This window comes from Cebus imitator, unplaced genomic scaffold (assembly GCF_001604975.1).
Source record: "Cebus imitator isolate Cc_AM_T3 unplaced genomic scaffold, Cebus_imitator-1.0 Scaffold30, whole genome shotgun sequence".
NCBI classification, from domain to species: domain Eukaryota; kingdom Metazoa; phylum Chordata; class Mammalia; order Primates; family Cebidae; genus Cebus; species Cebus imitator.
In genome coordinates this window covers 6,759,127-6,903,305 of record NW_016107345.1, presented here as the reverse complement: position 1 = coordinate 6,903,305, position 144,179 = coordinate 6,759,127, and the positions used below count along the sequence as shown (strand labels likewise).

The following is a 144,179-nucleotide window of genomic DNA, read 5'->3' as shown; positions in this document are numbered from 1 at the left end:
GTAGACTAAACTATTGCTAATTGAGTTATGTGTGACAACACTGTTTATTAAGCCATTATGTCTTTATGGTGTTATGTTTTGAATTTTTTAAGACAGTACTTTTCAAAAAGAATTAGGAAAAACATCAACTTCACTCTATAAATGCCTGTGTCCTCTGTATTAGGTAATGGGAAAAATAACTTTTACTATTATGCAAGGAATTTACTTTGTAGGTAAGAGCATTGGGGCAGTTGAACCACTAGTATAAAAGCTCTGCTTTGATCACAGGCATAATATAATTGTTTAGTTCTATTTTTAAATCTATATTCAGTTTGAAAATTCATAAAATTTATTAATAGGTAGTGTCTAATATATGATGAATTCTTTTTATTAGAAATCTTACAAGTACATTTCCAGTTGATTATATTGCTTGATGCATACCAGTAAGAAAAAAATGGATACATTTTGTCATCATATTATTGTTTTCTTTGTAAGTCATGCCCCTTCTCTTTCCCTGAAGGTGTAGTACCCACAGCCCCTGAACAGCCTGCAGGTGAAATGGAAAATCAAACAAAACCACCAGATCCAAGGCCTGATGCCCCTCCTGAATACAGTTCTCACTTTGTACCAGGTAGGTTAAATATTCATAAAGGATATTCTCCCTTCCTAAAAAGCATACTAATGAATAAATTGCTTTTTAAGTTAACAAATTAACTGATTGATTTTAATAAGTAAATAAATTTTGGATGCTAGTAGGCTATGTAGTTTACTATATGTCAGTTGGAATCGCTTGAACCTGGGAGGCGGAGGTTGCAGTGAGCTGAGATCATGCCACTGCACTTCAGCCTGGCAACAGAGTAAGACTCGGTCTCAAAAAATAATTATATATGTGTGTGTGTGTAGATATGTGTGTATATATATAGATATATATACCTGTAGCCATAGGATTTACAGGCTTTTGGAAGGAAGTTGTGCAAATATTGGGTGACATTCTCTCCATTCTATATGGGGATATGAAGAGAATGTTGTAAGGACACAGAAGACAGTATCTGCCTTTGCCAGGGATTTGAGGAAAGCCCTGACTAAGGAGATCAAGTTTTGCTGTCATGATAAAAATTTCGCAAGCAAAGAAAAGGGGGAAAGGATTATCCTTAGCAGGAAGAATCATATGTGCAAAAGTAGTAAGTACGTGGTCATGAAAGTCTGGTATGAGGCATGCATGAGGCACATGGCAGATGTGCAGAGAAATGGCATTGAATGGCCATGGGTGCTGATAAAGGAGCTTATCTTTCTGGCAAATATTTTTAAGTCTGAATGCACTACTGGTGATATCTTGGGAGAATCACTACTTATACAGTGCTAGTGTAAATTTGAGATATTATGATCGTTAGAAAGTAATTTGGCTAAGTCTAAAATTTTAAAAATTAAATGCCCTTACTTTTGGCCAAGGAATAGTTTCAGTTAGTATTGTATTTAAATACATTTTAATGACTTACGTAATGATGTATATACTGTAGTAATATTTTAAAAATATATATATTTAAGTGTATATTTAGAAGTAGAAACCATTGTGCTACGCTCTGAAAGGGGAAAAAAAACCTTGATATGTACAAGATAATGGCAAAGGTTTTTTTGTTTTTTTGTTTGTTTGTTTGTTTTGTATTTTTTTTTTGGCTCTAGGCATATGATCCATGCACCTCAGGTAGCTTCTGCACCTACAGGGTTTTCTGAAAGCATCAGGATTTCCCTTTTTTCCTCTTTTCCTAACATGTATGTGCGTTATGAGGATAAAGTCCATAGCAACATACTTCATTAATAGCTCAACCTTTCCTAAGTCCAAGGTATTAAAAATTAAATTATTAAATTATAATCATGCTTTATCTGACAGTTTCCCTGTATGTCACTTCAGTGACCTTAAACATGATATACAGGATCTATCTTATATTTAACGATTACTCTAAATCCAAAAATCTGGACTCTACTAGAACAGAAACTTCACCATTTCTGAGAAAAACCTTGGTTATACATCATGTTCTCATCTGATAAAACATATGTCTATTCTTCTATATCAATAATTCAGCAAGAGAGTAGGCTACATCCTTCAAATTAAATGACAAGATAAGTTGTAAAAATATTACAGTGCAGACCACACAACTAATGAATTTTGTTATAAAATATAGCAAAATTTAGCTCTGACCACCACCTAGTGGCTGGACTGTAAACTTATGAAGACTGACAAAAATTGTCAGAGTCACATTAAGATTCTTTAAATCTATACTTGAAATATGTAGTGTTAATGAATTCATCCAAATTTCTTTACATAATTTAAATTTTCATTATAGTTTTGCATATATGTTCTCACCAAAAATAATTTTATCCACTATTCTTAAGAGAATAGTTAGTAAAGAAACCTTTGTTATATTTAGTCTTTTTAAGGAGAAAATGGAATGATTTCCTGATGTTCAAAATAACTAAGAAAACTCAAATCCTATTAGGTATTTTTTCTTGCATCAGTATTGGTAGGACAGTTCCATAACAGAGGTCTTTATTTACGTAAGTTTCAGATGATATAGTTACACAAAGTTAAACATGTTTTGTTTTGTTTTGCTTTGTTTTTCTGCAGAAGCAATCAGAATTCTTATGAAAACATCAAAAAGCATAATATACTAATTTCCTACATCTAATTTGATCATATTTTTTCCGTAGCTTCTTTTATCTCTGGATATTACATACTTATAACAAAAATTGTTCAATTACATAAATATGTATTTAATTTTTAAATAAATTAAATATAAATTTAATTTTTGAACATATAATCTCCATATGGATAGCCTCAAAATATATATTTTAATTTTTTTTCTGATTTAATTTTTCTTTCTGATTTATTTATTTCTGATTTATTTTCTTTCTTTTTTCTTCAAGTTTTATAGTATAAGGTATTTTTTAATTAAAAGCGCATGGTAGATTAATCATTTACTCATTGAAGTGATATGATTAATATTCTTAAGATAATTTATATGATTTTTAGTTGTATTGTTATCTATAATGACAGTTGAAAAAAGAGGGTATGGATATCTGATTTCTAGTCTAATCTGAGTACTCGTAAACACAATTCTTAAAAAAATTAAAGTATGTTCTTCATGACAAACTTAAATACATACTTTCCTTCACTTTTTCCCAAATACATTATACTTTTTTCCTCACTTAACTCTAATTTGGCATTGCTTCCTATTACCATTATTTTTCCTTAAGTCTGCTTCTCTCAGTTTCTGTTAAAAACTCTGTGTCTCTACCCTTAAAAACTGCTGTTTCCAGAATTCTGTGGTCTACTCCCTTGTTTCTTCCTGCCCTTCCCCATCTCCTTCTCCCTTCTCTCCCAGTCACCCTTCCTTTTACATACTCTCCTAAGTTGTTATTATTATTTGTTTTATTTTGAGATGGAGTCTTGCTTTGTCGCCAGGCTGGAGTACAGTGGCACAATCTCAGCTCACTGCAATCTCTGCCTCTCAGGTTCAAGCAATTGCCCACCTCAGCCTCCCAAGTAGCCGGGACTACAGGCATGCACCACCATGCCTGGCTAATTTTTTTGTATTTTAGTAGAGATGGGTTTCACCAGTTGGCCAGGATGGTCTCGATTTCCTGACCTCGTGATCCGCCCACGTCGGCCTCCCAAAGTACTGGGAATACAGGCGTGAGCCACTATGCCCAGTCTCTAAGTGATCTTGTTAATACTGAAGATTTCCTTTTCTTTCATCACTTATAAACTACATAAGTGATGAAATTAACAGATCATGTCAGTCTACTAGTCTCTAAACTTGCACTTCCAACCTCCTATAGACTGCTTCTTGTGAAAAACCATTGAATCTCAAACTAAATGATCACCAGCCCCTTTGTTATCTTGCTTCTAAACTCTATTTTTTCCCCTCTATTCTTCTCCTGCATTAGAGGCCTACAGGATCCCAAGCCAGAAACTTGAGGATCTTTTCTCATATCCCATCCACTTCCAAGTCAATGCTGTATCTTAAAATGTCAATGACCATTTCTCTACTCTCTGCTCCTTTTACCAAAATCACCCTTCTATTCAGACCCTTGCAAGGACTTCCTGCCTAATGTGACCTCATATATAAAGAATTCTAAATGTAAAATGAATCCTTTTACTTTCCACTTGATTGGCATCAAGTTAAAGGTCTTTCATAATCTTCACTCCATCCTCTCTTTCTAGCCTTCTCTGCTAAATCTCCACTCACAGACGTTAGTCCTGTAGTAGTGAGCCTCCTCTGTGCACCTGCTTGTTCTTATCTGTTTGCCTGTAAAACCTTTCCCCATCATGGAGATGCTGGCTAGGTCTAGTGTGTTAGCACTTATATCATAGTATACCTTCTCTGCATAGGTTAGGTATTCATCCTATCTAATCCCTTTACATACTCTGTGTCTACCTATGATTATGCCAATTACTTGCTTCAAGACAACCATTCACCTTTTCTTATACATCTTTGTAGCTTCCACAGAACTTGCTGCCCTTGGATATAGGCATATGTTTGTGTGTCTTTCTGTCTTACGTTTCTAGCAGCAAGCACAGAAGCTGATCCTTGAAATGGACTTGAGGAATATTTCACAGATAAAAGAATCTTTGATTTATCTCATGGTTTTGTTTTCAGATAAAATTAGGAGAATTTCACAGTTCATGACTATTAAGAGTGGCATTTTTATGAGTAACTAAAATGTCTTAGACTTTATCAGCTTCAAAGGCCACTCCTTCCTCTAATGTTCATATCACGGGAATCTGAGCCTCTGTTCAGTTTCCCTTACAGAAAATGCCTTCTTTGCACTATTTTTCATCACAAAGAACTTCTGGAACTCTCAGGGAGTGTTCCTTCCTGATGGTGACTGGCTTTCACAGTATTGGTTGACCCCAGACTAATGTCCCATGGAGGTGAAGGGGTAGAACTTAAGGACTTAAAAATAGCTGCTAGCTAGAGATGCCCTTCCAGCCTTCCAGAATCTAAGCCCAAAGCCCTCCATAGAATCACTTCTGGGGTACCCTTTGTCCTTGCCTCTGATCAAGGGAGGATATTAGCATAATGTACTTAAGGCTATTTCTGCAGTCAGAATGCTGGAATTCTAATTCTGGTCCTGGCACATCAGCTAATGACCTTCACCAAGTTGCGTAACCTCCCTATGACTCAGTTTTCTCCTCGGTAAATTAGGATAATAATAGTATCTACTATATAGGGTTGATGTAAACATTACAAGATTTACTTCTTGTAAAGTTGTTAGAGCAAGTCCTGGAATATGAAAAGAGCTCAGTAAGTTTTATTATCTTTTATTTTATTTTTTGCATAGTCAACATAGCTTTCTCTAAAAGGATTTTCTTCCAGATCTAAGTGGTATCCAAGACCCAGCTCTTTGGTGACTCTGATAGAGACCATAATCTCCATCTCATCACATTTAAGTGAATTTTTCATTCTGCAAGAGTGACCTTTTCAAAGACCCCTGCCTATGGTACTATCTACATTTTTTTTTGTTGAGACAGAATGTTGCTCTGTTGTCCAGGCTAGAGTTCAGTGGCGCGATCTCGGCTCACTGTAACCTCCACTCCCAGGTTCTAAACAATTCGCCTACATCAGCCTTTAGAGTAGCTGGGATTACAGGTGTGTGCCACCACACCTGGCTAATTTTGTATTTTTAATAGAGATGGGGTTTCACCATGTTGGCCAGGCTGATCTAGAACTCCTGATCTCAGGTAATCCACCCACCTTGGCCTCTCAAAATGCTGGAATTATAGGCGTGAGCCACAGCGCTCGGCCCGACTGTCTACATTTTCCAGAAGATGTCAATCTCTTCCCTACAAAGCTGTGTGGCATTGCTCTTTGATTACGAAAGACAGAAGATTCGCTAGTCCTATAGACTTATAGTTCCCAAAACTGAGTTTACTTAGGGAAATATAACACCATTTGTGGAGCTTCAACAGCACAGCTGAAATTGGGCTTCTACTATTCTAGTCTTGTTTCTTTTGGTATACTTATGTGAACCTGAGGTGACTCTCAGCTCCTAACATCTTTCAACTGTCATCTGGACTGAAAATCCAATAATTTTTTAGCAGATACGTTAAAAAACCGATTTACATGCCTATACACACAGTATGAGGAAAAGCAGTAATTTTCAGAAAGAAACTACAGTTTAACCTATATTTAGGTAAGAATATGTTTTTCTTCAAGGAGGAAATCTACAGAGAAAATGTTCCAACCATAGTAAAAACAAGCACTTTTATGATTAAACATTGCAGTGTTGCAATACTGTTTCCATCTTTTTTATTTCAGAATAGAATAACAATTGTTATTTTTAAATGGATGTCATGTGATCTATTTCATGTAAAAAGTTATGCTAATTTGCAGTGTTAATAATGTAAAACACTTTGATTTCTTTTGAACACAGGACCCCCTGGAACAGCTGTCCCTCCAGATGCAGGCTACCCAGGAGGCTTGCCTATGGCATACTACAGTCCACAGCAACCTGGGACCTTCCCTTCATACCAGCCAATTGGTGGTACCCATCCTGTCTGTTATCAGCCTGGAAAATATCCTGTGCCAAGTCAGCCTGTTCCAGTAACATGGATGCCAGGGCCAACTCCTATGGCCAACTGCCCTCCTGGTCTGGAATACTTAGTTCAGGTACTCCATGAAAATACAAATTATTTTCTTATAAAATATGACTGTAGGGATCCAACAAAAAGAGAAGAAAAGCAGACCAGTGTGAATAAGGAGATGGGTCACTGATGACAGATGCCATTTGTAAGACTATAAGAATACTGATACCAATTTCAGAAATGTGAAGGGGAAGCAGCAAGTACAAGGATGTTTATAGTGGGTTGAGTATGCTTTTCATAAGGATTTATGTTGAACTTCAAGGCATTCAAGATATTTTCTTGAAAGAAATTTACAAATAGGAATAGAAAAAGCTATAATAGAGGATAGTTGTGTTATTGCTTAGAAGTAAAGAGTTAACATCAAAAAAAGCAGCACAAAAGAGAAAAAAACACAACACAGTGGGTAAGTTACTGAGTGCCTTAGCCTGTTGCTTTTTACCACCACCCATCATTTTCATTAGTTACTCTAGCCACCCCCAAAAACATACAATGTAAATAAAAATAAGGGACCCCACCGAGAATATTGCTTCAGTTTAAGTTCCAGAAACCCCCTTATTACAACACAATTATTCCCTAAATAACATCTGTATAGATATTATGCAACCACCAGGACGTCATGATCAAAAACTAGGTTAATATGTGAAATTTTTATACAAATAGTTTTGTTTGAAAACTCATGTCTGAAACTCAAAAACCTATGTAATGAGAATAAGATAAAGCTAGCAGAGTAGTCACGTTTTATTGTGGCCTTGATTCCTATGGTTTCAGTTACCTATGGTCAACCAGGGTCCAAAAACATTCAATGGAAAATTCCAGAAATAAAACATTCATAAACTTTAAATTTATTCTGAGTAGCATGATGAAGATTTTCATAGTCCTGCTCTGTTCTGTCTGGGACATGTATCATTCCTTTGTCCAGTGTATCCACACTGTACATGTTACGGATAGTACACAGACCCAGAGTCACATAGTAGCCATCTTGGTTATCAGAGTGACTCTTACAGTATCACAGTGCTTGCACTGAAGAAACTCTTATTTTACTTAATTATGTCTTCAAAGCACAAGAGTAGTCATGCTGGCAATTTGGATATGTCAAGGAAAGACCAAAGAGTGGCCATAAGGCCTTCCTTTTCATGAAAAGGTGAAGGTTTTTGACTTAATAGTAATAATTTAATTCCTATGGTAAGATTACTAAGATCTACAGTAAAATTAATCTTCTCTCCATAAAATTGTGAAGAAAGAAAGAAAGAAAAATATGCACATAGTATATGCAGGGTTTGGTACAATCTGTGGTTTCAGGTATCCACTGGGGGTTTGAAAAGTATTCCCTGACGATAAGAAGGAGACTACTTTATTGGAGATACCATAGAACCTTCTGAATCTTTTGTTTTGTTTTGTTTTTAGAAAAAGGAAGTGTTGAAATGCAGTATAAAGAAGAAACTACCCCATTCAATACTTATCTCCCCAGGTCGATAGCCAAGTATTTCCTGGATTTATATTGTTTCTCTTTTCAATTCTGTATATTGACAGGGACCCTGATAATCTTGTGTGCTGAAAAGTATTTGTATAATATTGTTTGGTGCATAAAAGTCAATACAGTTGATCAGGAAAATGTGGATCTTATCAAAGCCAAAATTCATCCTAAATTATTATTTGGACAAAATATTGACAAAATGCAAAGCAGGTGAAGTGCTAAAGTAAACATCTACATTACTTCAGAAGATGATAAAATGTTTGTAGCTTATCAAGTTTAGAAAAATCTTATTTCTATACTTGGTGGTAAATATAGAAGTTGTTTTTGGGAATCTAACACCCCCTACAGTCAATTCTCTTTTCAAATTGTATAGCTTTCTTTATTTAAATATTAAAAACCTGTTCTCAATTTCTTTTATGACGCTGACAGAAGTTAATTTGACATATTTTATGAATTTTCCCTTTTAGGAATGTTTAGAGTTAAAGAAATAAGTGAAAAACTAAACAAAACACAGCTTTGGACCCAGACAAACCTGCTGTTTAATTCTATCTTACTCTCTAGTAACTCTAAATCCTTGATAAACTCTTCTAAACTCTTGGTGCTTGAATTTTATCATCTGTAAAATAGTACTATCACTGCTTACCTTATCGAGTTGTTAGGAGAATTTTTAATGAGATAAGGCTCACAATGTGCCTAATGTTTTTGACATGTAGGGCAGTCCCAGTGGATAAAAGCTATGTGGTGTTATTAGCTTAAATACCTTCTTATGTGTGAATGCAAGTCATAGAGCTAATCGTTTTCCTCTATCTACCCTAGTCTTTTTGAGATCTCACATAAAGATTACATGAATCTTTATCAAGATTACCAAGAGTAGGCCAGGTGAAGACATGGTGGCTGACACCTGTAATCTCAGGACTTTGAGAGGCCAAGGCAGGCGGATCACGAGGTCAGGAGATCGAGACCATCCTAGCTGACACAGTGAAACCCAGTCTCTACTAAAAATACAAAAATTAGCCGGGTGCAGTGGTACATGCCTGTAGTCCCAACTACTTGGGAGGCTGAGGCAGGAGAATCGCTTGAACCCGGGAGGTGGAGGTTGCAGTGAGCTGAGATTGCACCACTGCACTCCAGTCTGGGTGACAAAAAAAGACTGTCTCAGAAACAAACAAACAAACAAACAAACAAACAAAAAAGATTACCAAGAGTCCTAAAACATCCAAATTAGCAAATTATATTATTTCCAGAGTCTTGGCTTCACCAGTGACTTTACCAATTTGTCAAATAACTGCCCCTTAACAGACATATATTATTGAGTTCCAGGGAGGACACAATAATATTGAAATTAGGCCAGTTAATAACCCTGTGATGGCCTCTGAGTGTTCAAGTGAAAGAAACAATTGCACATCTCTCACTGTAAATTAAAAAAGCTGGAAATGATTTAGCTTAATGAGGAAGGCATGTTGAAAGTTGAAATAGGCCAAAAACTAGTCTTCTTGCACCAGTCAGCCAAGCTGTGAATGCAATGGAAAAGTTTGTGAAGGAAATTGAAAGTGATATTACTCTAATGAACATATGAATGGGGAAAAGTAAAATAGCCTAATTGCTGATATGGAGAAAGTTTTAGTGGTCTAGGTAGAAGATTATTTAAATCAGTCACAACATTTCCTTAAGCCAAAGCATAATTCAGAGCAAAGCCCTCTCTTAAATTCCGTGAAGGCTGAGGTGCAGAAGCTGCAGAAAAAAAAGTTTGAAGCTAGCAGAGGTTGGCTCACAAGATTTAAGGGAAAAAAGGCCCTTTTGTAACATAAAAGTGCAAGGTAAAGCAGCAAGTCCTGATGTAGAAGCTGCAGTAAGTTTTTCAGAAGATCTAGCTATAATAAGATCATTGATGAAGGTTACTATACTAAACAACAGATATTTAATATAGATGAAAGAGCCTTCTGTAGAAGATGCCATCTAGGACTTTCTTAGATAAAAAGGAGAAGTCAATGCCTGCTGTCAAAACTTCAAAGGACAGACTAACTCCCTTGTTAGGGTGTCTTGAAAAACATTACTACTCACTGACAATGCATCTGGTCACTCAAGAGCTCTGATGAAGATGCACAAGGAGATTAATGTTGTTTTAATGCCTACTAACACAACATCTGTTCTGCAGCCCATGGGTCAAAATGTAATTTCGATTTACAAGTCTTATTGTTTAAAAAATGAATTTTGTTAGGCTATAGTTTCTATAGATAGAGTGATTTCTCAGATGGATCTGGGCAAAATAAATTGAAAACCATGTGGAAAGGATTCACCATTCTAGATGCCATTCAATAAGATGCCATGTGGAAAGGATTCACCATTCTAGATGCCATCCATCATGAATGAATCACCATTCGTGATTCACAGGAAGAGGACAAAATATGAGCATTAACAGGTATTTGGGAGAAGTTGGTTGCAGCTTTTGTGGGTGAGTTTGAAGGGTTCAAGATTTCAGTGGAGGAAGTAGATTTCAGATGTGATGGAAACAGCAAGAGAACAAGAATTTGAAGTGGAACCTGCAGATGTGACTGAATTGCTGCAACTGATGATAAAACTTTAACACATGAGCAGTTGCTTCTTATGGATAAGCAAAGCAAGTGCTTCCTTGAGATGGAATTTACTCCTGGTAAGAATACTGTGAACATTGTTGAAATGACAAAGGGTTTCGAATACTACATAAATATAGTTGATAAAGCAGTGGCAGGTTTTAGGAGGACTGACTCCAATTTTGAAAGAAGTTCTACTGTGGTAAAATATTATTAAAGAACATCGCGTGCTACAGGGAAATCTCTCATGCAGAGAAGAGTCAGTCAGTTCAGATGTCAGATTTCATCATCTTTTGTTAAGAAATTGCTACAGCCACCCCAAGCTTCAGCGATCACAACCCTGATGAGTTAGCAGTCATTAACATGGAGACAAGACCCTCCACCAGCAAGAGGATTATGACTAGCTGAAATATCAGATGATTGTTAGAAGTTTTTAGCAATAGAGTTTTTTTAAATTAAGATATGTACTTGTTTTGGACTTAATACTCTTACCCACTATATAGTATAGTTATACTCTTATACTCTGTATAGTGTAGTTAGTGTAAACATAATTTTATGTTCAGTAAGAAAATAAAACATTCATGTGATTCACTTTCTTGCAATATTTGCTTTATTGCATTGGTCTGGAACCTGACTTGTATTATTTCTGGAGTATGCCTGTAGTTAATATTTTTACTCTTCACTTCTAGAGTTTCATACCCTAGATTTCTAAAATGGACTACAAACCATTTTAGTAGATACTTTGGGTATTTTATGAGGCATGGTTAGGTCTCCTTATGTAATTGTGTTTTTATACAAGAAAAAGTTCTTTACTGAGCATTGATTATGCCCTTTGTACCCTCCTGTAATTAATCACACCATAAAACATTCATGTTTAGTTATGTTATTTTAATTTCATGTTATTACTGCATTTGTATATTTTTCATTAATTAATGTATTTAACTAATGTTTGGTAAAATATGGCACTTCAGGCAGTGTTCTGGACCTAGGAATTAGGAATTGTCTAATGGTCGAAATGATGTAAAACGATACATATATGATCAGTGTGTCCTCAAGAAGATTTCTTATCTTCTGCTAGAATGTTCTCACATGTAACAGATAATGTGCCCATCAAACTGCTGATCTTTAGAATGATTTCTAAGATACAAATTTCTCAGATGGTATACCAGCCATCCTTTTCATGGATTGCCATATAAGAATGATTCCTTTCTCTTCCCCTAATCCTATTCACATAGGATTAGACCCTTCCCTTATGAAAGTGTGCACTTGGGGAAGGGCCTGGCATTTGTAGATCAAGTGAATGTGAGTGTATAAACCTCTGCTAGAGGTACCTGTAAAATAACATAAAATGGGATACTCCATGTGAGGCTCACCCTGGCTTGTTTGTTCTTTGTAAGCCACTAAGAGAGACTTCCCTTCTCTATGGCTGGTCCATGTTAATCGTTCTGAACTTCTAAACAACTCCAGAATATGAATGACATGTAAAGAGACCAGTGAGTAGGAACTGATCTATAAACACAATCTATAAACACAGCTTCTTCTGATGTGATTACTATAGCAAGTAGATGATATTGTTTTCTGATATAGCAGACAACTTTTTTAAAGTGGTATTGAAAAGGTGTTTTTCTAATATGGACAGCTCCACTAATATCCATCTGATCAGAGGCAGATAAGCTAATTTCAGTTGGTAATTTTTTTTATTCTATTGACTTAAAAATATATCCTGGTATTAAATGATATATTTTAATATCTATTTCATCAGTTTCTTTTCCAATGGTATTTTAACTCTGTTATTTCTGTCTTCTAATTGCTTTGTTTTATCCCAACAGTTGGACAACATACATGTTCTTCAGCATTTTGAGCCTCTGGAAAGTATGTACAATTTTTGTAGTCCTCAGCAGTATTTTAATCAGATGGAAATTTGCATTATCCAGTATCTAGTTCTTTCTTTATATTAATCATTTTTTAATAGTTCAAAGAAAAAAAAACTGCTCTATTAGCCTATTTTCAAGAAAGTAATAAAGTGAATTATTTTGTATAATTTGTCCTTCTATACATCATATAATCCTAAACTCTTATATTTGAAAAGGGCTCACATTTTATCTGGTTGATAGCATCCACTTTACCCATTGTTCCTACTCCACATTTACCTTTCAAAGATGAGTGAAGAGACTAAATGAGTTAGCCAGGGACACCACAGTCAGCTAATCACTGCCAGAGCTGGAAATAGAATGTAAACCACAGTCAGCTAATCAGTGGCAGAGCTGGAAATAGAATCCAAATCTGCTGAATCGTAGTCCAGCACCCTTGCTTTGGAAGTAAGTAGAAAAGATCACAATCAAAATGATGCCTCTTCTCAGCTCATCCTTCAAGATTACTGAACCTCATTAAACCAACTGTGCACATTCATTTGGCCACCACATAGGCCTTTGACTTTTCTTGGTTTGTTTCTTGTTTTTAATAAGTAATGATCCTACTCCTCCCAGTATGTTTCATGAACTGATCAATTAATGGTCAAATGTATAATTTCTTTTTAATGGTTTTATAATTTAAGTTTTCTGAATTCAGATACTCCAGGAATTGAAACAACAGGATTGTTTCATCTTTGCTTTTATGTAGAAAATTTTTTTAACGTTTACACTGAACTTCTTAAAAGAAATGTTTAAAATTTTCACAGTTGCTTAAATACTTTTAGATAATATGATTTTTGGGGTACTCTAATCAATTCTACATATTTCACCTGAAACTTTAAGAAAGCTGTTTTGCTTTAAGCCCTTAGGAAATCCTGAACAAGGACTTTCTGAGGCCCGTTTTAAGTATTTCTAATTTAAGATGACTTTCTCATTTTATTTTTTAGTGATGACACATTTTGAAACTAATAATAGATATGATATTAAAAACAACTCAGACCAGATGGTTTACATTGTAACTGAAGACACAGATGACTTTACCAGGAATGCCTATCGGACACTAAGGCCCTTCGTCCTCCGGGTCACTGATTGTATGGGCCGAGAAATCATGACAATGCAGAGACCCTTCAGATGTACCTGCTGTTGCTTCTGTTGCCCATCTGCCAGACAAGAGGTCAGAGAATGGAAATCTTATCCACAGTTTGCTTCAATCCTACTCTTCACGGCACAGTGTGGTCCTTCTAGAACTACACAGGAGGCATTTTCCCTGGCCATGCCAGCCAGAATGGAAGAAGATAGTGGGAAGGGAGGAAACCATAATACCTCACCTAAAGAAAATCATAGAGGATCTTTTCTTTTTGGTTACTGCTTTTTAGTGCTTACATAAGTGGATCAGGCACAACTGGGGTTGTATAGTCAATAATTATGATTCCATTAGTTGTGTCTGCTTAATTAGAAATTTACCTACCACATTTATCTAACTCTACCAACATATCATCAGATAAATTAATGCTAAATATAAACACATACTTATAGAATTGGAAGAGAGTTAATACCTTTAGGGTACCCATCATAACCCATACATTGTTACAGATAAAGAGTGGCTCAAAATGACTACGGACAGGGCTGGAACTAGAATGCAGATGTGCTGAGTTACAGTGTGGTTACTCATTATCTGTGCAGTTCTAAGAAAGTTATCTGCTGTAGGGAAAAGAAAATTGGTTTTAGAGAGAAACCAACCAGAGTCTGAATTCTATATATGCCACCTACTTAAATCTGTACAATTTAATTAACCTGTTTGAGCCTTAGTGTTCTTCTACATCAACTGGGTAGTACAATACATCATCAGATTACTGGAATACTTAAATGATCTTTTAAATAACATCTTTACTAAATATTAATTTTTACAACACTCTCTGGGCCTTATTTACCTCTAAAATGGAAACATTAATAATACCTATCAGATAGGATGATCATTTTAAGGATTAAGTCAATTCTTCGCACATTTCCTAGCAAATAATATAGTACTCAATGAATATTTTCTGTTGTTCCCAGATATCTTACCTCTTTGTTATTATTGTCTGTGATAACAGCCTTATATCTGAAGTGAATATCTACTTATTATCCTTGATCCTTCTGGATATAGTAGGCATTTATCTTCATATTTGTGAATTAGTTTTTTTAAATCAAAACCTAAAAATACAGCCTTCTGAAATTATAGGAAGCCAGAATAAAGTAAACCAAATCAAAATTACAGCTGGACAGGGTGGTTTACACCTATAATTCCAACACTTTGAGAGGCTAAGGTGGGAGGATCACTTGAGCTAGGAGGTTGGGCAACATAGCGTCTCTACAGAAAAAGAAATTAAGAAAAAAATAGCCAGTCCTGGTGATGTGTGTCTGTGGTCCCAGCTGCTTGGGTGACTAAGGTGGGAGGATCATTTACCTAAGGATGTCGTGGCTGCAGTGACCTATGATTGCACCACTGCACTTCAGCCTGGGTGACAGAGCAAGAACTTTAGTCCTAAAAAAAATTGCAAGCCTAGTCTAATTTATGACACTTTTGTCTCATAACTTTAGTCAGTTTTTTTCTTCAGATTTCTCCAGTTTTACTTGTATTAATTTGTGTGTGTGTGTGTGTGTGTGTACACATTCAGTTTATGCAGTTTTATACTTTGTATAGATTCATATTTCCATCCGCACAATACAAATACCAAACAGTTCTATCATCACAAAAATCCTCCTTTATTATCACATCTGACTTCCTCCCTCCTCTTTATCCTTAACCCCCAGTAATCACTAATCTGTTCTCTATTTTTACAATCTTGTCATTTCAAGAATGTTATTTAAACAGAATCATATATAACTTTTCAGGATTGGTCTTTTTCACCCATGGTAATTACCTGGAGATTCATATAAGTTTTTACATATATCGCTAGTTCATTTCTTTTTATGGCTCACTAGTATACTATGGTATGAAATTTTTAAGGAATTTATTTTTATACATTTTGATTTTTATCTCATGGGTTTAAACTTATATGAGATAGTTCTATAATACTCTCAAATTTGTATATTTTTATATAGGTGTGAATTTATGCATATGAACAATAGTACCTTAATTTAACAATTTATGAAGCTGCGTAGTCCTGTTCCATGTCCTGGGTAATCCTTTCCCCAAATTCTAATGAAAGTACATGTAACATCAGAGAAATAGTCAATAGAACTTTCACTTTGGGCTCTTACCAAATAATTTAATCTTTATGACTCATTATTATTAAATAGGAAGATCTTAATTCTTCACAAAATAATGTTGTTGAAGATAAATAGCTAAAAACAGAATAGTGGACAATATTTTAAAACTTTAAAAAAGTGGCTTTATAAACCCATACACACATTTTGTTTCTTTCACAATATACAATTTTCAAAATGCCCCTTTTCTCTTTTGTTTTCTGTTATACTTGTTATGTCAGAGATTTGATTTTACCCAACTTCAAATCTAAAAAGTCAGCTTGTTACTGTTTCATAGATTGAATCAGAAGAAATGAGACTCCGAGGAAGGAGACAGAGGACCTTTGACAGCACAGCAGGCAGCATACGTGTGTAGGTTCCCCTCATCTCCAAGTTCTGAGGCAAGGCTGTTTATGCAGCTTACGAACACTAAGCTTGGACAACTGGCCATTATATAACAAGCCATCATGAAGTCTGCCGTTTGTCTCAGAGGGAAACATGATCTCATCCCTTAAAGCTTCTCACTGAAATATACGTAACCCGAAGAATGGCCTGGGTAAAATGGAAGGCTATCACTCCCAACATAATTTCCCAGCTCTTTGAATGAGCAAGGACACATCTAGGTTATGTATGTGTGTATGTATGCATGCAGCATCCTAACTTCTGTCACTGTTTTATTTGCAGCTGGAGGTGCAGTGTCCTCCTGGTGTCACCCTTGGCTTTGTTGCAGAACACTGGAACCTGTGCAGGGCAGTGTACAGCATCCAAAATGAGAAGAAAGAAAATATGATGAGAGTGCGTGGGCCATGCTCAACCTATGGCTGTGGTTCCGATTCTGTTTTTGAGGTAAAACTATTTAAAAATAAGGTTTCTGATATTTTTCCTACTCATACCTAACAGGCCATGGAAAGATCTGGTTGTAGATGATTTTTTTTTCATGTGAGTGAATAATGTAGTGTGAGGAAAGAATTAATTAACCAGTTGACATCAAAAGATTTTAAAATTATTGTTAGAGGATTGTTTGAGTTTTCCAAAGTGAGACCTTTTTTATGATTTCAGTGCTTGATAAAAATAAAAAGAAATCTTTAAAACATTAAACGTTCTGAGAGTAAATAGCTTGACCTAATTCATTTATTCCATTGTTGGCTATATGTAATTAACCTTTTTTTTTTTTTTTTTCACAAATTTCTTTTTTTTTTTTTTTTCCATAGACTTCTAGGCTAGGAATATAGGCTGTAAGTAATGCAAGTGCCCAACATATCACAGAACATATCAAGTACTCCTAAGGCTATGAAAATAGTTATTTGCAGAATACAAGTTTGCCAGCATCCTCAAGAAATAGGATAACACTAATACCATGGATAAAACTTATAATAGTTATAACAGTTTTTCAATGAAAAGAAAAATTATTTTGTTTTGACTTTGTCTCACTGGCTACAAAATGTTTGTTCATTTACTCTGCAAGTCTGACAAAGGAAATTCCTAGAAATATTTCCCAGGCTTCCTAAAGAATATTTTTTGAATGCCTTGCAATTAGGCAAGACTCATCTTTAAAACTTCTTGTTCATATGTTTCCTATGATACTCAAGAAACTTTCCTTAGTTCTTATTTTATATCACTATATCATTAGGCATTGCTTATTTATTAAAAGTCCAATGTAGATAAGCCAAATTGCTAGGGCAGTGTGTGTGTGATCATTCCCATTGCCAAGTGACATTAGAAGTTAGTATTTGGCTATTTTCCCTGTGGCAAGTGCCAGCTTTCCCCTTTTAGAAACTGAAGTTCTTTGGTATCTGGCCATATATTAAGAAGACAAGGTAGATTTGCTTCACAAAAACTTAAGTGATGTGAAGTGCACAGTATTTGTTTCCTGGGATTTGCTCATAGGTTTCCCTAGACTGGAGGTGATTCTCTCCCAATTCCCACCCTTTGCTGTATTGAGATGAATTTCATAATCAGTTTAAATCATACTTCCTCTTAAGAGGTCCCTTAATAACTAATTCAAAGATGAAGAAAGAGCAGTAAACTGAGAATTTTAAGATAAACCCTGCTCAGTTATTAACCAGTTGCAAGGCGCCTAACCCTTTTTTGCCATTGTTTTCTCATTTCAAATTGGATAATTACCATAGTCTTTTTCTGCATTGTATTTATGCTATCTCAGTGTAAACTGATAAGCAGAACACTAAAACATGTGCTTCAGTGCATTTCCATCATCATAAAGGCACATTCTTGTCATTCCAGGTCAAATCCCTTGATGGTGTATCCAACATCGGCAGTATTATCCGGAAGTGGAATGGCTTGCTGTCAGCAATGGCAGATGCTGACCATTTTGACATTCACTTCCCATTAGACCTGGATGTGAAGATGAAAGCCATGATTTTTGGTGCTTGCTTCCTCATTGTAAGCCTCTTAGTTTTGAGTTATCCTGAGAGAATTGTTCTTTCTGTGGAGAAGCAGTATAGTGTAGTAAAAGAATAAGCCCTGAAACTAAGCCAACTCATCTCTGTGCCACTTACTAGTTTTACGTTTTATAAAGTGTTTAACACTTGTTAGCCTGTTTCCTCATCTGTAAAATGGAGATAAAAATACTTATATTTTTCCAGGTTATGAATATTAGCTATCATAGGTAAAATGACCAGGAGAGTGCTTAGATGACATTAGGTATCCAATGGGTATAACTGTCATCATTGCATATTGTCACTCTCACTACTTAAAAATGCCTAGCCTATGATTTCTTAATGAACTAATTCTAAAGTAGATGTCCTTTCCCTCCTTCCTTTCTGCCTGTCAGTGTGCTCCTTGGGGTTGTCCAATCTTTCAAATTATGAAGTTTTTCCTCTTTTTTAATGTTGAAATTCAGTTACTTGGTACTTAAAATGGAAAACTAACAATTCCAAATTTGTTACTGCTGCTCTTCACAATAGGTCCTCTTCATAAATATTTCCCTAGATTTATTTATTTTAACTGGAATCAGGGAATTGCTTAATAAATTACAAAGGATAATACTACATGCATTATACCTAATAATCTATAATCTACATATAATTTTTTTTCCAATTTCAGGACTTCATGTATTTTGAAAGATCTCCACCACAACCTTCAAGATAGAGAAACACAGCAAGCCATCAACTATGGTTAATTTTGAAAAATCGAAAAGTTGGGTTGGGCTTATAGTCAACACTCAATTATTTGCAAGTGTATTTCTTTGCTTTGCAGAGTACTTTACTGGGTGTTCACTTTGACAGCTGAGAGTATGCTTGCAAGAACACAATCTGAAAGTGTGTTTCAATTGAATATCTCTCGGGTAGAATAGGAGTTCATCCTGAAAAGCTATGACTCATTAACCCAGTAAACATCTATAAAGTAAACTTAAAACACTATAGACATGAGATAAGGGAAAATGAATCCCAGAGTTCTCATATCAATAGGCAGTGAAATAATAAGGCTTTTTAGAGCAAACGTTGCTGGGATAAAATAACGTTTTAGGATAAAATAACGTTGCTAGGATAGAAATCTCTAACCCTTTCCTACCTTTCTGCTCCACCAACATGTACTCATACTGAAGACAAACTTGTTTCCATGTGAAAAGAATGTTAGTCTTCATCGTTAAAAACAAAAAGGCAGACAGACAAATAATTATGTTTTCTTGTGCTCAGAAGGTACTACTTGTACATGTGTATCAAAACCTCATTCTGCAAAATTTTTGAAGGTTTCAATGGGAAATTCGATTTTATTACAAAATAAAACATGTATTTTTTTTAATGTTAAGGTTTATATATTCCATGCCTGATTTCTCATTCACTGGCATGGATGATCAGGAGCTGCCTATATATGAAGGCAGAATCAGATTATCAGGAAAGGAGCTGACCAGGGTCACAGCCAATCAAGAATGCTGAGCAACTTAGAGACATTGGTGTCATTATATGAAGCTTGTATTTAATACATTTATACATAATATATTTGTACGTTTAATTCATAACCTCTCTTGGCCACAGATGCCTTATATGTAAAATATGTTGCCAAATCTCTAAGATTGCCTAGTACACCTTTGTATCTCATTTGATGTGATACAGAAGAGATCTTTCTTTTTGTTTTCGTTGTTTTTCAAGAAGATCTTTGGTGATCACCGTGCTGTTCTAATGGGAAGAATTGGAGTTACATTTTTAAATTTGGAAGTGTGACATTTTATGTAGCACTTAATGCTTTATAAAATAAAAAGTGAAAGCTACAAATGCCAGCGCAGCTAATACTGCATTGCTTCTTTTTATTTACATGATAGATAAATATGTATCTACACAGAGTAATGATAAAAATACAGCAAACATTCTGTTTCTCTGTGATCTACAGCATGCCAGTAAGTAATATGTAGGACCAATAATAACTTAGCAATTATACATTTTTATGTTAACTAATTAAAATATAGTGTATAAGTGAATACATTCTGATTAATTTCCTTCTGTCACACTTTAGTTTTCTACCTGCACATGGACTGCATTTTTTCAACACAGTCAGTATGTAGAATGGGGTGTATTCTTCTTGTGCTCCTTATTAAATAAAGAAAGCCCAAGTGTTCTTAGACAGGGTTATTCTGAGATGAGGGCCTTAATCTACAGTTCGTTTTTCAATGAAAGAGAGGTGCTTCGTTTTTTAAATTATATTTATCTTTTCAGGGTAAAAGTTGTTTTGCTGAGTTTCATGTAATACTCATTTTTACAAGCTGCTACTCGCATTTTTTTTTAAAGTTGCTGCTTTCTAAAACATTAATTGCCTTATATTTGAAAGTGCCATTGCAATCGTATATATTTCCTATGACATATATATTTCCTATGACAATGTCTGATATTTAAATAGAAAATCAGACAAACAATATTCAAAAAGTTGAACCATATAAACTTTTTATTTTTCACTTACTTAAATTCCTATATTCCAAGACCTGCTGCATCATAATAAATATGTCTATATATATTTAGCATAAGATGTGATATTTTAAACTTCTTTTTAAAAAATTTATGGTATTCATGTGTCTTAGAGTTAAAATTTTCTCTTTATAAAATATTATCGAATGTCATAGTTTTAATACAATTCACATAATTTCTATTTTTCTTAATGATATTTTATTGTATAAAACTATCAGGTTGATTAAAAAACAAATTATCTGAAATTTGTGCTTTTATGCTTTTTCATATTGTTTGTGGCTTTTAAATAAATATACAATGGTTAATAGTAAAATACTGTTTTATTTTTTAACTTTGAATCTTCAAATACTTTTTTCACAGGGATTCTGAAGTAATTTTTATTGATTATTAGGTTTATTCAAGGCCCTTGCATTCTAATATAAATTTAATACTATTAAAGTCATTTCTGTAGTATTCCTTAGTACTAACTAGCTTTTTTATATGACCAAGTTATTTGTGAATGCTTATTTCTAACCCTCTTAAAATACATTTAAATTTCAAGTGTAATTTCAGTGTCAGCATACCATTAAGAAAAGTTGCTAGAATTTGTAACTGTCAGTGAAGGATGCATTTTAAAATATTTTTTCTAAATGCCCAGATTTTCCAGAAATAATACAAAAATCAGGTTACAAGACTTATTTAATAGCCTGGTTTTCTAACCAACTAGATATTAAATTAAATGCAGGCATAGAATAATTAGAGTGATTCTAGAGTATGGTATATTGTTCCTGTTGGAGCAGCTGGCTACTTTTCAGTCTTTTTGTCCCCAATGTTCAAGGTTGGATTTAATATATATTGAAAGAAGCAAGCTTGGGAAACCCATGAAAAGTCTGGATTTAATAAACTAATAACAAATTCAGCTATTTGGCTAGTAATAGCTAATGTTAAAAATGGATCTTTTTCCGTAACTTCACAGAATGCACTCCCCATTTTCCTGTAGGCCTCTTAAATTGTAAATCTCAGAGAAAAGCAGAGTGAAATACTCCAAAGTAGCCAAAGTGAGGCAGCTTGATATACTATGTGATAACACTTAGCATGGCTAATAATAGCACATGGTAGGTATTTACTCAGTGTCTGCTAAATGAGTAAAAATATAGTAATAGAATATATTTTTGAAATATTTACTATACTAGTCATAAAGCTTTTCCATCCTCTCCACTGTTTCATTCCATCAGCACTTTACTGAACATTTACTAAATTTAGACACTGAGCTATTTCTTAAGGCAGAGAGCAATACAAAGATAAAAATACATAATTACTACTCTCAGGGACTCAGAGGCTAGTGGGCAAGATAGACTTTTAAACAAACAAAACACACATTTTTGAGGACAACAATGAACACATGCTCAGTGGAATGTTGGCACACTCAAAGGCCATGTCATTAGCACCATCTCAAGTGCTGCATAATATGTTTTTGTCCCATTTAATGAGACAGTTAAGGCAGGCTGATTGTGTCATATGCCCAGAGAAACCTCTTGTTCCTGCTGGAGGTAAGTGAGATGCACTTTATAGCTACGTCTGCAAGCTGAATAGATGGTGGGTACAACTGAAAATGTTAATTTTGCTATTTCATCAAGCAAAGCTGGGATCGATTGCTTATTATGGTAAACCATGAGCACGGGACAGTGTATGGTATATCAAAGATGCTCAATCAATATTGGTGAGTAAATGAAAAAAATTCAGATATGTGTATGATACTCTGTTAGGTGTTCAAGAAGATGGAAAGGAACATGTAGTCTGTCAGCAAGGGTGAAGCAAGTAGACAAACAATTGTAGCACAAAGCTAAGTATTACATAAAATACATACAGTATTTTTGTTTGGAAATGTGTATTACTGGATTCTCACAACTATATAATGAGGTAAACATCAATCTCATTTTTCAGAGGAAGAGCAAACCTCATCAAGAGGTGATCGTAACAAGAAGATGAAGTGCTATAAGGAGTTTCTTTCCCTGCTATACTTGTAATGAAGGAAAACCAAAGAGTTGAATAAAAGGTGAGATACACGAAAGCTCCTAGAAAAGGGAGAGTAGAGGTGGAACTTAGTTAATGCAAGAAATTTGTACAGCTGCCCAATCTCCAACCAGAACTCTGATGAGGCCATTTGTCCTAATCCTGTGTCCCAGCGGCCCAGAGTAGGTTGGTGGTGAGTGTTCACTAGTGTGTGGAATGAGGGTGGGGAAGGTGCTAGAGCTGGGGCGATGGGAATGCCTTTGCACATAATATCTAAACAAAAAAAGTAAATTGCAAATTGTAAAAAACATGTATTGTCCTTAGCTAGCTTAATAGTTGCCCATTAAATTTCTTGCTGTTCTTACTTGTACTGCTTCTCAGCACAGAAGCCAGTTGTGAAACCATGTAATTTGGGGATATATAATTGCTGGCTTTACCCAAAGATTTAATTCTAGGACAGATGGATATGCATCTGGGGCACATATGGAGAAAAAACAACCTAATCATGAGATAGGTGGTATAATGCAACTGCCTATAATAACAATAATGATAATGATGAAGATGATCAAAACCAGCCAGCTCTATTTAATGCTTCCTATAAGCCAGCTACTCTTCCAATCCTAAAGACTTTCTATATATTAACCCATTTAATTATTATAACCCTATGAGATAGGTTACTATAACAGTTCCCATTTTACAAAGTAGAAAATGAAGATTTAGGTGTCTTGCACAAGGCCACTCAGCTAGCTGTATATCCACAAAGCCATTATTTGACTGCTCCAAGCAATGACAAGCAAAAAGAACAAAGCTGGAGGCATTACATTACCTGACTTCAAATTATACTACAAAGCTGTAATAACCAAAACAGCCTAGTACTGCTACAAACATCCAGAGGCTACACTCTACATTTTTATGCACTGTTTTTCTTTCATCTCTGTGTAATATTTGATTTCTTTGTCAGTTAACCAGAAATACAGGGAAACAGAAATAGAGAAGAAAGGTGGCATGCTACTTCATGTATTTTCAGATTAGGACTATGGCCAGGAAACCTAAGAGACTCCAAGGAAGTCTTGTCTGAGGGTAGCTCTCTTCAGAGAGGCTTGCCTTTGCTCCTACTGGTGCCTCAGTGGTGTTACCAGCTGATGACCCTTTTTTATATTCTTTCTTCAGTTTGGTGTTTCCCAAATCATGTATGCATTTCAAATATGAACCCCTAAATGATGTGGACAAATCCTGGTTTATGAATTCTCAGGGAACAAATTTTCCCTACCTGTAGCAGAGGTCAGAATAATCAAGCTTTCTCTTAATTTCTATTTGCCAATTTTTCTATTTCACTTTTTATACTGGAATGTGTCCCTTTGAAACTTTTCACTTTACTGAGGGTTCTCTCTTCAAATACCAAGCCTTGCCTAAGCCCAGGACCTCACTTCCAGCCTCCTAGTGATGGGTAAAATCAAAGCCTCTTGCTAATAAAGATTGGTGACTCCTTTGATTTGAGAAGCCAAAGAAAATGTCAGACTAAGCTTAATAGTCGAAAATTTCCAATTATTTTTTATTTTTGACTTCTGCTAAAATCTTGTACTCTCCCAAAATCTACACTTTGCATCTCAGTGGGTTTTGGTTATATTTTAGTCAGACTTTAGATGTTCTGTGGAAAAAGGATTTTAAGATTATCTAGTTTGCAACGTTGCTAGCAATGTGAGTGACCTATTTTTTTAAACTGCGTATAATTTTTACAGTGAAATATTCAGAGAAAAATTCCTTAACATAAATATAACCATATAATTTTGAAATTTGCAACTTACTTCTATTTGTTATGCCTAACTTACAACTAAATGTTTGTTTTTCTCTTTGAGATGAATTATTAAGTTCCAGATTCTCTTAAAAGGTTTAATATTTCTAGTAGTGTTGCTAAATAGAATACATTCATTTAAAATTGTGCCAGCTCTTCTATGATCAGGCTTAGGCAAATTTATTTTGGGAAATTATAGGAGCAATCTTTTTAAACAGTTTTGAAAACATGTTGCTCAAATTGTCTTAGCCAACAATCACTAAACATAATTTACGTGAGTTTTAAGTTTTTTCATTGTAACAGATAAAAGCAAACATAGCTAAAGATCAGACCATTTTAAAAGCTCTTGATTTTACAGAAATAGACAAGTGGAGAGGGTCAGAGACCAGAAGGTAGAGTGACAAAATATTTATCTAGCTTTGCTGCCTCTCTCCACTCCACACGTCAGAAAGCTGAATAAAACAAGCTGCAATAGGGGGCAGCACTAGGTCATGGATCTTTTTTTGTTAAACTATGCTCATTTTTTAATCCAAGAATTTGTCAGTACTAATCTATAAATTTTAATGAATAGAATCAGTGTATTTTAAAATCAGAAGAAGTATTAAGGACCATCTGCTCTACATTCTAATATATAAGGGAAAGAAGTGGGAGAGACTTCTTTTGTTTGTCGTTTGTGTATCTCTCTTAATTCTTTCTTAGATTTTTCTGCATTGCTTGAATATATAAGAAAAATATTAATTTCATAATTTAAAAATTAAGATAAACTTTTTGAGATTTATTCAGAAATGACATTTCTATAGCTGGAAATGCCATGGGATGCCATTTTTAGGCTATAATTTAGGGCTCTCTAGTGAAGAAACATTAAAAGTTACTGAAAACTTTTTTTTTTTTTTTTGAGACAGAGTCTCTGTTGCCAGGCGCCAGGCTGGAGTGTAGTGGCATGATCTCGGCTCACTGCAACCTCTGCCTCCCAGGTTCAAGCAATTCCTCTGCCTCAGCCTCCCAAGTAGCTGGGACTACAGGCACACACCACCACGCCCAGCTAATTTTTGTATTTTAGTAGAGACAGGGTTTCACCATGTTGGCCAGGATGGTCTCGATCTCTGGACCTTGTGATCCACCCGCCTTGGCCTCTAAAAGTGCTGGGATTACAGGCGTGAAATCCCAGCTAGATATGCTGGGGTTACCGCGCTCGGCCTGAAAACTTTTTAGTAATAGCAATGTAATAGTAATGTCTTGCCTGTAGACATTGATTTAATTGTTATTGAGGGAATCTAGGCATAATATACTTAAAAATTCCCTGGATGTTTGTTATGTATAGGGCAAGTTAAGAAGTGCTGGACATCAGTCACCAGCTCTTCACTGTTATACGTGAGTCACCTGGAATACTTTGAAAAATCTCACAGTCTGGCAGAATTCCAGAGCCACTGTACTGGCATCTGGAGTTCTCCAGGTGATTCTAATGTCGAGACAAGTATGGGAACAGCTGTTGCTGCCTGAAAGCCTCCAGGAAACTTTCCCTCAATTTGCATGTGAGCCAATAAAATACTGTCTTGCTTTTATCTGTGTTTTTAGCCAAGTTGCTAGATGAAATACAGGTCCTACTAAATGTGAATTTCAGACATCAGTTTTTAGTAAAAGAATGTCACATACAATATTCAAGACACAAAAAATTCATTCATTGCTTATCTGAATGTCCTTGAATGCAATCAGATTTAATTGCAGGGGCACTTCTTGTGTTTCCCAGTATTTTTATTTGTCGAATCTGGCAACTCTACAAACAAAACACAGCGTACTCTAAAAATCACTAAAGAGCAATGTAGATTTTCTCTGTATATACAGGATTGTTAAGGAGACCGAACATTGAGGAGAAAGCAAAGACGAATCACCTTGGTAATGCGCAGTAATACCTCCTAGAAGTCTTCATTCATCTCCCTTCCTCAATGGTCCTAAGCTTTATAACAACTGGCTTAGTTTCTTGCTGTATTCCCTCACTCATAACTCAATAAGTAAGCAACTCCCAAGTCCACTCATAGTACTTCCATCCCCACCCTTACACCTTCCTCCTTTTGAACAATTCAACCTATTACAGTTTTTACTATTTTTTTTTCCCTGAACCACACAAAAAAGGTTGTAAATCAAGAAAATGCACATATAAGCTAGCTGATGTGTGCACAGAACTATCGGGACCCCTTTCCATGTATCATCCCACTTTTATTGATGTGGAAATGTAAGCTTTAGAGGATAGGGAAATTGCAGTAAATTTATGTCCTGAATGCTGTTTCAGTGCCATTTTCAAATATAAACCAAAGAGTATGTTTCCGTAATGGTCTAGAGAGATAAAGGACTATTATGTCTGCCAACTTTTACACTTCATTTTCTGGAATTTTCCATCAACCACACAAATTGTGACAATAGATAACAAATATAAGAGCACAACAAACACTTAAACTGTAAGTGTCTAATACTCATTTGGGGGTAGGAAAGCATGTATTGTAAGTTTTGGATGTATTCTATAGAAACATTGTGATGTATTAGTTAGAGTGTACTAAATTTTGTGGGGCCCAGACATTGGCTTAAGTCCAGCAACCAGCCTTACTAAGTGACCTTAGGCCAGACACAAAGCTCTGTGCTCCTTCACTTCTGCATCTGTAAAATTAAAGCCATAGTGCCTAAATTGTTTTGATAACAGTGTGATTGTGAGAACTAAAATGAGATCATATATGTGGATGAGGCTGGTCCTTGCAAACATTACCATTTTTACTAGGTAAAACAAAGAAGGAAGTGTAAGAACTGGTCTAGTTTTGCTCTATACAAGGTAACTTAGGCTCTTGGATAGTCTTTTATAAGCTATCAAGGCAAATGGACCCAGAAATATCCTCAAGGGATGAAGGAAATGTTGGTTAGCAGGCCACATGTAAGCAATGATTTCTTTTTAAGTAAAAAGAAAAGATGAAAATGCCAAGCCACAAGATTAGCCCTCTTAGAGCTTCCTGGCATCCTAACTGGGGATCATGGATATGTTAAATAATCATGTTACCCTCCCTTGATTAGATGGAAGCATTAAGTCATCTGAAACTAAAACTGAGTCACAGACAAACTTACGGGAAGATACCCAAAGTCTGAGTGGTTAAGTAAATGAAATGGGAAAAAATGTGCATGAATATCATGTTTCCATATCTATGTTAGCAAGAGTTCCCCTAGTGAACCATGACCCATTTCTAATTTTAGAGTTTGGGTGACTACCTTACCTTGGGCCCCTTTAAGTTTGAATGTGATCATTTGGACAAATTGTAGACTCTATTTGCCATTGAAGTTTTTGTGAAGAATTTTTTTAAAAAAAGCAAACATCATATTTAACCCTCCTGGAAAGAAAAGAAAAGCAATGTGAGTAGCCACGTTTTCTGACTACAGATAACTCATTTGTTCAGTTTTTAGATACACTAAATTGTTTGCAAACCCAACTTCCCTAGTGTGTGTGTGTGTGTGTGTGTGTGTGTGTGTGTGTGTGTGTGTGTGTGTGTTTAACAAAATATTTATTCTTTGTCAGGACTTAGTTGTGGTGAGAGCCTGGTGAGCATAATCTCTTAAGGTATCTAATGTTAACACAGTTTTGGAAATCATCTTTTAAAAATGACTCCCTATTCCGCAAACTATGAAACTGAATTTGTCTCATTAACTCTATGCTTCGGTTGAAGCACTCACCATATTCACTCATTTATGTTAAAACCATCTTTACCAGATTAAGTTACTCTTTTCTGAAAACCACCAGTGGCTTTTCATTTACTCACAAAGCTTTGTTTCCCAAAAGGGTCTTAAATCATTCTTATGTCTCAAGGTAGCTTACTCCTTTTCTTCATGTCACCACCTCAGAAAAACATGACCAGACCCATCCAGTCCCTTATGTCATGCTCTTTTAGCACTTAACACCATCAGAAATATAATTTGTTGTACTTTTAGTTCTTTAAGGAATTTCCACACTGTTTTCCATAGTGGCTGTACTAGTTTACATTTCTAGCAGCGGTGAAGTGTTCCCTGTTCACCGCATCCACACCGATATCTACCTAAATTTTTTTTTTTTTATTATTATGGCCATTCTTGTAGGAGTAAGGTGGTATCACATGGTGGTTTTGATTGGCATTTCCCTGATTATTAGTGATTTTTTTCATGTTTATTGGCCATTTGTGTATCTTCTTTTGAGAATTATCTATTCATGTCCTTAGCCCACTTTTTGATGGGACTGTTTTTTTTTTTTTNTTTTTTTTTTTTTTTTTCCTGACTAATTCGTTTGATCCAGCAATCCCACTACTGAGTACCCAGAGGAAAATAAGTCATTATTCAAAAAAGATACTTGCACACACGTGTTTATAGCAGCACAATTCACAACTGCAAAATTGTGGAACCAACCCAAACACCCATAAATCAATGAGTGCATAAAGAAACTGTGGTATATATACATGATGGAATACTATATACCATAAAAAGGAATGAATTAACAGCATCTGCAGTGACCTGGATGAGACTGGAACCTAGTATTCTAAGTGATGTAACTCAGGAATGGAAAGCCAAATATCATATATTCTCACTGATCTGTGGGAGCTAAGCTGTAAGGATGTGAAGGCATAAGAATGATACAATGGACTTTGGGGACTTAGGGGAAAAGTGGGAGGGGGCAGGGGATAACAGGCTACAAATATGGCGCAGCATATACTGTTTGGGTGATGGGTGCACCAGAATCTCACAAATCACCACTAAGAACTTATGTGACCAAATACCACCTCTACCTCAGTAACTTATATATAAAAAAAGAAATATAATTTGTTTTCTTGTTTATAAGTTCTGAAAAGCTGGAAATATTGCAAGTTATGTTTACCTTATATCCTCACTGCCTATAACAATAACTAACAAGAAGTAGGGACTAAATAAATATTGAATAAATGCCATTGAGTGTAAGCAAAATAATATGATGGTTTCTATAAAGATAACTTCAAATGATACGTTTTTAAAAGAGTGTGGATATAGGGCCTGTCGGGGTGTGGAGGGAGTAGGGGAGGGATAGCATTAGGAGAAATGCCTAATGTAGTTGACGGGTTGATGGATGCAGCAAACCACCATGGCACGTGTATACCTATGTAACAAACCTGCACATTCTGCACGTGTATCCCAGAACTTAAGGTATAATAATAATTTAAAAAGTTAAAGAAAAAGAAAAAGAGCATGGATAAGAATAGCATCATTAGAATTAGAATTATTGTGTTCCCAGTCATGATAGCTACTTTAAAGCAGACACTAGTTATTTGAAAATATCCATTGGCCATAAGGAAAAAAGAAAGACATTTTTGTTTAAAAATGCAATATGTTCTATATTCAGCTTGACTCCCTCTTCTTATGCTCTTCTAAGCCTTTCAGCAACAGACATTTAACTCCTGGCTAAAGTTTTGTCCTCTTATAAAAATCTGGGAATAATTTTTCTCCTCACCAAGTTGTTCTGTAGTTCCTGCTTTCAGAACCTCAAGTGAGGGATGAAGTAATTGTCTCCGAAGTCAGCACAGCAAGCTTGGGAGCTGTTAATTGGCCTCTTTTCTAGCTCATAAAAAGTGGTTGCTGGTAAATGAAGGTACCAGTTGAGGGAATGGGAGTCAATTATATTGTTTTTAGGCATTTGTTACAAAGACAAAACCAGGTAAGACCTTAGGTGGCCAAATATGTAACCTGGAGCCTTCTCAATGTTTCTGGAAGGGATGAGCAATGGTTGCAGTAGCAGTTCTGTTTTTGTGTGTTTGTAATCTTTGCTGCTGCTGTTGCTGCTGCACCAGGAATGGTGCATGGTGCATGGCAGAGTCTGCTTTATAGTGCAGAAGAAACTTTGTTATTTAGTATATTAGAGGCTTTGGCCCCTTAGGTTTATGGACAGGAGTAATTAATGACTTTGTTCCTTTCTTGATTGGAAAGTCCTTTTCATATTGGCAAAAACTTAAAAAGCAATAGCAACAAAGACTCAGTGGCAGGTTGTTGGCAATGGACAGAGAAACTTAGGCAAAGAGGAACTCTGTCAGGACTAACTTAGCTGATTTAGCAGAAGTGAACAGAACTGAAATGTAAATCTCTTCAGAGTGGGATGCTAATGAGAAGTAAGCCAATTCTTGAGTTGAAAGATAGGACATAAAATTTATTACGTGGTATGATTGCAATGTTGCTTCACATGCATGATGCTTTTTGTTTATATACACATACATGCAGCATAAATCATAAATATACATATATGCAGACAACACTAAAACACATCAGAATGTAAAAACTGGTTGCTTCTGGGGAGTTGGATTATGAGTGATTTTGTTTTCTTTATTCTCTACTCTCCAATTTCCTTGCCAAGCTTCCACATTCAGTCTCTTCTTATCCATCCCTACTACCCAAGAAACTCATGCTTTTCCAGCCCAAGCCAGCCAAGTCATGAAACATCCAAGTTAACCTCTTACTCCCTGGACTTGGAAACCTTTTGTTGTTTCTGTTTGTTCTCCAGCCCTGGGTCCATGCTCAGAGGATTAAATTGTTCTTTACATTGAACTCCAATTAATAGTTTTCTTGTCTGGAACTCAGGCAGTTTTAAACCATGGCCAAAAATTATTTGACACTACTCCTAGCGAGAGATGGGGGTCTTTGTTCCCTCCCCTTGAATATAGCTAGTCTTGTGATTGTGACTGTTTCAACCAGGTGAGCGTGATGGAAACGACAGTGTGGCTTATGAAGCTAAGATATGAATGGCAGTGCAGTTTCAAGCTTGTTCCTGGAACACTCACTGTTGGAGCTCTAAGCCACCATGTAAAGCCTGAACACCTCGAAGCTGTCTGCTGTGAATTAGCTCAGGCTCCCTGGAGAGACTATGCATAGGCACTGAGCCCCACCATGAGTGAATGAGCCTTCAGATGATTCCAGCTCTTTCAGTTTTTGCTCAGCCTTTGAATCTTCCTGGCTGATGCCACAGACAAGGAGAAGCAGGGTGAAGCTGTTTTTACTGTGCATTTTCTGAATTCCTGAGGCCAGACTCTGTGAGCTTAATAAAATGGTGGTTGTAAGTGGCACTGCCAGATTTTGGGGTGATTTGTTACACAGCAATAGTAACCAAAACAGGATATTTGAATCCAACTTGAGCCAGACTTCTTAAAAATGACTGAAGTCAGCTATTTTTTTCTGTGGTCCTGGAGCTAAATGCAACTATTCTCTCAGGCTAACATGCTCTTCCCAAATGTTCCATTAACTCAAGCAGCCTGAAGGAGGAACTGCTTCCTATCACAGATATGCTCAAGGAGGCCCTATACATAGTTAGAGATTTCTCTTGGTAAGTCATATCCTTCCCTTAATAAGTCATATCCTTATATGTGAAACTTCTGGATCCTGGGATTAAAGAACTCAATTTGCTTTGCTTTCCACTTTCTAGAAATTTTCTTCTTAAAAAGCGTGAATGAGCTTGTCTCCTGGTCCAATTTGGATTTAGCTGAAGACTCTAACCTGAATGTTTTCTTCATCAGGACCTAAGGACACATACACCCTGAATGTGAGACGCCAGAAGGGAGGACAAAGTAAAGGTAGACAACATGAATATAAATTGAAAGCACAGGAGAAAAATCAGAACTAAAAGGAAATGTTAAAATTATATATATATATATATATATATATATATATATATATAATTCTTTTTCATTTACTGTGTGCCATTATGTTACATGTATGATGTAATCTCGACATAACAGTTCTAATGATGTAGGTATTTTATTATACCCATGATAAAAGGAGGCCTGTATCTTTCTTAAGGTGGGCAGAGCTTATAGTTGTACATATTAGTCTCACACCAGATCCTGCTCTCTTAATCTTTAGGCCCTACAGTCTAGAAATAATCAAACTTAATTTTATACTAATATTAAAGTGTTATTTGCCTTTTTTCAACTCTCATTATCCCATGAGTATGTGGGGGAATTTTCCAGCATATATTTGGAAGCTGTACATACCTGAGTCAATATATTAGAAACTTTCAATGCACAAAGTTACAAAATCATGTGAAAGATCCACTCAAAATGCTATATACATGAATGGATTTTAATGCAACAGAGTACCAAATACAGATTTCACATCACAAGTAACCCCTCCGAAACTCACTTTTCAAATTTTGGTATGTCATCAAAGAAGACTATCCACAATGATCTGAAAAGGCTGTTAAAATAATCCTGTCTAGTTTTTGTTGTTGTTGTTGTTACATATTTGTATGAGGCTAGATTTCTTCATATACTTCAAAAACCCCACAAGGAATTAAACACAGAAGATATGAGCATAGCAGTGTCCTGTTAACCCAAATATTAAAGAAATTTGCCATTCTTTTTACTAAATGTTTTGTTATAAAAATATAGTTATTTTGGCTATGTTATTGATGTTACCATGTTAGCATTGTTATTTTAAAATGAATAAATTTTACTTAAATATCTGTTTTAAGTTTGAATACAGTAAATATCAATGACTATAACCCTCACAAACAAAAGATCTTTTGGGACCTTTAGTAATTTTTAGGGATGGAAAGTATTTCTGAAACCAAAATGTTTGAGAATCTCTGGCCTAGAAATTTGGTAGATGAATAGGTAGAGCCAAAGAAATGGGCTTTTTGCTTTCATTATAATAGAGTCTGCATTGTATTTAAGCGCTTTTAAGTGTAAAGAGAGATGAGTGTGTAGGAGAAAGGGCCATGGATAAGGTGCAGTGTCTGAGAAGGTTACAAGTGAGTGGATTCAGAGCAAAATTGGAGAGACTTTCCTGGGAGAGTCAGCATCGACAATAAATGCAAGTCCATCTATGGCTGGAGCAATGGAAGTAGGAAGGTGAGTTAGTTAAAACCTGTTTAATAATGGCTTCTGCTTTTTCTGTTAAGTAAAAGATAAGAATTATTTTAAGATTGAGACTGGGTTAGATTTTGAGGAAAAAGGTAAATAGTTATACAAGGCATTAAATGAACAGAGAAAGCTTCCCAGGATCAGATAGCCCTATGTTGGCAAATGATCAAAAATGAATTCTTTCATTCCTGAAACATCTCATGGAAAAACTTAATGGTTGTTTTGTTGTTATTGAATATTGTTCATTCAGATTGCACTTAGCTCATGGAAAGAGCAAAAAAATGAGGAAAGGGTTGTCTTATTAAAAATGTAATAATAACTTGGAGTTAGGCATCTTAAGTAAATCTCATTAAATTGAACAGCAGATTAAATAGTTTTTCAAATTTTATTTTGGGAAAGGTCGTTATGTTCTTTATGTTCACTATACAGTAAAAACAATGTGACTATTTCTAACATAGTATATGGCTTACAAGTACTGGGCAAGAGTTATTTCATTCGTAAGGTTGGAAACTGACACTTGATCGAAAATGTTGCCTTCAAACTAACTTCCAAAGTTCCCTAAAATAGAATCACATTGATGTAACTTTACAAATAAATCTTGAGCTTTACCCTATTTCTGATTCAACCAAAGAAGACATAACCCTCTCAAGCAATTCTATGAAAATTATCAAACAATGCTATATCAACAATTCATAATTCAGGTTAATCAAACATGCTTTCCTGGGTGCACACAATGAGGCAGGTAGAAAGCCTTGGTGTGGCTCTCGACCTGCTATCTTCAGAGCCCAGGAACTAAGAGAAGGCACTTTCTGATGAGAACTCATTGGAGAAGCAGAAGATCTCCATGCATAGTGACCTTACACAACATCTTCCTTTTCACAATTACTACATCCCTTTAAGAGTGGCTAAATGTTTTATCTCTGAAATGCACACAGAGATTATTGGCACCATGAATGATGCCAAATTGTATCAGCAGATCCTTGTGACAACTCAGGGAAATGTAAAACCTATGCCTCACGTTCCGTATCTACCTCTTCACATTGTCATAAGACCAAAACCAAACTTTCTTCAAATGATGCACCGAAAGTCACATATAATTCCTTTTGTAGGTGGGCATATGAACATCTCAGCAACATATGATATTAAGGGAACAATATTGATATAGATTGTCTTGACGGTGACCTTAGTATCTATGAGTACTTGATTCTTAGAGTTATGTTACTCTAGTACTGCAGATAATACGCAGATTTACAATTTGAATACAATTGGTTTTTTAGTTACATTGAAGACTGAACTTTGTTCAATTTTGAATGTATTTTTTCAAATATGCAAGAAACAAATTAATGCAAAATAAAGCAGCAGATATTTTGTGGACCTTCTCTCTTGCATTAGTGCTTAAAATCATTACAGGAAAAACACGGGATTGAATTTAGACAAATACAAAACTAATTTATTTTGGTTGTAATGATTATATGTTTTAAGAAAGAGTTTTTGTTAAAACACACTGAATTTGAACTACTATGATAGTTATACATTTTGGTTAAATATTTTTGACTTAACACTAAACTAAATTTACATTTAAAATAATTTAAATGTACTCCAAAGGCTTCGGAATATACAAATGCAGTTACGAATCATGTGCTGTCTAGAAAGCTTGTTAGGCATATTGTTTTACATATTTACATATTGTTCATTTTTTTTTGAAAAGTCAAAAATATTTAATTGCATAATGAATGGATTTCCACAAATTCAAACATTAAACTGCCAATATTTTTCTAAAAGTAGTTCTTGCAAAGTGTTATCAACTGAGACAAGGTTTCATTGAATTTCAATTTTTTATATTTGATTTTATTTTTTGCGACAGGTGCTTGCTTTGTCACCCAGGCTGGAGTGCAGTGGCAAAATCATGGCTTACTGTAGCCTTGATCTCCCAAGTTCAAGGAAACCTCCCACCTCAGAGCCTCCCATGTAGCTGGGACCACAGGCACGCACTCCCATGCATAGCTAATTTTTTAATTCTTTTGTACTGACAGGGTCGTTCATGTTTTATATGAACAATTGGAGGTTCCAGTTTGTTTATGGAAGATTTTAAAGGATTTGAATTATTTTATAATCAAGCTTTTAAATTTATTTTGCAAAATCTTATTTAAAAACACTCTTAACAAAGCTATAGTTCAATTTAAAATCTTTCCATTCTAGTTTTTATGTGTATGAGACTTAATTATTTCTTTTTTATTTTGTTTTGTTTTTTGGAGACAGTATAGCTCCATCAACCAGGCTGGAGTGAAGGGGCATGATATAGGCTCACTGCAACCTCCACCTCCTGGGTTCAACTGATTCTTCTGCCTCAGCCTCCTGAGTAGATGGGATTACAGGGGCCTGCTACCACACCTAGCTAATTTTTGTATTTTTAGTAGATATGGGGTTTCAGTATGTTGGCCAGGCTGGTCTCGAACTCCTGACCTTAGGTGATCCACTGACGTCGGCATCCCAAAGTGCTAGGATTACAGGCCTAAGCCACCATGTCTGACCCAAGACTTAATTATTTCTAATGGCAGCCACAAAATCTTCTGCTTTTATGTCTAGAACATAATGTATGTTCTGTGCTGCTTTACTGATTATAAATCTTCTTGATACTATGTGTGTAAATTATTTTAAATATAAAAAAATTTCCATCCTATAAAACACCTCTAGTAAAACAATTTTTGCAAAATTAAGTAAATATGAGATGTATTCCCATTTAAATAAAAATTGAGGAATCAGTGCCTCAATATCGAATGTAAAATTTTCGTTGAAAACAAATGCCACTTGGTAATGTTTTATTTTCCAAGTTAGATGCTTCACTGTATTATTCTTAATAGATTTTTAAATGTTGTCTATATAATTTATTTACATTACTTATATTCATTTTAATTCTGGTCAATTATGATAATAGAATTCTCAGGAAAGTTATATTATTATACTTAAATATTTTGTAGCTGTTTCTGAATATACTTAAACAACATGCATTGGACTAGTGCCAAGCTTATGGTGTCTAAAGTTGGTTCTGCTTCATTTCCTCCCTATGAGTTAAACCTTCCCTATGAAGGAGAGATTAAGCAACTACTGGGAAAAAAAAGATCATTTGTCAAAAATATTATTTACTATATGGAAAACAGACAAAATCTTATATTAATTTTATTCACTTTATGAAAAAAAAAAGATGAAATTGAGCTGTTTTTGGACCATATCCGAAAAGTAGTGTCGCCTCCAATCCATTCTCTACATGGCAGTTGGAAGGGTATTTTTCAACAGCAAACCTGATTGTGTTCCCCTTGTATTTCAAACTATTCAATGACTTCCAATTGACATTTCCATAAAAGCCAGCTCCACCAAGTGTCCTTCCAAATTCACCCTGCCTCTTTAGTTCCACCTCTTCTTACACACCTCCTTGCTCACTACTGGTCAGCAATTTTTGTTTGTCTTCATGCTTTATGATTTTCAAATCCCTGGAATACTTTCTCCCTAAATCTTCCTTCTTCTAGTGAGTCTTACTTACATTTCAGGTCTCCATTTAAACATTTTCTTATCAAATCCTTCCCTGACTATGTTAACCTTCCATACCAGCCCATATCCACGCACCTTGTACTTTTTCCTTTCATCACATTTACCATGCTTTTAATTATTTTTTCATCATCATCCTGTATGATAGATTGCAGGTTCCTGGAGGACTGAAAATGCTTTTGTTCCCAACACACTCTTCCCAGTACTCAGGATGTACATGGTGCCCAAAGTTCTACAAATGAATGAATACATTTTTAATTTAATAAAGCATCAAAATAGTTTCATAAGACATTTTCATCCTGTCCCTGAGAGCTGAATCTATTGATTTAAAGCACCCCTATCACATTTTATTTCTTCAAACAGAAGCATGAATAAAGCAGAGTAGTTTAGTTGGAATCATAAGTATGTCCTTATCAGCAGATAAAACAAACACAGACTTTCTACAAAGAACCCTTAAAAACCTTTTCCTCCAGATTACCTCATTCCCACATGTCAAGTTCAAATTTCATTGATGTGTAACTATATAGAGATAGTAAAATAAATAGCTTATATGTTATGGAACGTTGATACCATCAAGCTCACTCTTTAGTGACTAAGTTCATTTTGATGATACAGTTTTTAAAGAATATATGTTTAATATGTTGATCATTCAAACTTCATATACAAGTTTCAACCATCTTCTTTGGTAGGCAGTCAACTAATAGGTAATGGACTATATTGGTTACTCAACCATTCATACATTCTTCCTCATGGGGCCTAAATTTTGTTTAAGTTTCCAAATCAAAGTCTCCTGTGTGATTCAGAGAAAGCTGACATCATCTACAGCTCCAGGAATAGATATGAAGCTAAACATGAAGGGCAATCATTTTCCACTAGCATGGTTGGCTTAAAAATGACCCTGTGACCTAATTCTGGCCAGTGACACAGGGGATGACTTTTGGGCAGTTTCTGGGCAAAGACAGAAGTAAAAGCACTTCTTTTTCTTTTTCTGGGTAACTTCCTGTCAACATAATGCCCAGGACTTCTGCAAACATCTTGCTAACAGTACAAGAACCACAGGAGGGCAGAGCCAATAACATCAGAGAGTAGAGACAGAGACCTAATAGACTGTGCCTGGGGACTTCCCTGCCTTTGGATAACTTCATATGTGCAATAATAAGTTTTATTTAATTTCAGCCAAATCAAGAGGCAATGAAAACAGCCCAGGGGTTCGTAGATGATAAGTGGCAAAATCAGGATTGGAACCCAGATTGGCCTGAGTCAAAGACATGAGGTCAACATAATATCATACTGTCATTGTTGAGTAGTTCTTAAAGTATCCTCCTAAAAATGGAAATCAAATTTGTAATAGAAAAAGAAATTAGTGCATATGAAAGTGAGAGGATATCCCCTATCGTCAACAGTAAAGACTACAAATAAACTCTTAATAACTTACCTTCTCTTGATTTATTCTCACCATAAAAAGAGGCATTTTTGGTTTTGGGTAGCTGCAGTATCAAAATTAATTATTTCCTTGACTAGGAAATAATTATATAACTTTTATTACTTAATTATACACCAATGTCAAATACACCTTAGTAATATCAACAACAAATAACAACAAAATATTTACCTTTAAAAGATAATTCAAATTATTATTTTATCTGGGACACTGTAATCTATTCAATATAATTCAATATAATTCAAGTTTCCCAAATTCATAAAATTTACTTTTTCTTTAATACATTTTAATTTAGATATAGACTAAATCAATTTATAACATAATTTAATTTATTGTTTAGCACAGTGATTTGCTTTTGCATATAGGTATTTAAAGAGAAAGCAGGATCTAGTTCATTTGGAAAGCTGAAAGACAAACAGCAGTGTGTGCAATGTGGTCGCTGCACTAAAACTATTTGTTGAATGAAAAACTGTGCACCTACTTAAAAAGAACACGAGTGGGGCCAGGCGCGGTGGCTCACGCCTATAATCTCAGCACTTTGGGAGGCTGAGGTGGGTGGATCACAAGCTCAGGAGTTCAAGACCAGTCTGGCCAAGATGGTAAAACCCCATCTCTACTAAAAATACAAAAAATTATCTGGGCGTGGTAGCAGGTGCCTGTAACCCCAGGCTAAGGCACAGAATTGTCTGAACCTAGGAGGTAGAGGTTGCATGAGCTGAGATTGCACCACTGCACTCCAGCCTGGACAACAGAGTGAGACTCTATCTCAAAGAAAAAGAAAAAGAAAACCATGATGAATGGAATAAAGAGATTTTCTACTTTTGTGACTGATTTTGGTCAGTCTTGCTGTGTGGATACTAGTTGTATCATTTATTTATTTTGATTTAGGCAACAAATTATAATTATTGGAAAACTGAAGAATTCAAAGAAGGCATTAAACTAGTTGATTTGATAATATTTTTCATTTTTTTGAAATTTAAAATGTTAAAGGAAAAAATAATTTTTATTTAATATTTTGTTGTTTAAATAAGTATTTGTTTTTTTATTGTAGCTAAAACCTTTTTTGGTAAATACTGATAATCCTTTGCACCTAAATAATGTTTCAGGAAAAAATTGGTGTCAATAGTCTCTGAATTCCAATTTTTAAGAACCATATAATGTGGGGGTAGAGAAAAAGAAACATATTAACAGCTGGGCTAAAAAAAGAGGGCCCATAGACACTAACAAAGTAACACTGCAGCAGTAATTAAGAAAAATACTGAGCTTGAAGTAAAAGATAAATTAGAGGGCAGTAACCAAATGGTTACCTTTCAATACCAGAGTAGAGTTGTGTGATGTTAATGTTAGAGAACTTTGCAAAATAAGATGTCTGCAGGGAGTTCACTGAACATTTCACATGCATTCAGCAAATGGCCTGCATGATCATTATAGTGATCTTCAAAAACGATGAAGTGGCTCTGTGCATTGTGATCTGTGCCTATAATACAGAAAATTATATATACCTGATGTAAACCATCCCTTTCGGAAACCTATAATTTAAAAATATTCTAAAGAAGACAACGCTTACAATTCTGAGGTGCTGCAGTCAGACTGGACATGGTGTGGCCAGTCTTTTCTCTGTTGGTACATGCTTTAAAGTAAATTCTCCTTACTTTCAGTTCTATTGCAAAAATGTTTCCTTTTTTTAAAAAAAAAAAAAAAGCCACAGAATGCATTACCCAGATTTTAAGAATAGCAGATTAAGAATATCATTTGTACTTTTATGCTATATTTCTGAAGAATATCCACTTCCCTAACACCAAAGTTTTATAATTTTCTATGATTTTATCCTCTGTTCTTTCTATAACATCTAATATTAGAGTTATTTGTATCTTTAACAAAACAATATCTAATATTAGAGTTTTATATCTGTTTTATTACATAATAGATCTTTATATTTTCTTAGGTAGACTATACTTCATTTCAAGCTAGCATCCTTGGAGATCTCACCAAGTAGAATATAATTGTTTAATTGAAAGTATTCTGGTTGATTCAAACACTTGTAATCAATGTATGTTAAGCTCAGGTCTGTGATAATAAGCTCTGCCAGAATATGGATGATGAGAACCAGCAGACTAAGAGCCATGGAGCAGGACAGGTAAAGAGAATACCTAATAGCAGATGGTAAGACAGTGCATGCAGGCAGCAGACCTTGAGGAGGTTCAGAGGTTCAACTAAGTGACAGAACTCCATTTTCTGGAAAACTTAGAAGATAGGAAATTTCTCAGCCTGAGATGAATTATGCAATCAGACAGGGATCCAAAATAGTGACTAAAATACTTGAACTAAGGTATATGAAGAAATGCTTACTAATAGAGGAATAAAGTAACAATATCATTATCAGAAATTGAGCATAGCGTACAATCAGAACTGACTCCGATAAATTCAATGCCATGCTGAGCCCAAGAATTATTGATCATAGACTTCTTTTATTCTCAGTAATTATGGAAAGGATTGGTTTTAGATTCAAGGGGTAGGACAAGAAGCCAGTCAAAATTTATGAGAGTCTAAAGCATTAGAGATCTTTTTAAAAAAGATTATATAAGTTACAAATATAAAATAAAATAAAGAAGTGAAGACTTATTTAGGATAAGAAAAGAAAACCTAATAATTTAGTGAATCCTTGGGGCTCAGGCCCCTTTTCTTTCAGATTTCCCCAGGCAGTTTCTGAGAAATGTTTTCTTAGTGATTGTTCCTGATTACAGCCTGGCTTCCCTTCTAGCCTAGCATATTCTACAACTCCTGGACACTCCTAACACTCACAGGAACCTTTGCAAGTGAGGGACACTGACATTTAAGCTTTAATAGTTTCAGGGTAAATCTACCTCTGGGCAGAGCAGATGCCAGAGAAAGGAGCTAAATGGTCGCAAGAAGCAGGAGAATGAGAGATTGTAAAGGGAGAGAGCCATTTTAAAAAAATCATTAGAAACTGCCATTGAACAAGAGAATGTTGACTGTACATGGTGGTTAATCATAATTAATGCTAATCTGGTGTTACCTATGCCAACAAGTATGTGATGACATGTGGAACTTTGGTCAAACATATTTGGAAGACTGAATGTGAATGCCACAATGATTGCTGACCCTGTAGGATGACTCATGGCCTAGACAGTTCTGCCCAATCATTTTGACTGGCACAAACATCTGCTAGAATCATCTTCAAAATACTTGTGTTTGCTGGCATTCTTTCCTATCCTGGCCTGCTCTTCTTACTTTACACTTGGCTGAGTTTAGTTTTACATCTGACATCACTTTGCTAGGTACAAGGGTTTCACAACTCATATCCAACTAAAGAAGATTCCAGATAAGCACACTAAAATGACTAAAACATACAATTAGTGTTATTTTAAAAATATACTTTAAAGTGTCCTGGTCCTCTCTTGAACACAAATAAGAAACAAAAGAAATACAGCACCTCAGAAGATAACCCATGTTCATTTTTCCTGTAATAAATGACTATTTTGGTTGCAGGAAGAAACCTGTTTTAATGTGTTAAGCAGGTCACTTAATTTTGTCACACAGGTTTTGTTTGAAAAGATGTTTAGCTTGAAAAAGTCACCTGGTAAATCATTCTTGTCAAATTACAGTTTAAAGAATTTCGGAAACGGCTGGGGCCTATAGACTATACTGCAAACCTCTCATATATTAGGGAAAGCTTAAGATTTGTGGCAACTCAATCATCCTAAAATTAGAGAGGTCATCCCCTGACCATCTGCAGCAGAGGCCTGATTTAAAATGAAGAGTCACAGCACAAAAGCTCTGCTTCATGGTGTTCTCCAAGCCCTCATCTCCAGTTTATATCTTACGTTCACTGTGGTTTCTGCTCCCATTTAAGTTTTGATCTTAAACTTGTGTTTCCCTATGCTATAATAAATGACTTCCCTGAGGCTTCCTCCTATTTCGCAAGTCTCTCTTCTGTAACACTGTGTTCCTATTTGTCCGACTTTAACAGTCCTTTGCTGATTTCTTTTTTCTCTTTCCTCGAAGGGTCCGCCTTCTCTGAGTTTCAGCTCTTGGATGTCTGGTGGTTTTTCTTTGTCCTCTAATTCATTTAACATCCCCCTTCCTCTGTACCTCCAGGGTTATTACATGAATTCCTAAAGCTTTATTTCTTATTCACTCCACAAATATTCATTGCATAAATATTCTCTGACTCCTTTTTCTCCCTTACACCCACATTCAAACCATCAAATTTTGCTGGCTCTACATTCAAATCTATCTGAAAATTGACCCTCATTTACTGCTACTGACTTGCTTAAAGCCTCCATCAGGACCACTGCATTAGCCTACAAATTGGTCTACAGGCTTTATGTTTTATTCACCACTCGCCCTCCCTTATCTTCCTCTATTGTGGCAGCTGTGGACTCTGTGATCCCTTTCAAATCCTACTTCAGATCATGTCACTGCTCTGCTTACAATCATCCAAATGGCTTTTTGATTCATTTAGGGTAAAGGACAAAGCTGCTATCAGGCTCTACTCTTAACACACTATCTGTTTAATCTGCTTGCCTCTGCCCTGCTTGCTACGTCTCAGGCTTCATCTCACACTATTCTTACCCACAGTCACTGAACACTCAATTGCCCTCTTGCCTCCTCACAACACTCCAGGTATTTTTGCCTCACAGTCTTTGCACTTCCTGTTTCTTCTTCCTGGAACACAGGTCCCCTGTACAACATGGTCCTCTCTTTTTCTCACCACTTTCAGGTCTTTGCTTAAGAATCATCTTTGCAGTGGGGCTTTCCCAGGACTCTTTACTAAGGTTTCAGTATATCTCCCCTCCTTATTGGTCTTTCCCAGTTACATTTCCTGATTTACGTTCTCTGTATCACTTATTACCATAATATGCTTATCTCTTTGTTTCACCTGAAACTGGAAGGACAATAGATTTTTGTTTTTTCTGTCACTGATAAGTTTATTTTTACCAACATCTATCTAGAACAGCGCCTGAGATATAGTGGTCATGGAATGTTTTTTGAATGAATCAATGAATAAATAAATGTGCTACTATGGTACTTACTCTTCAATGATGAAAAATAATTGAATTCTGACCTCAATAAACACAGTGTATAATTCTAAGAAAAGACCCTGTCACAAATGAGAGAGATTTGCTTCAGAAGTTAGAAATCATGGAACAGGGACATCTAACCCAGCCTGTGAGGTAGTGCAAGTTACCCCAGTTGGGCTTCCTGTAGGAAGTGGCACTTGAGCTTGATAGACATTAGTCCAATGAAGGAAGGAGGACAGATTTTGTCTTTTTTAGATATAGAATAACATAAACAAAGGTATGATTGCTGAGCAACTGCTGCTTCTCTCATTTCTCCTCAAATTTCCTTACCATTTCTGAGCATGCCACCCTGACTTATTATGATCAAGAGTTACATCATTGGAATGGCTGCTACCATAGCAGTCGGGAAGGCCTGGGAATTAATGAGTGTCTCTCAGCCTATCAGTGAATGACTGATAGGTTTTGGGAATATAATATCCCAGTTCTCTGACCCATTGACCAGGATATTTCTGAGTGATGTATAGTACATCAATTTTGTGGGATTAAGCTCCCATTACACACTGTGGCTGATTTAATTGGATATTTTCCCTTTCCTCTGTTATTTTACTTCACTTATATTGTTTTCTCGAAACTCCACAAACTGCTTGTCACTGAATTTGGGCTCATGCTTGGCCTTCGGAGGAACCCAAATGATTCCTACCTAAACTTTAGAAAATTAAAGTGACAAAGTATTTGGTCTGTTTTGGGAGATAATAAAGGAAACTACATGGGTTGGGTTTAGTTTGGCATGAAGGAATCTGACTACTAGGTTAGGGAATTTGGATTCTTTCCAGATCTTTTATGAAATCTGTTTGGTGATGAAGCAATCAAAAGGATATCTGAGTATGATTAATCTAGTTGTGGTATATAGCGGTACCACATTGGTGGTGGGGAAAGTCTACAGGAAACAGCACCATTAGGATATACTCAAGAGTGCATTAGTTAGTGAGGTAGTAGTGAGAATGGAAAGGAATAGATGAAGAGACAACACAAAGGGAAAAAATGACAAGATTTGGAGTCCAGCTCTTTGAGTTGGTGGGTGTGGGGGATGGGAAGAGAGAAGTAAAAATGTCTGAGGCCTTATGAGTTAGAGAGCAATAGTATCAACAGAGATGAGGGAGCTGAGTGGGATCTGGATTTGATGAGTTAAAAGACATACCGAGTTTCTGCCAATGGAACATCCAAGTAGAAATCTTCAGCAGACCACTGGAAATATAAGAAGGCAGGAAGGATTTGGTTTCAGAATTGGGGCTCTTTCAGACTGTGTTAGAAGTGTCTAGGTATTTGAAAATCCCAAAGAAACAGTTGATTTCTACGACTCTCACTGTACTGACATTGTGAATCTTCACAGAGAAGGAAGAATGTCATAGTAATCTGCAATTATTAGTGGACTTTTGGAGTTTAAACACCCACATACACCTGTGATGTAGAGAGGCCATTAAGTGTGCATGAGGGGAATGAGAGGTGTGGGAGGTTCCAGAAAGCCAGGTTCTAGCTGTGCAAGTTCTTAAAGATACTGAGAACCAAGGAAGCAAGAAGTCAAGTTCAAGGAGTTTGTCAATGACTGGTTTGGATTTCTGGAGACAGATTTGGCCAAAACACCAGCCATTCCTAACAGAGTTCTTGGACTCAGACGACTGATGCTGTTTGCTTTGTGCCTAGTTTTATGAAGCTGTGTTTTTCACACACAAAAGGCTGTTATTAAGGCATCCATCTTTTAGCTTTTTTTCCCTCTTCAGACTAAATAAACCTTATTTCATTCTCACAAGTCATAGTTTCCATTTCTTTAATTATTTGTTACTCTTCTCAGAACTTTCTCCAGTTTTCCTCTTCTTTTAAAAAAAACTGAGAGGAAACCTTCAAAACCTTCAGACTAATAACTGGCTTAGTTCTGGACACAGGAAATGATTCTTTTCTAAAATGTCACATCCCAGGCAACATTTCTTTGCAGGCTTTTCCACCTGTTTTTAATGCTTTCAAGATAAGATGAAAGCATTAAGCTCATCTTATCTTGTGTTAATTTTAGACAAAATGTGATCATAATGGACATATTTTCCACAATTTTCTGTTTTAATTTCAAAGACCCAGAGTTAAAACGGGTGTTGTCTTGATTCTGTTTTTTTCTCATTTCAAGAAAATTTAGGCAGAAGATTCCAGAATGGTAGCAGCAGTCTGGTTCTCTTTCTCCTATATGATAGCTTATGTCATTGAATGTATGAGGCAAAATTGTCAAGCTTTTTTTCTTAATTGTGCTTTTGCTCCCACTCATTCCAACAGATTCAACCCTTGGCTAGTTAAAATGTGAGAACAGTAACAACAACAACTGGAATTTTCTTAGACATCAGTCAAAAGTGGAAGCAGTGGGGACCAAGGCTCAGAGAACTCCATCGCTCCGACATTATCTTTGTGAGTAATTTTCCATGTGGAGTGGAAGATCTTTTAAGCACGGCCCCGGGATTACACACGTTGGGCTCCGATTCCGCAGGATTTACAAGCCTCATTACTGGAAAGCGTCTAAGGCTCTCTTGGCACAAGCGACGGAGCAAGAAATGTTCACCGGACAATAAAAGTTTCGGTTTACGAAGTCAAATAAAAGCACAGCCTTCCTTTTACAGGGTGATGAACCTGCCCCCGAATTAATGAGGGGCGATCCATTCTCCATGGCTTAGCGCCTGGCGAGGTCCCATTCAGCCAAGATTGCTGCAGATGTGCAGTCACTTCAGATTGGCTGGAGTATCCAAGTCCGCAGAAGAGCAACTTCTGGCCCTTCCGAGGCTGCTGTGGAAGCTCCTGAGGCAGCAGACAGGAACCGAGACGGGAGCACCGCCCTCCCGCCAGATTCCCGGCGGCTCCTCCTCCCTCTCCCAAACCCACTCCCAAACCAAAGTGCAGGCTTCCCGGTTTCAGCCAGAAGCGCCGCGTGAGCCTCCACACGTAGCCGCAGGCAGCTCCTTAAATAGCGTCCGCGCTGAGCAAACAGTCCAGACGTGGGGCCCGGGAGGGCGAGCGGAGGCGACCGCACCGAGCGCGCGGCGGCGGCGGGTCAGCGGGCGGCCAATAGCCAGGGCGCGGCCCGCCCCGTCGCCTCCCCTCAGGGAGCCTATAAGGCGTCGCAGCGCCCGCGGCGCCAGCTGCTGTGCGCCTCCGCCGACGACCCGACTGACTCCGCTGCGTTACGCGCCGCTCCGGCTGTCAGCCGCGCGCCTCACCCGCCTGCTCCCGCCCGCAATTTCAGCCCGGGGCGGACCTGGGTCCCTGCGCTCTCGCGAGAAGTGCGGCACTGCGGGGCCGTGGGCGCCGGAGCCCGCGCGGCCCTCGAGGGCCGAACATGGTGGGGCGCACGGTGACGCCTCAGCTGCTGCTCCTTGCGCTCGTCCTTCACCCCTGGAATCCCTGCCTAAGTGCGGATTCGGAGAAGCCCTCGAGCATCCCCACAGGTGAGCACCCCGCAGTCCGCCGCTGTCCCGCGAGGCCCGGCCGTGGGGGTGGGGGGTGGCAGTTCATTCATCCACCAGCCCTTCCGCGGGGCTGGCCAGGTGAGTTAGTGGGGGCCTGTCCCTCCGCTCCAGGGAGGGACAGGCTCCCACTAGCTTCCCCGGAGTTGCGGTGTGGCGGCGCTGGTCTCAGGGGAAGTGTAGGCGCACCCGCTCTCGTTGGCTCCTTGGAGTTCTCGGAGAACTCAGCGTGCCCGAATTCCCTTGCAGAACAAGTTGAAGTTTCCTTTTGGACCTTCGGGTCATGGGCACCAACACCTTTCCTGCAGCTCTCCTTTCTCCTCCTTTCTGCGAGTTGGCATGGGTTTACCGTGATGGACGAGGCTGTAGTCCTCTGTGAACTGAACACGGGGCTTAGTGTACTTTCTGATTGATGGTGACACATTCTTTCCAGCACCCCAGGAAGCAGCCGGTAACACCTCCCTCTTGCCAAAAACAACGCTCAAAAACCTTGGTTGTTTTCAGTAAGGCTGCCTGTCTACCGAGTATCTCCAGGCGGCAGCTTTCCTCCTTTGGGATTTGAAGGGGAAGCTGTGGACACACAGCTGCTCCCCTTACCTACCCTTTTCTTGAGCCCAGTGCTGTTCTTGTTTTCAGAAGCTGGAACTGCAGCGAGAGTCTAGTCAAGTTCATGTAAAACAAACCTTTTTACATTTAGCCAGATTAAAGAGAGTTTCACTACATTTGTCTAAACATGCTTTGCTGCCTTTTGCAGCACATGAGAAATCCTTGTTTTCCACATTTGTGCTCAACTCTCTGAAATTAGATCTTGCATTTAAATGGCCTTTTTTTTTTTTTAAAGTTATTTTGGCACGATTTTCCCCTTAGTTAATAAGTGCTTTTCCACTTAATTTTTCTTAAGCCTAAGGATAGAAATTTCTATTTAAGAGTTACATTCAAAAAGTGGCATTTGGTCTACAGTCCAGTAATCCATGTAGCAGTAGTTTTGTCTTCATCTTTAAGTGTTTCAGAAAACGGCTGAACTGCCCATCTTTCTACATTTCCTGCCAAACAGTGCTTGCTTTGTTAGCTTAAGAAACTTCACCATTCAGATGGCTTTCTATCAGTTACAGGATGCTTTTCTTTCTGTTAGGTATATGTGGCCATTTAAAAAAGGATTTCTGAACCCCTGTGATTCCTCTAAATTTGAACTAAACTTTTGCATAATTTAAAAATATTTCTTCTAGCATAATATATAGAAAAAATAATGTAAATGCCTTCAGCAAAATTGGAAATAAGAGACATTTAAAAAGGAAAAACAAAACAAAAAAATTCCCCAGGAAAAAAATGTCTTTGTTGAAACACCCAAGGAAACTTTTATTGGGGAATAAGATAACCTTTAAGGACTTTGTTATATTTAGAGAGGCCTCTTTGGCCTTTGTATATTTTATTCCATTTCATTGCCAACACCCTTTACTTTTTAATAGAGGACATCCCTTTGTAGCTGCCTTTATGTTTATAGTCAAAATCAACTACCTTTCTCACTCTGGCTTTTAAATTTCGTGGGACTGGACAGTAAACTTTTAATGGATTGTTATATCAGAGAAAGGGAATTTTAGATATGAAAGTTTCCTCAGAAGATTACATAATGCACACTGTTTAAATATGTGGACTGGTCACTTTTGGTAAGCAGGCATGGGAATTCAGTTAGGGCCTAAATGTGGGAAAATACTGATTTGTGATTAGTGAAGCCAGCAGTAGTCAGTTTGATTACAAATTTCGGTGTAGGTAGGTGTTCTCATAGGTTATGTGATAAACTAGTAAATGTAGTGGTACACTGCTTGATAAGGTGGGCAGAATCATGGACTGTGGTCTATTTTATTCTTTACATATTTCAACTGAAAATTACTAAATGGAAACTTACTTGTTGACAAACAATAACAAGATCTTCTAAAGGACTCTAAATTGTCTAGCTTAATAGTAGTTCTTTAAGAAGAGTGTTTATCTCTAATCCTGTATATTTGTCAACATATCCCAGCTAACCAGAAAGAAATGGATTAGATCACAGTTTCTTGGTTCTATTGACATTTTTGAGCCAGACACTTTTTTCCTTTTGGGCACTATCCTGTGTGTTGATGTTTAGCAGTATTCTTAACCTCCGTGCACTAGATGCCAGTAGTTCCGTTTCTGATCTGAGCATGAAAAAAAAAAAGGAAAAAAAAAAAAAAAAAAAAGGCCAAATGTCCCCAGAGGGACAAAATTGCCCAGGGTAGAAAGTCACTGGATTAGACAAATCTATTTGTATTTGAGGCAATGTGGCATTATAGTGTTACTGGAATAATAACAGCAAATCATTTTTGAAAACAAATATTTATAGTGATTTTCAATTTTACCTCTGTAGTTGGGAATGTGATACACATTCATCAATTTTTGGAGTATAATTTTTCCTACCTCTGCTGTTGATCAGAGTTGAGAACATCACTTTTTGTTAAATTTTTGAGAGTTCTGTGTGCTGTGCGTGGAAAGACTAAAAAAGATTTTGGTTGAAATAATCATTTTCTCTGAAAATAATGTATAGGAATTGTTACCTGAAAATTATATCATTATGGGAACTTTCAGAGGCAGAACCTTGCTAATCAGTGCCAGTAAATCAGTTTCGTACCCTGATTTATCCTTCCTGCACTTTTTGCCTTCTAGATGGGATAAGAAATGGGTGGAAGTATTCCTGCCAAGTATTTGCCTTCAGACCTCCAGACCTGAATCAAATTTATGTGTGTTTTCTGAGGCACCTTACTGTTCTGTGATCTAAATTGGGTAGAAAACAAGTTTTGGGCAAAAATAAAGGAAATGGTTTCATATGTTTCTGTCAAGACCAGTATTTTTCTACCACATTAATTCGTTTATAAACTCTCTAATTTACTGTGGTACATTCAAGGAAAAAAGGAAAAGTTTGTCCCTATCTACTGATGCAAACCAGCAATTTATGGGGTGGAGAGGGAAAGAGCAAGATCCTGGAGAAACCTCTGGAAGAGAGAGGGCCTTGTCCTCTCTGCACTTTCTGTATTCTGTGCTTCAGCCATACAGTATGACATATCATCCATAAACAGACAGTGCCTTTTGCTTCTCATGAAAACAGACATATAAAACAACTCTAGAGAATGTGAAGACAAGAAATGAAAATTAAATTGAGCTACCTTTTTACTATCCATCACATGGAATAAAACATCTTAAACGCTGATTGTACCAAACGACAGGATGGGAATTTACCGTTGATGGAAGTGCAGTGTCTGCTAAGAACAATGTAATGTCTACTGGAATTGAGAATCCACATGTCCTGTAATCCTAGATATATGCATGAATAGCAGTCTCAACTTTCTGTTCCTTCCTTTTTAGTTTTTTGAAATCCTGTTTATTGTTTAAGTCTAGTTCCTAGGGAATTCTTCCCCTTGCTATTTTTGTTTGGTTCTTTTTAACTTCTTAATGTAGTTGGTTTATACAAATCATATTTACTTAGTACAATAGATCCTTGTGTTTCATACATTATAAACTCTTTAAAGTGAAGGGCTGAGTTTTATTCATTTTTATGCTCTTCAGTTTCTACACTGTTCTTTTGCCACAAAGACATTCTCAGGTTTTCTTTATTGAGTTTCTGGCCTATTAGATTTATGAAAAGTAGCACGCAGTCACTGAGGTTGTTAGTTGCTCCTTCCCTCAGAACTTTCTGAATTCACCAAGCTTCCTTTCTCTGCTTGGGGACCCATATGCTACATGATTTAACAGCTTAAAAGTGAAATATCTGCTACCTTCTCAACCATGTTTGGCAACCCTTCTCCATAGATTGTATTTCCCCCTTTACCTGTTTTACTCAATCCAATGTGGTACCTTCACTATTACTTTCAGGTAGTTGGGTATCATAAGTTTTTTAATAGGTGGTGAAATGGAGATTTGGAATGGTTATATAACTTGCACAAACTCACAGAGCTGGAAAGCAATACGAGAGAAGCCTGTGCCTTTTCTTCAGGCTGTGCTTGCCTTTCCAGACCTCATAATTGTTCTCTTGAACTTTTGGGACCTATGCGAAAGAAACAGAAGCTGGGCATCAGTGACTTAGAGAAACAAATGGAATGCTTTGCTAAAGGGGAAAACACATAATTTGCAGGTTACGTAAAAGGAGGAGAAAGGAGTAGGCACAGGCTGAAGGAAAACTAGGCACTAGGCCAGCGTGGTAAATTGTGGCCCATAGGCCAAATGTAGCAGATCCAAAACAGCTACTTGTGTTTGTGTGGCGTATGAACTAACAATGATATTTACATTTTTAAATGGTTGAAAAATACCAAAAGGAGAATAATATATTATAAAACATGAAAATTATAGGAAATTAAAAGTTTATTGGCTCCCAGCCACATTCATTCATTTATGTATTGTCTGGCTCCTTTGGTGCTACAAGGCAGAGCTGAATAGTAGTTACAGAGACTATAGGGCCACAAAGTCTGAAATATTTACTAGCTAGTCCTGTACAGAAGAACTTTGCTGAACCTTGCCTTAGGAGATGACATTCCCACTTAAGCTGTGTGGCTCATGCAGATCTGCTGTTGGAAGGAGCTGGATTCTGGACAGTAGCAGCTGGCTCTGGGCATTTCAGAGACCTGTTTTTCATTTTTGGATTTGCCAGTGATTCCTATGGTGTTTTGCATTCAAACATAGAGTTTCTCTGTTACATCGTTTTAAACACAGTGCTTGAAGCTAACAAGACATGTTCTTTGGTGTAAATAGTGTTCTCATGATCAAAAATGAATAAAACACTCTGACGGCTAGTTGGAAAGGAGATGCATATTTCTTCTTCAGAGTTTGAGTACATTCTAGAAATTTGTTCCAGAAACCTGGTTATGAATTTGTGGCTGAGCTCCTGGGAGGAAATAATTAGCACATTTATCAATGAGTATTTTTGTTCTTCTTTAATCATTGCTATAAACTAGGCTAAACTGAGAATTTAGTGGCTTTTAAAGTGACATATTCTTTTTAATTTACATTTACTCATTTGCATTTGCTGTTGATTGCTTGCCTCGCCAAACTAAACTGAACAGAACTAATTTTCAAAGCTATTGAAATTGCAGTTAAAGGTAGTTATCTAGAATAGTAGAATTATAGAGTATTACTTTATTTATTTACTTATAGACAAGGTCTCACTCTGTGGGTCAGGCTAGAATGCAGTGATGCTGTCATAGCTCACTACAGCCTGGAACTCCTGGGCTCAGGTGATCCTACTTATCGCCTGAGTCTCCCAAATAGCTGGGACTACAACTCTTTTGTTATTTGTTATCTTTATGATTCTTACTACCTTAAAACCTACGTGTTGCAACCATATTTAGTAATTACACTATTAAAGATGGTATAGCAGTACAGAATTGATTACCGCCTAACTGTGTCACAAAGATACCTCTGCAAAAAATACTGCGTGTAATTTAAAAATATAGTAACTTCAAATAAGTTTTTGTTTTCAGAGTAACTTTACAAGCAATTCAAAGAGCAAAGATAGGGAATGTTGTTTTTATACACAGAAGGAAGATTTTCTTTACAGATTTTCTTTTGTTTATTAAAAGAGGGAATGTACTTTTGTTAATAATTTTAATTTGGTTTTCTTTAAAACAATGCAATCAGGTTTGTGCATTTACATACTTACATACTGACTGACTCATGCATTTTTTTCAGGCCTTGATTGTTTTAGTAGCATATTGTGGCAGATTTAGAAAAATAATTTAAAAATTTCTATTTTAAAATATGGATATACCTCCCCTTTCTTGAATTTATTTCTTAAAGAAGATGTGATTGAGAAAATACTTAATTTGTTAGTGTGGAATTATGCTTCATGTTTACAATTTCTTTTCTGCTATGAGAAATTAGGTTTAAAGTTTAGTTTGTATAGGTTTGTAAATAAATTTTAACCAGGAAAAAAAATCTATAAATAGCAACTGGATAGCCTTTGCTTTTCATTTCAAGAGCAATTAACACTATTTTTTACAAGAGAATATCAGCCTGTGCAAGTTCATGAATGACGAGGATACTCCCCACGCATTATCAATACAGAGGTGACAAGTTATACTACATTGGAGTGTCCTGTCCTTTTTGGCTGAAGAACTACTATATTTTTTTATCAAAATCTACACCAGAAGTTAAAAAAAAACATATTTCAAGTTTGAATACAATTTAAAGAACATGATTATTACTGTAAATATACTTAATAGACTTTTAATACAAATAAGAGTCTTGGTGAACATACAGCCAAAACGAGGGGCTAATTGAGGTGGGGGAGTGGTCGGGAAAAGTGTTTCTAATAAACATTGGTGAATTTTTTAAAATGGGCCAGAGTTTAAATTAAATATCATTTGTTATACTGATAGTTTATTAATTTTAATATTGCTTTTCTTATCTGTGTGCATAAGACATCCTGGTGTTTATTGCATTAACTAATCATCTGCTCAGTCAATTTGGGGTTATATTCACAAATTTTTACAAGGAACTTTCTTATTTGCTTTCCAGTTACTGCTAACCTATTTTAGGGTTCCTTCCAAAGGATAGGTGAGAGATAGGACTTTCCTTTGATTGAAATGCCGTTTTTCTGCTTTTTTTTTTCTTTCTTTTTTTGCTTTGCACAAGTAAAAAATCTTTATGGGACAAAGGAATTTTCAAGCACACATAACTTTTATTGTTCTTGACACTACTCTGATCAGCCTCAGACATTCAAGTTCAGTAAGGAGATACTGAATATGCATCATGTTCCATAGTTTGACCCTCCCACAGGCACCATAACAAGTGGAACAGATATGTGGATTTTGGCAACCTTGGCTTCCTGATGCAAGGGCATCTATCTGGCCTGGGAGAAGAAAAGCTCCAGAAGCTATACTTCTTTATTCCAGCGCCCCGGCACGCAGTGTCTCATAGGCAAGGCTGTTCTGTCATTGACTATTCTGTTTTAAATGGCTTGAAGCCATAACTTGTGTGGGCTTTCACGTGCAAAATATAGACGCTGCACACAGGGCTGAAAAGGGAGCCAGTAACATGGAGGTCTTTTTAAATGCATTCTGTAACAGGTTCTTTAAACATTTAAATCTTCCCTTCCAGTTTCTAGCAATGTACTAAACACCAACAGCTATTTCATCTTTAACAAATTTGACAAATACAGAGTTTAAATTATTTCTTTTTTAAAAAAGGAACCAGCTAACAGTTTGCTGGTAGCAGAAAATGATCTCCTTAATTTGATCACCTGGGGAAGTCTTATAGTACTGTTATGAAGAGGGCAGATGGGTTCTTTGATGGGATTTTCCAGTCTTGCCCAGGGCAGCTGTGAGGCTCCTTGTCTTCAGAGCCCTCTTCTCCGGCTCTGGCCATGCTGGTTCTTTCCTGGCCTCCAGCTGGCACCACAGTGGTGACCAGACGCTCTGCTTGTCCAGGGCCTTTGGAATTCCTGCCGGCCACGTCTAGAGAAGGACAATCCTCCTTTTCTTCTTAGTTTAGTTTAGACGAGGTTGGAATTTTTTAAACAGTGACTTTACTAAGTAACCAAGGGCAAAACAAAACAAAACCCTACACTGGAAAATCACCAAAGCAAAGAAATGAGCAGACTTACAAAGTAGAGATTCAAGAGTTTTTACTCTTCTCTGACTTTAGTATACCTGCACACCCGGCACATTTTGGGGGTTCATGAGTTCTGTTTCCTTGCCCAGTGTTTCTTTCTCCCCTCTTCACTCTCATTTCTCACTCTTCCTACCACTTCCTTTTTTTTTTTTTTTTTTTTTTTTNTTTTTTGAGATGGACTCTTGCTCTGTCACCAGGCTGGAGTGCAGTAGCAGAATCTTGGCTCACTGCAACCTCCGCCTCCTGGGTTCAAGCGATTCTTCCACCTCAGCCTCCTGAGTCGCTAGGACCACAGGCGTGTGCCACCACGCCTGGCTATTTTTTTTGTATTTTTAGTAGAGACGGGATTTCACCGTGTTGGCCAGGATGGTCTCAATCTCTTGACCTCGTGATCCGCCCGCGTCAGCCTCCCAAAGTGTTGGGATTATAGGCGTGAGCCACCAGGCCCGGCCCTACCACTTCCTTTTATGCAGACAACTCTTCTCTACGGTTGGAGTCCATGAGGGCCATGGGTAGACAAGTGCAAACAGATGGCCTAGGTATATTTGTCATTTCTTAGGGACATATTAGCATAACTCTAGCCATTGGGCACTTTATTTTCTTCTATAGGTAGAAATTTTTTATGCTGTTGCCCATAACTATTTATGTATTGCCTTAGTTCTTGATTTTAGTGGCAATTGTATATGCTTGTAAAAACCCACATAATTTAGTAAATTTACATTAGTTTATTTAGCTAAGCTTTACAAATTCTCTTATAATGCAGTTTTTTTCTAGAGGTAACTAACAGCATTGTAACTTCTGAGATGCAAATGTATGCTAACAATAATTCCCATTGTGTAATACTGTAAAGTTTTGATAATTAATATTTTAAAGTATAATTGGAATATTTATTGACGGGCTAGTCTGTGTTCTGTTGCTTTGTGTGAGGGAAAAACAGAAAAACAAACCAGAATGAATAAACAAAAACCATACAAGGTTCAGTTGCTGTTCTATATTGAAATTCTAAGATTCTTACAGGGAAAATAATGCATAAAACTTGGCAAATCAAACAAATACTTACGGGTAAGCAACCTGAGCTGCAGGGAGAACTCACACATCTGGCATCAGGAAACCTGTATGTAAGTTCTCATCCTTTCACTCACCCACCTTGAGCTGATTCTTGAGCCTCTTCAAACTTCACTTGTACTTTGTGATCCTTATAGTGCTGTGATTTGATGTGTCTTGACTTTTAAGTGTCAGAATGATGGTAGAGACAGAGGGCTACAGGAATCAGAAAAGAGGTCTCAAGAAAATTTACTACTAATATATTTGGTAGGCCAAAGAAGGCATAGAATCAAGGTTGTTTTGTGTTTTAAATTCTACTTTTTCTACTACTTATTGTATCAAGGCTTGGACTTGGCCAGGACTTGGCGTTGCCTTATTCTCTAATTAGCTTTTGATTTAGATGCAGGACAGTAGGCCAAGAATAACTAGAATTAAATTTACATTTAAAAATACTCCCAAGTATTTTTATATGAGAAGAGAAAACAGTCTGGTGTTTATATGAAGCTATTTTCTGTCTTCAGAGATGAACCATGTCCTCTTCAATACATTTAAATATTGTAAGCTGTTGAAAAAATAAACTTAACATTCATCTGTTTCAGTGCTTTTAAGTCAAATAAATTAATAACAATTATGCTGGTAACTCTTTTTTTAACTTTTACTTTAGGTTCGGGGGTACATGTGAAGATTTGTTACACAGGTGAACTCATGTAATGGGAGTTTGTTGTACAGATTATTTCATCACCCAGGTATTAAGCCCAGTACCCAGGGTTATCGCCTCTGCTCCTCTCTCTCCTTCCACCGCCACCCTCAAGTACAGCCCAGTGTCTGTTGTCCTCTTCTTTGTGTTCATGAGTTCTCATCATTTAGCTTCTGCGTATATAAGTGAGAATATTCAGTATTTGGATTTTAGTTTTCTGAGGATAAAAGCCTCCAGCTCCATCCATATTCTCACAAAAGACATGATCTCATTCTTTTTATTGGCTACATGGAAGTTAAGAAAAAGTATTATAATGTAAACTACTTAAAAATTGGGGACTCTTTTCCAACTTGTTACATAAATATCAGAATACCTAGATCCACCTTTTAGATTCATTAATTATCTTTAAAATATGATTGCATTTAATGAATTAGAAACATGGTAAATATAAATGAAATCAATTTGTAGGAGAAAAGTATGTGCATACACATATGTCTGAATGTGTATGTACACATATGTGTTTACTAGCCATGGAGATTATTGTTGAGCATTAAGAAAGGAATAGAAACTATGAGTTTTAATCTGGATGTTTCTTCTTTGATATACTGCTAGGTCATTGTCACAGTAGCATTTGTTCTACAGGTGTTTGCATCTTTAGACTGGAGCATATCTAGTGAGAGGTATACTCTCAGCCTAATCCTTGGAGAAGATGGTGGTGTCGAGTTATTTTTTTTTCTGGCTATTTTTCCTATTGTTTCTAGAAGGATTTTATGTAAATTTAAGGAAGCAGTTTAAACAAAACAATTGGAAGAGAAAGTGGGTGACTTAGTTTTACAAACGTATATAGTTACTTATACAGTTATTTTTCAAGTATAAGATTAGCAAATATTACAGAAGTGTTTATCCTGGGTATTGGTTTTTGGAAATTAACCATGATTTATTGAACAAGCAAATAAATACCAGTAGCTTTACTTTTGTACAGTATATTAGCTAAAATAAAAATCTGGTTTATTAAAATGGTAAACTAACTTTTATCTTACTATTTAATATCACTTACTTGATATTTTATGTTCCTCAAGTATAAACATGTCTTTTAGAAATGAAGTATTACATTCTAAACAGCTAATATAATATCCTAAACAACCATGCTCCTCTTCTTCATAGAAAGTCATTAAATGGCTCTATAACTCTAGTACCAGCAACTCCATGGATAAGTGACATTTTTTCATGTTGAGATAAAAGATAAACTAAGAAGCCTACTTTTGGACTGTATACACAAACTTAAAAAATAACTATAATTGATAGTTATATCTCATTTTCTATAACTAGATTTAAATTCTTTATTGACGCAAGACATGAATTTTTCTTAATGATTCTCAGAATATCCCACACTTAAATTAGTTTCAAAGCATGTTTGATTTGTAGAAAATTCTTTCAAAAAAGAGTCCTATTCAGTTTGAAGAGGTGATGGGAGGCAGAGGGTAAGTGAAATAGAGGAAAGGAAATTGCTTTTAAGTATGGTAGAAAATTCCAAAATATGTGACTTCAATGGGTCTACACAATTTATTCAGAAAAATCTGAACTAGAAGCCACTGCTGAGTGCTGACAAGGGAAATTTTGCTTATGTAAAATGTGACACTGAATTCTTCCCTGAACAGAAATATGGTTTGGGTAGTTTCATCCTTGGTATTTATTTATCTGGATTATGCTTATTGCTGTTGTAGCATTTCATATTAACCGTATTAAATGGAATATCAAAGCCATTCTTTGCATGCCATAATTTTCAACCTGTGGTCCAGTGTGCATGGACCCTGATGCAACATACACACTGAGAAGGGTGTGTATTTGTTTTTTATTTGGTTTCAGGAAGTCAGCTGGTTACTTCAGTAATCAGCACAGATTCAGAAATATAGATTCTGTAATTTTATGATATGGTAATGAATGTATTTCTTATTGGATGAGGGTGTTTCATATTGCTTGGTATTTCTGATAAATTTTAGTACAAGTCTGTTGTGCTTTGAATTATTGGAGAGTTGTGTTATTTCCTCTTTTATTATGATTAAGTGTGTTACAAAGAATTTGAGGATGATGTTTTTTAAATATTAGGGCAAATGCAGAAATAGTACAGAGGAGTGTTTGCTTTCTTGATATAGCCAGATGGAGCTCTCTATACAAGGAGACTAGAGACCTCTGACTTTGAACTTCAGAACTTTGAAGTCATTTTTTCTCATTCCTCTGATTTATTCTTAGTATTCAGGTATATTGCTTTGCTCATTATTTTGTCTGTCTTTTTTTGTTTGTTTCATTTGTAGTGAAAAGTAAGTGTGTGTGTGTGTGTGTGTGTGTGTGTGTGTGTGTGTGTGTGTGTGTGCCTGCCTGCCTGTATAAATAATTATGTATCTGACATAGGTAAAGATTATTTTTAACATAATATTGTTATTGCATTCAACAGTGATTCCTTAATGTTATTTAACACCTATCCAAGTTCACCTTTGCCCCTTTTTCTCAAATACATGTTTTTATAGTTGATTTGTTTGATCCAGATCCATAAATTTATCTTCCCAAACACCCTCCAAGTTCTCACTACCTTAGTCTACACTGCAGGACTCTGGTAGCCTCAGGATCAAACCTAGCCTGCATATTGTTTTTCAGAAGTCTCAAATTAAGTTCTATGTTTTTTAAATCAGGAAATTTTACTTAAAAATCAGAATTTTTCTTGTCTTGGAGAAAAAAAAAGGAAAGGAAGGCCTGGAAACCTGAGTTTGCCTTCCTATATGGCAACAACAGCTGGCTGACTCTGAGGAGTCCTGTCTTTATAGGGGGTACTTGTGCACTCCTGGTGACTTCTAGTCACCATAGCAGGTGCCTGGCCTCTTCACTAATGTGTTTTCAGCCCCCTCTAAGTATACATCACTGAAGTAGATAATTATTATTGTTCCTAAAATTATTTCTCTTGTCTCATCTTTCTTGAGTCCAGTGACTCTTAATCAAAGGGGTTTTGTCCCCCCCTGGAATATTTGATAACGTCTAGAGTTGTGAGCAGTGGGTGTTACTGGCATCCTGTGGGTTGAGTCCAGGGACTCTGCTAAAATGTCCTGCATTGCACAGTATGACCTATCACTCTCTCCCATCCCTATTCCAAGAAAGAATTATCTGGCCCCAAATGTCAGTAGTGCTGAAGTTGAGAAACTGCTACAGTCTGTTGATGCCCTTCTAATTTCACTGCCCCTGCTACCAATGCCTTCTTTATTTCCAAGTGTATTTATTTTTGTTTCCCAATTTACACTCTCTATTCATACTGGATTCTTCACTATCCAACCAAGTTATCATGCTTTTACCCATCTTTTTGGGGAGGAGGGTATTGTATTTCCAGGTCCCTTGACTGTCAAAATACTGTTTGTCATTTTTAAGGCCTCTATCTAGCTCATTTAGCTAGCTGTTTCTTATGACATTTTATCACAATATTCTCAAAAAATTATTTTGTTGTAACTGGAAAATTCCTTGAAAATCTATTTGAACACTTTTCCTCATTACAGACTCTGCTTCTCCAATCTGAGAAACTGATCCTAGATATATTAAGTCTTATATTCTAGTTTTTTAAAATAGATTTTTATTGTCCGTTCAATGTTGAACTCCTGCAGTATTTGCTGCAAATATATAATCTGTGATTTAAATTAGTATTTAGTATGTTATTCTCAGTCTTTTCATGTGAATTAACTTTACCTTCTTAGCTGGATTTTAACCTGCCAGAGGGTAGAGATTGTATCTCTTGAATTGCAGTGCTTCAGAACTCCCAGCCTCTGGAAGCTTCACTGCCTATAGGCCTTACAGGGGGCCCATCAATTAACCCATGACTTACCCTAGTCACAACTAACAAGATAAGTGGAAACCCTGTATTGGTCAGGGCTCTATTCAAAAGAAAAACCCATTTTAGATATCTTGAGCGAAAGTAGATTTAACAAAAGTAATTATAAGATTATACAATTATTGGAAAGCCTGGAAAAATAGGCTTTAGCAAAGCTTCTAGTAGTGACTTCTAGAACAGCGGAAAGAGCTGACCAAAGTAGGAGGTTACTACCTCTGTCTCAGTTGGGAATCAGGAGCCCACCATTGGAAGTATTGAGTTCAGAAATAGGCTTCCATAGATGTAATCCAGAGATGAGGAAGCTGTCTCCATCAATTCCTTATGCCCATGAATATAATGACTATACCAACAATGCAGAATTCAACCACAGCCTTTGCTGCTGTTAATATGTCTTTCTCTCCCTTTCTCTTCACCTACCCTCCTCCTCAGCTCCCACAAAGTGTGGGACTGATCCTAGAACACTGGTGTAGGGTAAACTATATTCGTCTGACCCTGCTTACCAATGGAAATGGCCAAAAGTGATAGGGAGAGGACCATCTGTTTGTCAAATCTCATAAGAATACAACTGAAAGGAGGGGTATAATTTACATCCATTTATTTAGTTCCAAAGAACTTGCAGAAATGTACCTTTAATATTTGATTTTCTCATTACTTTCTTCAGTGATTGTTCCTCTTGATGCTTTGTAAAGCATTACATTATTTTAAATTTTTATGGATGTTTTTGACAGTAGGGACCCAAGTAAGGACTTAGCATTACATGAAATACATGTTTTTTAATGTGGAACTCTATTATAAAGTTCTAAGCACATTGAATACTTTGTCAGCTTTTAAGAAGAGCAATTGTTTAGAAATTCATGGGAAAAAAGAAAACTACGAAATAGATGCAACTAAGTAAAAGAAATTTATGTCCCCTTACCATCCTTGTTTTAAGGCCAGGGGATCATAACTTTTATGCAAGAGACAGCATTCTGCAACTTAATTCCAATTACATTTTATGAATCTGTTTGACCTTTAGTTATTCATTAATTTCTTATTTACTAGTGCTCTTATTGTATACACCACCCTATAACTTTCAGTAAATTCTTAGCTGACTAACATCATCACTTTTATGAGATAACATGAGTGAGGCTTACTCATGGCTTCTGGATTTTGAGAATGTCAAGAGATAACAGTAAGGAAGGAAGGATTTAATTTGACTCAGCCTTTAAAAATTCATGAAAACAAAAGTACAAAAGAAAACTTTATGGACAACTATAACTACTTTCTAATTGTAAATTTATGTTTCACAACTTTTATTTGAAAGTTTGGTTTTTATGTGATTGTTTTTTTACTTTCGTAGTTTGTTTGCTTGTAGTGGTAACTGTAGGTAAGCTTATGGCTGAAACTCCTGCTGAACAAATCTACAGAGGAGTAGCTTGCATTCAGATTAGAATGCTGATCTTCCTCACCTTATTTGGAGTTGGGACACCCTAACTACACATGGTATTTATTTTAAAATTTCATTTGTTTTTCTCATTGTGACAATTTCAGGTGGCAGTAGATGTACTTTAGTGTTCAAATTAACACACAGACAAAACTAGATTGGGAATGGACAGAGTAGTTTAATACATGCCCATCTAGGTTTATCATGCCACCATAGCAGTTTTAGTTTTTGGTTATGTATGTGTGTGTTTAAAATGATACAGCTGAAAACATTTGCTTTCATTTTGATGAAGATAAAAATAAATATTTGGGGAATCTGGATTTATTTTGATGATATGCCTAGGATGTAGTCAGTTTAGCCCTTTAAATGATGTTTTTCATCTAAATTATTCTGAAAGCTCTAGTAAGAAATGACAGAACTCCTATAAGAAATGTAGAAGCACTGGTAGATATCAGTAAGTAATAGGTTATAGTAGATCTAATGAAGATGGCATGACATCATTTAGAATTGTATTTCTGGTTACAATGACAATAAATGCTTGTAGCTAAAAACAAAGACAGTTAAAAATAAATTTAAATTTGTCCATGAACACACTATCAATTAGTAAACAATGTAAAACACTGTGATAGTATTCATTTTTTTCTGTTTGTATATTTTCCTATATTTTCTTTATAAAATCAAGATATGTGCACATATCGATAAGCATAAAGACAAAATTTTGTATTTGTCTGATTTAAAAAATAGTATATTGTAAGCATTTCCCGTGGCATCGAATACTCTTCAAGCCATGAATTTTAAGTAATGTTTTAATATCTGTCATGGGATTATACCATAATTTTTATAACCATTACCTTATTCGATATATATTTTATTATTTGATATATATATTATTTATATTTTATATTTGATATGTATATTATTTGATATATATTTCCATTTGACACAAATAGAAATAATATTGTAGGGATATTATTAAAATAAGTTTTGGTTTCCAATTTTACCTATTTTTATAGGTAAAAGTTCAAGAAACAAAATATTTAAATCAAAAGATATGTACTCTTTTTATCTCTTGTTACATTTTGTGGTGTTGATTTCCAGAGATTTTATGGATTTTCATTTCCACCAGCAATATCTAAAATGGTATGAAAATCTTGGCAGCATTACTTTTCAAAATACTTCCTTCTAGGTTTTAGGGGAAAATAGTGTCTGATTCTCTTTATCCTCCTTTGTTTCTTAAATTTGTAGTAATTTGTTTACTTGCTAAAGTATTTTTTGCTATTTTGGTTTCTTCTGTGAGTTGCATATTCACATCAGTAGTGTGTACATTCTTGTGGAGTGGAAAGGACAGTAAACAAATGTATTGGGAGGTATAAATCTTAAAGAGAAAAATAAAATGAGATTAGAGGGATTAGGTTGGAGAATATCATTTTAGGTACTGTTTCAGGAAAGTTTTTTTTATCTTTGGTTACATTTGAGCATAGACATGAAGGGTGGAGACTTTCTGAGAGAGGAGGGTTACAGACAGTGTACATACTCTTAACTGAGCAGCCAGGAACACAGTGTGCCTGCAGTAGGGACAAGGAGGGAATAGTGATGGAAGAGATCAGCTTGGCAGTCAAGACCAGATCTTTTAGGTACTTGGAGTTTAGACTAGGGTTAGGAGGTTGGATTTTATTGAGAACAAGATGTAAACCCTTAATAAAAATTTTTGAGGAGAAATGAAAGATATGTGTATGAGGTAAAATAGGTTATATTATCTGGATTTATGGATGGTGAATGTAACATAGGCTGATTTCTGCCTCATTTTCCCTTATAGCCCCTCTAAAGGGTGCCTCTATATAGTACAGTTGCTGAACTATGTATATTGTGGCCCCGAATGATAGAGTTGTAGCTATATAATTCTGGCCAGTAGAAAGAAGAGATTGACAAAGGCCAGGGAGATTCTCTAAGAGATGATTTCAGTAGTCTAGAGAGAAGAGGATGGTGTCCAGATTTGGACTAGTCACAGAAAAGTTGGTTAGGAAAGGCTGGATCCTGTAATGCTGACAGATTTGTGGTCAATCTAGGTGGGAAATGTGAGAAGAAAACAGGAGTTAAAAATGACTCCAAGTTTTATTCATAAAATTTTTCATCTTATAAGTTTTAATTTGTCTAAGTACTACATCAACTGGGTATATACCTGCCGTTTTTTAATATTCTCACTCATGTTTACATAGATTGGAACATCTTTGAGGGACTCTTGTGAGTGTTTTACCCTTATTTTAATAAGTACTATTATTAAAATTTGTGGTCTTCTTTGTGTCTATAATGTTATCCAAATGTTTATTCAGTAGAATGCTAGTGGTGAAAAGCAGGACCCTAAAAAAATTTTTGCAAGGGCAGTCAGACTGTTAAACTCTAGGAAGCAGGCCAAAATAGCTGCTGTGATTCATTGAGCCATGAGTTTGGGAAAAAGCATTCTTCAAAATGTTAGCCTATAGCACTGAAAAATAGCAGAGCTATTCAAAGCAGCTTTTACAGTTGACAGAAATTGTGGTATAACCAAAGCATGGAAGATGAGAACAAACGGCAGGGGAAATCTGGCTACATGACTCTGGCTACATGATCAGTGCTGCTGCAGAGAGTCCCTGAGTCAGCTTTGGTTTGTACCAAGGCATCAAGTATATTTGGTTTGACAAGAGATTGGAATGTGCTGACAATGCCCCTTTCTTATAACCTTAGGCAGTATATTATAAGTTTTATTTTGAATGTAGCTTTTATTGTTTGTTATTTATTATACATAAATTATGTTTAAAGGCAAACACTGGGATTTTTTTGTGCTTAAACTTTGTTTAAGGGCAAGAACTGGAGATTTATATGCCTGAAACAGACCCTACTCTGCCTCCACTTTCCATTTAGATCAGTGGGCAATTAATCTTATAATATGAAAGGTTTCAGATTTATAGTGTCTTTATTGACCTTTTACATAAAAGTACACCTACCATGTTGCTGGAAAAAGATCCCTAGTGAGTTTTATAGGTACTACCCTTAGTTTTTAGAAATAGGTAAAGAAACAAAAACTGACAAAAGAGACTGAGAATAAATAGGCGGAGATGGAAAAAACAGTAGAGAGAAGTACTAGGAGTGCTAGATTCATACAGCTGGATGGTGAATTTGGCACTGATCTGTTTTGCTAACTGAAGACTTGCTGGATTACGTAAATTTCTATTAAAAAAGAAAACACTGCATTCATATTGATTTAGGTAATATTTTTCTTGATGACAGAAACCTGAATAGAAAAAAATTAGTTCCTTCTAATAAAGTACATTAAATATCAATAGATAATAGCTTTATCTGTAGTTTACTTAGAGATACTTGCAAGGGATAAATAACTTCATCTTTTTGAAAATTGTAATTTAGTAATTATTTTCTGACAGGAACATTATGTTAATGATATAGTAAATTACGTTTTTACCAATTTTCTAACTCTCTGGTAATAGAAATGGAAAATATTGAATTCCATTTCCCTGTCACACACACATTTCTTCACCTGGTGAACTCATTTTTCCTCAGTTTTTAGTGTGAATTTCTCACAATTTTGTTAAAACCTTTCATCTCCCTCTTGTTTTTGAATTTTTTCTTAGTATTTACTGCAGTTTCCACTTTAAATTGTTTGTGGCCTTATTTGCTTACTATCTTCTATCACAACTGTATTTTAAGACCCATGAACACAGGGATTGATATTTCCAAAACTGTTTATTGAGTGCCTTCCTTTCTTCCTTCCAAAAATATTTGAGTGCCTACTAAGTATCAACTAGGATTTGGGGATATATTAGGTTTACATTCTCTTCAATTATAGCAATTACTTTATCATTGTATCTTCAACATGTAGCACAGTGCCTGATATACAGTGAATCTAATATCTGTTGAAAGAATAAAGATAAAAGCCCATTGAGGAGTATTTTCAGGGCTCAAATGTGGAGTGAAGTCAGGGGTTAAATCTGTAGTTGAGGAACACAAACTTCTTCCGAGGTTAGGGTTTTTTTTCTCCACCTCAATCTGAAATTTCCAACTGTCCCTGTTCTAACTTTTCTTTCAATAAAAACAAAAACCTCCTTAGTGTTAGATCCATTTTGTAAACTGCATCTGGGGAATGTGTGCAGTTCAAGTAAACTGCAAGATATTTTATTAGTGATCCACATTAATAGAATACAGCAATTTAAATTTTAATGTAGTTAACTTTGTACTTTTTTGGGCTATAATTAATCTAAACATTCAGCTATTTGTGTTACTTATGATTAAAAGTAGGAAAACCATTTACTGACTTAATTTAATACATGGTATGAACAAATGAGTTCTCTAACTCTCAGCCCATAATATGTACATAATAAAACTTAATAAAACCCCATAATAAAACTTATTAGGGGGCAGTCAATGAAGAATTATGCTGTGTTTTTCATAGAGCAGGCACGTTGACACTCAGACATTAACATGGAGACCAAGAAATTAAGGGTCAGAAGCAGCATGTGGAAAACATTCTGTCTGGGCCACTTATGATAGGAATAAACAGCTCCATAGATTTAGATGTTTTGGGGAATTACCATTTCATTGGAAAGTATGGCAAGTGATTATGAATCCTCAAGAAGATGTTTTATTTGTTTGGTATTCTTTGCTTAATTACCATATTTGACAGAATGGTTTGCATTATTAATAGAAAGTGTTTAGAGAAAGGTCAAAGGCACCATAGTTTAATTGACTGGAATGCTTTATGACTAAAATTGCAGAGAGTAGTTTGTGAATTTTCAGAAACTTATCCTATTCTTTATTAAGGCGTATTATGTATTTCTGAAAAAGCAGCCATAATATAGTTTGATTCAGAGTCTTTGAGCTGTATATGCTTTTAATTATATACTAGCTTATGAAATTATTGAGTTCCTTCTACTTTAAGAAATTCTGGAATTAAGAATGAGTGAGGAGTGTTGGGGAGAAGTCGCTGAAGCTGGCAAAACGCTGAATGCTTACTCTTGCTTCTAGGTCACAGTGAAATCAGGCTTCACTGGGGAGCAGTTATGTGATAAGTAATGTCATGAACCCATTAAGCAATGGGAATGTCTCTGTGTTTGTCTCTGTAATGTACAGGCATCTTGAGAGGCTGGACTTCTGATGAATTCTCATAAGAACTGGCCCCATACAGTATTGGCTCAGCTTTTCAACAAGGGGATTCTTATTTCCTGCTACACAAATTCCTCAAATGAACCATTGACTCTTTCAGATACAACCTGAACCATTGCACTGGAGCATCCTGACCCTGTGTGAATTTATACTGCTGAGAAAGAGAGCTATTTCGTGAACATCTACTTTAAGTATGCATCTTGTTTCTGACTAATTCATGCCTTGCTATGTTTTTATGGTGCAGTCTTGAAGAACCAGTTGGTGAACCATTCATTTCTAATGTGTTGTAGCTAGGAATTAGTGGAATATGACTATATACCAGATGGGGAAGAGAAAGGGGAGGAAGGCAGAGAGGGACCAGCTTTTTCACAGTGACATTCTTCAACAATATTTTTTGCCAGCAGCTGATATTTCTTCCCTCCTGGTGTTTCAGTGTACATATTCTAAGTCTTGTAACAAATTTCTTGCTAATGACTTAAAGTGATGGCATTTATACAAGAATGTGTAACTGTTGGCTTTATTTTATTTTACAAAGTGCTTTAAAAAAGAGAATCCTCTGAATATTCATTTCTGCTTAAGTCCAGTGGCAATCTCAGTAAAACACTGGATGTTCAGAAAAACTTTACACTTTAGGATGAGCTGCGTTATTGTCTTTTTCCTGCATCATAATAAAACCCTTAATCCTACTTTTAGGTTGTTTGATAGTTGGCATTTATAACGCTACCAGGGTAAGCAGGTATCAAGATAAATTATAGAGGTTTGTGTTCCTTCAAGATAGGGAATATGGTGTTTAGAATTCTTATTGTTTAGAAAGTCAGAGGTGATACTTTAAATTTAAACATTTTCTTAAAATTTTATTTATGTTGTTACATAAATAAAATAACTCATCTTTTAAGGTAAGTTTTATGAAATAATTTGGAGTCCTTCACTCCTTTAAATTTAAACATTTTCTTAAAATTTTATTTATGCAGGAGACATCTTTTAAGATTAGTTTTATGAAATAATTGGAATCCTTCTTCACTGCTCTTTTTCACAAACCCCATTTATTCTGTCAGTCAATGTTGTTTAGCCTGCCTTAGAAACATATTCAAATAGATGACTTTTCACCTCCTTTACTACCGTTCCTTGTCCATATCACCATGGCCCCTAACCTAGAATACTGTTAGAAACACTCTTCAACAGACTTCCTAATTTTGTCCTTGACCTCTTTCTGTGGTAGCAACCAGAGTAATTCTGTTAAACTTCAGTCAGATTATGAGATGCAGTATTGCATAGCAGTTAAGAGCACAGCCTCAGCCAGGCGCGGTGGCTCACGCCTGTAATCCTAGCACTTTGGGAGGCCGAGGCGGGTGGATCACGAGGTCAAGAGATCAAGACCATCCTGGTCAACATGGTGAAACCCCATCTCTACTAAAAATACAAAAAATTAGCTGGGCATGGTGGCGCGTGCCTGTAATCCCAGCTACTCAGGAGGCTGAGGCAGGGGAATTGCCTGAACCCAGGAGGCGGAGGTTGCAGTGAGCCAAGATCACGCCATTGCACTCCAGCCTGGGAAACAAGAGCGAAACTCCATCTCAAAAAACAAACAAACAAACAAACAGCCTCTGGAGCTAGTCTTTCTCAGTTCAAATATGGGCTCTGCCACTTACAATGTATTTAAATTTGGGCAACACAGATGTAATATTGGAAAAGCAGTAGTAAGTACTTGGATTAAATGAGTTAATAGTATCTATTTGGTAGACATTGTTATAATATTGTTATTAGTATTATTTTAGTAACTATTATGTCATCTCTTTATTCAAAATCCTCTACTATCATCTTTCCCATATATACCCATTATTCTCTTAGCTGTGCCGTCTGTGGTCTGTGATCAGCTATATCTTGGCTTCCAGCTGTTCCCTCTTAAAATCGTAATTTGCAATTAACTATTTCCTGTCTTTTTAAATAAGGAAAACACAAATCCCCTCTCCATTTCTGACTAGCAAAATCTCGTGTCTTTTGAGACACACCTGTTTCTTCCCCCTGTGGTATTACCTCAACTTGTCTTGATTTCTTCCTCCTCTGACTTATTGTTGCACTTCATTGTTTAATCTCCTCATTAGGCTGTTATCTAGAATCAGAAATACCTAATCTTTTATTATTTGGCATAACTAGGATGGTGTGTGTGTGTGTGTGTGTGTGTGTGTGTGTGTGTTCCCTGTTGAATGTCATCCACATCTCTTCATGATGATGGCTAGTACTCAGAATTCATTCCCCAGGACCTCCCCGTGCATACTCAATCAAAAACTCTGGGGGTGTGACCATACTATCTATGTTTTTAAAAGGCTTTGGGTAGTCTAGTCTATGCTAACATTTGAAAAGCACAAATGCATTGGCATGGTGGGTCAGTTTCCAGACTGGGAATATCTGAGATTAAGGGTCTAGTTTGGGCCAGTTTAAGATTACTTTGAATTTTGGATTTCTGGGCTAGTAATGCTCAACCTGTAATATGAACTGGTAAAGTCTCATCAGGTTCAGTATTTCATTTATTCAGCACTAAGCATACGATAAAAGATATCAGCATATAAAAGTACTGGAAGAAAATATGAATAATAGTTTTATAATTGCAACATTCTGTAGAAGGGATTTCTGAAGTACGAGAAACAAAACCCAGAAGACGTAAAACTTAATGGTTGATTTAAAAAGTCATAGAAAAATAAAAATTCTGCCTGGGAAAAAAAATCATATGGTCAAAACAAAGTTGAAAGATAAATGATAAATCAGGAGAAAATGTTCAGCCCAGAAGGTTTACTTGGATTTATTGTAGAGATAAAATCTTACATTTAAGGAATTACATGTGAACATCATTATCAATTGCAGCGTTTCAATTTTTAATTTCTATTTTGTCAGTACAGCAGTAGAATGGAAGTGGCTTACATCTTTACCAGCATGCTGGTTAGTTAAATTATGGTTCATTCACACAGTAGAATACTGTATGGCTATACTCTGTTTGGAAATATCTCAAAAACATATAAAATTTTTAAAAAGATGAAGAGTGGAATAGAGTGTGCTCATGTATGAGAGTATAAAGAATTCACTTGTGCATGCATTAAAATATCTCTTAACACATACATCAGAACCAGTATTATTGATATTTTCTAAGGGGAAGTCAGTTATATGGTAAAGATTATCACTTTCTACTTCACATAGTTCAAAGTTAAATTACAAATAAGGAAAGATCAGTCACATATATAAATACATTTTTTAAATCTTCAATTTGTCACAGTGGGTGCTAGAATGTTTCTTGTATTTTCTGGGATATACACCAAAAAAAGATATCTTCTTACATAAAGATGAGAATTTATGACAATTTTTAACACAGAGTGAATAATAAACTTTTTTGGAGTCTTGTGGTAATTCCATAGAAGACAATATCTGTAGTTGACTTCATCAAATCATCATTTAATTTTATGTACTGAAAATATTTAATATACAGATTCAATTTTCTAGTAATCTCTTATATGGCAGCTTTAACTTGTGGAACAATGTGGAGAACTAGCAAGTTGTGGGGGGAGGATTCTGAGCTGCCCAAACTGATGCCATAAAACTTTCAAGACAGTATGAGGATTGGCTGCTCCTCAAGTTAAATGTACTCATTTTATACAAGGTAGATGCAATGGAAGATATCTTTTATAAAAATAGTATTATAATGTGTTCATGGCAATGTGGAGTGAAGTAAGAAATGTGTCACTGTAATCGAATATGGTAAATGAAAGTTATGACTTCTCTCCTTTTTTGCTCCCATTTCAGTCCCACCGTACTTTACGAGGTCTGATTTTAATTTTGTGTACTGATTCATTTATATTCATTTCTTTAGGTTCAGCAGACTTGTACAAAAAGGATTTTTTTTTTTCCATTATGAAGAGTAAAATGTTATCTTGATTCAGGCACTTCACCCTTACAACTTTCTCTTAGAGCATGGCTTGCTTAAGCATAAGCCTAACTCAAGCTTTCTGTTCCAGGGCAACTCTACTTATTCATACCCGAATTGGCAGGAATATTTTACTTTGGCCTGTGCTGGTGTGTCCTGATTCCTAACTTTACTATTGATCCCCTTTTCATATATGCATTGGGAATATTTTTAGTGTCTGTGTAAAATATGAAATAGTAACAGATGATATGTGTTTCAGCAAGCTACATAACCTTGGTACCAGATTTCTGGCAGGCAGTTCATATTCTCTAATAAAGCATTTGGCCAGCAGATGGGTTACGCCATCCCACTCAAAGGAGGTTTCTCATCCGTTTGTGGAGGTTGCTGAAACCTTTGAACCCTTGGAATTCAACAGATTAAAGTCTGCTCTGTTTGTCAAGGGACAGATCCATTTCCTTTGACATAAAATTATATCTAGTATATACATTTTTATAACATATGAAGGGATCAAATGTGTTTTCTAAGTCATAAATTCTGGAAAATGGTCCTATACTCTTTGTTTTAATTTTTATAAAGATAGGAAACATACTGCTTTTCCAAGATAAACTATCCATTTTGGATGTTGTTTATTGTACTTTGTATTGATATATAATCTGCACTTCTCAATTAATTCCATTCTCTATTTTCACCCCAGCCAGTTCTTTCCACTAAAATCATAGAGAGAAAATCTAATGTTTTCTCTTCAGATGTGATGAGTTGCTGGGGAGGTAGTGAAGCTTTCTTTTTTTCATACAGAAAAATTATCAATCTCTCAACTATTCAATAATGATATGATTGCTAGAGCTCTCGCCTACTAAACTCCGTATTTGTCAAAATTCTCCTTAATTTAGCATTCCAAGCTCTTAAAATTTTCCACACATGGGCTCTAAGATGATTACAGGGTAATCATCACCTCTCTTGTTAAGATAGCTTTTGTTTTTGTTTGTTTGGTTTGTTCAGCCATCTCACATTTGCTTACTTTTGGGTTTGTATTCAAGAAAGGCCCATAGCACACTTTTTTCCCCCAATTTTTTGAAGAGGTGCTGATCGAACCTCCTCCCCACCATGTGTGATCATTCTATGTTGTTTGAATTTTACTTTTCCCTTCTGAACTCTGGAAAGAATTTGCTGAAACTCAGTGCATAGTCCTTGGCTGAAATCCAGTCTTTTAATTTAATCTCTGTGTTTCTGGGAATGGATTCACATACATGGAAAGGAGCAGCTCCCCACTTTTAAAATTGCTTATCATGTTTAGGTTGAGTTATTAACATTTAGGTCATGAACAATTGTTGAGAGGCAGAAGTAGAGGTACAGGGGTGATGAGGGCCTGTGCGATTTACTGAAAGGAGTTATTGCAAGCAGTTCTATGTAAAGTGGTTTTTTGGTACAGATTGGAAAAATTATGTCATGCTTATGTGTTAATGACTTTCTAAAATATGTGGATACTGTTGAGATTATGAGAATGTAAATGTATTTAAATGTCACTGTATTTATTTCAAGGCTTTCTCATAATTTTCATGATCAGTTATTATATAGTTGTAGAGAATCCCACAATATTTTATATTAAAAATTACACCTTATACTAGGAAAATGGAGCCCTTTATTTTAAAATTTGAATCCTTGCCTAATATTTATTAAAGTTTTATTGACCACAAAGATACTGATTTTGATGTTTTCTGCAATATAATCTCTCTGTTTTTAAGCATCTTTAAGGTTTTATAGCATTGTGAAAGTAGCTAGCTACTAGAAATTCTTGATGATAACATTTCCTTGAGTTCTGTCTTGAAATTTGTCTTCCATTCACTATTAGGTTACCTAACAGGCAAAAACACACATGCATGTATCACTGGAAAACATGGGTACCCAAAAGGACAACCAGGAAACATAACAAAAAGTTCTTAATATTGGCATGTATAAAATTTTTACTTGAAAAACAATTATAAAGATATATTATGGCTTGGCTTAAAGTATTTATAAAAGGATAGGGATGGTCTCAGTGCACCTTGGTCTTCATATCTATAATCTCTGGAAGTCTTGATCTATTTTCTTCACTTTGTATCTAGTGTTGGACCTTACGGTTCTAGAATGTTTTATTTTTAACTTAATGCCTGCCATCCAGGACCACTTGTCTTACAGCCTTTCTGTAAATAAGTGGCAATACTTGCTCTCTCCATCCCACTGCACATACTGCTATGGTGACACACTCATTCCAGTTTGCCTCGAACTTTTCTAATTTTAAAACAGAAAGCCCTGTATTTTTGGACTCTCCTCAGCCCTGGGCATATTGGGTTGGTAAGTCATTCTGTATACTACCCTCCACTTCCCAGCACATTTCTTAATTTGTTGTTTGTCTGTACATTGTCCAGAGTGGGCTGTGAAAGCCCAGGCATCCATCTGAAAGCTAGTGTGTGTGAAGATGCCCTGTATGCAGCCTTAGAGGTTGGAAGTGATTTTTTTCTTTAAGCATTCCATTCCCTTTTTTTTTCCCAACAAAAATGCTGGGAAATCATTGGATATCTCTAGAAAGGATACATCCTTTTTAGTTTTTTTTTTCTTGTTGAAATTATGATGTAAATTACTGTTGAGGAATTTTTGTCTTGAAATTTCTTTCAACAACTCTACAAAATAAAATTAATTCTCTTCAACAATTCCACAAAATAGACTGTATGGCTTCAGTTTATCCTAGTTTTTGGTGACTCAGTACTTAACAAAGCAACAAAATTATGCAATGAGGCCTAGGAAAACCAAGTTTTTTGTTATTTGTTTTTGTTTTTTGAGACAGAGTCTCTCTCTGTCGTCCAGGCTGGAGGGCAATGGTGCGACCTCGGCTCACTGCACCTTTCGCCTCCTGGGTTTAAGCGATTCTCCTGCCTCAGCCTCCTGAGTAGCTGGGATTACAGGCGCTTACCACCATGCCCAGCTAATTTTGTATTTTTATTAGAGATGGCGTTTCACCATGTTGGTCAGTCTGGATTGGAACTCCTGACCTCAGGTGGTCCACATGCCCCAGTATCCCAAAGAAAACCAAGTTTTTTAGTAATTGTGAGTCCCAACTTCTGTCTTAGATTGGTTACTGCTTACCTGCAGGATCCTGGACAAGTCTTGTTTTCTCTTTAGATTATGGTTTCCTCCTTCAGGAAAGAAGTGGGCTTTGCTAGACTGACCCTGAGGTCATAATTCACATGAAAGGAAATGTAGTCAGTGGAAGAGCAGGTCATGATTGCTTTATATAGCAAATATTTCATTTCTGGAGTCCATTTGGAACCATTTTTGTATCTCTGTAGCTTGACTTGTGAGTATACAACACAGCATAATGTATTATCCACATAATGCCTCTTTCAGATAAGACTTCCTGGCTGTAGCGAGAAGGATAATATGTTGGACATCCCTAAGACCACCTGTGGGTTCAGTCATTCACCAGGACTTATAGGATTCAGCATATGATTGCACTCATGTCTATGACTTATTACAGTGAAAGTATACAAAGAAAAATCAGCAATGAGAAAAAGCACATGAGTGAGATCCAGGAAAACCAGGAATAAGCTTCTAATGGTTCTTTTCCAGTAAAGTCACACAGGATGTACTTAATTCTCTAAGCAACTAAGTGGTTGTGACCTGTGAAATGTTACCTATCATGGAAGCTCATTAGAGACTCAGTGCCCATAGCCTTTTTGGGGAATGGTCACATAGGCAGCCTCTACCAAAATTTCAAACACCCAAAGGAAGGCAGGTGTTCAACATAAACCACATTGTTTGTATAATTTAGCCACAGTGAGCTATCTTACCTAGCAATGATGGGAACCCTTCCTGTTGGAAAACCATCTGGAAACCATATGGTATCCAACTTTTCAGATGCCTGCCAAGGACCAACCTTACAGGCAGACCTTTCTAAGGATAGAATTCTTAAGTTGCTATCTCTTTTCTGAACATAATAAAACTCAAAGATTGCTTCAGTCCTTAACCTGTTGTCACCATGGAAGGCCCCTTGAAATTGAGAAATAACTGAAGTTCTACTTCTGGCCTTCTAGTAATTTGTTAGGTGACTTTGGGTAAGTTGATTGCTGGAACTTTACCTTCTTCATCTGTGAATTTGAGATTATTATGCTAACTACATAGGGATTTTGTCAAAGTAAATTATTTTATGCACACATACATGCAAGACATATGATGTCAATTGCCTTTGAGTCCATTCACTCTGAAATGTTTTTTAAGAACCTTCTGTGTGCTTAATATTGTGGTAAGCTCTGGAGGTCTAATTGTGAGCCAAAGAATGTTCTTTGCTTTTTTGTAACTCATAGTCTCATTGGAGAGAGAGAGACTTTACTCTCACATAATTTGATTATGCAAATTAATATATAATTACAACTTGTGGTAAGTGCTCTGAAAGGTAGAAAGTGCAGTGAAAACATATTATGGGTACTGACCCATTCTGGTAGGTCAGGAAGGGTTTCCCTGAGGAAACAGCATATGTGTAAGAATCTCAAGTTTACCTGTGCAGTGGCCACATCAAGATGTCATGGAGGAATATTAGATAATAGTCTTGAAAATGCTATTCTCTTTGAGTGGGAGGGAGCAGGCGTTATTGGAAAATAAAAAAACCGGCAGTGTGGTTGGAGAAGAGAGAGCAAAGCGGAGAGAGAAAGTGGATGAGATTAGAGAGGAGAGAAAGAACTTAGGACCACGTGGTGGTAATGGAGTTTCTCTGCTATCTTAAGAGGGTGTATACCAATGAGGTGACATGATCAGATATCTATGTGTTTTGACATGATCACTCTGGCTGCTTTGTATAGAAAGGTTTAGAGTGGACAAAGTTGACTTAAGAGGCATTTGCAGAAGCCTGAGCTAGTAATGTTTGTAACTTGAGTTAGAGCTATTATAGCTTGCTGGGAGATGGAGAGGAATGTAAAGATTTGAGAAGGCATATCTAGAATTATTTGCTAAATTATTTGAATACACAGTTTTATGATTGTTTTCCTACAGTTTTTAAAAACAATCTGGATAGAATCTCTGCTAGAGAAAGTGATGGGACTTATAAGATTTGCACATCAGCTACAATATATCTTGCCTATGCATCCTTTGAATATATGTGAGATACTGTCTAACAGATATGTAGGAGTTTGTGTTGACTGCTTTATATATACTAATTCATTTTACTCTTACAGAAATCCTATCAGGTAGATGCTATTATTATAGACATACTACAGATGAGACACAGGGTTTAAGTAACAAACCAAATCAAAACAAATAAGAAATAGTGGAGCTGGGATTTAAACCCAACTAGTTTGTCTTCAGATTCATATGTCCAACCATAGTAGCCAACTTGTGACCCTTAGGCCAATTCTCGCCCATGGCTGTTTTTGTGCAGCCAGCCAGACAACTACAAATGTTTTTTACATTTTTAAAAGGTTGTAAAAAAAATAAGGAAAAAATAGAATGATGTTAGAGAGTGTATGTCGCCCTACAAGGCCTGAAATGTTTACTGTTTGACCTTTTGCAGAAGTTTGTCAACAGCTCTATTATGCTAACTTTTACTAAGAAAGCATTTTTCTTTAGTAGAAAGTTGAGAAGCAGTAATCTTTACAGATAAAAGACACGTCCGGTCATAAAGTCAGTTAGTTGCAGAATGAGAACAGTGTACTCACAGTTACTTCTGTGGCAGAATTTTTTTTTTATTATTGTTGCAAATTTAAAATTAAGAACTGTATTTAAAGTGCCTGGAGAAGATATGGATAAAAGGCAACTGGGCTAGTGCTGAGTTACTTAACTGTGATGCCCTCATTAAGACAATGGATTTTAGATGGACTTTATATGCTGCTTTAGCATTTGGTGACAGGATATATTCGCAAAAACACTTTCTGTTTTGAAACCATGGTTTGTTTTTGAATAGAAATTTGTGTCACCTCTGAATATTGTACTCAGATATCAACAGCTATTTGAAGAAAAAAAATGACTCCATAATGCATTTTTTCCTTCTAGAGCTTTAAGTGCATTAGTTAAGAGGACATAGCATGTTTTGGCCTTTCTAAATAAATTGACTCCTTGATTTTTGGAGAAATTATGAAATTCATCTTAATTTTCAGACAGAGCAAAATATTCAGCCATTTAACAAATATTTATTAAATCTTACTGTAGTGATAGGCATTTTGGAGAACTATGTAAAGATGATTACATAGTTTGCCTCTAATTTTCATTTGATAAGTGGTTGTTCAAGCCTACTACGCTGTATGGATGCATCACCTGTTTCTTATTCATGGAAACTGTATTGATCTCTTGTCTAATAGAGTCTGAATGTGGCAGCAGAGGTTACATTTGGCTACAGATGAACTTCTACTTGCTTGTTTTTTAACATCATGGTGCCAGGTATCTTGCTGAAACCAAGAAAATGAGATAGCTGTTGCTGTTATAGATTGGTGATAGAAGAGGTTGGTGGGTGCCTGTTATTGAAGCATCATTCTTCAGTCATGCTACTTTATTATTCATTTGGATTCTTGTTTTTATTATTTCTTTAAATTTTATTTTAGATTCAGAAGATACAGGTGCATATTTGTTATATGGGTATATTGCATACTGGTGGGGATTTGGCTTCTAATATATTCATTACCCACATAGTGAACACTATACCCAACAGGTCATTTTTCAACCCTTTTCAACCCTCCCCTAACCTCCCCCCATTTTGGAGTCTCCAGTGTCTGTTTTTTCCTTCTTTATATCCATGTGTACCTATTGTTTAGCTCCCACTTATAAATGAGAACATGTGGTATTTGGTTTTCTTAATAATAAAGTTTCCATGAATAAGAAACAGGTGATGCATCCATACAGCGTAGTATACTTGAACAACCACTTATTAAATTCTTGTGGAGGGTAGATTGGAAAAGGTATTAATTATAGTTATTTAAATTATATCATTTGGTTAAAAACTTCTCTGTATATATTATCTTTCCTTATCCTTAGATGATACAGTCTGCCAAAAGATTTACATTGAATAATTTTCTTTTTTTTAATTAGAAGTTTAGCAATTTTGCATAAAGTGGTAGTCTCTCTTTAGAGGAATTCTGTATTTTTAGTTCTCTGACAACTTTCCATACTATTTTCCATAGAGGTTGACCTAATTTATATTCCCACCAACAATATGTAAGCATTCCCTTTTCTTTGTATCCATGCCAACATCCGTTGTTTTTTGACCTGTTAACAATATCCATTCTGACTGGTATGAAATGGTATCTCATTGTGGTTTTGATTTGCACTTCTCTGATGATTAGTGATGTTGAGCATTTGTTCATGTGATTTTTGGCCACTTACATTTCTTGTTTTGAGAAATCTCTCTTTAGTCATCCCAGTACTGGGTATCTACTCAAAGGAAAGAAGTCATTTTATAAAAAAGACACCTCTACTTATACGTTTATTGCAACACTATTCACAATAACAAAGTCATGGAACCAACCTAAAAGTCCATCGGTGGTTGACTGGCTAAAGAAAATGTAATATATATAGACGAGGAGATACGACACAGCTATAAAAAGAATGAAATCATGTTCTTTGCAGCAGCATGAATGGAGCTGGAGGCCATTATCCTATGTGAGCTAACTTGGAAAACCAAATACCACATGTTCTCATTTATAAGTGGGAGCTAAACAATAGGTACACATGGATATAAAGAAGGAAAAAACAGACACTGGAGACTCCAAAATGGGGAGAGGTTGGGAGAGGGTTGAAAAGGGTTGAAAAATGACCTGTTGGGTACAGTGTTCACTATGTGGGTAATGGATATACTAGAAGCCAAATCCCCACCAGTATGCAATATACCCATGTAACAAATATGTACCTGTATCTTCTGAATCTAAAATAAAATTAAAAAAAAATAAAAACAAGAACTATTCAGCTGAGCCCCTATTGCAGAACCATATGAAAAAGAGTTTTATATTTTTAACATTGAATTTTGTGTTTTGTATGCAACAATGAGTAACTGAAAGAGGGACTTGGAAAATATGTGTTGACTCAATAAGTAAGTGAATGAATACATGGAAAATAATAATTATAGGGATTTTAAATATATACAAAAAATTCAGTTTCAGTATTCATCACCGAATACTGTGGCCAGTTTTTGTTTTAATTTATAATGTTTATTTTTCTCTGCCATTGATGCCTGTTTACCTCAATTAACTTTAAAACAGATTGTAGGCACAATATCATTTTATGGGATATTACTTCAGTATGTGTCTCTAAATTATAAGGACTCTTTTTTTAAAAAAATTAGCATGCTAAAAAATTAACTAATTTCTCAATATCTAATTGATATTGAGAAATCTCAATATCTCTAATTTTCTCTCAAATGCTTTTTTATAGTTTTTACAAATCAAGACCCAACTAAGGTCCATGACTTACGTTTGTTTGAAATGTTTCTTATGTTAATATACTATATATTTCCCTTCCTTTTGGTGTCTTTTGCCATTGATGACACAGGTCATTTCTCCTATAGAATTTCTCATGTTCTAAATTTTATTGCTCACATCTCTTTTCTGTCACATGTATTTGTCTTTTTCGGGTAAATTTGTAGTGTAAATGGTAGTGAAATCCAAAAAGTATGTATTCAGTTTAGGTTACATTTTCTGACAGTAATACTTCGCAAATGGTGAGAGAGTTTGATGCTGGAACTGGTTGATAAAAGCATGTGAGTGATACATGTCAACACTATTCCTTTTTACTTTCTCCAACTGAGTAAGATTTATTTCTCACCATAGTCATGATACCAAATAGCAAGTTAGAGGAAATAGCTCTTCATATGTAATATTATTAATCATACCCTTCTTTAACAAAATTACATATTTATTTGGCTTAGGTTATTTATAACGAGCTACACTACTGGAACAGTAGGAGTTCTTATTTGGCATAGGATTGCTAGACATGGTCAGACTACACATGATTAAGCTTTGCCTTCTGAGTCATTGGATTTGGTAACATTTTTGTCTACTCAGGAGTCTAGCCAACTTTACTTTTCCTCATAAGGATGATGAAATCCTTGCTGTTAACTTTATACTGGAATTGTAAATGTGAAAATACATCCATTAAAAACCAAAACTTGTAGTTAATTCTTAATTATTTATTTCATTTTTAAATTATACTTTAAGTTCTGGGATACATATGCAGAATGTGCAGATTTGTTATAGGTGTACACTTATGTCCCTGCAAAGGACATGAACTCAAAAGACATGGCATGAGATGGTATCTCATTGTGGTTTTGATTTGCATTTCTCTAATGACCAGTGATGATGAACTTGTTTCTTCATATGTTTGTTGGCCACATAGATGTCTTCTTTTGAGGTGTCTGTTCATATCCTTTGCCCACTATTTGATGGAGTTGTTTGCTTTTTCATGTAAATTTGTTTAAGTTCATAGATTAGCCCTTTGTCAGACAGATAGATTGCAAAAATTTTCTCCCATTTTGTAAGTTGCCTGTTCCCTCTGATGATAGTTTCTTTTGCCGTGCAGAAGCTCTTTAGTTTACTTAGATCCCATTTGTTTATTTTGGCTTTTGTTGCCACTGCTTTTGTTGTTTTAGTCATGAAGGTTTGCCCATGCCTATGTTCTGAATGGTATTGTCTACGTTTTCTTCTAGGGTTTTTATGGTTTTAGGTCTTAAGTCTTTAATTATCTTGAATTAATTTTTGTATAAGGTATAAGGAAGGGGTCCAGTTTCAGTTTTCTGCATATGACTAGCCAGTTTTCCCAACACAATTTATTAAATAGGGAATCCTTTCCCTATTGCTTGTTGTTTTGTGAGGTTTGTTAAAAATCAGATGGTTGTACATGTGTGACATTATTTCTGAGGCCTCTATTCTGTTCCATTGGTCTATGTATCTGTTTTGGTACCAGTATCATGCTGTTTTGGCTACTGTAACCTTGTAGTATAGTTTGAGGTTAGGTAGCAAGATGCCTCTAGCTTTGTTCTTTTTGCTTAGGATTGTCTTGGCTATTCGGCTCTCTTTTTGGTTCTATATGAAATTTAAGATAGTTTTTTCTAGTTCTGTGGAGAAAGTCAATGGTAGCTTGATGGCGATAGCATTGAATTTATAAATTACCTTGGGCAGTATGGCCATTTTCACAATACTGATTCTTCCTATCCATGAACACAGGATGCTTTTCCATTTGTTTGTGTCCTCTCTTATTTCCTTGAGCAGTGGTTTGTAGTTCTCCTTAAAGAGGTTCTTCATATCTCTTGTAAGTTGTATTCCTAGGTATTTTGTTCTCTTTGTAGCAATTGTGAATGGGAGTTCATTCATGTTTTGGCTCTTTCTTTGCCAATTTTGGTGTATAGGAATGCTTGTGATTTTTGCACATTGATTTTGTATTCTGATACTCGGCAGAAGTTACTTATCAGCTTAAGGAGATTTTGGGCTGAGACAATTGGGTTTTCTAAATATACAATCATGTCATCTGCAAACAGAGACAATTTGATGTCCATTCTTCCCATTTGAATACACTTTATTTCTTTCTCTTGCCTGATTGCCCTGGCCAGAACTTCTAATACTATGTTGAATAGGAGTGGTGAGAGAGGGCATCCTTTTCTTGTGCCAGTTTTCAAAGGAATGCTTCCAGCTTTTGCCCATTCACTATATTGGCTGTGGGTTTGTCATAAATAGCTCTTATTATTTTAATATACTTTCCATCAACACCTAGTTTATTGAGAGTTTGTAGAATGAAGGGGTGTTGCATTTTTATTGAAGGCCTTTTTTGCATCTTTTGAGATAATCATGTGGTTTTTGTCACTGGTTCTGTTTATGTGATGGATTACGTGTATTAATTTGCATATGTTGAACCAGCCTTGCAACCCAGAGATGAAGCCGACTTGATCGTGGTGGATAAGGTTTTTGATGTGCTGTTGGATTCCGTCTGCCAGTATTTTATTGAGGATTTTCACATCGATGTTCATCAGGGATATTGGCCTGAAATTTTGTTGTTGTTGTTGTTGTGTCTCTGCCAGGTTTTGGTATCAGGATGATGCTGGCCTCATAAAATGAGTTAGGGAGGAATCCCTCTTTTCCTATTGTTTGGAATAGTTTCAGAAGGAATGGTATGAACTCCCTTGTACCTCTGGTAGAATTCAGTTGTGAATCTGTCTGGTCTTGGGTTTGTTTTTTTTTTGGTTGGTAGGCTATTAATTACTGCCTCAATTTCAGAACTTGTTATTGGTTTATTCAGGGATTCGACTTCTTTCTGGTTTAGTCTTGAGAGAAGGCATGTGTCCAGGAATTTATCCATTTCTTCTAGATTTTCTAGTTTATTTGCGTAGAGGTGTTTATAGTATTCTCTGATGGAAGTTTTTATTTCTGTGGAATCGGTGGTGATATCCCCTTTATCCTTTTTAAATTATATCTATTTGATTCTTTTCTCTCTTCTTTGTTAGTCTGGCTAATAGTCTATCTGTTTTATTAATCTTCTCAAAAAACCAGCTCCTGGATTCATTGATTTTTTTCAAAAGGTTTTTTTTTTTCCCATTTATTTATTTTATTGCATTTTAGGTTTTGGGGTACATGTGAAGAACATGCAAAATTGTTGCATAGGAACACACGTGGCAGTGTGATTTGCTGCCTTCCTCCCCATCACCTACATCTGGCATTTCTCCCCTTGCTATTTTGATGTCTCCATCGGCTTCCCCAGATTCATAAAGCAAGTTCTTAGAGATCTGCAAAGAGTCTTAGACTCCCACACAATAATAGTGGGAGACTTTAACACCCCCGTCAATATTAGATCAACAAGACAGAAAATTAACAAGAATATTCAGTACTTGAACTTGGCCCTGGACCAAGCAGAACTAATAGACATCTACAGAACTCTCCAACCCAAATCAACAGAAAATACAGCCTTCTTAGCACCACATTGACTTATTGTAAAATTGACAACATAATTGCAAGTAAGGCACTCCTCAGCAAATGCAAAAGAACTGAAATCATAGCAAACAGTCTCTCCGACAACAGGGCAATCAAATTAGAATTCAGGATTAAGAAACTTACTAAAAACCGCACAACTACATGGAAACTGAGCAACCTGTTCCTGAATGACTAAGGAGTAAATAACAAAATTAAGGCAGAAATAAATAAGTTCTTTGAAACCAATGAGAGCAAAGATACAAAATATCGGAATCTCTGGGACACAGCTAACGCAGTGTTTAGAGGGAAATTTGGAAATTTGCAGTGCTAAATGCCCACAGGAGAAAGCAGGAAAGATCTCAAATTGACATCCTAACATCATAATTAAAAGAACTAGAGATCCAAGAGCAAACAAATTCAAAAGCTAGCAGAAGACAAGAAATAACTAAGTGTAGTTAATTCGTAAGATTTATATAGAAAAATTGAAGAATTGTAACTTTAAATAGATTAATTTTATTACAGATAGGCTTTAAAATGTATGCTCTGTGGTATTTCCTATTTTGAAATTTATTCTGAATAATGTCAGAATTTCGTAATTCAGTTAATCTCTGTTTGAAACTTTATAAATGAATTAAAAAAGAGAAAACAAAAACCCTCCTCCTCCTCCTGGGTTCAAGTGATCCTCCTGCCTGACCCTCCTGAGTAGCTGGGATTACAAGCATGTGCCACCATGCCTGACTAATTTTTTTATTTTCAGTAAAGACAAGGTTTCGCCATATTGGCCAGGCGGGTCTCAAACTGCTGACCTTGAGTGATCTGGCCACCTCAGCTTCCCGAAGTGATGGGATTACAGGCATGAGCTACCACAAGAAAGAAATACCTCTTTCTTAGGAAAAAAATCTAAGAACATTGATGTTTATCTTCATGGATTTTTTTTTTTGGTTGACTAATGAATGTTTGAATTTAATATTTCTTTGTGTATTGCACTTATTTATATTTTAGCCTAGTTATTTTCAAAATTTGACAAATATATTTGTTCATCTGCTATAATATTTAGCTGATCCTATAATGCATTATTGTCATGTTTGGTGATTGTCTGTTGCTTAGAGGACACTCAAAACCTGAATTTTTTTTCTTATAAATAGAGAGCAAGTCAGAAACAAATGATGTTACTCAGAGAATGTTGAAAATATGTTAGTTTTGCTTTCTTAGTGTGTGGGTTCTTCTAAATCTTCAGTTAAAAAAAAATATTCTAGCCCTTTTGGCATTTGTTGATGCACTTGTTTCTTCTGTGCATTTTCCAACATGTCTTTTCTTATTAATAATAATCATTATCTGTAGTAGCTTACATAGGTATTTTGAGACAATTCCTTAAATCTATCTACTTCTACTAAAAAGAAGTCTTAGGTTGGATTGAAAATAATAATTCATTATAAAATGGTAGTTAACCACTGTATATTTACTAGGGCAGTAGTTATTTTGATTCCATTTACTCTTTGAAGAAAAACCAAAACACAATAAATAAATAAATAAATAAATAATGTTGCTTATAAGACATTTCACAAGAGAGCAATGCTGGATAGGAGAAAAAAATTAAGATTTTGTTTTTAAATATTTGCTCCCAGTTGTGACAATTTATTTTGGAAAATTAGGATCAGATTTAATTATTGTATCTGTTTTTTGTATATGTCATTGTTTTGATGAATGTAATTTGCCAGTATCCTCACTGATGGTTGTCATAAATCTGGAATAAGTTATAGGTGATGGTGAAGTTTGTTGATTAGATAACGTCTAAGAGAATCTTAATCATTACAGGTTATAAAAATGTTCATTTTATGGAAATTTTTCTTGATGTTGAAATACTCTACTGATGGCATGCTTTTTCTTAATCATCAATGTACTTTCTTGCATTGAAATAATTGTCATTTGAAAGTTCATCATTTGGCAGTAATACAACCAGTCTGAGTCATCTATTTCCACAGCTTTGTTTAGTCTTGTGTAGATCAATAAACCAGAATATTCCCATGGGTTTAGTGAGGTCTCTAATTACTGTAGTGATTTGTAAAATGTGAGCTTTTGATCTGTTGGTAAACCTTCTTGTGTTTTCTTTTGTCTTTGCAGATAAATTATTAGTTATAACTGTAGCAACAAAAGAAAGTGATGGGTTCCATCGATTTATGCAGTCAGCCAAATATTTCAATTATACTGTGAAGGTATGGTATATTCTTTAATCTATGAAGATCCTATACTATGTGCCTAATGTACATTTTTCATAATAATAGCACTATAATCTGTAATCCTCACAAGGAAGATAACAGTTTGTTACATAATTGCTGTTAGTTCATGCAGTTTTGGGGCTTGTTAATAGTTCCACACACAAAGAAGTAGTCAATGCTTGAGGTGAGGGATAGCTAAAGTACTCTGACTTGGTCATTACACATTATATGCCTGTATCAAAATACCACATGTACCCCATAAATATGCAAGTATTATGCACCTATAACAATTAAAAATAAAATAATACTGTGCCACTCAAACAATAATTTTTGCTAAAGTTCTGTATAAATGCATTCTATAAAACAGCAGAAAAATACATTAATATGTATTTGCATATATAATTTCTTTCTGGCAGGTCACCTATGAACACAATGTAAATAAGATTTGGCAGGGACTTTTTTCACTGACTGAATAATTTTTTCTGTAATGGGTTTTTCTATCATAGTATGATTCTTTGTTTACAGAGAATTAGAAACATAACTGTGAAGAGGAAGAGTGTGCTTTTACTATTACTGAAAATTGCTAATTTTTTCTTTTTTTTTTTTTCTTTTCTTTCAGAGGAATTTGGGAGCATTGTTAATGTATTTTTAACCAAATCTATTTTAGAAAACTTATCTCCAGGTGAACATCTGATTGACAAATGATCACAGGGAACTTGGGGAAATTGACAGAACTATTAAACTTAGCTATGAGAGGCCTGCCATTTTATTTACTTACTTGTTTTTATTTAGTAGAAAGAAGTATCTATCAGCCAAGTTTTTTCTACAAATAAGAGGATAACAGGGCAATATCTAGGTAGGAACACAAAAAGCAAAAACTTTTTTAAAAAAGGAGAAAGATTAATTTTTGTTTGGAGAAAAACTGAGCCATTTGAGTATGTAATACATTAAAAAGTAGTTTTTTATTACGTAACCACTGGAATATTAGGTATAGCTATAAATACAGAACAGCTAAATGTTAATGTAGAACAGCTAGTAAATAGCTAAATTTTGCTGAAAAAGAGATCTAGTTGTAACAACTAGATGTTTAACATAGGATAAATGAAAAACATGTTAGAAATATGTTATTATGATAGATTAAAATTGTAGTATGCACTGATGGGAGACACTGTGGAGATAAAATTAAAATTAGGATAAAATAATGCTGAAATCTAGTTGGGGAATCGTTAGGGTTCAGACTGGGGAGAGAGTGGAATGTTTCTTATTTGCAAGGTACCTTGTAAGGAACTTTATATATGATGTGCTGCTAAGTCACTATGTGAACCATGTAAGGTAAATACTACTTTATTTCTGGATGAGGAAAACTAGTCCCAAGGCAAATAACTATAAAGTATAATATCAGATCTTGGACCCTAGCCACATTTAACTTATTGGCATTTATGATCCTTTTGCTCTCTCCTCATGTAATTCAGTGGTTCACAAAATGTGGACCCCAGACCAGCAACATCTGCATCACCTGGCTACTGGTTAGAAAGAAAAAATGATCAGGCTCCACCTTAGACCAACTGAATTATGAATTCTGGGAGTGATATCTGAAGTCTGTGTTTGAACAAGGTTTCCACTGATTTGTAAGCACACTGAAATCTGACAACCACTAGTGTAGTGGAAATCACTCTCTCAATAGAGAGTAGTCCTTACCATAGTGCATTGCACAGAGCAGACTCTCAGATGTGGTTGGGCCCAATGTTGCTTCTGGATTAGAGATTCCAGATGGGTTGTGAAACAAATCTCAGGGCCACAGGACGCCAATATTTAGAGCTAGAATTGTTAATGCTACTAGATTGGCCAACTTGAGTCCACATCCAAAACAGCTTGTGTTTTCTTGGGTGATGTTTTTCCCTCAACCTTCCACATAGGAAGTGGTAAGTTATAATAAGACATTTGAGGCTGGGAGCCTCACAGGCTTTGCTAGCAAGATTTATCTTCAGCTCAGTGTTAAGTACAGTTGAAACTAATGGTATTTATTTTTAAATTTTATTTTATCCTTTTCTTGTGTTTTTATTTAATTTCATTCTCCATTAATTTCCAGATCTCTTAGTAGATCCTAATAATGGCAAATTTAGACCTTTTTTTTCGATTAAAGTAAGAGAAAAGGTGTGTGTTATGTGGGGGAAGGGACATGCATTATACTTTCCGTTTCCTTAGTGTCAGTGTGTCACAGTGCATTTCCAATTCAGGAAGCAGTTGTTGAGGCTCAAGCAAATAGTGAAGAGAAAGGGTACAGGGTTTTAAAATTAAATTTAAGTTAATTGTACTTAGGCAATTTCTTGCATTGAAAAATCCTTATTAAGCTTTTGAGAATCACATAAGTTTAAGATTGATAGGGTAAAGATGGTGATTGTTTTCTTGATGACCTCTGCAATTCCCTGAAAAGCCCATTTGGTTCACTGGGAAAATCATTTAAAGGCCTTTCATCAAGGAGTCACTGAGCTTCAATGACTTTCAGTGTTGATCTTAAAGATTTTCTGCCAGATTGAAACAAGTGATATGGGAAATTTATTGATTTTTCTTCTTCATATTGGTGTAAACAAATAGAAATAAAATGATACAGTGTGAGAAATAACTTCTGAGTCTACTTCCTTGGATTAGATGCATAATTTTGAGATGGTAAAATTGAGAATGGCATTTTCTGGGTGGATAACATTGAAGAATTATGATCTGACTTAGGCATCTAGATTTTTTTTCCTAGCATCATGATTTCATAAATATTAGAAGAGTGGTTATGGTACAGTTTTGTTCAAGTTGATGATATCTTTAAGTTTTTCATAGCACTTTCAAAATTTGAGTTTTGCTCAGGAATGAAATGTTGATTTTGTTTATAGGTCCTTGGTCAAGGAGAAGAGTGGAGAGGTGGTGATGGAATTAATAGTATTGGAGGAGGCCAAAAAGTGAGATTAATGAAAGAAGTCATGGGACACTATGCTGATCAAGATGATCTGGTTGTCATGTTTACTGAATGGTAAGAGAAACACCCTGTGGATTTTAAAATCTATATTAAATTACTTTTTAAAGAACTGAGATTATATTTGTAGATTATATATTAAAATATTTTATTGACAAGGAATCATTGTTTTAAAAAGTAGATATTAATCGTAGTTATAAAACTATTTTATTAATCAGTTATGCTACGGTAAATTTCTGAGACTGCATAATTTATAAAGAAAAGAGCCTTGATTGGCTCACAGTTTCACAGGCTATACAGGAAGCATGACGCTGGCCATCTGCTTGGCTTCTGGGGAGGCCTCAGAAAACTTAGGATCATGGCAGAAAGCAAAGAGGGAGTGAAGGCTTCACATGCTCTCCCACATGGTGGGAGCAGGAGAAAGTGAGGGGAGGTGCTCCATACTTTTAAACAACCAGATCTCATGAGAACTCTATAATGAAAACAGCACTAGGGGGATGATGCTAAACTATTGGACTGCCCTCATGATCCAATCATCTCCTACCCAGCCCCACTTCCAGTACTGAGGATTACATTTCAACATAAGATTAGGGTGGGGACATAGATCCAAATTATATCAGCCATGGTCTGACATGATGTAATGTTATCAAAGATGATGAATTACCATAAATGCTAATGAGACAACATGGCAAGAAGTAACATTTTGTGACATTCATACTTTAGTTTTGAGTTAAGGTTAAAGATCATAGTGAAGGGTAGCTTAATGGATTCTGGTTAAACAAAAGAAAAAAAGACCATGCAAAATTAGAAATACAAGTGAGACATAAGAAAGCCTGTAATACTAAGAAGAACCTTTAAATGTATTTTGTATAATATTTCCCTCTCCTAATTAAATATCCACTGTTTTTATTTACCATCTTCTTATAATTTTAAATAATATTAAATTGTCATGAGTTATTAGTTGCCACTTCTTTTCTTTTCTTCTCTGTATCTTATTTGTTTTTGTTATTAATTGCTCATTTTAAATCCCTGTGAATTTTCCCCTCTAACTTAGGAAAGTCTTTTTAAGTATTTTTCTCAATTTGAAAATATAAAGATACAAATTATTTGCAGATGAAAATAAGAGTAGTATTTTTATGCAAGTGTGTAAATAAGAAACTTGTAAATTATTAAAAGAAAATAGATATTAATATAATGAAATCCCAGTGCCATACACATTTAAAAGTTTTTAACAGATACAAATAACACTTGCATCTGTAAAATTTTCCTGTTTTACACAAAAAATTAAGTTCTACTTGTGGTTACCTATTTTGCAAGATGAAGTATGGTAAGGCAAGTGTTAGCAGTAGTTTACTGGGAACTTTTATAAAGCATCTGTTATTTTTTTTACACTGAGAAAAAGAATACAAAGTTCAGTAAAATTGCTTTCCAGATTAAATGATGAGTATGTTTTGGTTTAAAATTACCATGGATTTCAAACAACCATATTCGTCAGCTTGTACTTGCCACATGTACATTTTGACTTTGGCTATGAGGCACATTCTCCTTGTAAGAGTTGCTACATATGAGTCAGAAATGATTTTAGATCGCCAAACTTCCTTTTGGATTTTAGGAAGAACTCCTTTTATCTACCCTTACTTTCACATCACCATCCCCCACCTCTGGCCCCCTATCTAGCGTTTAGCCTTGTGGATAACTGGTATAGTGAGGGACCTGTTTTTTTTCTCATGAGAAGAAGGACACTGTAAGATACCTAAAGCCTGCTTGAGGTTGAGTTTGTTACTTTAGATGATAGTTTAAGACCCAGCTTGACAGAAAAAGTGATAAAATTTTACTGGAAGATACAGTATCTTCCAGGCAGTGTTGGTGTTTGTGATATATCACTGTACCAAACAGATAAAACTTCTGAAAACTCCTGTAAGAACAGCCAGCTAACTGAAAACATGGATCCCAGCTTAGCCAATTCATTGTCTAAGAGGAGTCATTAACATTTTCTCCATCATTACCAACCATGACTATCCTGTGAAAAAAAACCTAGGGGTCATGAGAAAGTAACCAGGAGGGTAAAGAGGGATGAGCAATTGAAGCCATTTAAGAGATTTTTCCCCCTCTTAGTTTTAGAAACAACACCTTTTTTTAAAAAGTACAGAGTGATGAATCTAGTTGAAAACTGTAGGTAATCTAGGACCTGGGAGAATTAATTAAGCTGTTTGTAAATTGTTTGAAATACGATGCCCATTCTGTATAACAATTGCTGAACTCTTAATTAAGGTTAGCTCTTTATGATAAAGGGCCAGAATTCAGGATATATTCATTTTAATAAAACAAATTCTTATTTTTTATGGAATATTTTAAGGACAATTCAACTGTAGTAATTAGTTTTATGGAAGCATAGGTCACTATTATATAAAAATATACACAGATTTATATACCTTTCTCCTGTGAAAAGGGTATATATACTCTCTCTTTCTCCTCTGAACTCAAAAACCACTCTCTTTCTATAGGCATGATGTAAGGGCGGGTTGTGGGTGTTCTCGGTGGCCCGTGTGGGCAGAGCAGATGACCACCACTCTAAGCATCTTCTTTTTTCCATCAGTAAAATCCATGGGTGAATGAGATTCCCAAGTGCTTCAGCCCAGTCTCCAAGCCCCAGCTCCTTGTGATATATAGTGGTTTAGATGGGCCTTTTAAGAAACATAACTTTATTATGGTATAATTTATATAACATGCCATAAACATTTGTAACAGTCAATGAATTTAATTAAATTTACAGATTCGTGCAGTCATCCATATTATTCAATTTTAGAACATTTCCAATATTCCATAATTATCCCTTATGCCATTTAGACATGCTAAAAAGCCTGAATTAATTTAGAAACAATTTTTTGCATTCCTTCCATGGAATATGTGTTCTAAACTTTCTTTTGGAGGAATATTTAAAATTAGAAACTCGCTCTTTATAAATATACTCTGTAGGGTAGATTTATCATATTTAATTTAGAGAGAAAATAAATATTTGACAAGGTTTTAGGTTATTCTCAGAACAAAGGGAAAACTGAAAATGTCCATATAATAAATTGCTTCAATCTTTTTTTTAACTTATTTCATGCTGCAGTATGTGTGTGTGTGTCAGTGTGTGTTTTCTTGCAATTAATATAGGCTTATAAAGTTTGATAATCTCTCCTTGATTAGAACAGTTACCAAAAAATATAATGAATTTGGTGATTTTTTTTTGAAATAGGCTAATGAAAATTTTAGGGACAAATATAATTAGATGGCTATAGACTTATGGAGAAAAATGATGTCATAAATATCTTATAATATACCTTAATCAAAGGGAATGAGCATGTTGAGTTTTATAACTGGGTATTTTGGATTTGTTTTAGAATTATGTTATAAAGCTTGTATTTCTTCTACTCTAGTCATATTGATGAAAGATGAGCAGACCTAATTATTATATGTTAGCCAGTGCTTGCTTATTATTTTTGAAAGGATAATATATAAACCAAAATATAACAAAGTATTTGTGTTCTTGGGAGTAAATTTGATACATACTGAATATCTTCACACAACTTTTGCTGTGTTGCTTATAGTAAAGTATAAACCAGCAGTCTCAGCCCTAAAATAAGCATATGATCAAATAAGTTTTCCAGATTTGGGGACGTCAAATAAAGTCGCCTAATAAAAATTCTGGCTGTTTGATCTTTTTTCTTTTTGACTTAAAAATTTCTTTTAGACTTAAGAAAGTTATTAAGAAGAAAAACAGAAATAATGTTGGTGCTATTAATACTTGAATTTGAATTTGGGACAGGGCAGTAATTGCACTTTTTTTGGTGGCACTGTATGTAACTCTACTGATTAGAATGCAGATGTGCACCATGTTGAAGACTCCCAGTATATGAAATATTTGAAAGACATATATGGTGGTGGTTACTGGCCTTACAAAAAAGGAGCATTTATTTTGTGGAAATATCTATTCAAAGATATATAGAAACCTCCCGGTTCATTGAAGTATTTGTTTAAAGATGATTATGAATTTGAGGTAATATAAAAGAATTGGCTGTTGCCAACAAAAGACTAAACTTAAAAAAAATTGGAATGGTAGTTAGTGATATACTATAAAAGTTGATATATTTAGTTAAAATGAATATTAAGTGTAGTCATTATTTGAGCAGTTTCCTAGGTGGCTCTGATCTGCAAGGTTGACCTAAGATAAATAAACGCTGGTTATAAATGGAGGGATAGTTTCAGTCACACAAATCCCTGCCGTTCACTAGTGTACTTTGTTACTTTGACTGTATATGGGTAGTTTCTATTCAGTTATCATGCTGAATTGTAGTTGTATGTTTCACACAGTGAATGAAGCTGGGGCCTGTCCCTCAATTGCATATATTCAAGATGCAGTAGCAAGAAATCAGTACAAGTTGGGTAACGGTGAATTATATTACAAGAAGAAATAGACCTCTCAAGAAGTGGAAATAATGGTTGATGCTTTGAAACTATTTTTTGACATTTTTGTTGTTGTTCATCTGGAGAAATAAGATGACTTCTAAAGGCAGGAAAGCATCTGAACTTTTTAAATACCAAATAATTGAAATTATTTAAAAGCTGAATTTTGAGTAGAAACTATGAATATGAGGCTGTTGCTTCTGATTTCATGTAGGCCGAGTTTTTTTTGGCTTCTCATTGATCATTATTTTGCTGAAAAAGTGGTAAAAGTGAACGAGTTTTCCACTTTGCTTTCATGATACATGTATTGAGCACAAAATGTGATCCAGGCATTGAAGTTATTTCTATAGAAAAAGAGATATAAATAGATGCCACCCTCAAGGAATTATCATTTATATCATACTAATTCTGTGGACAAAACAGAACAAACATTGTGGAAAAATAATGCATAGCTTTTAAAAAACTTGAATATTGGCATAATCTCTACAGAATCATTTATTTTTAGGAAAGTTGTGAAAGATTGTGTTTTATTGAGTCACTTAGATATTATTTTGAAAATAGCATTTTAATGATTTTGTTGTTATTGTCAAAGTATGATTTATATGTGTTACTCTAAAGGTGATCAGATCTTATTTGTATTCTAGGATGTAAACGTTATATGCTTCTCACAATTCAGAGTACATTTCCAACATGCTTGACTTTTATATTGTTTTACGTAATTTATAGAAAAGACAGAATGAAAGTTTTTTGAAAGCAAAACTTTTAAAATACAATATTTGTAATTTTAACTAACAATAGCAGATTTATTTGACTCCTTCTTGGTGGTGGTAATATTTTAAGTGTGCAGATGCAAAGAACTTAGCCATTTGTGATGGACAGCATTTTATTATATTAGTGTAAAGGAAAGCCAAATCACATCATGAATCCCAATTTCTATACTACTACTTTCTTCTTCCTTTCTTGTTTTTTTTAAAGGAAAGATTTAAATCATTAGCTGTACTTCAGTATATTGCACTGCCTTCTGGTTCATCTAAAATAGTGTGAAATATGTTTAGGAATTAAGTAGAAATTGATGTTTCTTAAATTGTTTAAATGTTCTTCTTAACATTTACCTAGTATGGGTGAGCACATTAGTGAGTAGATTGAAATGAGGAAAAAGCAGATGACATGCAAAAGAAGTGTTAGGTGTTCCCATATGCCTAGATTGCCCCTGGGTATTCTCATATGTGATTATTTTGTCTATTACATGTATGTAGCTGTGTATTCCCAAATCAGATTGTCTGCTTCTTGAATTTTATCCTTCTTAGGAAAATGTACTAAGCATCTGTCATTTTCAAAATATGATGCTGGATGCTGCTGGATGTGTAAAATATGGTCCTAGCTGCTCTGGCAGTGGCGCAACCTCCACCTCCCAGGTTCAATTCTCCTGCCTCAGCCTCCCCAGTAGCTGGGACTGCAGGCACGTGCCACCATGCCCGGCTAATTTTTGTATTTTTTTAGTAGAGACGGGGTTTCACTATGTTGGCCAGGATGGTCTTGATCTCTTGACCTTGTGATCCGCCTGCCTTGGCCTCCCAAAGTGTTGGAATTACAGGTGTGAGCCACTGCGCCCGGCCTGAACACACTTCTTTTAAGATTCCATGCCGAACAGTCGTTGAAATATTAAACATACATTGATGACACTTAGCAGTTAAACACATTTTGTCAAAGATAATGGATTCTTTAGAAACTATAATGGACTGGTACAAATTTACTTGAAATATTAGGCAGTTATGGCAACTTTTGTAAATGACTATCTGTATGATTAAGTTAAACAACAAGTAACTGCACTTCTCACATTTCAATACTGTTTTATAATTTCAGTTTGGGAATAAGTGATTATTGAAAAAAATTAAGGCTAACACTAAAATAGCTGTCTTTTATTTGGACTTCATTTGCTAATGTAATGAAAACACTAGTAATTCAATGCAATCCGTGTAACTTGAGGGAAATTTTGTTTAGTGTTCTATGTAAATAGTTGGCACAGATATTAATCTTGTGTTGGATTCTACATTGTGACATTGGTTAGAGAACTTTTCATGGTTTATGTGCCTAAATTCTGACAAATGTATTTTTAAACATCTTTTTTCCTCATTGAACAGCTTTGATGTCATATTTGCTGGTGGTCCAGAAGAACTTCTAAAAAAATTCCAAAAGGCAAACCACAAAGTGGTCTTTGCAGCAGATGGAATTCTGTGGCCAGATAAAAGACTAGCAGACAAGTATCCTGTTGTGCACATTGGGAAACGTTATCTGAATTCAGGAGGTGAGTTAGATACTGGAAAAAAAGTTTAATGCCTGTTATAAATATTGATGAAACAACCATTTTTGTAGGTGTCATAACTTTAGATATGAAGTTTTAAATAACCCTTATCTTATTATCACTGTATTGACAAACCGTTTTCCCATATATTATGTCATTTCGTTCTCCTAAAAACACTAGGTAATAAAAATGTTATTATTTCCATGTTATAAGTGAGGAAACTCAAGTTTTTCAAATTTAAGTGACTTCTCCTAGATATACTCTGTTGTTAAAGGAAAAAAGTATGGATCCAGGTCTTTTAATTATGACACATTGAAAATTTTCTTCCTATAGGATAATAGGATTAGTAAGCTTACTTTAAAAAAGTTCATTCTTAGTCTGCAATCAAGTAGCTTTTAAGAATATTTATTAATTTTATCTGACTTTAAACATTATTGGAGTAAATAAGTGATTTGTCTTGAACTCAGTAGTCAAAACTATTCAATATTGAGGGTCTGGGAATATTTAAAATACTGCATTAGCTGTGCTAACATGGATTAAAGGAACAAATTACCATATTCCTCAGTCCACTCTTTAGAAAATTAGATAAAATTTGACTTTTGATGTTATAATGGCTACAAATTTATTTTTTCTAGTTTGAGATTAATGTAGACATATGGACAACAGACGTAACCAAATAGGATGAAGGACATGTTAGAGAAACAAATTGGGTACAAATTGCAAACCACATTAGAAAAATGGATTTTGGGGGTGATCTACATGTATATAGCTAATGCGATCCAGGCTAGTTAAAATAAGTGCTGCTTCAGGTAGCAGCATATCTGGGTTCTAGGCTTTGCTTAGCCACTAGGAAGTGATTTAGTTTCTTGGTAATACCTCAGTCCCAGCTCTTTGTACCCATAGTTTATTTTATCAACCTATTCCCACAGTTGTACCTTGGAACTTTGTTAGCTCATGTAGATTTTGTACTTTTGAAACATTAAACTCCAATTTTCACTGCCTAGCTTCAAATCCCTTTTCTTCTTCATCTCAGTATTTCTACAAATCATGCTTTCTGGGATCTCTTGACCATTTTCTTTTCTCCAAATCTATCTACTACCTTTGGATTTAGCTTCCATATTCAAGTGAGAACCCAAGGTTTATCTTAGTGGTTACTCTGTACTTAATGCCTTAGCAGTCTTTCTTTGTTGGATTTCAGTTCATGAACCGTCAAAGCCTCTCCCTAAGACGGCTACCCACCCTCCCTTCTCTCCTTGAGCATTCGGCTCCTGGATGGATGCTGCTTCCACATCATGGCTTCCATTTTGTCAAGACCTTAGTAACACATGGCTAATCTTGTAACCAATTCTAAGTCCTCCATTGTTTAAAACGAATTTTTTTTTTTTTTTTTTTTTGAGACTGAGTTTATCTCCTATTGTCTAGGCTGGAGTGCAGTGGTGCAATCTCCACTGACCACAACCTCCGCCTCCCAGATTCAAGTGATTATACTGCTTTGGCCTCCCAAGTAGCTGGGATTACAGGCATGAGCCACCACACCCAGCTAATTTTTTTTGTATTTTTAGTAGAGACAGGGTTTTCTCCCATGTTGGTCTGGCTGGTCTCGAATTCCCGACCTCGGGTGGTCTGCCTGCGTTGGCATCCCAAAGTGGTGGGATTATAGGCGTGAGGCATAGCGCCTGGCTGTTAAACTAATTTTTAAAGGAAGTATTTAGCTATGGAACTCTGAGACATGTTTTATTTTATACTTACTGAAATTTTTCTGAAGATGACTTGCATAGAGAAATCTCACATGTAAATTTATCTCAAATAGTGATGTATATACTCAGGTGGTTAGGTTTCAGACAGACTCACAGTGCTTTGGAAACAGCAAGAAATTAGCAAGCAAGTGCAGTTGTAAGCCAGTTTAAATAAGGAAATGGTGTTTATAAGTGGAAAAAGGTGTTTATAAAAGTGTCTATAAAAGGACATCAAAGCATCATCCTTATGCTTTCTGTAGTCAGAATCATTAGAGATTGGCAGAAAATATACATATGTTTAATAAAAGTTTGTATAGTTTCGTGGATAACATATTGACAGTTATTTAAGGGACATGAGGTGTTTGTGGGTATATTATTTAGTTTTTAAAAATAGTTTTAAAAATAGTTTTTGTCCAGGCACAGTGTAGGGGGACCTAGGGAGGAAGGTCACTTGACACAGGAGTTCAGTGCAGCCTGTGTAATGTAGGGAAATCCCAACTCTACTAAAAATATTTTGAAAAATTAGCTGGGCTTGGTAGCACATGCCTGTGGTCCTAGCTACTTGGGAGACTAAGGTGAGAAGATTGAACCTAGGAGGTCAAGGCTGCAGTGAGCCATGAGTGCACCGTTGGATTCCAGCTTGGGCGGCAGAGTGAGAGTCCCATTTCCAAAAATCAACAACAACAAAAGTTTTTAATAGAAAAATGTAAATCACATAAAATATGTAATGTGAAAATACATTTTTTTCATTTATTGAGGACACTTGGGATCTGTAAAAAATAAGGAAACAATTTTTGAAGAACAGTAATGTAAGCCCTTGGAAAATGTTGCATATCTCTATGTGGTACCTTTTTCATCATAGAAGATTGGCCATAGGATTTAAAAAATTCGTTATCTTTTAGTGTTATAGAATTGTTTTATTTGGCAAGAACACCAAAAAAGTGATCAACCAGTGATTGGTTTTGGTCATGTTTTCATTTTGTCTTTTTTTTTTTTTTCTCCAGTAACAGCAATTTCACCAGACCTGTCTCTTTGCATTCTTTTATTCTTTTAAGAAAATTTTAATCTTGATGGTAAAAAAATAGGCTTTCCTTTAATTCACAGGAGTAACATTGGTTCCTTTTTAAAAGTATTGAATGTCAATGAAACATCGCAGCTTGGCTGCATTTCCATAATTCAGAGGAAGATTCAGACAGGAAAAATGATTCAGTTTGTGTCTTTAATAGACAAATGTTATTGGCGGTCTTAATGCTTATGCTAAGGCCAAGGAGAACAATCCAATTTTAGACTTCCTTTTTCCAGACTATGACACAAAAGCCTAGCCAGAAAATGGTTTAGCAGGCACAGTAATGACTGGCCAAAGTAATGGAAACATTTCCAAAATGTCCTAGATATAACATTTCTTTGGGATGTTTGCAGTTAGTGACAAATCCAGCATTCCTTTGATTCCATTAGTATCTCTGGCACTGACAGTAAAACCACTGTAGTTATTCTTTAAGAAAGAGTGAGTTATCCACAGAGACTCTGCAAACAGCTTTTTAGAAGGTCAGAGAGAAAATTCTTGTCTCAAACTATTCTTTTCCTAGTAAATCTGTTTCCCTTAGGAGCTTTGGAAAACATTAGTTCTCCCTCTTTTGTCAGTTAATTTTAGAGACTTATTTATTTAAAAAGAGTCTGGTTATTTTCTGTTTTACAGTTGGTAGCAACACTGTATTAATTTTATATATAAAACAAGGAACACTCAATAATTCATATTTCTTTCAAAGTGAGCTATGAAGTTCCAACCTAAGGATTAGGCTTCATAGCTTCACAGCTCTGTGCAACTGGTCAATGAAATTAACATGACACCAATTTTGGTCTTTGAATCCTAACTTATCTATCTACTTTCTCTGTGCTGTGTTGCAGGATTTATTGGCTATGCTCCGTACATCAACCGTATAGTTCAACAATGGAATCTCCAGGATAATGATGATGATCAGCTCTTTTACACTAAAATTTACATTGATCCACTGAAAAGGGTGTGTAACAGCTGCAATTTTTTTGTTTTATTGATTTTGTTGTTTTGTGTGTTCTATTTTGTTAATGTGGAGTGGTCAGAAACAAAGGATTTTATGATACTGTGGCAACTGGTAAACCGAATTTCAAAATGTTCTTGTTGATGACATATTTTTAATAGGTGAGATTGCTTTATCTCACCTGGCTGGGTATCAGCACTAGCTTAATGTTTCTTTATGGCTTCTATTCTGTGGCAAAGTTGGCAAACTTGCCAAACTTGATTGGATCAGGCCGAAGGAAAGAAGAACAATGTAATGCACTGCTATATGTATTGAAACACCAATTGCAATGACTTGATGCTGAAGTGAAATGGTAGCCCTCACACCAATGTCATGGCCCTGCCTCTACTGCATACTCACTTCAAGGCTGCCTTAGAATGACAGAATAAGTTACATCATCAAAACTTCTGAGCTTAGAGATTTAAAGAGACAATAATGAAATCCCAAAGATTCTACAGAATGGCTTCTTTCATATTCTTGAATAAATAGCTGTTATTTATTAACCTAGAGCATTAGAAATATGTGTTCTTGTAGTCACTCCATCTTGCAGCTACAACTGTTTTCTCACAAAAGCTACACCAAAGCCATTTGATATCAGCGAACTTTTGTAGTTTAAAAAATGCACTGTATTCTCATTTGTAGTCCTTTAGCCTTGTGAAGCCCTTTGTACCTCTCTGAGCTTCTTTGATCCTAGTTAGGCTAGAGGCTAGACTCTGTATCCCCACTTTATCAATAGAGAAAATGAGGCCACATAGTTGGTGACATTGTAAGGACTGGATCCTTGGTTCCCTGAAAACCAAAATCTGGACTTTTTTTCCTATTTCATAAGATAATAACATAGACTTTATATGTTTAATTTGCTACGATTGTAAAATAATATTTTTTCCAATATTTGAAATGACGTGTAAATAAAGCCACTCAAAAGACAGATTTTAATTTTGAAATTACCTGTGATACCACTGAGGACAGAGACCTGCCTCTGAGATTTGGAGCCTGGAGATCATGGGTGTTGGGAAATCATTGGGGTCAAAAGCCCTGGTCATTGTTCAAATGTTTGGTGGCCCAGAGTGGATAGAGCCTGTAGGATAGTTGTAATCCTTTTTAGGAGACTTTAAAGCCAATTTGTGGATTTCAATATTTGAGAATATGGAGCCTGAAGATTTAAAGAGGTGCTAATGAAATTCCTAAGCGGTTAGAGCTCGAGGATCCACAGAACTGTGTTATAGACACAGGCTCTTGCCCTTTATTCATAAGAATATTTAGACTGTAATAAATAAAGCCACTCAAAATAGCAGTGGTCTAAATAAGAAAGATGTTTTCTTTATTTTTTTTCATCATATTAAAAGTAATTAAGAGATGGGGAGCACAAGGCTGTTAGAGTGATTTTATGCTGTAAGGGTGACTTTATTACCATTGGCCCATAGCTCCTAGTTTTAATCTTTCTTCTTTGTCCAAAATGGCTACTTGAGTTCCAGTCATTGCATTCATATTCTGGGCAGCTACGAGGCAGAGTAGTGAAAACAGGCCATCTCAGTTTCATTTCTCTTTAATTAGCTTTGCTAGAAGTCTTACTGAATAGTTTGTTACACTTTGATCAGAACATATTTATGTGGCTGCTCATAATACCCAAAGAGAAAAAATGTTTTTTATTTTAAGCACATGTATCTACTGAAAATCTGAGTTACTTTATTGGGGAGTTAAGGGAATATTGGGTACAATTAGCAGTCTCCCATAGGCCCTAGAGAGAACATTCCTGAAACTGATGTAAGTGAAACTTTGGAGAATAGTAAAACAAGATTTTCTAATTTGAGAATACTTTTATCATATTTACCAATATAAGTTAATATTTCATAAACTTAATATATATAGATTGGATACAGATATAAAAGTTCCTGAATGGTGTGTTTGTAGTTGTGGTCATTAGGAAACAAGATTTTCTTTAAGTGTGTTTTGCAATGAGTTGCAACTATAGCTGTTTCTGTGCCTTAGCTAACTACTTTGATTAAACACTTAAGTTGTAAGAATGTTAAGCTTTAAATTCCCCCAAAGAAATATATATTTAATTATACTTTAAGTTCTGGGGTACATGTGCAGAAAGTCCTGGTTTGTTACATAGTTATACAGGTGCCATGGTGGTTTGCTGCATCCATCACCCCATCACCTACATTTGGTATTCTAATGCTGTCCCTCCACTAGCTTCCCATTCCCCAACAGACCCCAGTGTATGATGTTCCCCTCCCTGTGCCCTTGTGTTCTCATTATTCAACTCCCACTTATGCGTGAGAACATGCAGTGTTTGTTTTTCTGTTCTTGTGTTAGTTTGCCGAGAGTGATGGTTTCCACCTTCAACAGTGTCCTTGCAAAGGACGTGAACTCATCGTTTTTTATGGCTGCATAGTATTTCATGTTGTATATGTGACACAATTTCTTTATTATAACAGAATGTGCATGTGTCTTTCTAACAGAATGATTTATAATCCTTTGGGTATATACCCAGTACAAACTATATTAATATGATAGGAATATTTGCTGTTTTTGTTGTCATTTTCAGTATCGTTTCTATTATTATTTTTTAGGAAGCTATTAACATCACATTGGATCACAAATGCAAAATTTTCCAGACCTTAAATGGAGCTGTAGGTATGCTTCCTAAATACTGGACTTCTTATGTATACAAACAAATATCTGCATTTTCAACTATCTTTAGGGGCTGTGACTAAGGTTGAGAGTGTAAATATTGTAACTTAAAAAAAAATACAGGACTTGAAATTAACTTGATATAGTTCAGTACATTCGATTAAAATTATTTCCCATGACTAATGTGAAAAAGATAAGCTTCTGGCTTTAGGTAACTTAAAATTTAGTGTCCCACCATTTGGGGACTTTAGATAAGTTTATGAATTAATTACACTTCATATTACACAGTTTTCAGTGAAATTCTTTGTATTGCGAATTACCCAGAGTATTAGAGTAGATCCTTTTGACCCAGCTGAAAGATAACTGGTGACAACTTAACAGACTGGGAAAGAGAGAGAGAGAGAGAGAATGCCCATGTGTGCATGTGCATATGTGCCTGTGCATTATAGATACATGTATCTTGCTAAAATACATTAAAGATAATCAATAAAGTAAAATTTAAAATATTGTAATTTAAATACTTTAAAATATGTGCATAAAAATTTTAAATATATTGCAGTTTGATAACAATACTTCAAGTCAGTTAATTTAGTAAAAAGATTATCAGAATCTAGTCAGGCATGGTGGTATGCACCTGTAGTCTCAGCTATTTGAGAGGCTGAGGATTGCTTTATCCCAGGAGTTCGAGGCTGCAGTGAGCAGTGGTTATGCCCTTGCACTCCAGCCTGGGCCAGAAAGTGAGACCCAATCTCTTAAAAAAAAAAAATTCTCACAATGTAAAATGTTTAGTTTGGAGTGCTTGGGAAATGAACCAGATTTTTTTTTCAAAAAACTGCTCCTGTTCCTCTCTGACTTGAGTTTTATCTTGATTATTGTTCTAGGTCTGATTTTTAAGAACTATAAATATTATATTTGGTAGCCAGTTGGAGAAACCTTGCTTATGTCAGACAATATTCTATTCACCATGCATATGTTGTTATTATCTTCATAATAACCCTCAAAGGCCGGCAGGGATACCGTTTGATAGATGACTAAAATGAAATACTAATTTAACTTGTCCAGAATAACATTACTATGAATGGGCAAAGGCAGGATTGCCAGATGAATTATTCTAACAGACAGCTTAATGGCTTACCACCTCAATCATTTTACTGGTGCCAGGTTGGAGTGAGTTTGCTATCTGTACCTGTTGTCACTGTCATCTTTCATTTTGGGTATCTGCTGACTTGGAGTAGATGAAGTTACTAAAAGTGTTGTAGCCCTTGAAATATTACATACATGAGAAATTTTGTAATGATAACATACATACATACCTGCACAGACACACGAATACAGACACATTTTAAATTACTAAAACCTATTTTCTCTTTTCAAACCAGATGAAGTTGTTTTAAAATTTGAAAATGGCAAAGCCAGAGCTAAGAATACATTTTATGAAGCATTACCAGTGGCAATTAATGGAAATGGACCCACCAAGGTAAGTCACAGTTACTTTTATCTGGCTATTTCTTGGAGATAGACTATGGATTGATATGTGTAATGTCATCTATTTTATTTTTTAAAATTTCTTTCAAAGACTTAATTTTGGTGCTAAAATAAAGGCTTCATCTTTTACGCAGTATATCATCTGGTTTCATATTAATTAATCAAACTGATGATTTTTCCTCAGCAGTGGTAACCTTTTATTCTATTTATAGCACATTTAGTGTTTTATTAAATAATAACTAACTTGAAAGTGAGCCACATTATAAAAGTTTCTGAATTGTGTGTTTGTAGCTGCTGTCATTAGGAAATAAGATTTTCTTTAACTGTATTTTGCAATGAGTTGCAACTATAGCTGTTTCTGTGTCTTAGCTAACTACTTTTGTCATCTACATATTTTGATTAGATACTTAAGATGTAAGAATATTAAACTTTGGATATGTGTAATGTCATGTATTTTATTTTTTAAGATTTCTTTCTCTATGAGAGCCACATTTGTGTCATACCGTGGTATCATTTCTCAATAGGAATTGCTCGGATCATTAAGAGATCATTTAATTCACCTGACTTGCCATTTTCTAAGTTAACAACACTGTTAAGATTGGGATATTACCATATGGCCAGAAAGCTTCCTCTTGCTCTTATTTCATTAATTACAGTTAATGAAAGTAACATAATTTGACTAACAAAAATTTGGATGCCTTTCTGTTTCAAATATATAGATTGAGCTTGCTAAAAATGTTATTGACTGCAAAATTTATAGATGAAAACTTTGTTTTGCTTGGGTTCAAGCAAGCTGGAACATAAATTGCATTGAAAAACTATAGTATTACTGTGCTTAAAACAACCGTTTGACATGCTTAACTGCCTGGTTTAGGTGCCTAGAAAAGAGATTAACAGATTTTTATTGTGGGAAGAGAATATGGGGTGGGGGTAGCCTTCTGTTCCAAAGGAGTGAGTGATCTGAATTCCAGTAAAAGCTATGTGAATGGAAATAAATGCAAGGGAAAACCTACCCTGGCAATGGCTGCTCCATCAAATTTAAAGAAGTAGATTCCTATCTCTTCTAGTTAATCTTTCCCCTTTGGTTTTCATCCCATTCCATCTTTACTACAAAGCAGTCTCTATCTTGTGCTCCCCTTCAGTCTCTATCCTATAATCAGTTTCCCCAGCTCTGTCATCTCCTTATTAGCATTTTAAAGACCCTTTAAATACTTTTACACAGTGTATCATCTGGTTTCATATTAATTACTTAATCAAACTGATGATTAATTAACCCAAAGCAAACCTAGCCAACACAAGGTAAAACATCCTCTTCAGTCCACACTGCCTTCCAACCTGCACTTGGCTTTTCTCCTCCCCTTCACAGCCAAACTTTCTAAAATATAGACAACTTGCTGTCACTACTCCTCTTCCCATCACACCAAGAAATGCTCCTGTTAAGGTCTGTTGTGAAATCTTTGTTGAGCAGTGGACAACTGCTCAACTTCAGCCCTTATTTTTATTTTACCTAAAGACAGCATTTCACAATATGTTGATCTCATTTGGTCCTACTTGTATGCTCTTTTCCTTTGCTTCCGTGATGCTCTGCTGCTTTGTCTATTAATTTTCTGCGCTTTTCTCTTCAATCTCTATTGTTCTTTAAAATATTTCTTTTTAAAAATTTTATAACTCTGTGTACATGTGGTGACCCTCATCCTATTCTGTTTTATTAAATGTTCACAGGGGCCTGTCTGAGGCCTCTTCCTTCTCTTTTCCATATACACTGTTGGGTAATTCGAGTCATTTCCTTGTCAGTGAATTCTCTCAATGCTGGTGGTTTTCAAATCCTTGCTCTAATTCCTATGTCTTTCCTAAACTCCAGGTCAGAATACTCGAGTCATAGATTCGTTTTTGTGTCGAATATACCCAGAGATTAAGACTTGCAGCATTACTTCCCCTTATACCCAGGGCTTAACCAGCATCTGGGTTTTATTTCAGCTCCAGACACTTCCCACTCCGACAGCCCTCTGTTCTAACTTCTGTGCATGCTGGTTTTATCTCTTTTCTCCGTGGCCACAGCAACTTTCTTAGTTCAGGCATCTTGCAGCCTCCTACTGGTAGCAATCACACCCCCAGCAGCCTGGAACTAGAGTACTCCGCCAAAGCAGAAACCCGTCATTTACTCACTTATATAATGACTTTCTGTGAACTTAGGTATAAAGTTGAAAATTCTCAATTTATCTTACAGAGCTCTTTATTTTACTCCTGCTTTAGTGGCCACCAGTCTACCACCCTATTCACTCTTTCCCTCACAACATTACACACATTCATACCCTTCTCACATTCAGTTTCTCTTCCTTTCTCCCTCTCTGCTCAGCAACACTATATTACTTTCAACTTTGCAGAAGTTTCATGTTGCTTTGTCTGAAAGTGTACTGTACATGCTTTTTATTTATTCTGGAATCCTCTGCCCCTAATTCCCACCTACTGCATCCCTACCTGCTAAGTTCTCCTTTTCTTTTAGGTGTCAGTGTAGTCTTTACTCTTCGGGTCTCTCATGTGCTTTTATAATATCTAGAACTACTTCTATTACAGGTACACATCACACACTGGACGGGAATGGTGTTTGCCTGTTTTCTTGTCCCTCTTACTTATTAGGCCTTTGGTCTAGGAATTACAGAAATCTTATCTGTCTTGTTTACTTTTCTCCCCGCCCAGGGCCAAGCACATGTGTAACAAATATTAAGCTTTCAGCAAATTTTAATTGAATGTGAGAGTCAATAATCTTATGACCTATCATTATTCTTGGGAGTAATATGGCAGATTATTTTCTGGCGTTATCAAATTACTGTTGGTCGGGACACCTGTAATCCCAGCACTTTGAAAGGCAGAGGTGGGTGGATCGCTTGAGGTCAGGAGTTTGAGACTAGCCTGACCAGCATGGTGAAACCCCATATCTACTAAAAACACAAAATTAGCCAGGCATGATGCTGCAAGCCTTTAATCCCAGTTACTTGAGAGCCTGAGGCAGGAGACTCACTTGAACCTGGGAAATGAAGGTTGCAGCGACCCAAGATCATGTCATTGCACTCCAGCCTGGCCAACAAGACTAAAACTCTTATCTCAAAAAAAAAAAAAAAATCACTCTTGGTCACTGTAACTTTCCCTAGGCAAATTTGATAAATGAATCCTTTTCCTACGTGTGTATATATACTGTTTTAGCTCTCTATGATACTGTCAGTGTCAGTTAGTCAAGAGCTGGAACAACCCCACTTTTTCCATAACTAAATAATATGCTATTCTTCCTTGGTAATATAGTAATCAAATTTACGCCAGTGTGGTGGTTCACCCTGTAATTCCAGCAGTTTAGGAGGCGGATGTGGGCAGATCACTTGAGGCTAGGAGGTTGAGACCAGCTGGCCAACATGGTGAAACCCTGTCTCTACTTAAAAAAAAAAAAAAAAAAAGAAATCTGGCGGGTGCCTATAATCTCAGCTACTTTGAAGGCTGAGGCATGAGAATTGCTTCAACCTGGGAGGCAGAGGTTGCAGTGAGCCAAGATTAGGCCACTGCATTCCAGGGTGGGTGACAAAGTGAGACTGTGTCTCAAAAATTTAAATGTCTTTAAGGAGTGATGTTGGTCCTGAGAATTCAGTGATCATGGATAAGGCCTTATGTTCAGTGATTTCAACGTGTTCACCAGTTCCTTCCAAATTTCCAGGATGATGCTGACTGGAGTTTTAAAAAGTGACTAAAGGACATATCAGAAGAAAGAATCACTCATCTTTAATAATTTAGAAAGACCTAAGTTTACTAAGAAATACTAAGTGTTCTTGGAAACATTTTCAGTTTGCACTGTCACTGTTTCTGGCATTTGAAGCTGTGTGATGCTCCTATTATGTTTTCTCTGATATGATCCTACCTAGTTTATTTTGTTGTTATTCTATTAGACAGTAAAATATGAAGTTTCATTATAAACAGTATATTTGACATAATACAAAAACTTGAGAAAAATTGAATATGTAACATTTAACACTAATACTTTATAATATTAGGTTAAAGTTGAATAAATAGAAATGAGTATGTTACATATTATTCTTATCCAGGCTGATAGGAAAAGAAAGCAGATTACTACAAACTTTTTTAAACCTTTATAAAAGGTGGAAGGATTTTTGGTATGAATTTTTGTAAGTTAGTTTTACTTATTATTTTGTTTAGTAACAGATGTTTATAATAACAGTGTTTTGAGCCATAATATTGACCTACACATTTAAACAATTTTTTCATTAAAAATTTACATAATCTGTAAGTGATGAAGTGTTGATAGTATGTTGATAATACTGAAGTATATAAAATGAGCTTATTTCATAATTTCCCCAAGTTTTATGCCATTAGAAAAAATAATTTTAACAATTTTAAATAATTTAAAAAATCACATACCGCCCTCCCATATGGTTTTAGTTCTTAGCTGCTTTCAGTTTTTATATCTCCTCAGTATATATCTATGGACATTCATATTTTCATTTGTTTTCTTACAAGTATATAAACAATTTTGTGTTTCTTAATTAACATTTTATATAAAATATGTTTAGGTATTTAATTATTTTTATACTTGTCTGTATAAATCTAATATGAATCAATTTTTAGATAGAAACTGGTTTCTAGTTTGAAGCTTTACTTTTTATTCTTGAAATCCATATACGGTGAGTAATATGTAAGACGCATATTTTAATGTTCAGCCTTTTCTTTTAAATATCAAACAATATACATCTTAAAGTAATTACGAAATTGCTAGCTTTTAAAAAATATTTTATGTTAAGTTCTGGAATACATGTGATGAACGTGCAGGCTTGTAATAAGTATACATGTGCCATGGTGGTTTGCTGTGCCTATCAACCCATCACCTAGGTTTTTAGTTCTGCATGCATTAGGTATTTGTCCTAATGCTCTCCCTCCCCTTTCTTCCCACCCCCCAATAGGCTTCAGTGTGTGGTGTGAAGTTCCCCTCCCTGTGTTCATGTGTTCTCATTGTTCAGCTCCCACTTATGAGTGAGAACATGTGGTATTTGGTTTTCTGTTTCTCTGTTAGTTTGCTGAGAATAATCGTTTCCAGCTTCATCCATGTCCCTGAAAAGGACATAAACTCATTCTTTTTTATGGATGTATAGTATTTCATGGTGTACATGTGCCACAATTTCTTTATCCAATCTATCATTGATGGGCATTTGGGTGGATTCCAAGTCTTTGCTATTGTGAACAGTGCTGCAATAAATATATGTTTGCATATGTCTTTATAGTAGAATGATTTATAATACTTTGGGTATATACCCAGTAATGAGATTGCTGGGTCAAATGGTATTTCTGGTTCTAGATCCTTGAGGGATCACCACACAGTCTTCCACTATGGTCGAACTAATTTATGCTCTCACCAACAGTATAAAAGAGTTTCTATTTCTCTGTATCCTCACCAGCATCTGTTGTTCCCAGACTTTAATGACTGCTGTTCTAACTGGCATGAGATGTTATTTCATTGTGGTTTTGATTTGCATTTCTCTAATGACCAGTGATGATAAGCAGCTTTTTTTTCATATGTTTGTTGGCAACATAAATGTCTTGTTTTGAGAAGTGTCTGTTCATGTCCTTCACTCACTTTTCTTTTTGAGGTTTTTTTTTTTTCCTTGTAAATTTGTTTAAGTTCCTTGTAGATTCTGGATATTAGACCTTTGTCAGTTGGATAAATTGTAAAAATTTTCTCTCTTTCTTATGGTTGTCTGTTCACTCTGGCAATGGTTTATTTTGCTGAGCAGAAGCTCTTTAGTTTAACTAAATCTCATTTGTCAGTTTTGGCTTTTGTTGCCATTGCTTTTGGTGTTTTAGTCATGAAGTCTTTGCCCATGTCTATGTCCTGAATGGTATTGTCTATGTTTTCTTCTAGGATATTTATAGTTTTAGGTTTAAGTCTTTAATCCATCTTGAATTGATTTTTGTATAAGGTGCAAGGAAGGGGTCCAGTTTTCTGTTCTGCATATGGCTAGTCAGTTTTTCCAGCACTATTTATTAAATATGGAATCCTTTTCCCATTGCTTGTTTTTGTCAGGTTTGTCGAAGATTAGATGGTTGTAGATGTCTGGTGTTATTTCTGATGCCTCTGTTCTGTTCCATTTGTCTATATATCTGTTTTGGTACCAGTACCATGCTGTTTCAGTTACTGTAGCCTTGGAGTATAGTTTGAAGTCAGGTAGTATGATGCCTCCAGCTTTGATCTTTTTGCTTAGGATTGTCTTAGCTATAAAGGCTTTTTTTTGGTTCCATATGAAATTTAAAGTAGATTTTTTTTTTAAATCTGTCTAGTATTGCGAAGAAAATCAATGATAGCTTCATGTGAATAGCATTGAATCTATAAATTGCTTTGGGCAGTTTGGCCATTTTCATGGTATTGATTCTTCCTATACATGAGCATGGAAAGTTTTTTTGTTTGTGTCCTTTCTTATTTCCTTGAACAGTGGTTTGTAATTCTCCTTGAAGAGGTCTTTTACATCCCTTGTAAATTGTCTTTCTAGGTATTTTATTTTCTTTGTAGCAGTTGTGAATAGGCATTCACTCATAATTTGGCTCTCTGTCTATTATAGATATATAAGAATACTTGTGATTTTTGCACATTGATTACAAAGAGAAATTCAACAGAGGAAGATCGAATGACCTTATCTACACATGAACATAAGTCATTTGTGAAACTGATTTGTAGTAAAAATAGAGACGTTAATTTTGTGCTTGAAAACTATAGTATTTGGGTCACTGTGACCTTGAATAATTCGATATAATATTTAAAAGGAAGGAAGAGGAAAGGATTTCGGTGGAAAAGTTTCTCTGTCAATGAAAATGACATCATACTTGGAAACATTTTGATAATTGTGAAAGCATCAGGAAAATACTACCACCTAGTAGGCCAGGAGTGTCCAGAACAGCCTAACTGCGTAAATAGCTGCCTGCATTATCTAGAGCTGCCAGCAGAAGTGTCTACAGTTTTCATGAAGAAAACAGATGTAAATGGGGGGTGGTGATGTGGATAACATTTACTTGTGTGGTGAGAGGTCCAAAAGTGGGAAGTTTCTAGTCAAAAGTAATGTTTCTAAAATATCTTAGTTATCTAGGAAACAAATTGAGGTAAAAAACAGAAGTAGAACAGTGTTGGTTTTAATTCTGAAAACTAAAAGTGCTGTCCTTTGTGCTCTAACATTTTAAAACTAGTGATTATATTTATATTCATATAGCAATTCTAGTAGACTAATCAATAATTTATGAAATAAATCCTACATTTTAACAAGATTTCTGAGATGGGAATAATACCACTCTTTCTATGTAAAGGAGATTTTAGATATGGCCTAACATTTGGGAAATTTTTCCTGTCTTTTAAAATTTTTTTTTCAGAATATTTTAAATAAAACTATGCTTTTAACACTTGCATATTCTTCATCTTTTTAAAAAATAATGCTACATAGGTGATACATTTCCACATAGATATTTTTCTTTCAAAACCATGATATGTTATAGAACACAAGTGATTAATGTTTGCTTTGTTATTTGACAGCAGTGAGATATTTATTTCTGTTTTTATTATCAAGACACATGAAATGACCACATTGATTCTTGAAATGTCATTAACATCATGACTACATATTTCCTGCCTTTTAATTTGTTTCCTGAATTATCCTGGAGTCCACAAGACATGCGAATGGTTTACTTGTCCATGTCTTCTAATTTTGCTGTACAGATTAAATGTAGCTATGTCTGTAATATCTGTACAACACAAAGATCTTCCCATTTTAATTAAAGTTCTTGTTTCAGCAGTATTGTTTCAAAGTTTCAGTACAATAATAACATTTGAACAGGATCCCAGATATGTGAGAGGAATCTGGCAAAATGGTACCCAACTACTTTATGTATGCTACACTTTAACATCTCCTTTAGTACTTTAAGAATCTAGAAATCTCTAGTTGACACTTGTAGATTTTTGATCCCCATGTTTAACACAGACTTTTTTTCTTTTGATTTCATTTTACTGTTCCAGTGAAAACTTATTGATCGTATAATGGGGATTGTGGGTGCTTCTTTTTAATAGCATGAGGCAAAATTATAGTTTGTGGAAAGAAAAGTTTAAAAGACCTTTAAAAATAAATGCTCATACCAGTGCTGGGTATTAAAATTCAAAATATGTAGTAATTTCACTTATTATGTACTCAGCAGGATTTTCTCTAACATGTTCAAATTTTAGGGATAGTAAAGATTTTTTTTGAAGGCTCAGAGCAAATCTAAGTGTTTTTACCTCTGTCACCTGTCCATCCTCCCTCATGCTACTCCTCCCCAAAACAGGCAGAAAAGCACAGATTTTTTTTTTTTACAGTTAAAATGAATACCAATAGTTGTTTAAGGACAGATACCTCACAAAGGAGATCCTCAGAAAGATCTGAAAGAAGGTGGGTAGAGAAGTAATATTGTACTTTAGCTTACTGTCAATAGGATTTGTCGGGTGACTGTTATTAGGGGTTGCCCTAGATCTATTTTAATCTGCAGGCTATCTTTTCCAGAATCAGTACCCCGGAATCACTGCCCAGAAGCTTAGCTTATAGTAGTACAGTTTCCTAGAAGAGCTTAGTGTCTTTTGGTGACAAAGTTTACTTAGGATAGGTTTTGTGTGGTGTACTGTTAGTTAGAGGTCACATTACCACTGCCCCATTTACTGTAGGTGTCTGTGCTCAGCCTTTAAACAGGTTTATCTTATTTCTAAATTACTATTCGTGTAACTCTTATTTGTACCATTCCTAATAAGTCTCACTAGCCCATTTAAAACTCCTGTTTCATTGTTTGCTTTTTTTCATAACCCTTTCCAGTAGTATTTCTAATAAAATATGAAATAAGCTGAACTTTATGATTTATAAGACATTTTTGGCATTTCTAGACATATTTTTTCCTGCTTTACAATTTATATTCTGGACAAAACTATTCAGTGTGCACCTATAGGTGATATATTAGAATTACTAAAAGAAAATACCTACCGCAGAAAACATGCTCTTAAATTAGAAGATTGTAGAATGACAGCACATTGATGAGAGAGGCCTGCTTTCATTAATAACATTTTTCTTCATTTACAAGATTCTCCTGAATTATTTTGGAAACTATGTACCCAATTCATGGACACAGGATAATGGCTGCACTCGTTGTGAATTTGATACAGTTGACTTGTCTGCAGTAGATGTAAGTGGAATTGATTATGTGTAAAATGTAGTAATAGAAAGTACATTGTTGCAATTTAAGGTAGAAAGTACATTGTTACAAAAGACTGTGATTTATAGAAAAAAAAGCTAATTATTTTATAGTTTTGACTGTATGATAGATAACAAAATAATAGTGTTAAAACATGGTGATTCAGCCAATTGCTAGAGTTGTGTTTCAGAACTGTTTTTGAAAGAAAAACCAGCTAATAATTAAATCCAATGAAAGAGTCCTTTGGCTAATATTAATAGTTTACTATGATTGGGTACTCTTGTGTTTAGTCTGTTAGCTTAGCCACAGCATTGAGAAAAAATCGTTTTAAGTCTTCAGCATTTTTATTGACTAATTTTTTCTGTGCTGGATTTTCAAAATTGGTGATTAAAAATACTGCCTGATTATATAACAAATGACTGTTCTAACTACTTTACATATAGTAACACTTTAAAACTTCACAAACATCCTAAAGTAGGAAGTATAATTGACTTAGTTTTGCACACGATAAAACTGAGGTGCATAAATATAAGTAATGTGTTTAAGGGAACACAATTTTAAGTTTTAGAGTTGGGATTTGAATTTAGGGAGTCTGGCTCCAGACTATATTCTTGTATGAAATGTTTATGCTAGGCATGGTGCTACTTGTATGTATTTCATAGACAATTATTGTTAGTTTTTATCGTTCATGTTTTAAGAGTGAACAAGGAGTTGAACATATTTCTTATCAATCTGTAAAACATTTTTATGTATCTTGGTTCTAACATCAGCCAGAACTGATATTCTACAGTAACATTTTTCTTCCAAAAAAACATTGTTCTCATAACTTGGAAGATTATGTGTATTAACAGTTGATTCCAGCGAGTTATTTTGTCATTAAGATTGATTTTTGCCTTCATTCACCATAGGTTCATTGAGTACCTACAGCAGCCAGATATGTAGAAGCAATATAGGCAAAAATTAAGCTCTTAGGAATATAGCACTACTAACTTCTGAACCCATGCAAATGTAAAATACTTTCACTGCAATATGTTTAAGCTCCTAAATTAGTTTCTCTTCTTATCATTGTCTGAAAAGAGTATAAAGAGTAACTTGTGTACATGTAGGAGCTTATGAATAGAGCCCTATTTTACTTGAAAGTAAGTTTTTTGGCTGGTCTCTCAGATAGGAAACTGTTTCCTATCTGGAAAGAATACCAGAATATTTCTGAATGAAGCTGCATCATGAAGACGTTTAAAAATTTATCCTGATCTTTTTTGTTGAAAATAATGTCTTCTTGAGGGCAAGTTAATAATTTTATCTGTTTTGTTTCCTTTTATATAAATTTTCTGGTGCAAAGCTAGAAAAATATTTGTATTAACATTTTTTCCTTTTGCATGTAGGAGTACGTAATTTAATACTTAAGCTATTTTGTCTTACAGCTTGTTAAAATGTGCTAGAAAAGAAGCTGTTCTTTCCATTATGCACAATAAAATTATGTGCTGTACACAGTTATTTTTCAATAGGGATATGAAAATTAAAATTGTCTATGTAGTTAAATCCCAAGCCTATCATAATGTTAGATGTGAGATACAGGCAAGTTTCTTTGTATTTAAAGTCATAGTGGCTCTCTCAGAGTGTTGTTAGGAATGTTAAATGAAATTTTACACACATATATATGATGAATAAATATGAATATATAAATGATATTTTATTTGTGTAAATTTAATATACGTATATGAAGTGGTCAGCCTTCAATAAATGTTAACTATTGTATTGTTATTATATAAACATGAACTTAGGTTAATAATGGTGAGGTAGTGGATCAAAACCCAGCACTTTACCTACACATATATGTGTTCTGGGTTATTGAAATTTCTCTAAATCTCATTTTCCTCATGCAAATTTGGGAAAATAACTTCTAAGGCTTTTATAAAAATTAAATAAAATGTATCATGTCATTTGATAAAGGAGAGTTGTGATCTATTTTTAATTTTTTTTCCTATTAAATCGAGAACTACTAGAGAGTAGATAATTGTGTTAAGTTCTTCTTATTTATTTATTTACTAATATGTATTTGGGCAAGTGAATGAATGGACAGACTAAAGAAGTAATGATAGTGGACAATGTGTACTTTTCTGAGAGCATATATTATTATACAGATAATGGAGGAATGTGTGAGGTACCATGTGTGGAAAAAAATGGAAGGAGGTTACTAATTCAGCACTTAATGTATAACGTATTTAAAAACATCTGTAATTGCTTTGTTCAGACTTTAAGACATGGCTTTACTAAGACATTATAAACAAGTCTTCCACAGATTTCTGGAAGATTTCCTTAGCTTTAATAAGACATTAAAAAACAAGTCTTTCATAGATTTCTGGTAATGACACTCTTACATGGGTGTTACTTATGTTTCTGTCTTCCCCATCTACTTGTAAATCTTTCAAGCCAGGAACTTTCATTCCTTTTGCTAAATATTGCCCATGATGTGGACTGGCATGTATAATGTATATTTCAAAATTGTTTGTGCAATTAATGTAGGATAAACTCCACACTAAAACATATCTAAAGAGAACTTAAGAAAATATATTAAAATATATACATTAACATAAGAGGTATTAATATTAATGAAAGAAAATAGCTATCAGCCCTGAACACAAAAAGAGAAACACAATTAGTATTTGGTTTTTTAGATGAAGCTTTCAAAATAGCTTTCAGATGTGAAGAAGTTTCTGTAAGGGCTATTTTAAAGGAAGCATTGACTAGTAGAGTAGGCAGTACCATGAATTACATTCATGTAATAAATATGATAATTTCATCTTTAAACCTAACTCATAACCAAGATGGGATTCAGTAAAATGACTGTGATGGGGGGCAGGGGCAGAAAAATTTGTTTCAAGTGTTGGAGAACTGCCATGGAGCAATTCAAATTTAGCAGATTATGTTGAATTGGTATCCTAGCATTTTTTAATGTCATGCTGATTAAGATTGAATACAATTTAAAATAAAACCACACTAATGAAATGTATTTTTTTAATGTTTGATGTAAAACAAAGGTCCATCCAAATGTAACAATAGGTGTTTTTATTGAGCAACCAACTCCTTTTCTACCTCGATTTCTGGACATATTGTTGACACTGGATTACCCAAAAGAAGCTCTTAAACTTTTTATTCATAACAAAGTAAGTATTTGAGAAATGAATAGTTTATGTAAAAACTGTTTTTGGTCTTTTTTGGAATGATTTGTTATTTAATTTGTGTCTAATAAAATTCACTGGGCTAAGTTCAGTGGAGGATTTTTGGAGTAATTATAGCCCTGCCTTTTTAGGACTAAGGATTTTTGAGTCTACGGACTAGTACCACAATATTGGTATAAGCCACATGAAACTGCCAGTTTCCGTAGATCAAAAATGGCTGAACATTAGCCATCATCATATAGCTTCAATTAATATATAATAAAGGAGCCATAAAAGGGCCTTAAATCCCTTTGCCTTTGTGTTAGTTCTGGTACTTTCTTTTCAAGAATTATCATTAAATTGTTTGCAATTTAAGACAATAACATATCATCAGAACTTGTAACAGTTTCCAGATAGAGTACTGTTTTGATTAAGCACACAATGGCATGCTCTTCCCCAAAGGATTTTGATACTGTCATTTTCTTCAAAAATATTCAGAGCCTCCCTACATACCTCCCACATATTATCCAAACTTAGAGATTTTTTTGTTAATATTTTTTTCAGCTATTTATCTCTTTTCTACTAAAATAGTTGGTATTTAACATTGTCTAGAAAAACTCAATAGCTGTGAAGTATGCAATTTTCTCTCTTCTGTCCTAATACTGTTTACAATTATTCATTTTTCCTAATGTACATATCAGCTAACTGTTCACATTTTCTAGAGAATATTTTAACTTTGCAGAAAACCAGCTTAAATACGTTTAAAGGGATAAAAAATTGAGCATTTGCTTTGTGAAATATGTTATAATACATGTGCTTACACTAAAGTATTTTGTTTTTATGTGTTGTCTTTTATTTATATTTTCCCTCGTTTCATAGGGCCTTAAAATCCTTGATGGAGGAATTTTTTGTCTTATCTTCTGTTATATAGTATTAATTCTATGTTGCTTTTATGTGATGTGATTTTAACAATCTGCAAAAAAGCAATAGCTTTTCAGAAAACTTAGAGACTTGACAAATAATCTCTGAAATGCTCTAATGATGGAGACATAATCTTATCTGAATTTTAGCATAGTTGAATCACACTAAAATTGGTAACATTTATGTTGATGGTTTTTCCAGTAATCTGTCTGTAGAATATTCTTAAACTTTTCCTTTTTTTGCTAAATAAAAAAGTTTTTATATGACCATTTACGTTATTCTCTGGTTTCAAAGAGTATTTTGTAAAATGTGATTATTTAAATTTATAATTCAGATTGATGGCTATTATGCTTAATAGACATTTTTTTCCTTGATATTTTACCACACATATCTAAGATTTCCAGGCTACAGGCCGTATTTTCCTTCTCCAATTGGAAACATTTTATAGTACTAAGGATTTAAGTATTTATGCAAGAACCTATTAAAGATTTAAATATTTATACAAAGATTTGTATAGCAGTAGATTTTGACAGAATTTTAAAGCAGCTTCTCTTTTAAGAATATTGACATACATATTTAAGATTATTCATGTGATATTTAATATTGTTATTTTATGTGTAATTGAATATCTGAATTGTAGAATTCACAACTTTGAATATGAAGCACTTTTTACATATGAATACTCCAGTCATCTTATTGTCCTATTTTCTCTCTAATATTTAATTTTCAAAATATTTTACAGGAAGTTTATCATGAAAAGGACATCAAGGTATTTTTTGATAAAGCTAAACATGAAATCAAAACTATAAAAATAGTAGGACCAGAAGAAAATCTAAGTCAAGCAGAAGCCAGAAACATGGGAATGTATGTTTTAATAAATTAAAATTAAATTATTCTAAAGAAACTTTAAGAAAAAATAAATTTTTAATAAAATTGTTATGCCATATTTTGGTGTCTCAGACTATTTGTCTGTGTTTGTGTAAACAGTAGCTAACTGTTAGACTGTGTCTATGTATGTATTTATATGTAAAGGTCTGTAGAAGTTACTTTTTTTTAAAAATGGCTACGAGTTAACATATTTAATCAAACTACAAATCAATATTTTTTAAAAATGCAAATAAATGAATAGTATGACTTTTATAGCAGCGACTTAAATGTATGCTCTGAAAGTTGTGTATGGTAAAACTGTGTTTTTAGACAGCGAGGGAAAAAGAGTGCTCTTACTCTCCAGTGACCCATTGATCTAGATAATACTGTAAAACTAAAAAGGGGTATTGTAGGCCTTTTGTTTAGTCCTTATAATACTTCATTCTACTAATAAACTCTAGTAATAGTAAAAACAATCATTTATTCAATGAATGTTAATTGAATATGCCAGCATGTATGTTACGAGCCTCTGATAAAAAGGTGAAGACATGAGCCATTCTCATCAGGAATTAGTCTTATCTACTATGAGCCCTCATGCCTGTGCCGTGGAAGCTGAAGGCCCAGAGGGATAGATTCTGACTAGGCTGGGGATATAGGGATAGACAGAAAATAGGCCCCTGAAAAACCAAACTGGTGTTATTAATAATCATTCTGTAATTTATTCATTGGAGAATCCTCTGGGTCCAAAATCAAAACACATTTTCTTTAATTTTTTTCGTGATTGTACCAAGCGTTCCTGTCTGGTATTTTGTGTGACAGTTGCTTGGAACAAATGTGGTGTGGAGACACACACTGACAACAGCAAAAAGTGCTAACTGGTACCCGCAGTGAGGGGGCGGGGAGGGGAGCTGAGAGGTAGGAAGCTGATAACCCAAATGTCATCTGGTATCTCAAGTTGTTCATTCCTTGATATTCCTGATGATAACATTACAGACTGTACCAGGGAAAGCAAACATAGTCACCGACTTTGGTAAGAAGGCAGAGGAATAACTATCTTAGAAAAATCATGCAAATCAAGTTTTAAAAATATTAATACCTGAAAAGCCATATACTTACATTTCCAACATTCATTTAAAACTGAGTTGTGGGATATACTAGTTGTATTTGTGTGTGTGTAATGTATGCAAAAACATTTTGATATGTGGACGTTTTATGACTTAAAATATTTAGTGGCTTGAAAATATATTGCAATTGGCCTAAAATTTTGGAGGTGATCTCCCCGTGAATACCTGTGTTAAATTGACCATTTTGAAATTTAAGATTAAAGATATCTCACGCCTATTTCATTTTCTTTTTCAATGTCAGGGACTTTTGCCGTCAGGATGAAAATTGTGATTATTACTTTAGTGTGGATGCAGATGTTGTTTTGACAAATCCAAGGACTTTAAAAATTTTGATTGAACAAAACAGGTACTGTCAAAAATATAATGTCAATTTATTATTAAAATGATCATTTTCATACTGATGTGAACATACTGTAGTTATTGCATGTTTAGTAAATTGAGATAACTTAGTTATGCTCTACTTAATTATTTTTCATTTAAAGAAGTCATAGAAATCAACCTGAATACCATCTACAACTATTTAATGTTAGTTATAATCACAAATACAATTACTTGGCCTATTTTGCTGTTTAAAGCTAGGTGAAATTATGATATATCTGATACTAAAATTTAGAGTTGTTTTATCCTCTATAGATATTTTTAAAGTAGAATTTCTCAAAACTTCTGACCAAAATAGTTACTGCATACAGAGTTGTAGTCTTTAGTATCAGAAAGAAATTTCAGAGGTACAAATCATCCCACATTCATATTTGTAGCTTTATTTACTATTGAACTAATTATCATTGAACAGTGATTGTTTACTCATTTAACCCAATTGACATGGGAAAAAGACACCATGTATATCAACTTACAATGATACCAATCTTTGTCAATACTACTGCTAATATTACTAATAATATTTTTACTACTCCTGCTGAGAGCTCACCTTTAACAAGTCTTATTAAGTGCCAGGTATTGTAACTACATGTTTTAACACCATTATTTCTCATAATAAATAGAATGTTTAGCAGACAAAATGTTAGAATGATTGTTTTTATTTTGCTAAGTAAAAATACTTGGGAAATATAGTATTAACTCACCCTATATATAATATCTATATGTATATGTCACTAGAATTTGAGAATTTGAGAATTTAGTTTTTACTTCAAAATCTAAGGCCTCTCTGTAGCAATCTGTATATACAGCCCAACTGTATAGCTGTGTTATAGATGCTTAGTTTCTAAGTTAACTGTCTGTAGGTCATTTTCCAAAGCATATGAATGAGGTTTTGATCATTTGGGAAGGAAAAGCAGTTGTGATACCCTAGAGATATGAGATAGTATATGATTTGTAACTCTTGAAACCCAGTATAGTTCAGTACTATTTTCTTGAATTTGCATTTTTTTCTCTTAATTTGATTGAAATGCTATAGTGTGTAATGCAGATGTGCTTTTTAATGGTATTTAGATATTTTCATTTTATGGCTCTATGATTTAGGTATTTATTATTATCTTAGTTAACTAATGAATTTATGTTATGTATTTGACATATATCCTCCTTAATATTAAACATTTTCTAAAAGAAATAACAATTCCCTCATAAGGAGCTTACCTGCCATCTGGGGCCCTTCCCTCTTAAAGAGTAAAACTCAGGCTATGTCTCCATGGATTTCTGTTAGTTATCAAAATTTTAGGTTTATGTAATACTTCTGTATCTAAACATGTGGTTTCCATAAGCTATTCACATATGCCAGGAATGTTGCACGATTTAGTAGATTTGACTGAAGGGTAGAGAAAGAGATGTAACACATCTTGGGCATGTGCCTTTCTAGCTTCTCATCAGCTCTTTTTTCTTCTCCTCTTCCTATCTCTATTTGCTCCCTTGCTCTAAATTTTACTACTTAAATTGTATAATAATATGAGTTGTTCTTCAGCTGTCATCTTTACATTCACAAAAATATTGAGATACACAGCAGATAGATTTTGGTTTCCCGAATTTGTTGGTTTAACCCTTTTGAGGAGGCAGCTGGGATTATAAATAACAAGTTCTTTTTAAATTAAATATTTGATATTGTCAGTTATTGAATTATTTCCCAAATTAATATATGTAGTTTCTAATTTAGGTTATTATTTATAATATTGTAGGTATTCAAAATAAAACAAAACATGTGTTTCTGATTAATAGTTTAGTAGGAATTTGGAAGAATATACCAAAATTTATTATTTTGCATGATGTGTGTTTATTTCATTTCACTTTTATGCATGTAATAGAAAGGGCCTGGCTGGCCTTCACAAGATAGAGGTATTGTGAAATAGTTTTTTTTTGGTGGAGAATAGTTGTTCCATAAATTTGTTTTCTCAAATATTTAAAGGAAACTTCAGTGTTCCTGGGACTAGTTAATGTAATCACAAGTCATTTTTAAAAGTCAAGGAAAACTGGAAACATACTTAAATAATTAGAATCTTAATTACAGGAAAACTTGCCTATTTACAAATGTCTCAATTAATCATCATTCATTTTTTTTCATTCAACAAATACTAATTGAGTACCTTAAATGCACCAGGGGCTGTTGTTTGCCCAGTGACAATGAAAATATTTGGTTTCATTTAATATAGGTTCTGAAATACTTAAATTTAAATATAATTAAATATAATTAAATAAATAAAGTACTTTCCCTCTTTTGGGTGTAAGTAAGGCATTTTTGAAAGTCATTTTTATATGTTCATTGGCATTTTCAATTACTTTTTCCTTCTTTGTTATTCTTTTTTAAGAAATATGATTGAAAATTAGCAATATACTTATTTAAGCAAAGATGTTGGGAAAGAATATCCTTATTCTGTTTTTATTAACTGCAGGTATGTTAAATGAGCTTTATTGTGTTATGTGTCATGCAAAGCCCAAAATACATAATTCTGTGGTAGTTTAAAAATAAATAATTATATGAGTTTTTTTCTCTTTCACTTTCTCTCTTTAGAAAGATCATTGCTCCTCTTGTAACTCGTCATGGAAAGCTATGGTCCAATTTCTGGGGAGCGTTGAGTCCTGATGGATACTATGCACGATCTGAAGATTATGTGGACATTGTTCAAGGAAATAGAGTGTAAGTTACTTGATTTAATATTTTAATATAAAATACCATAATCTAAAAATGTAGTCTTGTTAATATTACTTGAATTTTTTTTTGTATTCGTCTCTTTTCTTTGTAGTTAATGGGAATTTGAGAACCTGAGACCACTTGGAATCCTGAAATACCAATATAAACTCACATTTTTAAAAAATGTTTTTAAAGTCCCAGGTCCTCAATGGAACAAGCTCATTGCTTTGGGGAATACTAAGAGATTATATGTGGTTACCATACTCACATTGTGGTTGATAGAAGAGTAATACTCCTGAGTTAAAAGTTTGGAAAGGGGATTTTGTTTACTAACTTTTTAATGACTATAATTAAGGGTTATTTTGATAGGTTTTAAAATTTATAATTAAGTCAACAATAACACTGACAGCCAGAAGATTCCAGTATTCCTGATTGCATGAGTTTTTTGTGTGAAATAGCTATTATTCTGCTTTAAATATGAGTTTCTTCACTAATATTAGCTTTTCATTTCTAGAGATTGAAAGGAATATATTTGCTGAAAACTATATGATTTATATTTATTTCAGAGACAATGGTTGATATTTTTAAAACTAATTACAATTGAAATAGTTTTGCTAAAGTAATATTGGTGAAGAATGTCATTCATTTTTCATACATATGATGGACCAGAGTAACTAAGACATTATGTGCTTTGCCTTAGTTCTCAAACATGTCAGCCTGATTAAAAAGAGGAAATACACTCTCTCAGTACTAAAAGAATGGGCTCTTAAATTTAGGGAAAAAAAGGCACATATTTCTTTTCAAACAGTTGAGTTTGGTAAAAAGATATGTTGGTTGTGAAAATAGTAAGTGGTGTAGAAAACTTAAATTTGAATTATGTAAATACAGTAAAGGTTTTTGTTAGCTGTAATTAAAATGTATGGTAGATGAGAAGACACTAGTAAGATCATATTCTGTTGTTTCAATGCAGTTGTATTGACTCTGTGTGAGTTGTGTAGACAGTATACCTGATAGTATCTTTGGGCACATCCAAAATGAAAGTTTCTGGAAGTAGAATGGAAGATTCATGTTTCAGGTTGCTTTAGGCATTGGTGTTTTTCTGTCCAACCTCCTATCATTGTCGTCTAAAGTGTAAGGAAAAAAATATGGTAGAAGCTTTTGATACGGCATGCTCTTCATGTCCAAAAGCTACATGAAGGAGCAACGTTTTGTGTGTTTGTGTTTGTGTGTGTGTGTGTGTGTGTAGGTGTGTGTGTGTATAACTTGAAACACTGAATAATTCCCCAGATATTAATTTCTGAATTTAGCTGACACATTGTATACAGCAGTTCCCCTTATCTGTGGTTTTACTTTCCATGGTTTTAAGTCAACTGTGGTTTGAAAATAAGAATGTATGTTGAGATAGAGAAAGTGTAAACATTCATATGATTTTTATTATAGTATATTGTTATAGTTGTGCTATTATTGTTGTTAGTCTTACTGTACTTAATTTATAAATTAAACTTTATTATAAGTATGTTTGTGTAGAAAAAAACATAGTCCTGTATGTGTAGGGTTTGGTACTATCTGCTTTCAGTCATCCACTGGGGTCATGGAATGTATCACCCTCACATAAGGTGGGGACTGCTGTACTCCTTAAGGCATTTCTCTTTGAGGCTGGTCTAGTAAGACAATATCATATTTCTTTTAATATCTAACTATATTTCCTTGGTTAAGATCTTGCCTTAATGTTCTCTGAAAGCAAGGCACAGCCTTATAGGCAAAACTTCTCTTGAAGTTTTTATGGAGTCTTGTTCAGAGTAAGACTATAGATGTGGGAAAGAATGAATTACAAAAGAGCCTCCCAACATTCATATACTCCCAGCTGTATTTCTTCACATTTTCAGTTTTCTGTATAATATTTACGATGGCTTAATAAATGGTAAGATAAAACAATTTTGGAGGATTTTAGGCTATATTCAGTGGTATGCTGGTAAATGTGTAACAACTGGCTTTTGAAGGTGGAAGATTCCCGGATTTAAAGTGCTTGTCCATTTGTTTGGTGTAAGTCCTTCTACCATAGCTGATTTCAAGTTTCCAGTGTGTAATTACTGAACATGGACTTGGCATTAAAAGTTAACTCTAGGGAACCAGTATGAGCTGGGTGTAGTGCAGTACTGGTTGTATGTTATGATTCATGCTATCAAATTCTTTAATGTTAAGTAAAAAGAACTTCTGTACAACAGAATATAATAGTCTATAACAACTGTCATATCTGAATTAGTTGTAATAAAAATGCCAATCAGATACCAAACCAAAATTGAAATGTATCCAAAGGGACAGTAGTTTGTCTCCTAAATCTCATTAGCTATAGTGTATGCAATGTAATCACATATATAGGGCAAATATCATTCAATATGTTTGTATATTCACAAATGTTTGTTTATGTGTACAAAGTCTAAACACAAAACCTTTATTTTAAAAATGCCTGGAAACCATCTTTCTCAGCAAACTGACAGAAGAGCAGAAGATCAAACACCACATGTTCTCACTCATAGGCGGGTGTTGAGCAATGAGAACACATGGACACAGGGAGGGGAGCACTACACACTGGGGTCAGTTGGGGGGAAATAGGGGAGGGACAGTGGGGGGTGGGGAGCTGGGGAGAGATAGCAAGGGGAGAAATGCCAGATGTAGGTGATGGGGAGGAAGGCAGCAAATCACACTGCCACGTGTGTACCTATGCAGCAATTTTGCATGTTCTTCACATGTACACCAAAACCTAAAATGCAATAAAATAAATAAATGGGAAAAAAAAAAAGAATGTCTTCTCTTTACTTTCAGAGGAGTATGGAATGTCCCATACATGGCTAATGTGTACTTAATTAAAGGAAAGACACTCCGATCAGAGATGAATGAAAGGAACTATTTTGTTCGTGATAAACTGGATCCTGATATGGCTCTTTGTCGAAATGCTAGAGAAATGGTAAGATATGCAATGATGGCTTGTTTGAATGTTCTTATAAGATGGCTTGCTTTACCAGTTGGTATGTCACTGTGTTTTGATGCCCTTTTTCTTGCTAATTTGTAAGTACTAGCCAATTTTTTTGGTTCTATGTTGAAAATTTGGGAGCAATTTTGGAGATAATTTAACATTTACTTGTAGAAGTGGTATGAAAAATGTTAGTTTTTGTGCTCAGGCTAATTCATAGGCAACAGAGTTGGATTTCTGTAATTAAGATGAATTTGTTACAAATCAACTTTGCTCTTTTAAGAATACATCTTTACTTTAGTTTGAAATTCTGTAGTGAAAATTTGACCTAATTAAAATTAATTAGATAAGGTTTGATGAAATAATTCCACATTTAAGACAGTTTTTGTTCTAAAATTAATGTCCATATTTTCTCTAACTGGATGAACTTTTAAGAATTATTATTAACTTCACATTCTAAAAAAGCATGATTCTTACTACCAAACTGGTAGAAGGGTTAAGATATGTAGTATATTTACTCTAAATAAAATATTAATGATACATTGCTGTACTACAAATACTTTCATTATAAAACTTAAAATGACTAGAAAATATTTTTTCAAAATGTATAAATATGTTTTAGAACATATTTATATGATTTTTGGTTTTAGAAATGATAGGGTATTTTATTTTTGATTTCCAAATTTATACAAGCAATTGTGATTTCAAGAAAAATCAGAAAAGTTGGCAAGTATTTTTTTTCTCAGTTTAACAAAGCATGTGTTGTTTGAATATGTTTGTTTTCTCTACAAACCTATGTGCATTGTTATTATTGAATATCCTCAGTACTTGTGATTGTATTTTTTGTGCTCATGTTTGGCTAATTTGACTTGACAGCGCATCATGGAATGGCCTCTCTTACTCATTTTTTCCTTTGTCTTATGTGTCTAATGAAAGTTCTGCTACGGAATGAGCTTAGACTTTGTTTGACCCCCACCCCCCACACCCAAAAAGAAAAGAAAAGAAAGGGCTGAAAGAGCTGGAGATGTTTCTTTGTGTGTGCTATAAGCTTTGCTAGTTCTGCATGTTGTCTGTGAAGGACATTTCAGAATGTTAGCTTTTGATCAACAGCTGCTATTATTTTTATTTACCAAAGAATACCTGAGAGAGCAGGTGTACAGGTCAACTTACCCAATGCTTCTCTTCATTTTAGACTTTACAAAGGGAAAAAGACTCCCCTACTCCGGAAACATTCCAAATGCTCAGCCCCCCAAAGGTGTTATTTTTATTTATTTTTGTTTATTTAATATTTGATATAGTCTGTTGCCTAGCAGTAAAGTTTCTTTAAGAGCCTTATTTGCATTTAGCTTGGTAAAATGTTGGTATTCATCAGTTAGTCATCTGTTTATGTGTGTGTGTGTGTGTGTGTGTGTGTGTGTTATGTGACTTGGGCATGGGTCTTGTGTGACAGTCAACTCTTGGTTCTTTGGGCTGATTTATATTTTATGGTCGACAGGTGAGAAAGTTAAACTTAAGTCCCTTTCATTCTTTTTTTAGGTTTTTATTTCTTTTTTAAAGGGAGAAAGAGGATAGAAGTAGGTATAAAATAGGATTTGATTACAGTAAGGTTTAGGTGCACTTCATTGAGTTATTAATCACTAACTCTTTTACCATTAAAACAGGTCCAAAAAGAAACAACCTTACCTTATGGTGTTTTCCACATTTGTCTGGTTTGGGGCAAGAATATGAGACTGTTTTTTTAAAATCTACCTTTTTAATGCATGACTCATTTGTGTTAGTCTTTAAACATTGGAAAAAGAAAGGAATGAAACAGACTGGTGAAATATGACTGGCAGTGAATTCTTGTTTAAAAATGTGATGCTTTCTCTGAAAGGGAAAGAATCCAAAAGAGGTATAATTCATTGCACTTGTGTCTCAAAAATATTTCTGCTTTCAAAAGGAATTTTTTCCCTGATGTCTTCATCTAGGATCAATGAGAAAGGGACAAAAACAGTCCATTCTTTTTTTTTTTTTTTTGAGACGGAATTTCACTCTTGTTACCCAGGCTGGAGTGCAATGGCGCGATCTCGGCTCACCGCAACCTCCACCTCCTGGGTTCAGGCAATTCTCCTGCCTCAGCCTCCTGAGTAGCTGGGATTACAGGCACGCGCCACCATGCCCAGCTAATGTTTTGTAGTTTTAGTAGAGACGGGGTTTCACCATGTTGACCAGGATGGTCTCGATCTCTTGACCTCGTGATCCACCCGCCTCGGCCTCCCAAAGTGCTGGGATTACAGGCTTGAGCCACCGCGCCCGGCCCATTCTTTTTTTCAGTTGAGTGTCAGTTTTATCTACTAGTTTTGTGTGGTGTCTGAATTAATGATCAAAGTTTGAGTTTCTTATTTTAAAACATGCACATTTTATATGAATACTAAAAATGCATGTTCATAAATGAAATATAAAAATGAAATATCTTGTGTTTTCCTATGATTAAATTTACTTTTGTTCCTACCTCTATGATTAATACTGTTATTTTCTGGCATATAGGGTGTGTTTATGTACATTTCTAATAGACATGAATTTGGAAGGCTATTATCTACTGCTAATTACAATACTTCTCATTATAACAATGACCTCTGGCAGATTTTTGAAAATCCTGTGGTATGTATTTCATACTCAACTTTATTTATTATTTTTCTATGACTCTAAGTGGTTGTAAATCAGTTGGGTAATAATATGAAATGTAGTTAGGGGCTTTTAAAAAATGACACAATGTGAAATGCATATCAAAACCACAATGAGATACTGTTTCACACCAGTCAGAGTGGCTACTATTAAAAAGTCAAAAAACAACAGATATGGGTGAAGCTATGGAGAAAATGGAATGCTTATACATTCTTGGTCTGAATGTAAATAAGTTTAGCAATTTGGAAAGCAGTTTGAAGATTTCCCAAAGATCTTAAAACAGAGCTACCATTTGACCCAGCAGTTCCATTAGTGGGTATATATCCAAAAGAAAATAAGTCATTTGACCAATAAGACACATGCCCCTGTATCTGTACATTGCAGCATTATTCACAGTAGCAAAAACATGGACTCAAACTAGGTGTTCATTAATGGTGTATTGGATAAAGAAAATGTGGTACATATACACCATAGAATACTATACAACCATAAAAATGAACGATATTATATCATTTTCAACAACATGGATGGAGCTGGAGGCCATTACCCTAAGTGAATTAATGCATATTCTCACTTATGAGTGGGAGCGAAACATTGGGTACTTATTGACATAAATATAGGAACAGTAGACAATGGGGACTAGAGGAGTGAGGAAGGGAGGAGCACAAGGGTTGAAAAATCGACTAATAGGTACTATGCTCACTACCTTGGTGATAGGATCGGTCATACTCTAAACCTTAGCATCATGCAATATGCACTTGTAACAAACCTGCACATATAGTCCCTGAATCAAAAGGCTGAAATAATTTTTTAAAAAGTAAATAAAAAGAAAAAAATGAAAATGACATAATTATTATATTTTATGATCTATAGAGTAGATCCAAACTTGACCAATAACTGTTTTTCTTATTAAGACAGTTATTAGGTTTGGGGAAGATAATTATCAATTTGTTCTTTCCCAATATTCTAATATTTTTGTTTTGTGTATTCAAAAGTACCATCCAATTTTAATCATAATTTTAGAAACATGTTTACAAATAACTCATAATAGTTTTATTTTTTGTTTAAGAAAATACATTTTTAAAATCATTTTTTGGCAGCTTTGTGAATGAATGTACATCAAAGATAGCTAGAGAGCATTTCAGAAGAAAGCTTATTCAGCATATGAAGAGAGTCTTAACTTGAAGAAACGATTTCCTTTTAAAATCTGTTTTCTTGTTCTTCTTTTTAACAGATTTGAATCATACAGTAATTAGCTCCTTTTGTGTTTTACAGGGACATCTTTTCTGTTAGCCAAGTGGCACATTTATTCAAGGGAAAATACTCTCTTCAACAATCAAATCTGTAATACCGCTGTAATGATTTTCCCCTTGCCAATAGTAAAAGTTTTAAATTGCAGACTCAATCCACCCGATCAGAGTTGTCCTTTATTATGAAGGAATAGTTGAGATCTGGGGACAGTAAATGTAGTAGTCTGAATATTCTGAATAGGAAAAGAATATCTTTTGACATTTTGTTATTTTAGAAGTATTTTTGTTCTGTTTTAGCCACATGTCTTCATCTTTCACAGAAGTAAAGTTGAGAAGAGGTGTTTTTTAGTTGTGAGGGTAGAATTCCATATTTCACTTCACCATTAGGATTTTTTGATTTCTTGTGTGACAGTAGGTTCCTGGTTAAGATGTCCTAAATTATATTCTAAATTGTAGATATTTCTGTAAGAATTCAAGTCTTTGGAAAGTAAGCAATGAAAACATCAGAACTGAGTAGGAATGGCTTTTCTTTCCATGGCTTTCTTTGTTCTCTGTTAAATTAGCCTGATTCATGTGCCTCATGAGGGAAACCCCATAGAAAAAGGCTTATGATTATCAGAATTTCTAAGAAATTAATAAAGTCACAGTTTGCTCAGTGATTTGAAAGGTGATCCAAAATGAAATGTTAATACTAATGCCCTAAGATAAAATTTTAGGGGATTTTTTTTTTTTACTTAAAGAAAAATCAGTATTGATACACAAGATAAAAGACTATAGGTAAAAATTATTTCTTATTGATGATTATTCAGTTTCCTCCCATATTTTAGAATCAGAAAACTCATTAGAGGGAATAATGAGATTATACAGAAATCTGATCCATATATACTATGTAAACATCAAATTTGTTAAAATTATGAAGATACCTTTGTTTCCTCCACATCAAAAATGTTTGAGTTACATATAAATAGATGCAAAACTAATAATGGCATAAATAATGACATAAATACTCAGTCCCTCTAAAATCTAGCCTCAAAATATGTATTTAAGGCATATAATTTTTTTTTTTTGGCAAATAACTTTCTAAACATCTTTCAATTGGGATTATTTTGAGCCTGTGTCTCACTTCCTCCCTGCTGGCTTTCTATATTTGCACTTTGTAAAGAGAAAGATTAATAATTGCTAGAAATATTCTAAATCTAAGGAGATCTTTTTGGATACTTATATCACTATCTTGATATATTCATATTTTAATAAATATCCATATTTAAATACAGAAATTGAACCAATAAAGTAATTATTTAGCTTTTATTGAAAAAAATGTCATGGTATTTTTGTATATGGCTTTTATGCCAGAGATTGGTCAGAAAGGATCAAATTCATGAATTAGAATGAAGGGGAACCATTTTTCAACATAGAGTCTTATCCCTTAATTTTAGTAACTGAAAGAAGTGAAAGTGCTAGTAAACTCATGATTATTCCTTGATAAATATTAATAACTGAAGTGAAGGCAGATATTTAAAAATTTCATTTAAAAATCAAAAAAAGTAAGAATAATTTACTAGAGACATATAAGACAGACCCTAGTTAATTAATTCACTAATTCATTTTTACATATTTGTTGGTAGGATTTTGCTCCTTGTCTTTTACTTTTAAACACACATTTTTTTTACCTACTCTGTGTATATATATTAAAATACTGATGGTCCTCAACTTATGGTGACTTGACATAGGAATTTTCAAATTTATGATGGATTTATTTATCAGGGTATTGAGTGATTTCAGCCTCCCACGGGTTCATTGGGACATAACTCCATTGCAAGACAAGGAGCACCTGTAAAATGTGTAAATCTATTCACTGTAAGATTACTTAAGTTTTATAATCCTGAGGCACAACATTTCATAAATAAAAATTTTGTACATCATAGAATGACATAAGCATACTCAGAATCAGGCAAAAATTAAACTATATACTGTGGTTTCTGAAAATTACTATTTTGTCCACCACACATAATCACTTATAGGTTGAATAATTTCTAAAATGCATATGCTTTATACTTTTCAGTAAAGTATTTATAAAGGTATTTGTTTTAATATGTACTTCTTTTTATATAGGACTGGAAGGAAAAGTATATAAACCGTGATTATTCAAAGATTTTCACTGAAAATATAGTTGAACAGGTTTGTATTAATAATGATTACAAAGCATAGAAAATTTTGCTGTTATTTTCCAGAATACTATTAATGCAATACTACTTTCACAGAAGATGTGAAAGTGGAGAAACTATCTTTTAGGTAAAATTTGTATGACTCAATTACTGATTAAATAGCCTTAAGGAACATGCAGTTGTAAAATGTAGAACATAGAAATTAGCATTTTAAGCATGCTCCTAAGTGTTATTCATAGCTTTCTCAAACCACTAAAAATAGGAACCATTCACAGATCTTTCATATAGAACTCTTTCAGTGAAAGCTTTTCTTTGGAAGTATCTGGGCTGTCTTTCTGAAAGAGTCTTTTCAAAGAGACAACTTCAAAAAATGAATTCTCTTTTAGGTTAGTGTTTAAAACTATTGCTAATACCTAATTTTTGAGAATGTAAGATGTCATCAATTCTGAGGTGCACCATTATTTATGTACCACAAGAAAAAAAAATATTGTCAAATCATGACAGAAAACTGTTCCCTAGCCATTTAGGATTTTTTATTTTACACATATTAAAATAGCTATTTAGACCATTAAGACACAGAAGTTATTATGTCTTCTAATGATGATGCATATTTTATAGCCCTGTCCAGATGTCTTTTGGTTCCCCATATTTTCCGAAAAAGCCTGTGATGAATTGGTAGAAGAAATGGAGCATTACGGCAAATGGTCTGGAGGAAAACATCATGTAAGTTGTAATTTCACACTAAGAACTACAATGAGTGTGGGGGTTAGTAGATATTCAGATAATTTGGAGGGGTTGTATACTTTTTCTCATACGTCTCTGAGTTCTAGACCTAAATAAATTGGCAAGCCAAGGCTCTGATTTCATTCTACTTCTGCCACTAACCAGTTGTTTAACACTTAAGTCATTTCATCAGTCTGGGCGGTTTTCTCATTTATGCTTGTAATTACACTGGATGTTCCCTACAGGTCAGTGTCCTCAAGCTGGAGATTGTTAGGTAATATATGTCTTTGCAGAGTGATATGGCTCTTTCCAAGGCCGTTTTTTATTCCTTGCATTTTCACAGTGAGATTGAAAATTCTAAGGCAGACTTTATCTGGCTGTCAAAACTGTGTTTTTGTGTGTAAAATAGGAAAGAGGGATCTGAGTGTCTTCGGTGTAATTCAGTTTTGCATTTGCATTCAATGTCAAAGACTTGGCAGGAAATACTACTGTCAGTGGTTCCATGTGTTTCTTTTCCTCTAAGAACCGACATGCCATTTTAGCAGAATACTCTGGAATATTACTGCCTCTGCACAATTATGTCCCCCAGGTAATGAGCTGATGAGGGAGAGGGAAACTTAAAGTATAAGGAAGAACTTGAAGTCAGTAGGTGGTGAAATAATGAAAAGCAATCTTTCAGAGATTTTGAGTGTTACAAATAGAAGTAAGGAATGGCAGAGAAAGCTTGTTTTCAGTATCTGCTAATACAGAAAGCAGATACGCTGAATGTATGCTCATCAAGTAGCTAAGACTGCCCAAAGGGTCACTGTAAAAAACATTCATGTTTTAGAGGGGATTTGTGGGCTTAGGAAGTTTTATTTACTTTATAGTTGAACTTCCATATACATTTACGAAGCAGGAAAGGAGTCTACTGACCTTACATTAGTTTCATCGTTGTATCATTGGCAAAGCTGTACCTAAGTTATTTTGATAGTTTTACAGTTAAACCAGATGGTATACCATATTGGAACAACTGTTATTTTTATTGTCTATTATGATCTGTGGTTGAAAAATATACTGTAATATAAATGGGAATTGCACACGAACTATATCTTACAATGTCATTTGTGTTGTTTCTAGGATAGCCGTATATCTGGTGGTTATGAAAATGTCCCAACTGATGATATCCACATGAAGCAAGTTGATCTGGAGAATGTATGGCTTCATTTTATCCGGGAGTTCATTGCACCAGTTACATTGAAGGTCTTTGCAGGCTATTATACGAAGGTAGTTATCCTCCCACCTCTCCAGCCTATTTCCTACCAATTTTTACACAGATACTATTTTTAATGTTTTTATTAATGAGCAAATCCACTGGCTTACTTTCCTTTTTCAGGGATTTGCACTACTGAATTTTGTAGTAAAATATTCCCCTGAAAGACAGCGTTCTCTTCGCCCTCATCATGATGCTTCTACATTTACCATAAACATTGCACTTAATAATGTTGGAGAAGACTTTCAGGTAATTATGACTCTTGTGTTTTTAGATTTTTCAAAAGAAATATATAATTATGAAAAGGGCTTTGCCATAAGCTTAGTTTCTTTTTAAAATTTTGCTCAAATGACATAATTTGAATTTTGCCACTGGTTAAATATAATAAGCTGATATATTTCTTCATTTAAACCTTTTTAGGGAGGTGGTTGCAAATTTCTAAGGTACAATTGCTCTATTGAATCACCACGAAAAGGCTGGAGCTTCATGCATCCTGGGAGACTCACACATTTGCATGAAGGACTTCCTGTTAAAAATGGAACAAGATACATTGCAGTATCATTTATAGACCCCTAAGTTATTTACTTTTCATTGAATTTAAATTTCTTTTGGATGAATGACTGACATGAACACGTCTTTGAAGTTGTGTCTGAGAAGATGAGAGGAATATTTAAATAACTTCAACAGAACAGCTTCACTTTGGGCAAAACATTTGAAAAACTTTTTATAAAAAATGTTTGATATTTCTTAATATCTGCTCTGAGCCTTAAAACACAGGTTGAAGAAGAAACAAAAGAAAAAAACAGTAAAAGAAAGTATTTATTTCTAAGCTTTTTTGCCTCTGAGAATAATGACAATTTTATGAATATTTGTTTCAAGATGATAAACTATTTAGGTACAAATGACAAGACTAATTATATTTTCTTATTTAAAAGAAAGCATGGGAAGATTTTTTATCAAAATTAGAGGAAATATAGACGAAATGGATATAAATGAAAATTACCATGTTTTAAAACCTTGAAAATCAGCTTCTACCTGTATTTGTATGCAATTAAGTACTTTGAATACCTGTGCAGGTCTTATTTACAGTAGTTATTACAGGAACACACAACAATTATACAATGTTTTCCTTAAGACAATTAGTACAAAATACAACTGAGGAGCATATACAGTTGAAAACATTTTTGCTTAGATTTTAAAGCAGAATATTTTACATTTGTATTAAAAATCAAAATCTGTGTTTCTCCAGATGAATCTTCCAAAGTGGATTATATTAAGTAGGTATTAGATTTAGGAAAACCTCTCCATGTCTTAAAGTATTATCAAGTGTCAACTTAAGATCAACAAGTGTCCTTAAGTCAAAACAGGCTTTTTTTTTTTTTCCTTTGTTTCCCTTTTTTAGAAAGTTCTAGAAAATAGTGAGGAAAAAGAAAAGTTTCATTGAGATGAGTAGTGCATTTATAATTTAAAAAAAAAAACTTTTAAGTACTTGAATTTTATATCAGGAAAATAAAGTCGTTGAGCCTTGCTTCTTCCCTCTTGCCCTTTGTCTCTCTCCTTATTCTTTTTTGGGGGGAAGGTTATTCGCTTTTTTTCTTTTCCTGGCATAATTTCCATTTTATTCTTAGTGTCTATGTTAACTTCCCTCTATCCCACTTATAAAAAAATTCCCCAACAAAAATATTTGTTGTCTTGATGTTTTATCATTTCTCTAAGGTTGAAATATCCTTATTTTAGCTACTGTTTTTAATGTAAAGGTTAAACTTGAAAAGAAGTTCTTAATCATGGTGCCAAAATTCATTTTCTAACACTATGTGTTAGAAAATTATGAAAAATAAAATAATTTTAGAAGGTGTTGTTGTTCTCTTTACTATTGGTGTTTATCTTCAGAAGTGAATGTATGATGGAATAGTCTGAAAGAAAGAAGCCTATGATTTTTCATTTGGCTTAGTAGATTTAAGGATCTATCAAATTATTGAATTATAAATTGAATTACAGAATCTTCAATTTTAGCCTGACTAGGAATTTGATCTAACTCATTTTACAAGTGAGAAAATAGAAGTCAAACTTTATTCAATATGAGTGTATTTGTTCATTAATATTTTTTGAGTCTATATTATGGGCCAGGGCACCAAGGATATGGTGATGAAGAAAACATTATAGTCACTGGCAGATGGACTTAAAAAGATAAGAAAGTTGGGTTCTACCCCTGTCTACTTCTTTGGGGACACTTAGTACCCAAAGAAAATTTCTACTATCAGTCGACTAGGTTGAGGAGACATTTTAGTAATGATTTGGAATTATATTACTATACATCAGGAATGTTTTTCAAAATATGTAGTACTGGTAGATGCCAACTCATCAGAACAGCCTCTGGTTATAAAAGTAAGTCAATTCCTACCAGTGCAAGCCAGCTTAATATCCCTTGTGGTACAGTTCAAAGACATCTCTCAGGTACTAGTTATTTTCCATCTTGGTATCTATGGGTGGTTACCTAGCATAACTATTTCAGTCTCTTGCCATGTTTTCAGAAATGGGATCCAGGCAGCTTTTTTCTGTGGTCTTTTTGAGTACCAAGCTACAGCATTATTTAAGAATAATTATTAAGAAAAAGCCGTTGGGAAGAAAAATAGAGAAATATATAAAAAATTTTAATATGAGTTTTGGATTAAATGAGAGAGAAGTACACTAAGAAATAATGAGACGAGAAAACTGTACATGTAGAAATGCTTTAGAAGTGTGAATTACTACATAACCGAATTATTTTGATAACAGAAATTAGAATGATTGGGAAGGTAAGTAAACAAGCTAGGGATTTGTGAATTTTATAAGCCTTAAATCTTTCTAATAGCATTTAAAAATGTACTCAACATCATTGTTCATCAGAGAAATGCCAGTCAAAACTACAATGAGATATTATCTCACCCCAGTTAGAATGGCTTATATCCAAAAGACAGGCAATAACAAATGCTGGAGAGGATGAGGAGAAAAGGGACCTCTCACACACTGCTATTGAGAAAGTAATTAATTGCAATCACTATGTGATTGTACTATGGAGTACAATTTGGAGGTTTCTCAAAAAACTAAAAATATGATCCAGCAATCCCAGCGTTTGGTATATACCCAAAAGAAAGGAAATCAGTATGTAGAAGCAATATCTGCCCTCCCATGTTTGTTGCAGCACTGTTCATAATAGATAAGATTTGGAGACAGCCTAAATGTTCATCAACAGATGTGTGGATATATTTTTGTTTTATCTTAATATATTAAAATAGATTAGGAAATGTTCATTTAGTTTTTTCATTCCTGACAAATATTATTGAGGTGCTGATAATGTTTTTTAACTTAATTAATCAAGTGACTGTTTAGTTTAGCATGCTTCACTGTTTTCACTGAAACTCATAAAAATCTGTTTTCTTGAAAATTAGAAATTTGTGCCTGTTTAACAATATAAAACACAATCAACTAAAAATAATTTTATAAGATAAAAATGGATATTTAGAAGGTAAAATGGATGACCCTGAAGTCAATATTAGATTATAAACTACAATTAAGGGATGGAGAGGAGAAAAAAATATGTACGTTTTGTTAAAGGTTAATGAACTAGTCTGTGATTAATTATAAAATAATTTTAAAAGACATTATTTTAACACTGATTTAAAGTCACTAAATCTCTTTGGGATCTTGATGTGAAATGACAGAATAATTCTGCACCTACTGAAGACAATTTTATATATGACAAAGATCAGTAACTGCTAAGTGAGAACTGGACAAATTAAATGATAGTTTTTTCTGCTGGGAATTAATGTTTGGAGAATTGATTAATTTTAAATACTGCATATTTGCAAAAATGAGATTATCCTATTTTACTTTGTTTTATTAAATTATTTTTATCGGTATTTACCTAGTTTATGTATCTTATAAATCTTGCCAAAATGTGACATCAAAGCTCCACCTTGTGGTCAAAATAGTATTTTTCCCAAAGGCTAATACTAATAAAATGATAAATATTGGATGCTTTTATTATTCAGGAATTCTTTTTATATTTTTAGGTATGATACAATACAACATTTTAAAATGAAGAATTGTGACACCTTATTCTGAAATAAGGGGTAGTTAGCATATTTCCAGTTAACACTGATGAAATGATTTGTTTTCTACTTTTATCTAACTTGTAAACTGCTCATCTATGTTCAACAGGGAATATTTACCTGGATTAACAATAAAATAAGCATAAGAGTAGTCAGATTCAACTACAACTTATAAAGTAGTTGGTTTAGAGTAGATAAAATTGCTTAATTTTCATAATATTACAACAACAGTTCCATAGGGTCCTATTGTAAAAACAAAATTTTTAAAATTGCAGTTTGTTAGGGAAAGGTAAACATCATAATTTTTCTTTATTTTCAGCACGGAACTGGTAAGCACAACAATGAGGACAAGAGTCTTGTGGTACTAAAGTTTGGGTGATTCAGACACTGTGAAAGTTATAAGATCAACAAAATTTATTCCTGGTGAAGTTGTGCACTAGAGTAGTTCTAATATATGCCAGCTGTTGCACATTTACTATTGACCACACAGTCTTCTTAATCACCCTTTTCCTCCTTTGGATCACGTAGTGTCTTGGCTGCTGGAAATCAAGGGGATCCTCAGCAAATGCTAGAGTGGCATCATTGATTTTCATACTGTTTCAGGGCAGCTTTCCCATTGACCTTCTATGAGCCAAGAGGAGAAAGAATTTTAAAAATACCTATTTTTGAAATGATTTCGTGCTTGTGATAGCGAGTCAACAAAGATGATTCTCAGTGAACCACGCCTCCTAGTACTCAAATCATTGTGAACCCAGGTGGGTACTCTGTAACCAATAGAATATGGTAGAAGTAACTGCCTAATTCCAAATTGGGTTATAAAAAGCTTTATGGTTTTGATCTCTTGGGACATTTACTGTTAGGGCTTTCTCTGTAGAATCCAGATGCCATGCTGTGCCCATGCCACATGGGAAGGCCATGTGCAAGCACTCTGGCCAGCAGCTGAAACCAAGCTCCCACATCAACTTCTACCACGAGTGAATTATTTGGACATCAGTCCCAGATAAACTTTCAGATGAATATAACTCTTGTCAACATCTGCCTGCAACGACATGTGAGATGCCTTAGCCAAGAACACCCAGCTGAGCTAAGCAAACCCATACAGAGCTATAAAAGATGATGATAACTTATTAAGTCACTAAGTTTCCACATGGTTTGTTACACAGCAATGGATAACTGAAACAGGATTAATTGCCTACAGTGCATCTCTAATAGGCTTTTTCTTCTCAAAGCACTTTGCATACTGGATTATTTACTTACCTTTCATTCTCCTTAATAAGGCCCTTGGCTCTTTGAGGGCAAAGACTGGGTCTTATTTCATCTTTTCTAGACTCTAGCATACAGTCTGGCATACAGTAGGTATTTGTGTGTGACTTGGAAGTTAGTTTTATGTCTGATTTTATTGTCTTTGAATCAAAATGATATCTGAGGGGGACTAGGTGTTTCGAATTTAAGAGGTAGCAAAAAAAAATCTGTATACTTTAGTTATGTGAAGTAAAGATGTGTGAAAGATTGTACAGTTTGTCCCTGAATAAAGGAATATGTAAGTGGCCTCAAGTTGGATGAGAGATGCACTATGCCATTCTAAAAAGAAACTGCTATCACTGTTATCCTCAGCACTGTGGGCCAAGGGTCTGAGAGAAGGAGGGTTCAGCTTATGAGTAATTTGTTTAGCATGTCTATCAGTATGTGCTTACTATGTGTATTTTTACTAAACATTCAGTAAATATTTTGAATTGAATTTGCTTTTATAAATCTTAAAGCAGTTTTCTACTGTGGGCCAAGGCACTGAGAGAAGGAGGGTTCAGCTTATGAGTAATTTGTTTAGCGTGTCTATCAGTATGTGCTTACTATGTGTATTTTTACTAAACATTCAGTAAATATTTTGAATTGAATTTGCTTTTATAAATCTTAAAGCAGTTTTCTAAAGGTGCTTTAAAAAGTGTTATTTTACATAGTGATTAAAAACTCTATATTTTGTCCTCTAAACTAGAAAATAGTTCTAAAATAGAAATATGTTAAAACAGTGGATTTTCAAATACCAAGAGAGTGTAGCTTTGATATGTACTGACACTGGAACTAGTGTTGTTACCCCAGTTACAGATTCCATTGCCCTTTGGGTATGGCCTCTCTTGATTTTGACCAAATAGCATTTTAACACCTATTCAGTATGGTCTTACAAATGTGATAAATAATGGAATGAAAACTTTCTAATTTCAGAATTAGGGACCTATAGGACTCTCTTAAAAAAATGAATGATTTAGGAAAATTGTAACTGGAGTGATGTCAGAAAAAATAGAACCTCTCTTGAGGTTCTTGTGATGTTGTATTTTTTAATCAATATAGAGATGATATTTTTAATTTTTTAAAATTGGTAAGTGAATTGCCCAATCTGAGACATTTATAAGGTACCAAAGAGCAAATTTAAGTATGTAAAGTAATAAGAATTAAGAGAGAGCAATGAGATTCAGGAGTTATAATAAATCTATATTTCAAAGTAGGTATGTGAAGAATGAACATAAACATGTCTAACTTGCCATTGATTAGAGGGGTTTCATCTGCTAAATTGGGACATTTGTTTTGGCATTAAATTTTCTAATCTATTATTTTTGGAAAGAATATAATCTACACTATATTCTAGACAGTTTCATCCTCCAGTAGATTTTCTTGCAAATATTTGATCCAATGTTACACTATTTTTTAAAGTTCTATACTAGAACAAGAATTACAGAACATGTATTTGTCTGTATGATGTAATTAATTTGTATCCTCTCTCAGATATGTTCATAGCCCTGAATCTTAATCTTCATTGATGGTTTACTTTTGTGAGAGTTACATGTATAGCTCACTGAATATACATGGGCCTCTTAGATTTCCTACCCACTAATAGATGGAACTATGGAACTACTTTTGGCCAGTGGCCAATGAATAGAAGTTAGGTGAATTACTGGCAAAGCCACACATTTATGAGCCTATTTTAGAGCCCCTTGAAGCATATGTATTGATATGCCTGGATCTCTGAATCACTATTTGGAAGTAAGTTGTCCTTAATAGCTGTCAGGACCACAACAGATTTGTGCAAGAGAGAAATAATGTTTCCTATGTTAAGCCACTGCGTTTTCAAAGCTTGCAAGATCACTTATTTTAACCTGACTAAAACAAGCATCCCATGTGTGAGAAAAAGATGTAGATTTCATTTGGACAAGATGGATTTAGGTTTATGTTGATTTACAAATAATAAAAATCTAGAGTTATCTTAGGGTTTGTTATTCAATTTGTGTCATCTAACAATAGAATCTGAGGATTGGAAGTAGTCTTAAAAGCTGTATAGTCCAAGGTCTGTCCTACCTCTTCCCTAAACAAATCATCTTTTAAGCTTGCTTGGTTGTTGATCACCCAGACTTTACTTGAAAACTTCATTTAGTGTTTATGGGTATCTGTTACAAGCCCATCAATGTACCTGAAATTATAAACATGATTTAGATATCAACCCTGCATTACAGTCTGGTGACAGGCAATTTACTGCATCCTAACACAGAAACAGCCAAGCCTTTTCATAACTGTAATGAAGACTGTCTTTTGTAACTTCTATGTAAAGTTTAAATGAGTATATTTGGAAATTATATGAAAAACCTAATTATGGGTTTATTAAGTATTTAACAGCAGTAATTACAACAGTTGCCTCCCACCTATCACCCCTCTATGCCTCACCTCATTACCTTTTCCACATTTAAAAATACCAGATTCTTCACTAGTCTTTGTATGACCACCCTTGCTGCTCCTCCCAGCCGACTGGCTTGCTGATTTTACAAGGTCCTATTTATCAGTATCACTCTCCTCAACACTTGGAATGGTTTATCAATATAGCCATGGAAGGGTGGTGGCCAGATCTGGACTTAATATGCTAGGTATTACAAGGTATAAGTGGTATAGAAACAAAGAGAAGAAACATACTTTGTATTTTTGTTAATAAAATTAAGTATCAAATAACTTTTGGTAAGGGATGGGCATCTGTATTGCACTGCTCATAATTTGCAGTCAGAAAAAATTTGTTTTCCTTCTCATAACAACGCTGTTAAGCCATAACTTCAGTTTATAGTACTTACTCTCACATTTTTCTTGAGCCAAGTATAAAATGCTATTAAATTAAATTTTATTGGTTTTCAATTATAGTTTTAGCCTGTTTCAATCTTTGTGAAAGTTGATTCTATCAATCAACATAGTTTAGTCATTCTCTTCCTGGGCTCATGCCACCCAAAAGGATGAGCGAGCTTTCAACATCGACTCTTGATACTTTACGAAACTATTCAGAAAGACCAACCAGAATTCTAATGGCTTGCTCTGTACTCTATACATTTATAATCAAAGGCTGATCATGGCTACAGTATTTTTAAACTTGTTCTGTTTTTCAACAAACAATATACTTACTTGCAATTAAATGAAAATAAGGCATCGATTTCTGAAATTTTAGAGAGCTACCTTAGAAATTAAGTTTTAGTTGTTGTCAGCCTTGGCCTCCTATTAAAATCATCTGGGAACTATTAAAAGCATTTAATGCTGTGACCCTACCTAGACCTATTAAATTCCATTCTCTGGGGGTGAGGCCGGGCCATCAGTTATTTTAAAAGTTCTCCAAATGCTTCTAATGTGCAGAAAAGGTTGGGAGAATCTGATCTAGCTTAGCACTTAAAGGTTATACTGCTTATTTCTACCACTACACAACACTTATATACTGAGTTTACTGCAGTGAATTAATGGAGCTATTTTAAGTGGAAAATGTCTGATCAGTCATTAAATAGCAGTCTAAGTGAAATCTATAACTAAAATTCCTATTTTGAAAGACCAAAAAAAAAAAACCGACTTCTCTTTGAGGGCATGCTATACCCAGGGACTTGGCTAGTGCTAAGGAGGGCATGGTAGACCTCCTGGGATCACACAAAGAACAAGCAGCTCCTGCTTGGTTTTACCCAATAGCCTGATTCCCCTCAGTCATTCTGTGATGCTAAAGCCTCTCAATTCCTAGGACATGATTTGAGAAATTTCATAAAGTCTCAAGTCATTCTTTCAGGTTATTTGTGTCAGGGTCTGAACCAAAGACACTGACCCAGTGACAGATGAACAAATTCACTCAAACGTAAATAAATCTCCAGTGAAAGAGTGGGCTGGGGATCCATGGTCACTCACAGACACTCCTGAGAGAGATAGCGGCCATGGCCCTGACCAGCTGGCCCTCTAGGCATTTATTCAGTATGGATTCAATAACAGAGGAAATGAGTCAACACACTTGTGGATTAAAGGCCAGGTTCCAAGGCCTAAAGCAAACATAGTTGTGGGTGATGAACCTGGTCACCTTCCTCCTGAGAGAGCCATCCAGCATGCGGATGATTAAAGGTTAGTTTTAGGACCACAAGTTATTCAGATAAATTCCCCCACATTCCCTAGTTATTTGCTTTTCTTTATCAACTAGGGGATTAGGCTGCCTTCATCCAAAACTTCTGAAACTATGCAAACTTTTCGGCCTTCCTGGAAGGTTTGTGACTAAATTCTATAATTTTATAGTCTTTCCAATCATCCTGACTGAACTCCCACATATTTGTACAATGGGGAAGAAAGTATCTATACCTCAGCCTCTTTCCCATGTCTATGACAGATCACCTGGTCTAGTGCTAAGGAAGGCATGGTAGACCTCCTTAGGTGCTTGAGTATCTTACAGATTGTTCACCTATGGTTGAAAAGCTCTTATCAAAATGCTCTTACTTTTATTGAGCTGATAAAGTTGCCAGCCTAACTTCTATCTATTCGTTCTGGCATTGCCTCCTGGAGGAACACAGACTATGTTGACTGTCTGTTCCATATGTTAGCAATGCAGATATATCATAATTTTCCTAAATCTGCTCTTCCAGAAAAGATTTCAGGCTTTCAAAACCATATAATCATCCTGTCCTTGGTGACTCTGTTTTTCTCCTTTGTCAACATCACATTTCACAATGTGTCACCTGGAATAGCAGAACAACCTGGCTATAAGAGTGGTTCTGATTTGATCTGGTCATTGTATTTCTAGAAACGAGGCCCAAGATTGTATCAGTTTTTACCAGGTCATACCACGTTGTCTTAAAATATCAATGATTTTCAAACCAGGCTGCACATTAAAATCACTTGGAAGAGCTTTGAAAAATATACCTATGTCATTTGCTGTCAATGGTGATACAAGTTCCCTTGTATCAATATGATATAATTATGTCATCAGGGTATAATGATGATACCCTGTTCTACCCTTGCCAATTAAATCAATCTCTGGGGGTAAGGCCCAGGTATAGTGATTTTTAAAAGTATTTCAGTGATTCTAATGTGCATCTAAATGAGTTACATTCTTAAATGTGGTTTCTCTCAACTTGTAGGGAAATACAATTTGTTGTTGTTTGAATGTAAATATCAGGCTTTTGATCTGTTCTAGTTTAATTTTCTGACAATAGTAGCCCCAGAATTTTCAAATATAATTCTTGGAGATTATAACAAGTTACATTAGTGTTTATGTCCATAAAATGTTTAGAAAAGTTTGAAAAGGGCTTTGAAAAAGTAAAGATTAATTTAGTGTTAATATTTCTAATATTGTTGGGTTTATGCATAATATAATTTGGTTAAGATGTATCATAAATAAAAGTATTTTAAGATTACACTGTGAACTTGTATCATCATTGATAGCAAATGACATAGCTCATAAGCATGGGATCCAAAATTGGTTTTGCAAATTTAAGGATTTTCCAAGTAAAACAAATTTTAATGCTATGCTCATTGGTTCTCTTTTTATTTAAAACATTGGGTTTTAAGACATAACCAAAATAAACTACTTTTTATTCCTTTGACTTTAGATACATTTCAGCTGTTAAAAGGAGTGTTGTTTCCTACAGCCTGACAGAGGACTTTCAGTTCTCTCACATCTGAAATTCATCAAGGATTGAATAAGAGTTATCTGGAAAAACTGCAATGATTTAAATTTGTGACCCTGGGTCATTTGGCAAAGGCATTTTTTTCCCCAAAGTTGTTAAGATTGCCTGAGTATTGCAGTATAGTGACCCTGGGTCATTTGGCAAAGGCATTTTTTTCCCCAAAATTGTTAAGATTGCCTGAGTATTGCAGTATAGTGAATAGAATTTTGTAAAAATCAATGTTATTAGCCATTTACATAAAAGGCAAGTAGCAAACTTTGTGGTATCCCCCATTATTCTTGAAATATTGCATGCATTGTTGGTGAGCTCATGAGGTACAATTCTAAAGACACTGGTTCCTAGGCTAAAGTATCATACATTGATATTTTTACTGTCTGTCACACTCAAAATGAATTAGAGATCATCCAAAGGAATAATGTAAAAATCATTAAAATGAAGACAAGAAAGGTCATATAACATTGACACAATGCAGTGAGAGGCTTATTGTAATTGCACACACATGCAAAAAGTATCATTAAGCTCTTTTGATGCCAGTTCAAAAGAAACACAATGGGCTCCTTATATTGTCATAAAGGCATTCCTCTCAGTTAACCTTTATCTTTTCTATGTATACACTGGAACTTCACTAAGATCTTCAGTCTTGCTTTCAACTCTGACTTCTAATCTTATCTGTGCTTAAGGGCCTCAAGTGTGTCAAGTAACAAGTTAACACTGATGCTTGCCTTGCTTTGGCTTTTTTCTTTCAAATTTGTTAACATCTGTTTTGAGCCAATGGATAAACTATGTACTCCACTTACTAAAACTGAATTTGTTTTGTTTCTTTTGTTGGAACATCTTCCTAGATATCTTGATTCTCATAGCTGTTACCATAAGACTGAGGTCCTACTAGGGATTAGAGGTCAATTTTTGCTTTGTGAAGATTTCCGTTAGCCTTTGACATGCACAAGATTACATAACAAACCACCCCCAAACACAATGCTTTAACATGCTGATAATTAATCTTATTGAACTGTGGGTTAGTTAGGTTTAGTTTAGTGGGATTTTCCCCACTACACATCTCTCATCTCCTTCCCAGACCAAGTGGGCTAACTCCAGCAATGTTTTCCTTGTGGCAACCTCAAAGGTAAAAGAGGGCAAATGGAAACATACAAGGCCTCTTAAGGTCTAGGCTTGCAACTGGCACATGATCACTTCTACTTTATTCTTTTGCAAGACAAGTTATATAGCTGAACCTAAATTGAGTGATAGAGAAATACACTTGTAGATACTAGGAGAAACCACAAAATCATATGGCAGAAAATATTGCACCTGGGAATGTTGTTGGAGGATATAAAGTGTTATTTAAATACATTAAAATTTGATTCCAATCTAAAAATTAATGTGTTAAT

The 144,179-nt window shown here is 34.8% G+C and overlaps 2 protein-coding genes and 1 long non-coding RNA gene across 6 annotated transcripts in view; all 3 read left to right on the top strand.

The window, feature by feature from the left end:
• The window catches only part of PLSCR4 (phospholipid scramblase 4), a 43,603-nt gene extending 22,638 nt beyond the window's left edge, over positions 1–20,965 (top strand). For 2 of the 3 annotated variants that reach the window (XM_017523780.2, XM_017523781.2), the window contains exons 3-9: positions 500–610; positions 6,415–6,650; positions 12,499–12,541; positions 13,527–13,753; positions 16,492–16,653; positions 18,049–18,207; positions 18,871–19,179. In XM_017523780.2, the coding sequence (XP_017379269.1) occupies positions 500–610; positions 6,415–6,650; positions 12,499–12,541; positions 13,527–13,753; positions 16,492–16,653; positions 18,049–18,207; positions 18,871–18,915 (983 nt within the window). In that variant the 3' untranslated portion in view covers positions 18,916–19,179. Of the gene's footprint in view, positions 1–499; positions 611–6,414; positions 6,651–12,498; positions 12,542–13,526; positions 13,754–16,491; positions 16,654–18,048; positions 18,208–18,870 lie in introns of all 3 variants that reach the window. The other variant, XM_017523782.2, reaches the window with a different exon arrangement.
• Positions 20,966–21,096: 131 nt separating this feature from the next.
• LOC119470406 lies at positions 21,097–32,995 on the top strand. The gene is made up of 2 exons (XR_005199300.1): positions 21,097–22,758; positions 30,881–32,995. It is a non-coding gene; the product is annotated as an uncharacterized LOC119470406 (long non-coding RNA).
• A 13,583-nt stretch (positions 32,996–46,578) lies between these two features.
• PLOD2 (procollagen-lysine,2-oxoglutarate 5-dioxygenase 2) lies at positions 46,579–133,610 on the top strand. 2 transcript variants are annotated; one of them, XM_017523777.2, is made up of 20 exons: positions 46,579–46,885; positions 84,629–84,720; positions 87,606–87,742; positions 94,276–94,439; positions 98,078–98,190; positions 100,803–100,866; positions 102,243–102,340; positions 111,478–111,579; positions 114,627–114,752; positions 116,410–116,531; positions 117,900–118,004; positions 120,612–120,737; positions 123,555–123,696; positions 124,895–124,957; positions 126,229–126,342; positions 129,729–129,794; positions 130,400–130,504; positions 131,624–131,770; positions 131,880–132,005; positions 132,177–133,610. In XM_017523777.2, exons 1-20 carry the CDS (start codon positions 46,777–46,779, stop codon positions 132,330–132,332), a joined length of 2,277 nt encoding a protein of 758 aa, XP_017379266.1. In that variant the 5' UTR covers positions 46,579–46,776; the 3' UTR covers positions 132,333–133,610. The 2 variants fall into 2 exon arrangements, with proteins under 2 accessions (XP_017379266.1, XP_017379267.1); XM_017523778.2 differs by lacking the exon at positions 124,895–124,957.
• The last annotated feature ends 10,569 nt before the right edge of the window (positions 133,611–144,179 follow it).

Excerpts from the sequence above, each read along its gene's own strand:
- PLOD2 (XM_017523777.2), top strand. The coding sequence starts at position 46,777 with ATGGTGGGGCGCACGGTGACGCCTCAGCTGCTGCTCCTTGCGCTCGTC. Across the intron at positions 98,191-100,802 it reads ACATTGATCCACTGAAAAGG|GAAGCTATTAACATCACATT; the intron begins GTGTGTAACAGC and ends ATTATTTTTTAG. Across the intron at positions 132,006-132,176 it reads ATGTTGGAGAAGACTTTCAG|GGAGGTGGTTGCAAATTTCT; the intron begins GTAATTATGACT and ends AAACCTTTTTAG.